Consider the following 121896-nt stretch of genomic DNA (forward strand, 5'->3'; position numbering starts at 1 on the left):
GCGAGACTCCTAAAGAAACTTAAAACTCACAAGATGAATGGCAAATTAGGTAGTTGGATTGAAAACCATCTTCGTCATAGGAAGTAGAAGATGATGATAAATGTTAAAACTATGTCTGGGGGCGGTAAATGGCATTGTTCTGGAGGAGGTGTTCTGGGTCTCCCTGCTGTTTACACTGTCATAAACGAAATGATAGTAGAAAAAATTGCTTTACACAGAGGGTTGTGAAAATGTGGAATGCACTGCCTCAGGAGGCTTCAGGGGCAGAATCAATTGGGATGTTTCAAAGTGAGATAGGTGACTTACATTACAATACAAATTTACATTTATATAGCACCTTTTACATTGGGAGGTTGTCCCAAGGCATTTAACAATAATGGCTTGGCACCCGAGCTGGGGGTGGGAGCCAAAGGGGATCGTGAACGGGAAACATGACCAAAAGCGCAGTCAAAGCGGTAAGTCCAGGGAGCAGAGCATTATCTAGTCAAGTCTGAACATGATAAATTAATGATGAGGGTCTCAGCAGCCTGAGCGAGGCAAGTAATGGCAGAGGCTGGCAATATTTTGGAGGTGGGGAAAACTGAGAGGGTCCAGGCAGGGATGTGAGATTTAAAAGACAGTTGGGAGTCAAACAAGTCTGCACCGGCTGCACGATGGAGTGTGCATCCATGTAGTCGATGCTGTCAGCGACTGAAAGTTAGGAGTTCATCCAGACTTGATTTCTGACAGGCAATTGGTCAGAACAGCAGTGCTTCTGGATTCGAGCTTGGAGGCAGAGAGATAGAGTTAGGTGTCATCTGTGCACATGTGAAAGTTAACCCCATGCCTGCTGATGGCATTACCGAGCAGAAGCATCTAGATAGTGAAGAGGAGAGGACCAAAGATAGAACCCTGAGGAATGCCACATGTGATTTTGGGTGACAGGAGGAGAAACCATTAGAAGAGAAGTAGGGAAGCTTGGAAAGTAAGGGTATAAGAGGTATGGAGTTACGGACCCGAGCTGGGGGTCGGGGTGGGGGAGGGTGGAGGGCAGGTGGGGAAGCAAGGAGATCGAAAGCACGGTCAAAGAGGAGGGTCTTGAGATGGATTTTGAAGGAGGCAAAGGAGGGAGCAAGGCAGGTTGGAGTTTCAGATGGTGGGGGGAGAGTGCCTATCAATAGTGGGGCGAGCAAGGCGGGGATGTTAAGCAGGCCAGAGCTCGCTGAGCGGAGGGAGCGAGGAGGATGATAGGGGGTCAGAAGGTCGCAGAGGTAGGAGGGAGCAAGACCATGGAGGGCTTTGAAGGTGAGGACCAGGATCTTGAACTGTATCCTCTGTGTGATGGGAAGTCAGTGGAGTTGAGCAAGGATGGGGGTGATAGAGTCGCGGAGGATACGGGCTGCAGAGTTCTGGATGATCTGCAGCCTGTGGAGGGAGGAGTTGGGGAGGCCAACAAGCAATAGGTTTGCATAGTCAAGCCTCAATATAATGAAAGCATGTATGAGGGTTTTGGCGGCCTGAGGTGTGAGACAATGTCGGAGCCGGGTAACTTTGAGGAAGTGGGGGAAGGCAGAGCGGGTCATGGTGCAGATGTGGGGTAGAAAGAATAGTTGAGGGTCAAGCAAAACCCCAAGGTTTACATCTGTATTTACATCTACATGCTCCCTCTCAGCGATGTTATCCTCAGACATGGAGTCAACTTCCACATGTATGCAGATGACAGATAAATTTACTCCTCCTAGATCTGCAACTCCAGGTCCGCTGATATTCTGTCAGCTTGTTTGTCAGACATCAAGGCCTGGATGAGTGCAAATCCTGCAGTTGAATGTCAACAAGATGGAAGCCATACTACTTGGCTCCTGTCAATGTTAGCCACGGTTCTGACTCCAGATCACAATCCAACAGCCCTTGTTGGAAAGCAAGTGTCAAATCAGGAGTGAATTGGTCTCAGTTATGAATCCCACAACTGTTGAACAGCCTGCCAACATTCACTGCCCAGGCTGACAGATGAAGAATACTCTCTTGAGTGAGATAGTAGTGAAGAGCTGGTACCGATGCAGCACTGCTTCAGCATAAATCTGTGGCTTCAGAAGAGGAGATGAAAAATGCCTAAATATATATATTTCTAATTTCATGGATACTTCCAAATCAATGACTACACCATCTACAGCTTTTGAGCTCCATAGAGGAATGATATGAAACAAAATCAATTTATGACAGTCCGCTAAAATATGTACAAACTGGTATTTGCAAAAGATGCTTCCAAATGTTAAGTTGTTTATTTCTGAAGAGACAACCAAAGGATTTGGAGTTCTTCAGTACAGTAGCGGGTTGTGAAATTCGGAGATCGTGTTTTGCAGAATAGAAGTAACCTGTGATTACAATTTTGTGTGTAAGTGCCTGTAAGATGCATTATGATACAATAACAGAGCTTTGCAGGAAATGTCTCTGTCTGTACCAAAAATAACACATGGGAGATAATTCAAACTATTGTAGGAGACTCTTAATGGCTTTTCCTAATGTATTGGGAACAGTCATTTTATTGGGCGGCAACATTAGGGAAAAAGAACACTTCTAAGTATAAATCATATCAGTAACCTTGTAAGGAGAAACCTAATGATTTATTCTATACAAAGCAAAAATCTATTATTAATTGCAGTGAAAAAAGCTGGGGAGTTATTACCTCAGTAACTTCTGAAATGCCATTGAATGCCAGGGAATGTGATCGTAAACATTATAGTATGCATGAAAGATTCGATTTCTAACCCCTGACAGTCACTGCTGTCCATAAGTAATGTGAACCAAAGGAATTGATAGCAATTCACTTGATGAGCTTTAATTCACTTGATGAGCAATAATTGGGGTAAACAGTTATGCCGGAAACAAGATTATTAATTTTCCATATTATATCACATTGTAAAAATTCCACACGTTTGAGTGACTGATAAAGTGCATTTTACAAAACAATCAGAAAAGCTGATCAAAATTAGAGGGAACCCTTGAATGAATTGAAAACTTCCAACTGGGTGCTTTTTGTTAATAGGTTCTGTTATTGTGGAAAGTGTTGAAGAAAAATCTTCATAGTTAATGGTGTTTGTCTCAAGCCAGGAATGATGTCAACAGAGAGGGTGGAAAAGGACATTTTTCTACTGTGAATCCAAGAGGAAGGAGAGGTGGGGGGGGGGGGGGGGGGGAAGAGAGAGGACAGTGAGTATTAAATAACCATCAAAAATGAAAAATTCTTCCTCCCACCTCCCTCTCTCAAAGGGATACTCTGCTCCCCCTCATTTTCACGAATGACACAGAGAAAAACAGAGAACGTGCTGGCATGGTTGGGATTTCCGAACCTTCTTAGTGTAAGACTACTAATCTCACCCACTTAGAGGTCAGCAGCAGATGGTAACAGCTGGCAGGGATGGGAAGTCCCAATAGAGAAGTGACAGAAGGATTAACAACCTGACAAAAAAATGGTGGTTAATAAGTACATTTGTTTACGTAAAACCAAAAAGACAGGCTGTGTGAACCCCTATGGTCCTGGATTTGGGGAATAAGAGGAACAAAATAAGTTGATTTTTATGCAATTTCAGGGGTTGTTTATGAAATGGATGTACAAATATGTCGTTCTTTTCAGGAAATGGAATGATGTCCTGAAGTGCAGTGGTTAGTGCTGCGCTCGCCTTGCAAGCGAGAGATCTGGGTTTGATTCCTGGGCAGCGCGAAACTTTAGGCAAGTTTCCTTATCTCACACTTCTCTGATTACCTAGCAGTAAGTAGGAACCCAGTGAGACCCGATAAACCTGTGGAACAGGGGCCCTAGGGAGACGAGCGAAGCAGGAAGTGTTGATTCCTTCAAACACAGATTAGATAGTTTTCTTTTAGGAAATAGTATTATGGGATAAAGTACATCGGTAGTTTGGAACGCATGTGCATGCGACCATCAGGAAGGTGAACTAGATGGATCTTGGTCTATTTTTCATCTAGCATTTCTTATGTTCTTACGTTCTTATTGTTCACCCTGTTCCTCCCCGAATCCAAGTTATCTCCTTGGTTGGGGTGGAATTATCTAGCCAGCAGCTATTTACACAAATAGTCTCAATGGTGTTCCTTTGTCGATCTGCTAAAGACCCACAGGGTGATACACAGAGATACCTCCCTCCCGAACTTGTTTCCTTTGTTTTGCTGCAGACAAGTTGGCTCAGCCTAAAGAAACTCACCCTCCAGGAGAAGAAGACTGACCTCAAATAATAATCCTCACATTTGACATTACACCCTATCACATCGTCAACACGTCTCAAATGCTATAACAGCATATACCATAAGACCATAAGACGTAGGAGCAGGAGTAGGCCATTCGGCCCCTCAAGCCTGTCCCGCCATTTAATAATAATAATAATAATAATAATCCTTGCATCTGATACAGTGCTTTTCACGTCGGGAGGACGTCCCAAAGCGCTTCACAGAACACACTGTAAAGTGAATTGACTGTATATTTGTGGGCGAACGCGGCAGCCAATTGCGCACAGCAATGTCCCACAAACAGTCGTAGATTGAAAATGACCAATTTTATTATTGTTTTTGGTTTTGGAGGGATTATTATTAGGCGTGTGGAGTGAGGAAACTTGCCCAAGGTTTTGCCCTGCCTGGAATTGAACTCAGGTCTCTCACTTGCAAAGCAAGTGCTCTAACCACTGAGCTACAGGACTCCACTCATGGCTGATCTTCTAACCTAATTCCATTTACCCGCCCTATTCCCATATCCGTTAATCCCTCTATCCTTTAGAAATCTATCAACCTCAGTCTTGAATATGTTCAAGGACTGAGCATCCACAGCCTTCTGGGGTAGAGAATTCTACAAATTCACTACCTTCTGAGTGAAGAAATGTTTCCTCAACTCAGTTTGGAAAGGTTGACCCTTAATCTTGAGATTATGAACCCTAGTTTTAGAACATAACATAAGAACATAAGAATTAGGAGCAGAAGTAGGCCACTTGGCCCCTCGGGCCTGCCCCGCCATTCAATAAGATCATAGCTGATATATTCTAACTCCACCTACCCGCCTTATCCCCATATCTCTTAATCCCTTTATCCACAAGAAATCTATAAATCTCAGTCTTGAATATGTTCAAGGACTGAGCATCTATAGCCCTTTGGGGTAAAGAATTCCATAAATTTACTACCCTCCGAGTGAAGACGTTTTTTCTCAACTCAGTGCGAAAGGGCCTACCCTAATTTTAAGACTGTGACCCCTGGTTATAGTTTCTCCAACCAGGGTAAAAAGTCTCCCACTATCTATTCTGTTGTGCCCCTTTATAATCTTATAGGTTTCTATAAGATCACCTCTCATTTTTCTATACTCTAGAGAATATAGGCCTAAATTGCTCAACCTATCCTCATAACTCATCCCCCTCATCCCAGGTACCAACCTAGTGAATCTTCGTTGTACCCCCTCCAAGGCGAGTACATCCTTTCTTAAATAAGGAGACCAAAACTGCACACAGTACTCCAGGTACGGTATCACCAGGGCCCTATACAGTTGCAGCAAGACTTCTCTACTCTTATATTCTAACCCTTTTGTAACAAATGCCAACATACCATTAGCCTTCCTAATTGCTTACTGTACCTGCAAACTAACTTTTTGTGACTTGTGTACAAGGACACCCAAGTCCATCTGAACGCTAACACTATCTAGTCTCTCCCCTTCTAAAAAATAATCTGCTCTACTGTTTTTGCCACCTAGGTGGATGACTTCACACTTCCCTACATTATACTTCATCTGCCACCTATTTGCCCACTCACCGAGCCTATCTATATCTCGTTCCATTTTTTAAATGTCATCCTCGGTGTTTACTCTCCCTCCTAGTTTAGTGTCATCCGCGAATTTGAATATATTAAGTTTGATGTGCTCATCTAGATCGTTGATGTAGATCGTAAATAGTTGAGGCCCAAGCACTGATCCTTGTAACACTCCACTAGTCTCATCCCGCCAATCTGAGAAGGACCCGTTTATCCTTACTCTTTGTTTTCTTCCCGTTAGCCATTCTTCAATCCATGCTAATATATTCCCCTTAATTCCATGGGCCCTAATTTGTGAATCAACCTTTTATGCGGCACCTTATCGAATGCCTTTTGGAAATCTAAATACACTACATCCACTGATTCCCCCCTACCTAATCTACTTGATATGTCCTCAACAAAATCTAAAATATTTGTTAAGCATGACTTCCCTTTTGTAAAGCCATGTTGACTCTGTCTAATCATATTGTGATACTCTAAGTATCCCACTACGACATCTTTAATTAAGGATTCTAGAATTTTCCCTACCACCGATGTCAGACTAACTGGTCTATAGATCCCCATCTTTTCTCTCCCACCCTTCTTAAATAGTGGTGTGACGTTTTGCGATCTTTCAATCGATGGGAACCGTTCCAGAATCCAAAGAATTTTGGTAGATCAGACACAAGGCCTCCACTATCTCATGAGCTACCTAGATTCTCCAACCAGGGGAAAACAGTCTCACGGCATCTACCCTGTCAAGACTCTTAAGAATCTTATAGATTTCCATAAGATCACCTCTAATTCTTCTATATTCTAGAGAATATAGGCCTAGTTTACTCAACCTATTCTCATAGGTCAAGCTCCTCATCCCAGGAACCAACCTAGTGAACCTAAGCTGCACCCCCGCTAAGGCAAGTGTGTCCTTTCTTAAATAAGGAGACCAAAACTGCACACAATATTCTAGGTGCGGTCTCACCAAGGCTTTATACAACTGTAGTAAGACTTCCCTACTCTTGTACTCCAACCCTTTTGCAATGAATGCCAACATGGCATTAGCCTTCCTAGTTGCTTGCTGTACCTGGATACTAACTTTCTTTGACCGGTGTACAAGGACACCCAAATCCCCAAATGAACACTAACACTACCTGTCTCTCCCCCTCTAGAAAATAATCTGCTTTTCTATTTTTACTACCTCGGTGAATAACTTCACACTTTCCCACGTTATATTCCATCTACCACCTTCTTGCCCACTCACCTAGCCTGTCTATTTTCCTTTGCATTCTTCTTGTGTCATCCTCACAACTTACTCTCCCACCTAGCTTTGTATCGTCCACAAATTTAGATATGTTAAGTTATATTTCCTCATCTAAATCATTGATATAGTCCGTAAATAATTGATGCCCAACACTGATCCTTGTGGCACTCCACTAGTCACATCCTGCCAATCTGAGAAGGACCCGTTTATCCCTACTCTCTGTTTTCGTCCTGTTTGTCACTCTCCAATCCATGCTAATATATCACCTTTAATTCCATGGGCTCTAATCTTATGCAACAGCCTTTTATGTGGCACCTTGTCAAATGCCATATGGAAATCCAAATACACAACATCTACTGGTTCCTCCCCTTTTGAGGATGTAATCTGCTAGATACATCCTCAAAAAATGCTAAAAGATTTGTTAAACATGATTTCCCTTTTGTAAAGCCATGTTGACTCTGTCTAATCATGTTATGATTTTCTAAGTACCCCACAACGACGCCGTTAAGGACTGTAGAATTTTCCCTACCACCGATATCAGACTAACTGGTCTATAGTTCTCCATTATTTGTCTCTCACCCTTCTTAAATATCAGCGTTATGTTTGCGACCTTCTAATCACTGGGAACCATTCCAGAATCCAGGGAATTTTGGAAGATTAAAAACACAGCATCCACTATCTCTGCAGCCACGTCTTTTAAAACCTTAGGATGCAGACCATCAGGTCTGGCAGGTTTATCGTTTTTTAATCCTATAAATTTCTCTAGTACTATTGCTTTACTGATGTTCATTTCTTTTAACTTCCTCACCAACATTAGCCTCCAGGTTCCCCTTTATTTTCGGTAAGTTTTCAGTGCCCTCTAATGTGAAGACTGAAGCAAAATATTTGTTTAATGACTCTGCCATTTCTTTATTCCCCATTATAATTTCTCCTGTCTCTGCCTGCAATGGACTCACATTCACTTTTGATAGTCTCGTCCTCTTTATGTACTTGTAAAAACTCTTACAATCTGTCTTTATGTTCCTAGCTAGTTTACCCTCATATTCCATTTTGTCCCTCTTAATCAGTTTCTTGGTTTTCCTTTGCTGTTCTCTAAAGCCCTCCCAATCCTCAGGTTTACTGCTCTTTTCTGGCAGTATTATAGGCCTCTTCTTTTAATTTTATACTTTCTCTAACTTCTCTAGTTAGCCAGGGTTGAACCACATTTCCCGTGGTATTTTTCTTTTTCAAGGGAATATGTGATCGCTGGGAATTATGTATTATATCTTTAAACATTTGCCATTGCTGGTCTATGGTCATATTTTTTAATCTAATTTCCCAGTCTATTTTAGCCAAATCTTCTCTCATACCTGCAAAGTTGGTTTTATTCAAATTTAAGACCCTTGCTTCGGATTCAACTATATCACTCTCAAACTTGAATGTTAAATTCCATCATGTTATGGTCACTCTGCCCTAGAGGAGCCTTAACTTCCAGATTGCTGATTAGCCCTATTTCATTACACTAAACAAGATCTAGGATCGCCTGTTCCCTGGTTGGTTCCTCAGCATATTGTTCTGGAAAACTATCTCTAATGCATTCTATAAACTCATCCTCTAGTTTACTTTTGCCAATTTGGTTTTCCCAGTCTATATGGAGATTGAAATCACCCACTATTAATGTATTATTGTATATACTGTAAAGTGTAGTGACTGTATTTTGTAGGTGAACACAGCAGCTAATTTGCACGTAACAATGTCTTATAAACAGTCATGAAGTGAATGACAAATTTTATTGGGGGGGGATTGGTGGCCAGGAGAATCTCCCTTCTCTTTCTCAATAGTGCCCTGGCATTTTTAATGTCCCCCTGAACAGCCAGATCGGATCTTGGGTTAATGTCTCATCTGAAGGAAGGCACCTCCAACACTAGAGTGCTGTGAGGTCAAAGGCAACAACAACTTGCATTTATATAGCTCTCTCCATGCCTGGCAGTGTCCCAGAGTGCTTAACAGTGGTGGAGCCCATTGCTGAGCCGGGTGGGGGGGTGGAGGGAAAGTTGACCATAGGCACGGTCAAAGAGAAAGGTCTTCAAGCTCAACCTGAACATGGGGAAATAGGGGGCATGGATTGCGGGAGGGAATTCCATAGCTTTGGGGAGTAGTGGCTGAAGGCATGGCCGCTGATGGTGGAGCAAAGAATTCGAGGGGGAGGCCAGAGCCAGTAGAAAGGAGGCAGCAGGTAGTGCTATGAGGAGAGAGGAGGTTGGAGAGATAGGTGGGGAGGGTGGGGGGAGCAAGGCTTGGAGGGATTTAAACACTAGAGTGAGGATCTTGAAGTCGATCCACTCTGTGACAGGGAACCAGTAGACTGGCAAGGACTGGAGTAATCGGTGTATGAAGTTTGGTGCGGGTGCGAATGTAGGCTTGGGGAGTTTTGGATGAGTTGAATTTTGTGAATAATGGAGGAGGGGAAACCGGCGATGAGTAGTCCAGCCGAGAGGTGAAGAAGGTGGGTTAAGGGTTTTGGCAGCTTTTGGGGTGAGGTATTGTTGGAGACGGGCAACATGGCGGAGGTGGAGGAAAACGGTGCTGGTCAGGAACCGGATGTGGCAGATAACTGGGCATTGAACCTGATGTCTTAAATTGCGCACAGGTTCACAGAGTTTTAAGGACGGATCGGGTAGGTTGAGGAGGTCGGAACCGTGGGACGGAAGACGTCGATGGGAGCCAAGGAGTATAGCTCCCCTCTTGTTGACATTTAACTGCAAGAAGTTTGCACTCATCCATGCCTTGATGTCTGTCAGACAAGACGACAAAACATCAGAGGACTGGGGGTCCCGACATGGGGCTTGAACACACAACCTTCTTACTCAGAGGCTAGAATGCTACCAACTGAGCCAAGCTGACACAGATCAGACTGATCAGAAAAGGCTGCCCCAAAGCCACTATTGTTTTAAACTGAATAAAACATTAGCAGAGTAGCTTTGAGCTACAATGTTTATCTGCACTATACATAAAGCAGCAATAATGAAAAACTGGCCTTGAGCTATAGGAGGACACAATGTGATTAGCTGCAGTAAAATCTGTCACGTTCACCTTAGCTAAAGTGCCACCCACCATAGCTAACTATTTTGTTTAAGCAGAAATGGTTTTCTACAGTAATTTAATTCAACAGGAGCGACAGCTGGATTATGCAGCCACCTGTTCCCAAGACCATAACTACTGGTAGAAAAACATGAGAGCCTAAAACACACCTGGATTAAGCATTCACCCTTAAACACGTGATTATTATTTAAAATGACCATTCTGTTTGGATTTGGGACAACAGCGAAACCTTAATATCTTTCACTGGGATTTAATAATTACTTGCCTTAAGCAACCTGTTTGGTTCAGTCTCAAAGGTGACTGTTGAATACAAGTCCGGTCAAGCTTCACAGTAGCCTGTAGGCTACACAAATATTAGCTGGGCTAATACATTTCAAACATGAGAAGCCGGCTTGGCTGCTTGTTTTACCATCTGGAGATCGTGACTATGATGGGAAATGCCCGCTGATTAAAAAATGGTTTGACAAGCCGCACAGTTGAAAATTATGGTGGAAATTAAGTAATTATGTAACATTAGGAAACTATTCCATTTGCCAAACATTTTGTGCAGATAAATTCTTATCAATTTAATTTTAGTGACTGCACAAATAAATTAAAATCAGACAATTGGTAAAAAATGCTGGTAAAAAGAACTCTGCCTCTGCTAAATCAACATAAGAGCAACAGAATAACCCCCTATGTTTACAGTTTGGAGAACAGACTGAATCTTCAGCCCACATAATTTTGGGAAAGATACACAGAAATTCCCCTTTCTCTCCCCCCCTGGATGTTTTGAAGCTAAGAAAAATGATTTGAAAATCCCACCAACTCTCCGAGCTGCGTTTTTTGTCTGAATGTTTACCACCCCCCAAAAATAAATGTATCAACAGCAGGTTTTGGGATATATAAACGTGGTTGACCTTTTTCTTAATTCCCAAAGGTGGTGGTCAGACTCATACCATTGTTTTTATTTAGCATGCAGTTTGAATACAGATGTGGGCGCCTTTAACATTGCAAGAGATTGAAATTTTATTGAAAATCGTAGAAATAAAAAATTCCTCCTCTTGTTGGTGTGACCCTATTTCACGCTGGCATCAGTCTCTCTGGATCATGCCACTTTGTCTCACTGCTTTCTGCATTCATGACTTCCTAAACTCTCCCAACTCACATCTCTGTCTCCCAGTCTGCATCTTGGCCCATTTTGCCACGCATTCTCTTCAGTTGTCAGCACCAAATGGAGGTCAGTTGTGGAGTGAGGTGCCTCTCAGCCACTTCCTCTGATATCAGGTACCTCCTCATCCTGTGCAACACATTTTACTGATGTAGTAAAATGTACTCACCTCCTCATTCATCAATGTCTCAATAAACTACCTCTTGATGTTCAGTGCTGCCCAGACTTGTAGATCATGAGGGATAAAGCTGCTTGCTGGCTTTACTGGTTGCGTCACCATAGCAACCAGACATCACGATGACCTTCGGTGAAGACACCTGTTAACTGTAGAACACTTGAAATCCTTTTAATGGACCTACTTTTAATTGTTTTATTAGGTACATAAAACACTTAACTTTGTTTAGATAATGTATTTACAAGTGTGTTCCTGATGTGCTGTGTTTCTGTTTCTGTTACACAGGTTATTTATTTTTCTCATAATTTTGGCCCACATTGAAACCACCCCTTTTGAACTATCTGGTTTTGTTACCTCTGTATACAAAAAGTTAAATACACCTTGAAAAAAACAGATACATTTTATCATAAAGTCATGTTAAGGTGGCTTCATTTGATAGTGCTTTGTGATAATTGCGTCATTCCCTGAAGCAGAAAATGAAATGATAAATATTGTTACAATTTTCAGTGCTTTCTTTCCAGTTATTTTTCCAATCGATGGAGATTAAAGAAGAAAAGAGCAGACCACTGAGAATGACTCAGATCGATGTAGAATTAGCTCTCAAATTCTCAAATCATACGTAATATCGAAACAATCCGTTCTCTAATATTGTTTAGTGTATTTTCATTCAAATTAATTTGCAAATGAACGTTCGGTCTGCAGGGAGGTTTATTTTTGTCAATAATGCAGAACCTTTACATCTAAGTGTATTATGCAGGGTTGATCAGCTAAGCTGTAAATCAGACAACTGCATTAACTTGCCTGACCTTTCACAGTCAGCAGGGCATTCTAAAACACATTCATTCCAACTTCCAGACACTGTTATAATAGTTATAAATCATTGTGTCACTCCCAACCAATCAGAAGCAACTTTTTCATTTGGGAAATGACACTATAAAATTCAGTGACTTTGCCGGCAGCCTACACTTCAAACTAGATGCGCTTCCAGCATTCCATTTCTGTCTACCGCCCCGTCAAACTCCTAGAAGTTCCTAAATTATTTAGGTTCTCTGGGGGATTTCTGTTTAAATCTATTAATGGGGTGAAATGTGTGGCGCTTCATTTGTGGTATCACATTGAATCTCTTATGAAATGTTCATAATTTCAACCCTGTGTTTCTTCTGAAATAAAAAAAAGGAAATTTTTTCCTTGCAATTAAAAATATGAAGTTTAGTTTCTCTCAGAGGTTCTGAGATACTTCTGATTGGATGCAGACAACAGCAACAGTCTAGTGCAATGGATAATGTTCCAAAAATGTCAACTTTCAAACAGTTTAGCAAAGGTCAAAGTAAAATGTATCAAGCATTTTTCTTAATTTTTCTCCCGACTCAGACTGGGCTACAATTACATGGGTGCAGGCACCTCACCTGCCGTCATTCATCACGTATGACCTGAGAGAACATTTCGGAAGGATATTCAACTATATGGAGATCACAGGCCAGGCCCATCCTGCTCTTAGCTAAGTGAACCTTCCAACGGGAAATGGACTGATTTCGCCCTTCCCGAGCCCAGAAGTGGTGAAGTGAAATACAGAACTCCCCACTGAGATCAATTACCTAAATATGGCTGGGGTTTGAATCTGCAATTTTATGGCTTATTGATACTTTGGTATTGTCTTTACCTGTATAATAATTTACTTAGCATTTGGGCTAGCACCTTATCATGTCAGCAAAAGTCTCTAAGCGTTTCACAGGATTTACTGTAAAGTGTAATGGCTGTATATTTGTGGATTGATTTGGCAGCCAATTTGCACATGGCAATTCTCCAGCAAAGTCCCACAAACAGCCACAAAGTGATTGACCTGTTGAATCCATAAGATTGTTAGTCGGGATATCGAATAGTCCACTTAAATAGGAAGATGGCATTACGATTTAATGTCTCATCCACAGGATGGAACCTTTGACAAGATATGCTCGTCCAACGCTGCACTGGAGCATCAGCCTAGATGGTGAGCTCAACATTACGATATAAAGCTCGAACCCACAACCTTCTCAGAAGTGAGAGTACTACCAACTGAACCAAGCTGACTCCTATTGGGGGCGACTATTCACTTAACAAGTCAACTGGAGGCAACTGTACTAATGATGAATTGTCTGGAACCAAGGCTTTTACTTTGATATATGACCTTGCATTCCGCTATTTGAGTAACTGTTAACAAAACTTCAAAGAAGATTGTATTCCCATTCCACAGAGTCAGAATCCATGCATAACCCTGCACATATGAAAAGATTATTTCTGTTCTGTAGCTAAAACAGAAAGGGTGTTGGGTGTTAATGACCTGGTTATGATCTGGTGAAAGATTTGACTTCTCATTTCCTTTTCTCTTCTACCTTGAAGGAAAACAGCCTTTTCTCAAAACAGTCAATGATAATAAGTAGGTTGAGAAGAGCTTTTCTACTCTCTGGAGGAGATGCCAGAGGCAATATTGTCATGGAAACATTCAGAAATGATGTAAGCTCTATTGACAGATGAGGAAGGTGTAGGCATTTATTCACACATTTGGATCTTGGGCTGTAGGTTATAATCCAGAGCTCCCCAAGAAGAGAATACTAGTGTGTACTGAGTTTAGAATCATTTGGCTGCACTCAAATTTTTCAATTCAACAAATCTTTGGTGTTGAGGTTTTTCTTTTATTTTGGAGCATAATGTTGCGTAAGCATAAACCTGAAGGGGGTGGAAAGCTGAAAAGAACTTCGTATTAGTTTAAAAGCTTTCCCTCCTTTGCTGTGAAGGCAAAAGATATAACACGCTGAGTGCGATAGGCAGTGGAGCTTTGGGAAACAGGTTCTCACCTTGATATCCCTCCCCCAACCACACACACAAACACACCTCTGTGTTCCTGATTTCACTAAATGCCCTTTAGGTATTTGCACATAATTAGAGAAAGAGATCGCATCACCTCTTAGTAGTTGGCTTTAGAGCAACAATATCAGCAGAGGCCAGAATTGCTCCATTAGGTGAGGAGATTCAAGAAAGGTAATCCAAAACAATAGAAAAATAATACTTTTGCAGGTTGTCCCTGCTACAAAAGATGTAGGCTTTTCAACTGAATGCTAGATGCACAAGACTGGGTGTCAATATATTATGAGTTGGTTAAAATTTCATCCTGCAATTATTTGTCAAGAGGACATCTGAAATCATTACATAAAACATTGCATATATTACAGTATTGGAACACTGAATTTTGAACTTAGTACGAGAGAGCAGATGGAGGACTAAGCACTGTCTTTTTAATATAATGTTATATTTTATATTACTTTTTATATTATTTTATATTTTCTGGGCTATAATCCTTGGAACAAAACATGGTTCCCATTGGTTTGACCACAATCCTCCGTACTGGATATCCAGAATCACCATTTGAAACCCCATTACAACATCAACAACTTGAATTTATATGGTGCCCTTCACATTGGGTAGTATATCAGAGCACTGCATTAGGCTCCAATTTAGGTCATTTTGTGGATTTCTGGCTTTTTGTAACTCAGAGATGTACATCTGTTATTTGCACCCAATTGGAGTAGATAATGTGTTCTCTTTAATTGACCTGGCACGAATATTCCCACAAATGTTCTTTACAGTCTTTTGATCAGGAGTCAGCAGATGGCAAATAGGGGAGGTTAAGATACTCCTAAACAAGGATTAGCTAGCTGAGCACGCTGTGTTACTTTAAATGGGTGCACTTTATATTCTTGTCAGTCAAAACTCTAATGGCTGACCTGGAACATTTGAATTCGTGCCTGCACATCCCCTCAAGGTCATTTCCCTTGCCTCTTGGTATGTTGAACATCTTTGTATCTGCTCTTTTTGGCTACATTACCAGATATTTCCATCTTGGGGGTTCTGTTTTTGGTTTTGGATTCCTGCAGCCTGTCCCAATCTTTGGACTTCCCTCTTTGTTCTATAATAATAATAATCCTTACATTTGATATAGCACCTGATCACATCTTCGAGACGTCCCAAAGCGCTTCACAGAATATACCGTAAAGTGAATTGATTGTATATTTGTGGGCGAACGCGGCAGCCAATTGAGCACAGCAATGTCCCACAAACAGTCATGGATTGGAAATGACCAATTTATTATTGTTTTGTTTTTTTGGAGGGATTATTATTAAGCGTGTGGAGTAAGAAAACTTGCCCAAGGTTTCGCCCTGCCTGGAATTGAACTCAGGTCTCTCACTTGCAAAGCGAGTGCACTAACCACTGAGCTACAGAACTCCAATTATTACCCCCAGAAAAGCGATCCGCCAATCAACTAACAACTGGTTTCCTACTTACTGCTAGGTAAACAGAGGCGTGTGGAGTAAGGAAACTTGCCCAACGGTTCACCCTGCTGGGAATCGAACCCAGGTGAGGCGAGTGCTCTAGCCATTAAGTTACAGAACTCCAATGACAGACCAGGGAGCCTGGCTCATTAGCAGAATATGGTGCACTTATATCTTATCTATTCATAATTTTGGTAGAGGCCTCAGCCCACTCTTAGGATTCTTTCCTCTACCATCAACAAATGTAGTGTCAAAGTTTATAGATGATACAACCAAGTTTTTTTTGTAAGGATTTTTAAAAATCTGAATAATTTTCATTCTGGAAGTCTCAAAAGAAATTCCTGGCCAAGAGAAGCCATTTTCTGGCCTCCATCCTCCTTGTTCTGTTAAAACATGGACTCTTATTAACCTAGACACCCCCAATAAATATTAAATAAATAAACCCATTCTCTGTGCTCCCAAGTCTCTGGATTGCTGTTAAATTGCATTGTGAGCAATGAAAGCATCCACCACCTTGCTCTTCATTGCTTCTTATTAGTTTTCTTAGTTTATCAGGCCTGTTTCAGTTGATTTTCATCTCTTTTTGGTAATTCATGAGTGCTCATGTTTACTTTTGTGTAGCTGACGTGAGTAGTTCTGCATTTACTTAGTTATTCAAATCGTTGTAGGAATATGATAAACAGATTGGCAAAGATTTTCCACCCCAACAATATTAAGAGGACACATGATTCCTGAGACTCATTTGCAGCTACAGAGTCAAGTAGCGAGATCTGAAGAAAAAAAATTTTATATGCAAAAATGTTTTTACGCCGTATGGAAAAAATAATTGAAACCATGGAGTAAACAGCAAAAAAACACATTGTGACAGTATTGGGTAGAATGGACCATGACATTCAACTTCTACCTTACGTTTGACACATCTACCTCCACATCTGATAACAGAATAATTTTAATTTCAAGCAAGCTGTCTAATTCCTTTTTGAATCTCTTCATAGCTCCTTGTTTGCTGGGAGTTTATTTCTTTTAAAAATATCTAGTTATATGAGCAGTAATAATAATAATTATAATAATCCTTGCATTTGATATAGTGCCTTATCATGTCTTTAATACTTCTCAAAGCACTTCACAGAATATACTGTAAAGTGAATTGAATATAAGATCCTGAGCATTCTGCACTGAGTCCAGAAACTCAACAAAATCCTGTGTTAGTACCTGAGCAATAATGTCAAGTCATATAATTTTTGTATCATTTCAATATAAATTGGAGTCGTCTAAAATTGAATGGTAATGAATAATAATAATAATCTTTGCATTTGGTGTGGCACCTTTCATATCAGGACGACTTCCCAAAGCGCTTCACAAGTTATATATTGAGTTCCTGCTCTTGTTCATGTATTTGGAGAACTTTTCATGCAGAGACAATAGAACAAATATATTGTTTACCGAAAAATATTCTGTGTTGAATCAAATTTGTAAACTTTTACAACATATGGCATTTGAATTATAAAGAATAAAGAATCACTAATAGATTTAGCCTGGGTTGGGTTAGGTTTAATTCAATAGTGTTATATTAGCGTTATAAAAGCAATGTCCACATGAGACTATAGACATCTCCACCCGGAGAGAAAGGAATACCACATGGGTGAAGAAGTCACCACAAACCAATCGTAGATAGTTCCTCGCAGCCAGATTAAGAGGTAGCGTTCGCAAAACCTAGCAAACAGTTTGCTTAGCATATCTCTTAACATTCAAAATGATGTGCAATATGAGCAAAATTAAAGAGAGAGTATAAGTAGAGAATTTACTTTTACAAAAGATAAAAAGCAGCAAGAATGCAATAATGATGAATATACATGTGTTCAGTTGTTTGTTTTTGCTACACTATGAAATCCAAGTATAGCGATTGACAAAAGTTGTGTTTACAGTGTAATGTATTAACTATTAAAATGAATGTCATTCTGCCATATCTCTGTTGGTGCACATAGTGACACCCCCTAGGATTTGCAGACATATCCAGCGGTGTTCCAGTCATCAAGGGTCTCTGTTACCACTGTTAGAAATGCATTTGGTTTATTCTTTCTGTTATGCCAAAGGGTAGCTTTCCTTTGGGTCCCAATGCATGATGTCAAATGTCATGTAATGTAAACAGTGGTTAAGCTCCTGTGTAAACACACACACAGACACACACACACAAACTGGAAGCATTTAATTTGGCTCCATTTTAATTTATTGTGACTACTTTGCACACAAGGTGCTTCATCTCAAAACATGTAGCAAATACAATGCAAGACAATCCCTTAGGATACTTGAAAACTGATTTCAATGAAAAAGATGAATATTATACAATGTAGTCACTAATATTCTATCATCAATTCTGAATTTTCTTTTAAATAATCACAGTGATTTTCAGCATGATCTAACTTGAGGGAATGTTGAAGTCATTTCTCTGTTTAATGTTAATCTGCCTCACTATGTTTCAGGTTGTTTATGTTATTCTTAAACCAGATTTAACTAACATATTAGCCTGCCTTTAAGAAAACCAGGGCTATGTCAATATGGGGACCATTACAGTTCATAATGGATTGTAAATGTTGTGAATGAATTGCAGGTTCCGTTCTTACAGACAAAACACACAATATTTTGATTTCTGAAAAAATCTCCAGTACTAAATCGCAACAGCTGATTCAAATTTGGATATAAATATTTTATTTAAAAATAGCATAGATTTTTGACATTGAAGATAACAGAAACAATTCTGTTTGATTTGTGCCAATAGAACAAATGTATTGTTTACCGAAAAATATTCTGTGTTGAATCAAATTTGTAAACTTTTACAACATATGGCATTTGAATTATAAAGAATCACTTTAGTTCTCACTACAGATTTAGCCTGTGTTGGGTTAGGTTTAATTCAATAGTGTTATATTAGTGTTATAAAAGCAATGTCCACATGATGGCATCTCCTGCATATGTTTATTGAAATCAAAGTCAGAATTTCAGATAACTCAAAGCCTTACAGACATTAAGCTTCCATTGCTCTTTCAGGTACAACTACATTGTGTTTTCCTGTGTACCAATTTACCTTAAATATACCAGTTAGTTGCTTTTTCATTTTTTTAATTATGGTTCTATTTCTGAGAAAGTACAGTAATAGAATTTTTAAAATATTATAAGCATCACCACATGTGTGTGGGTAGGTGTTACATTTCACAGACTATGGATATTTTGGAACAGTATGCATACCAGCATTATTTTACCCTCGTTCTCCATGGCATGTTTTTTACGCAGTGTGCAATGAAGGAAAGGTGGAATCCAAATTAATATAACACATAGATTTTGCTAAAACAGTTTAATTGCCGTGTTGTGCTCAGAGGTTCATGCTGTATTTAGACTCACAGAAGCATAAACAGTTAGATATTGATGGGCCGTTTCTACTTGTCAGTGAGTCCAAAACAAGAGGGCATAAATATAAGATGCCCAAGAAATCTGAAAAATCTAAGATTCAGGTGCAAGACCTCGATTGTCCAGTGCCTTGTGACGTCCTTTCTACGTGAAAGGCGCTACAGTTTATAATTGCAATTTGTTGTTGTTGTCTCAGATTTGATCACTGATATCAGGCTGCGGCACCACAATTGACCTCAGTGTCCCCATGTATGCAAAGGAATCAATAGCCAGGATCGCACTCCTGAATGCCATCAGTTCACTCCTGAAAGAAGTGAATCTATGGATGTGGTTTAAGCACAGAACCAGAGCTGGGTTCTCATGTATCCACAGTTAAATCGCTTGCCAAGAATCACTGCTGAACTCATACATGAATAGCCACTTTGTGCGAATCGTACATGAGCACCATTTTCAAGATAGGAGCTGGGAAATAGGGTTATTGTATGAAAAATCTAACAACCATAGTGGACGCATTACTGACTAGAGCTAGTAAAGAAAATAAACAGATTCAGAGAGATTTCCAATTGATATATACACATATATAATATATATATTTCACTACAATATATTTTTAATGTGTAGCCATAAAAACTAATTTTGTATTTAACTAAACTGAAATGTGAAAATGTGAAATGTGAAACAAAAATGAAAATTTGCATTTCTAGCAACGTCTAAATTTGGACCTGTCTCGTTCGCTACTAAAAAGAGTTTCTCCACATAACCTAGCCATAACCCTCCAGGTAAAATTGATCATTCACTACAGGCTATTTGTGCATCACTTAATAATATAATAATCCTTGCATTTGATCTAGCGCTTTTCATGTCTTCTAGACGTTTCAAAGCGCTTCACAGAATAGACTGTAAAGTGAATTGACTGTATATTTGTGGGCGAAATGCGGCAGCCAATTGCGCACAGCCAATTGCGCATGACAAATAGTCGTGGATTGAAGTGACCAATTTATTATTGTTTTTTTTTGAGGAATTATTATCAGGCGGGTGGAGGAAGGAAACTTGCCCAAGGTTTCGCCCTGTTGGGAATCTAACCCAGGTCTCTCACACTTCTGTGTGCAAATTGGTTGACACATTTGCCTACAACTACACATTACTACACATTACAGAAACTTTTTGATGTGCTTTGAGATGTTCTTGATGTTATAGACACAATATCAATGGAAGAATTATTATTACTACCTCTTCTCATTTTACCTGATTTGCCTTATAACATTCATGGCATCGCCTTAAATTTCGATTGCGTGTATTTCCATCTTTCATCTACAGTTCCTGAATGAATGAAATGCAAATTTCACCTCTTTCCAATTCTGCCTCTTTCCAATGCTGTTGTTATTCTTTTGACTCCAACTTCTGATCCAAAGGGTGGGTTAGTTTCTTTCATTCTGATAACCCTGCTACTTACCTTAGTTCCCTCAAATCATCTGATTTTCAACCTTTTGTGGCTAAAAATATCTCTACTTCATCTCACTAAATTTATCTGCTGACACTATCATTCCCCACATCCCCATGTCTGGATAATTATACACAATTTTTCAGCTTTCTGTCCTACAAAATCAACTATATCAATTCTAACTTCCCTCTCCTGGAATCATCAATCTTGATGACTTCAATTTTCAACATGAACATTATTCTTTCAATAATAATCCTTGTCTTTGATACAATGCTTTTCACATCTGGATGATGTTTCAAAGCGCTTCACAGGATATACTGTACAGTATAGTGACTGTATTTTGTAGGCAAACAGCCAATTGTGAGAAATGTACCTCAAACAGCCATGAAGTGAATGACCAATTTTATTTGGAGGATTGTTGGCCAGGAAACCAGGAGAAACTTCTTCCTCTTTTCAAATAGTATCATGGAATCTTTAACTCGGTTTACCTTCTCAGCACCTCCAACTATGGCACAAATCCACAGCACTCATTGGATGGTCAGCCTAGACTGCTTGAGTTCCAAGTCACGGCATTGGGGCCTGAGCCTACAACCTTCTGACTCAGAGAAGTCAATGCTACCAACTGAGACACACTGACATTGTTTTACTGATATAGGAAGCCAAACAGGCACTAATGCACAACCCTTTGTTTCTCTGAACTGTCCTGTCTTATTCCACTCTGAGCACCAAGAAATGTTGTTATACATGCTCTTGCTCTTTCTTGTAGGCTCACTGCGTCAAAATCAAGATTTATCCCCCAGCGGGTCTAATTCAAGGTCCTCATTCTCACCTTTACTTCCCTTCACGCCTTGTCCCATCCTACTTCTGCAGCCTCTTACAACTCTCCTAACCTGGTCGCTCCCTTCACTCAGTAACTACTAGCCTGGTTCTGATCCCCTGCCTTGTCCACCCCACCATTGGCTCGCGAGCTTTCAGCTATTCTGCTCCCCACTCTCTGGAATTCCATCCTGGATTCCTTCCAACTCACCCCATCCTTCCCATATTCAAAGCCTGCCTCGAGACATACTATATTCTCAGTAATTTTTCTTCTGCCAATCCTCTTCAGCTCTCACCCTCTGGCTTGGGTGGCCAGCCAGCAGGGTGAAGCTCTTTCAGACATCCTTCTGATCTGGAAAATGCTATATAAATGTAAATTGTATTGGAATAACCTTTTTAGCTTACCTTAGCATGTTTTTCTCACCTACTCTTTCTGCTTTTCCTCCACCGCTTGTCCTCCCACCTTAACCTTCAAGGCCCTGTCCTTGAGTGGCTTAGGTCGTACCTCTCCCACCGTCTTCATTTTGTTTCCACAAACAGCTTTTCCTCCAGCCCCTGTACTGTCTCGTCCCTCAGGGCTCTGTCCTCGATCCCCTCCTCTTCACCCTCTATATGCTCCCCCTTGGTGACATCATCCGCAGACATGGGGTTAACTTCCACATGTATGCGGATGACACCCAACTCTACCTTTCCTCCGCTACCCTCAACTCCACGACCACCGATGTCCTGACAGCCTTCCTGTCCGACATTGAGTCCTGGACGAGAGACAACTTTCTTCAACTCAATGTGCGTAAAACTGAGGCCATCCTGATTGGCTCACGTCAGCACCTCCGCACCTCAGGCGCTGACAGCATCAGCATCCAAGGCTGCACTCTCCACCTCTCAAAGTCAGTCAGGAACCTCAGTGTTCTGTTCGACCCTGAGCTGTCCTTTCTCCCTCATATCTGCGCCACAACTGGCACCGCCTTCCATCACCTCCGAAACATCGCCAGACTACGGCACTACCTCACCCCTCACGCTGCTGAAACTCTGGTCCACGCCTTTGTCACCTCAAGGCTGGACTATGGGAACTCTCTCCTCGTCGGCCTTCCCGGCACCTCCCTCCACAAGCTGCAGGTCATTCAGAACTCTGCAACTCGTGTGCTGTCCCGCACCAGGCTTCGGGACCACATCACTCCCACCCTCGCTCGCCTCCACTGGCTCCCCATCCCCCAGAGGATCGAATTCAAGATCCTCATCTACAAGGCCATTCACGGCCTTGCTCCCTCCTACCTCTCTGACCTACTATCCCCCTACCTACCTGCCCGTACCCTCCGTTCCTCTGGCTCCGGTCTGCTCCACATCCCCCGCCCCAACCGCCCTACCATCGGTGGCCGGGCCTTCAGCCTCTCAACCCCTAGGCTCTGGAACTCCATCCCCTGTGCCTTTGGCCTTGCTTCCTCCCTTTCCTCCTTCAAGGCCGGTCTCGAGACCTTTCTCTTTGACCGTGCCTTCACGGTCCGAGTCCTGTAGCTCAGTGGTTAGAGCACTCGCTTTGCAAGCGAGAGACCTGAGTTCAATTCCAGGCAGAGGGCGAAACCTTGGGCAAGTTTCCTTACTCCACACGCCTAATAATAATCCCTCCAAAAACAAAATCAATAATAAATTGGTCATTTTCAATCTACGACTGTTTGTGGGACATTGCTGTGCGCAATTGGCTGCCGCGTTTCGCCCACAAATATACAGTCAATTCACTTTACAGTGTGTTCTGTAAAGCGCTTTGGGACGTCCTCCCGACGTGAAAAGCGCTATATCAAATGCAAGGATTATTATTCAGCTCCCCTCTCAACTCTCTACCCCCTCCTCGCCCCTCTCCCTTCCCTCCCCTCACCCTGACCATTTCCCCCCTGCTCGGGTCCTGACCCAACTGTCCAGCGCCTTGGGTCGTCGTCCCGACATGAAAAGCGCTCTATAAATGGAATCTTGTTGTTGTTGTTGGATCTCAATGAAAAAAGAATCTGCAACACAGAGTACCACTGGCAGACCCCAGAAACAAACTATAAGCAACTGCAATCAATGCATGCTCCAGGGACCCTAAGTCTTGGCTCTTGCCAACCTGCGCCTAATACTTTCCGGAATTATGTAAGCAGGATGCGTCCCTCCAGGGAGAGAACGCGCATTCCATTCCAACAATCTATCTCTGGAATTTCCATGTGGAGGTGGGAGGCCTGGAATTCTCAGTTCGATTTGGATATTGTTGAACATAGTGATGGATTTCTGCGTGTGTCGGACACCCAGCTGACCGCCCCCAAAAACGCTACACTTACATAATTGTTTTTCTGCTTATACGTATAGAAAGTATCACAAAATTGTTTTATGAACACATCTAGTGTTAATCTACCATTTATGAAATGCAATATTAATTTCCCTTTTTCTAGTGCAAAAGTCATAGTCCAAACATTTACATTTAAGGAAAACATAATAATAATAATAATAATAATCCTTGAATTTGATATAGTACTTTTCACGTCTTCTAGACGTCTCAAAGAGCTTCACAGAACAGACTGTAAAGTGAATTGATTGCATTTTTTGTGGGCGAAACATACCAACAAACTTGCCTTTGAATGTTCAAAATATCCCTCTGTTGTGTACATGGAATGATTCCTGTAAAACAAATACCTTGTTATCCCAGATGGTTAAAATTATTAACTTTGCCAGATCATTAATTGAAAACTGAACAAGAATTATAAAATTATGCAAAACATTACCTGAACTTGATTAAAAAGATGGAGGAAATGTACTAAGTGTCGAGGCATAAGGGCTCCAGGAATAATAATAACACTAGCAAAAGTGATAATCGTATTCACAACACCAAACGACAAATCATTGTGGCGCCGAATATCTGTGTTTTTGTACAGTAGCAACAATTCTGTGAAAATCATCAGTGCTTCATGACAGATTTATGGAACAGTGAAAACAGCTCTGTTTGAATACACCACTTCAGTCACAATCCTTTACGTTTATACAAAGTTATTACAGTTTCATATCCCCTGCGTGGAATTCGTCATTAACTCTCTCTGGTGGTCTGTCAGTTTTGAACATATATCTAATCAAAGACTTAATGGGTTACACTCCTACACCCCCCCCCCCCCCCCCGCCCCATCCCTCCCTGCCCTCTACCCCTCCTGATCCCAACCCCCAGCTCAGGTCCAAATCCCTGACTGTCCAGCGCCTTGGGGCATCCTCCCAACTTGAAAGGCTCTATACAAATGTAATTTGTTGTTGTTGTTAATCGGGTTTCTCTCAGTTTCCTGATGTGAATTTGCAGTCACTTACTTTGTCTGTGGTTTGAGCCACAAGGTGGCGTTCTCTAAACAAACCCAGGGAATCAATCCTCAGTTTAGTCAAATGATTGTCTGGATATGAACTGTTCCAATTTTTTGCACACTCCCCTGGGAATGAGGGTGAGAGACATATTTTACCTGGTAGTTCCCAGGAATTGGTTATATAGTAAATGATTATCACAGAAGCAGATCAACATACTTTATGCAATCTGGAACTTTATCATACTGTGATGTCTGACTCATCATATGAGACCCAGACTGGAACATGCAAAACATTTGTTTTCTTTGAAAGAGCCTTTCTAGCAAAGACTATCATTAGATTTCTTGCATCTGTGTTCCTCTTGTAGGTTAATTATTTTGCCAGCAATAATGATTGGGATTCAATTTCACCAGCACCGAAATACAGACAACTGAGTGAATAAAGAAAAATGTGAAATTAATATTTGTGTTTATTTGCCTGGTACCCAGTGTTATTGTTGGGGCGAGAGCATACACACATTTTTACGTGTTGGGTGAGTGTTTGTTGAAAAGCTTCTTCCCTGTAATTACTTTTCTTGACATTAAAGATGTCAGGTCCGGATTCATAGTTCAGGGCGAATATTTATTGCAAACAAACAAGCGTTTCACCGATTCGACATAACATATGGAGTGTGTTTATTTGAAATTGTCAATACCCACCACAGGATGTACTTATACCTTCTAGACTTGTTTGGCGTGGAGCCAAGTAATGAGAAGGTCACGTTGAGGACTAGCGGCTGTGGAGACTGATGCGTTTCCCTTTCACCCCCCAACCCCCCTAAGAAAGCTGGACAACACGGGCTCACTCACGACCTTTAAATCATCGAGAAGGCCAGTTAAACCTTCCAGAGACCACCAAAGGACTTACACCTACTACCTCCGGCGTGGGTTGGGACAGGCTAATGGGAATAAAGCCTGATCCCCACCAATGCTCAGGAATGACACAGAATGCTCGGAAACTTTGCATCTTGTCTGTTTTTTTCAGATGTTGCGTGGCTCACCGAGTGGGGGCACGATTTTAAAAGAATTTCTCAAAGAACTTCTCCCCAGCTCAGAAGTTGGAAAGCAAATCTATCACTTGAAATCACTGGAAGTCCACGCAGCTTTACAGTGCATTTGTGCCTTAAATGTATGAAACGGATACATGCATATATTTTAACCCCCCACCCCCCCCACACCCCCACCCATAACACACATAGATTCAAATCAAACTGCATACCAGAACAGCTTACAATAACATGCCTTGCCTTCTGATCAGTTTAGTCTCCTTTGTTTATTGAAATAAAAATGCAAGTACACAAATAATCCGACGTGCCTTTGTTTCACAACTGTATTGGACACGTTTCACTAAAATGTGGTATCATTAACACAATTAGCAGTGTGACTGCAATGCAATGTAAAATATTTGCGAGCTACAAGGACTTGGTGCCCATCCGCACATCATTATAATTGTATTAAAGAGAATCAACCCAATGCATACAGCAACTGCTGTATATGAGTAGTTACCGACGGTTTTACAAACGGTTGCAAAGCCAAGTTCCAAACCAGTAGTCCTTTCATATAAAAAATTCTCCTTTATTCCTCCTCCCCCCCCACCCCACCCTGATTTAAAGCTTTGCTCCTGGTGGTACTAAAAGAAAATTCGCTTATTTATGGTTTGCATTACTCAATTCAGTTGTTTTTTTCAAATTCACAATAAAATCTAAAGCGTTATTATCGGTGGGACCCACATGCAGTGATTGCCCAATGTCATTTTAACCTCCAAACGGTGAACCAGTAACTCCACCACATTTCGATTGAACTTGCTGCCAAGTTCTGGCAGCTTTTCATTGACTTGGGTTTTCTTTTGATATTGCACTCAGCTAAGCTATATATATATATATATATATATATAAAAAAGGTATTGCAGACCCGCCTTACACTCGCCACGGGGATGCGCATCGTTTATCGATGCAATGCTTTATTTTTTTCCCCGCACGGCGATTTGGAAGCCGACGGAGGTTTGCAAATGCCATCACCCCCTGTGAACCCGCAAACCAGATCACCAGCAATGACCCCCCCCCAAAAAAAAGCACGAAAATCCCTTCACGTTTTGCAGAGCCGCGATTTCAAACGGTTCATCCAAAAAAGCACTGCGCGCCGCTCCTCTCACTCAACGTGTGATCCGCTTAAGGTGCGTCTCGTTGGTCGGTGCTGTGCCTTTGCTGCACCGAGACCCCGGTGCAGATTCCACCCGAAGTATTTACCACCGGGGACAGACGGCTTTTGAATATTTTTTAAAAAAAAACACGTGCAGAATAATTTGCTGCTCCATTCGATGGGGCATTAATGTGCTTTCCCGGTGCCAAACGCCAAAGCGCCTCCCAGAGCGATGGGGACGTGTGTGTGTGTGTGTGTGTGTGTGTCTGTCTGTGTGTGTGTGTGTGTGTCTGTGTGTGTGTGTGTGTGTCTGTGTGTGTGTCTGTGTGTGTGTGTCTGTGTGTGTGTGTGTCTGTGTGTGTGTGTGTGTGTGTCTGTGTGTGTGTGTGTGTGGGGGGGGGGATTGGGGCGGCGGCTGGAATGCAAACGGTTAAAACGGGACCTCCGCGCACACGGGAGTACCTCATTTACATCGTGTTTTGGGAGAGTAGAGAGAGAAAGAGAGAGAGAGTAGTAGTAGTAGTAGAGTAGTAGTAGAGCTTCGAGGACTAACGACCGCGGTTGAACTCTGCGCAAAGTTTTAACACCAAACCGCGAAGGAGACCCCCACCCCACCCACCCCACCCACAACCCCCCCACCCCCGGGGGCACCAGCGCTGGAAGGACAACACGAGAGCCCATCACAGCTGCCGTCTCACTGCAGACAACAGCAATCCGGGGGCAGAGTTCCCCTCCACCACCACCACCACAACACCCCGACCCTCTCTCTCTCTCTCTCAGCTCAGGAGACTGAGGCGTATTGTTTTTAACGCTTTGAATTCAAACCCCCCCCCACCCCCAGCACCACCCCCCCCCAGCACCACCCCCCCCACCCCCAGCAACCCCCCCCCACAGCCCCAGCACCACCCCCCACCCCGGGGGGGGGGCAGCAGCGCACCTCCTCCCGATTGCAACCCCCCCCCTCCCCCGACCCCGCGGTGATGCGGCGGGAGCGCTCCGTCAGCTCCATCGGCTGCGGCGGCAGCGTAACGCTTTCTGCAAAGTCAGACTGCGCCCGGGGGTCCCCCTCTGTCAGCCTCACCCTAAGCGGACCCCTCGGTCTCCCCCCCCAACCCCCCCTTCACGTGATCCGCGAGACATGCGCACAAGCCCCTGTCTGTGCAAAGGCACATCTGCATTTTCACTGACGTAAGTACGCTCTCCAACTCCAGCTCCAGCTCTCCAGCCCCAGCTCTGCAGCCCCAGCTCCAGCCCTCCAGCTCTGCAGCTCCCCTCCAGCCCTCCAGCTCTGCAGCTCCCCTCCAGCCCTCCAGCTCTGCAGCTCCCCTCCAGCCCTCCAGCTCTGCACAGCTCTCCACAGCTCTCCACAGTTGCCAGATTGCAAGTCTAAACTTGGCTGGGGGCCGGCACTCAGATCGGGGACTGTTTCATATACTTTTCCTTTGCATTGCCTTTGCTTTGCTTCTCCCACTGCTCGAGAGCTTTGTGCTGAGCTGTGAGCTGAGCTGAGCTGAGCTGCCTGGGAATACAGGAGGCAGTGAAGGGTGGTGGTGGGGGGGGAAAAAAACCCTATGTTGGTTGGTTGGTGGTGGCTGATGGCATCCCAGTTTCTGCCAAGTCAGTAACTCCAGTAAGCCCACCCCCCCCCCCCCCCCCCCTTCCCGACCCCCCCTCTCTCCTCCCCTCTCTCTCCCCCTCTCCAAACTGCAGGATTCTGCTGTGGATGAAAATAACTCTTGTGGTTTCGAGAGAGTAGAATTGGTTGGTGCGGATCGCCTGTGTGAGTGAGTGAGTGTACGGTCTATTGTTTGAAAGCTGCAGTAAAACCTTCCCAGAATGAAGATGAAAACGGTAAAGGCTAATAACATTCGTCTTCACCCTTTGTCTATTCCTAAATTATTGGTGTATTTCTATATATATATATATATATATATGTGTGTGTGTGCAACAACTGCCGGTTGCATTGCAAGATAATAGCATTAGACACTGGAATAGTTTAAAGTATTACTGTCGTGATTTTTTTTGCTGCAAAAAGCGTTCAGGCTGCAGGAACTGTTTGGCTTTTAGGTGGACGTGCGTTTAAAATTCACGGCGTTGCATTTTTAAGTGTGGGGTTTCTCGCGTTGTAAGTAAGTAGTTTACAATTCTCTACTCTTAAGCAGCAATAAACGATATGTAGCTGTGATTTACTGTGGACCTCGTGTGATTTGCAAGCTTTGGGGGATGCGTAGCTCCAATTAACCGGAATGCGGGGAGTGTGACTGCAATGTATTTTTTTTTGTGTGTGTGTGTGTGTGTGTGTGCATAATTGAAGCAAGACTTTAAAGTGTGTGTGTGTGTGTAAAAAAAAAGGCGCAGCGCTTCCAATTATTTCATTGTTGTAGAGACTCTTGTTTGTATTTGAGCTGCCGGTGTAATGTATTTGGGCCAAATGCCAACTGTCTGGGTCACACGCGTTTTATCCAAATAGATTTAGAGCTGCTGTCTGGGAATGGGCTGCTGAATGTTACTTTATATCGGCGATCCGAACCCCATTGCTTTTCCCCCCTGTGCAGCGAAAAGTGCATTTTCTCCTCTCTCTCTCTGTGTGTGTGTGTGTGTGTGTGTGTGTGTGTGTGTTTTCGATGCACAAACCCTGCTTTTGAATGGTTAAGTTAACCGGAGGGCACCGTGTGTTTTTGCAGTGTCTCGCCTTTTTTTTTCGTAGCTCCTTCGCTGAGAATGTGGGGTTGTCCAGCAGAAGGCTGACAGCTCCTGGAAAGCTTACTCGGCACGACGTAAGGAAGCGAGAGCACAGGTTTAGAAGCCAAACCCGAACTCCTGGTGACGTCTTCAGAGTTTTGCTTTTAATTTCAGAGTATCAGTGCTCTGATTTTGCTTTCAAAAAAAAATAAGCCAAACGCACTTGATCCCCCAGTAAGATCAAACACCCCCCCCCCCCCGTGTCTTCTGCATTCATTATATTGGAGTTTTTTTGTGTGTGTGTGTGTGTGAAAAAAAGAAACTATATATTGTGGGGGGGAGGGGGGAAAAAAAACCCTATTGCTAGAAATATTTTTTTTCAGAATTCGTGCAAGAGAGGCGATTTCTGCTCTCGGATGCGAAACTATTTAAAGGGGGAGCAGTTTGCTCACAACATATTTTCGAACATTAACTGCAGACAGGGTCTGCAAAGTTTAATTCAGTCACTGCGCCTCCTCCTGCAGTGTCCTAGCAACACACACATTGCCTGATCTTGCTTGCACAGTTTTTTTTTAAAAAAACTTTATGATTAGTGCTTATCTCAAATCTTCAATGGCTTCGTCACTGCTCCAGAGTTTGCACGTAACCACAGTCTTTTTGAATGCAATGTAAGTGTGTGTGTGTGTGTGTGGGGGGGTGGGTGTGTGTCCCCTGACTCTAATGGTCAGCACTTGTTCATCGTTGCATTGACTTTCTGGGCTGTTACTTTCTCTCTGTGAAATTGCAATCTGCTTATCAAAGGATCATTAAGGCAGAACGAAATATAACGTCGTTCATTTCACTCTTTTCAGTGACTGACAGGAATTCATATCCCGTGTCGGCGTTTTAGAAACGTGTAATCATTTTTGACACCGACTTGGATGAAACCAGTTTCATATAAGCAAAGGAATGTTATATCGCAGTCTGTATATTTTTTACACACACACTCTTCCAAATCGTTTGAGGTGCGCCAAGGAAATGTCGTCAAGAGTGTATTGCACTCAGCAATGCTCACATCCCCCCCCCACCCCCCATTTTTTTTTGCAAAAAAAAAACCCAAAATACTTCAAAGATTTTTTTTTGCAGCCTTGGTGAGTGGGAGCCCTTTGCTCTGGCTCCTGTCTGCTCTGAGGCTCGCTCGCCTGCTGGCCCCTCTGCAGTGCCTGGAGCTTGCCAATCTGGCTGCTCCTCTGTTAACGCTCACTCTCAGGCTTTGCCTCAGACCCCAATTCAACCCACTCGCTGCAACCTTTTTTTCTAATTGCTTTAAGCTCCCTATCAGTCGCCCCCCCCACCTTTCATTGTGGTGGGTGGGGGTGGGGGGGGGGGGGCGACTGATAGACTGATACAGCGCCTTGGGACGTCCTCCTGACGTGAAAGGCGCGTTATAAATGGAATCTTGTTGTTGTTGTTGTTGGTCTGTGGTTTCTTTGCTCTGGTCCTATCTATGTCGCTGCTACTTGCTCTGATTCCTGTCCTGCTCCCAGCCCACTCCAGCTCTCCCTGTCTTGCAAGGTTCTGGCATCAACCTGGTGTCACCTGAGTCTGCTGTTTTGCTTTCCTGTTTGGCATATATCTCCTGGGATTTACTCTGCTGTTACTCTGATTCTTTCCTTGTCAAGGGATTTAGTCTGGTGTCGGCCTTTTTCTCCCCTTAACTTCTGGGATTTACTCTTGTGTCACTCTGATTCTATAATAATAATCCTTGCATTTGATATAGCACTTTTCATGTCTTCTAGCCGTCTCAAAGCGCTTCACAGAATATGCTGTAAAGTGAATTGACTGTACATTTGTGGGTGAAACGTGGCAGCCAATTGCGCACAGCAGTGTCCCACAAACAGTTGTGGATTGAAATGACCAATTTATTATTGTTTTTTTTGGAGGAATTATTAGGCATGTGGAGTAAGGAAATTCTCTATCTCTTGGGATTTGCTCTGGTGTCACTCTGAATTCTCTCTGTATCTCCTAGGATTTACTCTGCTGTCACTCTGATTCTCTGTATCTCCTGGGCTTTACTCTGGTGTCACTCTAGTTCTCCCCATGCCTCCTGATGTTTATTCTAGTGCCATTTTGATTCTCCCTGTATTTCATGGAGGTGGTCTAAGCTTCACCCTGATCTTGATAGGCCTGGTATTGATTACCTTTGCTCTGGCTGTCCATGCATTGTTCAATGCAAACTCTAGGCTTCCCCTCACTCGTTGACTTTAGACTCTTGCTCCTTCTTAAAGCTAAGTATTATCTAGGCCTGAGTTTCTCTGGCTCTGAGCTCACTCCACCTCTCATCTTGTCAGCCAATGCTCACTTTCACTCTCATTTATCAGAGCTTTTCATGCTGTTGCTTCAGTTTTTCTTTGGTTCTAGGATTTGCTATCACTGTATTGCTGAAGCTCACACCATGTTTCTCTGTATTACTAAGGGCTTGATCTTAAACTGGTTCAGGTTTGTACTTCCATATCCCTGGAGTGCACTCAACTCACATTTGTTCTCAAGAAGGATGTAGATAGGCATGTGAAAGAGAGAAGGTTGAAGGAGTGTGGGGATAAGGCAGGCAGTGGGATTGATGCAATATCCTTGCTGTGACCCAGTGCAGGCTTGTTGGGCAGAATGGCCTCCTTTGGTGCTGTCGATTTCTGTTATTTTATCCAGAAGTTATTTTCTGCATCCTTTCCCAGTGTTGGCAGGCTCATTCTGGTAAGATGACTATGATGGTTGGAACTTGTTCCAATTTTCTATGAGCCGCCCTGTGAGTTGAATCTCTGTGTGTTTCTGGAACTTGTTGCGCTCATTGTACTTGTGCTGTCCAGCCTCTCCTTGTGAGCCAACTTTCTGTGTGTCACTTGGGACCTGCTTTCATTCTATGTTGTCCAGGCTTGCCCTTGCAATGGAAGCTCATTTTAGTTTACATTTGTTCTGCTTAAGTTGCTGTCTAGGACTTGCTTTTGCTATCTCTCTGCGCTGCCTAGAGTTTGTTCTGAGCTCTGATTTTCTCTCTCCTTGTCTCTCTCTTCTTTGTCACGGTTATCTCCTGCTCCAAGGGAGGAATGGGAGGGTGGAGGCTTGTTGTTGGCCTCTTCTGTAGTGTTCAGTGGATGATAAGGACTTTCTGTAAACTTATCTGAACAGCAACATCCCACAAGCAGAAATAAAATGTAGGACAAATTAACCTGTTTGGGCTAAATTTGGAAGAGGAAGGAAAATTGGCTAGGCCATTGGGAATCAGTTTCAAAACAGTGACTTGAGGACATCCATCTGAACTACCAGATGGGATTCAAATCCTCATCACAAGAACTGTACTTCGGGCAATGCAGCATTCCCGGAGTGTTGCACTGCAGTGTCAGCCTAGATTATGAGCTAAAATCTTGGTCAAAGGTGAGCGTGCTGCTACCTGGGGCAAACTGATATTTGTGTTTGCTGGCATTTTCCCTCACCCTAACTGATTGCATGTTCATTGGGTGGGGCATGCTTCCTAAGTTGTTTGGTGCATCTGGCAAGCTCCATTTCTCTGGTTGTTGCTGTCTGGGGTTGCTTTGTAGCTTTGACCTTGATTTGCAAGTTGCTGATTAGGGAATTGCTATCACTCTGTCTCTTGGTTTCCCTGTGCTACATAGAGGCTGACTCGAGCTCACTTTTACTCTCCTGGTGCTCTGGGCTCTCCGGCTTTAGCAACTTCTCATTTAATCCTTGCTGCCTGAAGCCTGCTCAATGCTGCTTATCCTGTGTGTTTTCCCATGGGCATTGCCTTTTCTATGTTCCAATAGTGCATGCTCTATGTTGCCATTTTCCCCATTCCACCCCTACCCTGTGTGAGATCTCCTGATGCTGGATTCAGCTCTTTCTTGCCAGTCTGTTGTTCCTAAGGGCTTGTACTAGGCTCCAATTCTCTTTTATCCTCCGCCTTGATGCTTCCTCAAATGATCTTAGCTCTGCTCCAATCTCCCAATCTTCTGACATTGGCTTCAGATTCCCAATTGTCCAGTGCTTGCTCTGTGCTTCCATTTGCAACAACAACATCAACAACCTTAGTTTATACAGCACCTTTCACTTAGGATAAAGTCTAGAAATGCTTCACAAACACGGTCAGAGGCTGCCCAAGGGAGGAATGGGAGGGTGGAGGGAGACGGCCATAGACCCAGTTGAAGAAGTAGTTTTTTTGGCATGACTTATTCCAGGCTCCTACTCTTGGGGAGTCTCGCTCTATGCTCCTGGATGGATCTTAATCCAAACTACTGCTCTCCTGGGCTGAGCTTGTTTCAAGCCATGATTCACCCTAGTAGAATCTGCTCTGGGCTCCCATTCTCTTCAATGAAGCCTGCTGCAGGCCATTAAGAAATGCCTTGCTCTAGATGGCAATTCTCCTAGCAGTTATTATCCTGGGAAACACTTGCTAAAAGCTCCTATTCTCCTGGGTGAGGCTTCCACTTGGCTTCCAATCTCCTGGGATAGGCTGCCATTCATCTCAGAGAGGCTTGGTCTGGCTCCCACTTCTCATTCCCCTGGGTTAGCCTTGCTCAGAGTCTCATTCCCCTGGGTTAGCCTTTTTCAGAGCGCTCATTCCCCTCGGTTAGCCTTTCACAGAGCGCTCATTCTCCTGGGTTAGCCTTGCTCAGAGCGCTCATTCCCCTGGGTTAGCCTTGCTCAGAGCGTTCATTCCCCTGGGTTAGCCTTGCTCAGAGCGCTCATTCCCGTGGGTTAGCCTTGCTCAGAGCGCTCATTCCCCTGGGTTAGCCTTGCTCAGAGAGCTCATTCCTCTGGGTTAGCCTTTCTCAGAGCTCTCATTCCTCTGGGTTAGCCTTGCTCAGAGCTCTCATTCCCTTGGGCAAGCCTTGCTCAGAGCTCTCATTCCCCTGGGTTAGCCTTGCCCAGATCTCTCATTCCCCTGGGTTAGCCTTGCTCAGAGCTCTCATTCGACTGGGTTAGCCTTGCCCAGATCTCTCATTCCCCTGGGTTAGCCTTGCTCAGTCTCATTCCACCTGGGTTAGCCTTGCTCAGAGTCTCATTCCCCTGGGTTAGCCTTGCTCAGAGTGCTCATTCCCCTGGGTTAGCCTTGCTCAGAGCGCTCATTCCACTGGGTTAGCCTTGCTCAGAGCGCTCATTCCCCAGGGTTAGCCTTGCTCAGAGCGCTCATTCCCCTGGGTTAGCCTTGCTCAGAGTCTCATTCCCCTGGGTTAGCCTTGCTCAGAGTCTCATTCCCCTGGGTTAGCCTTGCTCAGAGTCTCATTCCCCTGGGTTAGCCTTGCTCAGAGCGCTCATTCCCCTGGGTTAGCCTTGCTCAGAGCGTTCATTCCCCTGGGTTAACCTTGCTCAGAGCGCTCATTCCCCTGGGTTAGCCTTGCTCAGAGTCTCATTCCCCTGGGTTAGCCTTGCTCAGAGCGCTCATTCCCCTGGGTTAGCCTTGCTCAGAGCACTCGTTCCCCTGGGTTAGCCTTGCTCAGTCTCATTCCCCTGGGTTAGCCTTGCTCAGAGCGCTCATTCCCCTGGGTTAGCCTTGCTCAGAGCGCTCATTCCCCTGGGTTAGCATTGCTCAGTCTCATTCCCCTGGGTTAGCCTTGCTCAGTCTCATTCCCCTGGGTTAGCCTTGCTCAGTCTCATTCCCCTGGGTTAGCCTTGCTCAGTCTCATTCCCCTGGGTTAGCCTTGCTCAGAGCGCTCATTCCCCTGGGTTAGCCTTGCTCAGAGCGCTCATTCCCCTGGGTTAGCCTTGCTTAGTCTCATTCCCCCGGGTTAGCCTTGCTTAGTCTCATTCCCCCTGGGTTAGCCTTGCTCAGTCTCATTCCCCTGGGTTAGCCTTGCTCAGAGCGCTCATTCCCCTGGGTTAGCCTTGCTCAGTCTCATTCCCCCTGGGTTAGCCTTGCTCAGAGTGCTCATTCCCCTGGGTTAGCCTTGCTCAGTCTCATTCCCCCTGGGTTAGCCTTGCTCAGAGCGCTCATTCCACGGGTTAGCCTTGCTCAGAGCGCTCATTCCCCTGGGTTAGCCTTGCTCAGAGCGCTCATTCCCCTGGGTTAGCCTTGCTCAGAGTCTCATTCCCCTGGGTTAGGCTTGCTCAGAGCGCTCATTCCCCTGGGTTAGCCTTGCTCAGAGCGCTCATTCCCCTGGGTTAGCCTTGCTCAGAGCGCTCATTCCCCTGGGTTAGCCTTGCTCAGTCTCATTCCCCCTGGGTTAGCCAAGCTCAGTCTCATTCCCCTGGGTTAGCCTTGCTCAGTCTCATTCCCCCTGGGTTAGCCTTGTTAAGAGTCTCATTCCCCTGGCTTAGCCTTGCTCAGAGCGCTCATTCCCCTGGGTTAGCCTTGCTCAGAGCGCTCATTTCACTGGGTTAGCCTTGCTCAGAGCGCTCATTCCCCTGGGTTAGCCTTGCTCAGAGCGCTCATTCCCCTGGGTTAGCCTTGCTCAGAGTCTCATTCCCCTGGGTTAGCCTTGCTCAGAGTCTCATTCCCCTGGGTTAGCCTTGCTCAGAGCGCTCATTCCCCTGGGTTAGCCTTGCTCAGAGCGCTCATTCCCCTGGTTTAACCTTGCTCAGAGCGCTCATTCCCATGGGTTAGCCTTGCTCAGAGACTCATTCCCCTGGGTTAGCCAAGCTCAGTCTCATTCCCCCTGGGTTAGCCTTACTCAGAGCGCTCATTCTCCTGGGTTAGCCTTGCTCAGAGCGCTCATTCCCCTGGTTTAGCCTTGCTCAGAGCGCTCATTCCCCTGGGTTAGCCTTGCTCAGAGCGCTCATTCCCCTGGGTTAGCCTTGCTCAGTCTCATTCCCCTGGGTTAGCCTTGCTCAGAGTGCTCATTCCCCTGGGTTAGCCTTGCTCAGAGCGCTCATTCCCCTGGGTTAGCCTTGCTCAGTCTCATTCCCCTGGGTTAGCCTTGCTCAGAGTCTCATTCCCCTAGGTTAGCCTTGCTCAGAGCGCTCATTCCCCTGGGTTAGCCTTGCTCAGAGCGCTCATTCCCCTGGGTTAGCCTTGCTCAGTCTCATTCCCCCTGGGTTAGCCTTGCTCAGAGTCTCATTCCCCTGGGTTAGCCTTGCTCAGAGTGCTCATTCCCCTGGGTTAGCCTTGCTCAGTCTCATTCCCCCTGGGTTAGCCTTGCTCAGAGTGCTCATTCCCCTGGGTTAGCCTTGCTCAGTCTCATTCCCCCTGGGTTAGCCTTGCTCAGAGTGCTCATTCCCCTGGGTTAGCCTTGCTCAGTCTCATTCCCACTGGGTTAACCTTGCTCAGAGCGCTCATTCCACTGGGTTAGCCTTGCTCAGAGCGCTCATTCCCCTGAGTTAGCCTTGCTCAGAGCGCTCATTCCCCTGGGTTAGCCTTGCTCAGAGTCTCATTCCCCTGGGTTAGCCTTGCTCAGAGTCTCATTCCCCTGGGTTAGCCTTGCTCAGAGCGCTCATTCCCCTGGGTTAGCCTTGCTCAGAGCGCTCATTCCCCTGGGTTAACCTTGCTCAGAGCGATCATTCCCCTGGGTTAGCCTTGCTCAGAGTCTCATTCCCCTGGGTTAGCCTTGCTCAGAGACTCATTCCCCTGGGTTAGCCAAGCTCAGTCTCATTCCCCCTGGGTTAGCCTTGCTCAGAGCGCTCATTCCCCTGGTTTAGCCTTGCTCAGTGCGCTCATTGCCCTGGGTTAGCCTTGCTCAGAGCGCTCATTCCCCTGGTTTAGCCTTGCTCAGAGCGCTCATTCCCCTGGGTTAGCCTTGCTCAGAGCGCTCATTCCCCTGGGTTAGCCTTGCTCAGTCTCATTCCCCTGGGTTAGCCTTGCTCAGAGTGCTCATTCCCCTGGGTTAGCCTTGCTCAGAGCGCTCATTCCCCTGGGTTAGCCTTGCTCAGAGCGCTCAATCCCCTGGGTTAGCCTTGCTCAGAGCGCTCATTCCCCTGGGTTAGCCTTGCTCAGTCTCATTCCCCCTGGGTTAGCTTTGCTCAGTCTCATTCCCCTGGGTTAGCCTTGCTCAGAGTGCTCATTCCCCTGGGTTAGCCTTGCTAAGTCTCATTCCCCCTGGGTTAGCCTTGCTCAGAGCGCTCATTCCCCTGGGTTAGCCTTGCTCAGAGCGCTCATTCCCCTGGGTTAGCCTTGCTCAGTCTCATTCCCCCTGGGTTAGCCTTGCTCAGAGTGCTCATTCCCCTGGGTTAGCCTTGCTCAGTCTCATTCCCCTGGGTTAGCCTTGCTCAGAGCGCTCATTCCCCTGGGTTAGCCTTGCTCAGAGCGCTCATTCCCCTGGGTTAGCCTTGCTCAGTCTCATTCCCCCTGGGTTAGCCTTGCTCAGAGCGCTCATTCCCCTGGGTTAGCCTTGCTCAGTCTCATTCCCCCTGGGTTAGCCTTGCTCAGAGCGCTCATTCCCCTGGGTTAGCCTTGCTCAGAGCGCTCATTCCCCTGGGTTAGCCTTGCTCAGAGCGCTCATTTTCCTGGGTTAGCCTTGCTCAGAGTCTCATTCCCCTGGGTTAGCCTTGCTCAGAGTCTCATTCCCCTGGGTTAGCCTTGCTCAGAGCGCTCATTCCCCTGGGTTAGCCTTGCTCAGAGCTCTCATTCCCCTGGGTTAACCTTGCTCAGAGTGCTCATTCCCCTGGGTTAGCCTTGCTCAGGGTCTCATTCCCCTGGGTTAGCCTTGCTCAGAGCGCTCATTCCCCTGGGTTAGCCTTGCTCAGAGCACTCATTCCCCTGGGTTAGCTTTGCTCAGAGCGCTCATTCCCCTGGGTTAGCCTTGCTCAGAGCGCTCATTCCCCTGGGTTAGCCTTGCTCAGTCTCATTCCCCCTGGGTTAGCCTTGCTCAGTCTCATTCCCCTGGGTTAGCCTTGCTCAGTCTCATTCCCCTGGGTTAGCCTTGCTCAGTCTCATTCCCCTGGGTTAGCCTTGCTCAGAGCGCTCATTCCCCTGGGTTAGCCTTGCTCAGTATCATTCCCCCTGGGTTAGCCTTGCTCAAAGCTCTCATTCCCCTGGGTTAGCCTTGCTAACCTCAGGCGCTGACACCATCAGCATCCAAGGCTGCACTCTCCACCTTTCAAAGCCAGTCAGGAACCTCGGCGTTTTGTTCGACCCTGAGCTGTCCTTTCTCCCTCACATCCGCACCACAACTGGCACCGCCTTCCATCACCTCCGGAATATCGCCAGATTACGGCACTACCTCACCCCTCACGCCGCTGAAACCCTGGTTCACGCCTTTGTCACCTCAAGGCTGGACTATGGGAACTCTCTCCTCGCCGGCCTTCCCGCCACCTCCCTCCACAAGCTGCAGGTCATTCAGAACTCTGCAGCTCGTGTACTGTCCCGCACCAGGCTTCGCGACCACATCACTCCCACCCTCGCTCGCCTCCACTGGCTCCCCATCCCCCAGAGGATTGATTTCAAGATCCTCATCCTCACCTACAAGGCCATTCACGGCCTTGCTCCCTCCTACCTCTCCGACCTACTATCCCCCTACCTACCTGCCCGTACCCTCCGTTCCTCTGGCTCCGGTCTGCTCCACGTCCCCCGCCCCAACCGCCCTACTATCGGTGGTCGGGCCTTCAGCCTCTCAGCCCCCAGGCTCTGGAACTCCATCCCCCAGTGCCTTCGCCTTGCTTCCTCCCTTTCCTCCTTCAAGGCCGGTCTCAAAACCTTTCTCTTTGACCGAGCCTTCAGCTCCCCTCTCGACTCTCTTCCTCCTCCTCGCTCCCTCCCTTCCCTCCCCTCACCCTGACCATTTCCCCCCTCCTCTCTCCCTCCCTTCCCTCCCCTCACCCTGACCATTTCCCCCCTGCTCGGGTCATGACCCAACTGTGCAGCACCTTGGGACGTCCTCCTGACGTGAAAGGCGCTCTATAAATGGAATCTTGTTGTTGTTGTTGTTGTTGCTCAGTCTCATTCCCCTGGGTTAGCCTTGCTCAGAGCGCTCATTCCCCCGGGTTAGCCTTGCTCAGAGTCTCATTCCCCTGGGTTAGCCTTGCTCAGAGCGCTCATTCCCCTGGGTTAGCCTTGCTCAGTCTCATTCCCCCTGGGTTAGCCTTGCTCAGAGCGCTCATTCCCTTGGGAGAGGTTTGCTCAGTTCACCCTCCCTTTGGGCGCCTAACTTTCAAGCTCCTCGTTATGTGTACGTGATTTTTTGAGGCCTGACTCTGTGATTGGTGAGAGGGATGTCCATCAGCCAGGAGAGGCTGTGATGGGCTGCAGGAGTCGGTGCCCACCGACCAACCAACCTTTGCCGCGAGCTCGGGTGTGGGAGGGACCGCGTTAGGTGACGATGGGGCAACATGAGGCATCCTCAGAGCAATCAATGTCAATGAACCATCCCAAACTCTTCACATTAAAGCATGTAGCATTGGTGGCTATTGACGTATGTTACCATGCTGCATTCTGAGTGCGGTGCAGCTAGACGTTGCCTCGGGGGTCGAGGGAGGAAAAGAAAGGGGCTGCAGAAAAATGCTGCACGAGCACTTTTTAACTTCATAATAAGCTTTGTTTTCACTAACACTGAAACGCATGAGTTCTCACAAGAGGGAGTTGTTTTGATTACCAATTGTTCTGCTGACTATTGGTTTAGTTTAGGAAGACACACAACGTTAATAAGTTTGCTCTGATTTTTTAAAAATGTGTTGTGTTGGAGCAGTCAGCTGTATTTTCTTAATTGAGCTTGTTTACCTCTTCAAAGATCGGATGTTAAGAATCAACAATTTCACATATTTAAAAAAAAGATGGGTTGACTTCCCAAAGAAAGAGGATTCCCTTTCTGATGTACCACATATGTCTGTCTTAATCCTCTCTTATCGGTATTGCATTAGTTAAGATTACTAACAATATTGTGATAAGGCTGGCCCCTGTTTATTGCATTGCACCAAGACACAATAAAAACAAATGTGTAAAATAAAAAGAAAATGGTAAATCTGATTTTATAGACCGTCAATCTGTACTGCTGCAAAAGAAACACGCAGAACAATGAATTATATTTCAATACGCAATGTTCCCTTTTTGCAGGCATACGGATGACTGATTCCAAATAAGCGGCCAATGCGTCTTGGTGTTTCCCTGGTCTGTGAGGGCTTCTCAACGTTGATGATGGCTTTGTGTGTGGAGAGAAGTGGGCACACGGGTTGGTGCAGGGGCTGCTGGCCCTGTCGGCGCTGAGAGCCACCGCCGCACGGAAACGTGCCGAGAACGCAGAGACCCATGGGCTTGTTATGGTGCTCTTCTGGAGTCGACAAAACTGTCTAGCGCAAAGGTAGCATCAAATAGTTTTACGTTCACTAAATTATGGAAATTTTGTGGAAGACGTTGACTTGGATTTTGAGCCTGGTCATGGCTGCTTCGGAATTTTACAGTGACACACGGCTATCTTACAGTTCTCAAGGTAGGACCATCTAATCTTGAGAATTCAACTGTAGAATGACAGCACTGCATCATAATTACATTTAAAAATACATTTTCTGGACTGTGTGTGAATATGAATGTTGGCCATTATTGGCACAGTTTAGCTTTTATTTAGCTACATTTTCTCATGTTTTCGACTCAATTCTGGTTACAATAATAGCACAAGTAATTACTAGAATAATCGAGCTACATGTTTAGTGATTTGAATCGTGATAATACAATATATTTAAATGTATGTAATGCAGCTCTGTTATAACCATCAGATCTGGAATTGAGCAAGACAGGGACAAAGCTGCTTAAAGCGTCATTTGCTATAACCTGAATTAAGCCACGAACACAACTAAATGTTAATGGGTATTAACAATGAACTCTGATTCTTATGTAAAATCACATTTATATGACTGAATCTTAGCAGCAAATTTGTGGCAATGTCGTGGTATTAAAGAGTATTACCAGCCACATTTCAATGGGTAACTGATCTGTTGTACACAAGTCTGGCTCTTTGTCTTTGCCACTTTAACAAGATTCCACTGTAAGTTGATTTGATTCCATATGATAACATTTAATGGTGTCACGGCATATGCTGTCATTATTTGGTATCGTTTACATTCTAAACTTATATGAGAGCGATTTCTTTTTAGATTGTGGATTGAATGAATTTAACTCATGTTTTGTAGTACTTTGTCACGTCCTTTTTTTTCTTCCACGCCCACTTCCTGGACCTTTCCACCTTGTGATTTCAAAGAGGAATTCCTTTCTTACCTTGAACATTATCAGCTCACGGTTCCTGTCCGAGTGGACCACAACGGAGATTTCCTCAACTACAGTGGAAAAAGCCACAGACATTCAAGGCGAAGGAGAAGTTCAGATCCTGCCCCTCATGATCCAAATGAATCTAAATTATTTTACAGACTGTCCGCCTATGGAAAGCACTTTCAATTAAACTTGACTTTAAATACTAATTTAATCTCCAGACATTTTATTGTAGAGTATTGGGGGAAAGATGGTCCAGAATGGAAACACGAATTTATTGATAACTGCCATTACGTTGGATATGTACAAAATGAGTACAGTACCACGAAAGTGGCTTTAAGCAACTGTAATGGTTTGGTGAGTAGAATAGGAAACGTGGGATATTTCTTTGTTAATTTACTTAATGATGTATTGCATAGGCTGGTGATATTATGCAGTAACCATAAATATTATTCCTGGGAGATGTTAACAGCCCAATGGAATTGTTCTATGAGAACAAGCATAAACAGCTGTCCCTCTGCATGTTGCACATGGCTAATTTGCATATGATCCACCATAGTGGGAAGGATAGCCAGATCTTAAAGAGGCAGATCCCTTTTCCTGGCCTCTGCTGACTGAATGTTATTCATAAACCCAGGCACACAACTTCCAGTGTAACATATTAAAGCACAGATTCACGGCAAATATTCTTACAGTTCGAATAACTTTATTTTAAAATAATGTTAGAAATGTAATAAACAATTACATTTGTAAGGAAATATGACCCTTTTTTCTTCAGTAAAATCTAAAAGTGTGCATAAATTATTCGGCATCCTCACTCCAAGGAGATAAAATGTTTATGGCAAATTTACAAGGAGTGATTTAAGCTTGGTGCATGCACTACTGGATTTGTTTAGTGTACAGCAGCTTTCAAACAAAGTTTTAGATTAAAACGTATTTCTTGTTTGACTGAAGATGAATTGCCATTACAAACTGTTAGTTGCTGTCTTGTATGAAGATAACAAAATACATTAAAACAACAATCAAGTTTATTTATTAAACTGTTTGAAAGAAAATAAAGAAATGTTTAACCTATGCTAGTATGCTTTTCCAAAAAAATCTAATCATATGCATGTCTCCTTGATAAAAAACAAGGTAAAAAAGTTAAAATGTAAGCTTTTAATTGTCATTAAATTTAATATATACTAACTCTAGCAAAAATAAAATGTATTTTCTGCAAATCGTTTGGATGATTTCCCTACGTTCACATTTTAATTCACTTTTCTGAGATTTTTTAAAAGAAAGAAAGGATTAAACTTACAAAAATAGAGTGATTTTTGCTTGCAAAAAAAAACATATATACATATAAAATATAAATCCATATGTATCAGGAGCTGTAATGTGAATTAATAATATTCTGTTTTCTTCTCAAGCATGGTGTCATTGTAACAGAAGAAGATCAGTATTTTATTGAGCCACTACAGAATATATCTGTGAAGAATGCCAGTGACTTCACTCTTGGTGAAGACCATCCTCATGTTGTTTACAAGCTATCTTCGATCCGGCAAAAGCATCACACCAAGGCTTCGAACTGTGGAGTTGCAGGTAATTTTATTATATTTATTATATTATTATTATTATACTGTAACTTGTTTTATGTTCCAAATATAAAACAGCATAAATCTGGTGAAATACAACATTTTTTTCCCAACATGACTTTTCTGGTGGTAATAAGCTAGTAGCAAGGATCAGTAAAGAAATTCTGTAAACAGAGAAATATTGAAATAAGTAATTTCCATCTGTATGTATATATATTGTGTGTGACAGAAACTCTGTTCACTGTATTTAATGCCTTTACTGCTTTTTGGTATGATGTGATTTTAATTAGTACAGTAAAAGTTGCGAGATGAGATTCATTGTTGATGTAAAAAGATCCTTCCGTATGATTCAGCTGTAAAAATCTAAATTGAAATATTTACACTTAAATATAGATACAAGTATAAACGACTGTTTGTGGAACACTGCTGTGCGTAATTGACTGCTGCATTTCATTCACAAAATATACAGTAAATTCACTTTACAATATTCTGTGACACGCTTTGAGATATCTCAACAATGCGATAAGGCACTATATCAAATGCAAAGATTATTATTATAACTTTAAAGCCAGAAAATCCTCAACATATGGCAAAGAATTATTAGGTATTGGTTCCTATGGATTGTATTGATGAACTTGCCATATTCTTTATGCTCTGAATTGTTGCATAGATAAATTAAATTTAGACCAACCTGAATTGTATCCTATTAGTGAACAGAAAACAACCTAAAAGAAAATACCACTAAAATGTTGATTTTCTTTGATTATTACTAATGTTGGCTGGTGCAATAATGAGCGGTGAGATTTAGAAAGAGATTTTGAAGATAATATCTGCTTAATCTTAGGAACTTTTAATGTTATACTGATTTTCACCATATATACGCCCTTTTTTTTGCAAAGCCAATGTGTAAAAATATTTTACCCCCAAATTACTTAAGTTCTCACCATTTTCTGGCATCTTTTGGCTTCTGGAAGGAGCTTGCATTGCAGTCCTGCTGATCCACAAATTGTGTGCCCACAGATGATTCAGTGCATGGGTGACCTTAGTGAAGCATTTTATGCAATGTGTTTCAGGATCTATTCTTGGTGCCCATTTAATGTTATTTGATGCCAGAATTGCTCATTTGTTGCTTGTGATCTGAGAGTAAAGGAGCTGTTTGGAATTGTGCTGTGAAGCGTATCGTGGTGTGCTTTGACTACCATTAAAATGGAGAGATAAACCCAAATTAATAGCATATTTTTACTCTTTTGTTGGCTAAATTACCGTTGCACTTTAGTTTCAATTTTTTCACCTCAATTTTCTCTTGTTTATGGACATAAAAAAAAACCTGAAAAAAATATCCAAGTGGTAAAAATAAAAAAATTGTGGAGAAATATAAAAATGTAAACTAAAATATACTTCATTGTTCCTTAGGGATATTCATGCCTAATTTGAAAACGGAAAAATAGATTAATTACTTACTTCAGTGAATAGTTTGTGTGGCGGGAAAGAGCTGTGACAAACCATGGATAACATTAATTTACTTTTTACCGTTGTGCATTTCATAGACTTACTCTGGTGAGTGAATGCAAAGCAGAATTTATAGAGCTGAGCTACTTATTTTGAAAGTATTTGTTTAGTTTAAAACCAACACAGCGGAGGGAGAAGATGCAACATCATGTGCATTCTTTGCCGCATGTCAGGTTTATAGACTTCACCATGCTGGTAGAAAAAGAAATTGAGGAGATGCCAGTTGCTCCTTACAGGGAGGGCAAATTAGAGGTCATGTCACCCAAGGCCACTTACACACATCTGGTTATTGATTCAAGGATAGCATTGACATTCAGAATGGTCTTAGAGCAGGTCACCCACTCATTATCTCAGTCAAGGGTATTGTTGCTGACACTGAACTTTCTCAAGATCCAGTGGCTCTGGATAGACTCCCAGTATTCCCTCCCATTAAATGAAATGGAGCACCTCTGGTCCTCGCAATGGGGAAAGTATGGTTGTAACACTGTTTTTTCCCTCTCTGTGGTTTTTGGGAATTCCGCCTACACTTTAATGCTTCTTCAAAACTGTGTTTATATAAATTATATAGATTGCTTTTAAGGAATATTTTTGACAACAGGATTGATGTAACCTACAAGTTTCGTCCACAAAAGTATACAGTCAATTACTTTACAGCATATTCTGTGAAGAGCTTTGAGACATCTCAAAGACGTGTTTGAGACGAATGCAAGGATTATTATTATTATAAGTTGCATTTTATTCAGTTATCTGCTCATCAATTTAAGAATCATTAAAGCTTTATTATTTTATACTTGGTGTCTTCCTGTTAGTTGTGCAGTGACCCCTGGTGGAAAGTACCTGTAGATGGATATCCTTTGAGACAACTGTGATATTCCCCTGCCTGGTAACAATCACTATCTGGACTTAGTGAAGAATGGTCACTTGAAAGAGGAATCAAAGGGCTACTGACACCTACACAAGAAAACAGAAGTCCCCTAAAGGGAATTAGCAACTTTATATACTTACATAAATACAGATCTGATAGAGATTAATACTAAGATTAATACATTTGGATAATAGTATTTCATACTTCTGTCAGTGTCTCCTTGCTTTTGGCTCTGACATCCTCAACCTTCACGGCCTCTCTCTCCAACTCAGTGAACCAAATATAACCAAGTATTTAGTTTGACTCTCTGCTCTCTTTCCTCTTTCACATTCGGTCCCTAATCAAAGGACATTCTAGCTTGTCTGCATCTTCACCACATTGCCTGCCTCTGTCCCTGTCTCACCTCTAATGCTGCTGAAAGCCTCTCTCAACCCCTCCATCTCACCCCCTCTATCATCTATCTTAAAAACCTACTCTTTGACCGTGCATACTGTCACCTTCCTCCTCCGGCACTTTCTTTGATACTCTATGTGAAGGGTGCTATATAGATGCAAGTTGTTACTGTCATTTAGTTTAGCAGAGATACAGTATATCTCTGGCTGGGTTTATAGTAAGTAATTGTTTATAGTAAGTATAGTAACTGATTGTTTGGTGGATACTCCAATGTGTCATAATCTCAATCACTAATGACTCAGATACATTAAAGTAAATAATGAGTCAGAGATGTGGTGAGTTGTGTTAGCATTGCCTGTGCTCTGTAACCCTGAACAGGGTTGGATACATACTGCTCTGCTCAATTCCCTATACAGCTTTGTCAAGTAGGATGTCAACAAGTGGTAACCACCTTCTCTCTCAATAAGGAAAAATAAGAAGTCATGTCTAGGTGGTCCCCACTAGTTCTTGGCTGCTGATACAAGGGTGTAGGTAGCAGGCTGGGAACAAGCTGCCACCTGCCTTCTAAGCTGTAGATATCAGACCAGATAGTTGCAGGTTAACTACAGGAAAAAAAAGGGAAAACTCATTTGAATACTCCTGTTTAAGGGAAAAATAATCCAAATTGATTCCTTTTTTTAAAAAGCAATTTACAGAGGCATTATGTGTTTTTGTTTGTTAAGCAATCATCTGAAATCTATAACGTAGCTGTTTACCATAACAAAATCTCTTATTTTACTACTACAAACCATTTGATTACTGCTTTGTTTGTGATGGCTTCAATTCCTGAACAAGTAGCTCTGTAGCTGTCAGTTGCTTAACAACTAACCCGGCTAAAGCAGTTGATTTTATTTATTCCTTAGAAGACCTCACAGGAAGAGGAAATCGCTGGTGGTTGAATGATCCCTCGGCCTTTCCAGCTTCTTTGCCAAATAACAACACAGCAAGCAGTCACCATCGACAAAAGAGATCAATAAGCCTGGAACGCTTTGTGGAAACTCTTGTAGTGGCAGACAAAATGATGGTGGGATACCACGGCCGCAAGGATATTGAACATTACATCTTGTCTGTAATGAATATTGTAAGTTTTATCCCTTTGTGTTTTTAAATGGTAAATATTTATTGCATATTCATTTCTTTTGAAAATGACGAACAAATGTTATAGCTCAAACGTTTCAGGCAGTGTTCTAAGAGGAATGTTCTCTTCTCATTTAGAGAGGTTATGACATTTCATAATAATAATTTGGACACTCAATTCACGACTGCTTGTGGGACACTGTTGTACGCAATTGGCAGCCGCGTTTCGCCCACAAAATATACAGTCAATTTACTTTACAGTACATTCTGTGAAATGTTTTGAGACATCTCGAAGACATGATAAGGCTCTTTATCAAATGCAAGGATTATTATTCAATATATAAGGGAATTTGTTTTAATACAATGATTCATGATATCAGTAACTATAATAATAATAATCCTTGCATTTGATATAGCGCTTTTCACGTCTGCTAAATTTCTCAAAGTGCTTCAAAGAATATACTGCAAAGTGAATTGACTGTATATTTTGTGGGCGAAACTAACGCTATAAGATAGTTTCATAAGCAATAAAACCAAACTGGAGTACTCAAGCATAGCAGGATTGTTATATAGAATTGCACTTGGGGATATTTTTCCCATTAGTACAATCTCCAATCTAGAAGATTAGAGCAATATCCAGATGGGGAGAAGCATGAGGGATATTGTCCCTTTAAAAGATTCAACACTGCACGGTTTTTCCATTTTTCAACTTTATTTCACCATCATTTTAGAACACGTTTTATCTCTACATTAGTACCATTACTAGTCATGTCCTATTTGCTTTTTATTGTTGACATCTTCTTAATTGAAGTCCTGTAGCATATTGGTTGGAACACTCACCTAGCAAGAAATTGGACCTGGGTTTGATTCCCAGGCAGAGTGAAATGATAGGCAAGTTTTCTTACTCCACACGCCTCTGTTAACCTAGTAGTAAGTAGGAACCCCGTTGTTAGTCAATTGGCGGATCGCTTTTCCAGGGGTAATAATGGGACACTGCTGTGCGCAATTGACTGCTGTGTTTCTTTCACAAAATATAGTCAATCCACTTTATAGTATATTCTGTGAAGAGCTTTGAGACGTCTCGAAGACGTGATAAAGTGTTATGTCCAATGCAAGTATTATTGTTAATAAAATGACATTTTTCCCTTTTCTGAGGTCTCTCCATACCCTGCACCATTCCTCTGTTCAGTACAAAAGCATGCGATTTATTTTGTGGCAATTGGTAATGCTGTTTGGTAATCAGCCACTAGGAGGTGCATAAAATAATCTGGGTTGACACAACCTGTTCCGTCAAATCTGGTGGGAAGCACGTTATCTCAGAAACTCACACAGCCATTAAGGCTGAGATCAGGAACTTGGCATTTGAAGAAACAATCCCATTTCCCATAACTATCGGATTGATTACAAGATCCTCACACTCACATACAAATCACTTAATTCCCTGGCACCTCCCTACCTCTCCGACCAGCTCACATCTCACTCTTCTACCTGCCTCCTTTGCTCAGGTGGCTCCAGCCTCCTGCACATCCCTCAGGAAAGTTGCATTTGAAGACCTTCCGCTTTGACCGTATGTACGGTCACTTTCCCCCTATCTCCCTAGATCGATGTCAAGCTCCGCCACTGTTGAGCAGTCTGAGATCTCACCCTGTGTGAAATACACTATATGAATGCAAGGTTTTGTTGATGTTAACCAGCATGAGGCAATTGTGGAGTCTGAAAACCAGTTGTGGCCATGTGTGTCAACCTGGCTCAGTCGGTAGCAGTTTTGCCTTGGAGTCAGAAGATTGTGGGGTCAAGCCCCATATTGGGATCTGGAACTCATATGATCTTGGCTGACACCCCAATGAAATGCTGAGGGTGTGCTGCATTGTTGAAGGTGACGTCCTTTGGGTGAGACATTAAACTGAGATCCCTTCTATGGCTGTTCAGGTGGATGTTAAAGATCCTATTGCACTCTTCAACAAGAGAAGGGTGTTTTTCTTGGTGTCCTGTCCAATAATCCCCCAATAAATTTGGTCAATCACTTCATGGCTGTTTGTGTGACATTGCTGTGCACAGATTGGCTGCTGGGGTCATCCACAAAACACCATCACTACACTTTATATTCTGTGAAACGCTTTTAGAAGTCCTCCGAACATGAAAGATGCTATACTAAATGGAAGGATGGTAATGTTGATGATTATTATTATTTCAGTCCAAAGACATGTTATTGATAAATAGTCGCATGGCAGTAAATGGAAAACAAATAGTACAATTTCTGTGAAACAAATGTACTTTTTTGGATCTGTTTAGATAGTTACTAATAAATTATTTTCTAATAGTCTCACAATCGTAGAATAAATATTTATTTGCTCATGGAGAGAAATAAGTATAGTGTAGTTTAAGGTTAAATATTTTAAACACAAGTTTCAAGATCGATAGCCTTATTTGTTTAATTGCCGTGTCGCCCACAAAGTATGCAGCCAATTTACTTTGCAGTATATTTTGTGTAGCACTTTGAGACATCTCAACGTTGTGATAAGGTGCTATATCAAATGCAAGTATTATTATTTGATTATGAAAATACCATCAATTGTTAGAGAAAAATCAAATTTAGGAATTTTACTTTGTCTGACTTTGTGTCTTTTCTTATTTTCTGGAGGTCAGGTTGCCAAACTTTACCGTGATTCCAGTCTTGGAAATGTTGTGAACATAATTGTGACTCGTCTGATCGTTCTTACGGAAGATCAGGTAAGATGAATCAAGTTGAATGTGATTTAAGTCCATAGTGCTTATTCTACCAAATGTTTTAACATTTGAATTGATCAAATTGTTATGCAAAGGGTTGGTGAAAAATAATAAATGATCATGTTATGATTAAAGTCTGACTGGAAGAAATAAAATAAAGGATAGTTTTCAATGGATAAAAAATGTCAAGAAGGGACTGTTTTATTAAAGCTATATTAATTATAGTCTTCATTTTTATTCTTCAAAGAAGAACTCGTTGTTCAGTTATGCATGTGAATCTTTTGCATATACTTGTATTTTAGCCAAACTTGGAGATAAATCATCATGCAGACAAGTCCCTGGACAGCTTTTGTAAGTGGCAAAAATCCATTCTTTCTCACCAAAATGATGGAAACACCATTCCAGAAAATGGGATTGCTCATCACGATAATGCTGTTTTAATAACTAGGTAAGACATTTGTTCTGGATATTTGTATATACAGTAAACTACGGATAACATGACCCTGGTTTAACTTGTCACTACCATTTGAATTCAGCTTGCTGCCTATGTCCTGGCTGCATTTATTTATGTACAGTATTCATACATATGCCTAATTCACCACTCCAGATAACTTGCCACTGATTCCTTTTTTCTCTTGGAGTGACGAGTTATCAGGAGTTTACTGTTCGTTCTAACAACAGTGTAAAATACTCTACACTACGACTGGTGATCATTATATTTGCATTTAGCTTAACATTTCAACCATTTAGATAGCTTTTAATTGCAGTTTTTCATTGCAAATCATGCTTCACATTTGGGTTTTGCCTATTTTGGGCTCTTCAGTTGCAGAGAAGGAGTGATTGTTCTTGACCAGCTCCTGTAGTTAAACGCCATGAGGTGCCAGAGATGCTGAGGAAGCGACTCTTTCCTATGATTTTCACTTTCACTGTTGCTGCAGAAAGACTCCACAGGGTCTGCTGGCACCTCCCCATTTAGGGTCAAATCTATGTTTATTCTTTCCTACTCCAAGCATTCTTGCTGTAACATTTACTGCCAACTCACCAACTTCATTTCAATCTTTAAAGGAAGTCCAACCTGCCTGACAATGAAATGGCCCGTACTCTGCCTCAGTTTGAGACTAGCTGCTTTGCTTGGTTCCATATACTTTGGGAGTAAATGTACATAAATGAGTGAATCCTGATGTTTCTAACAGCTTGTTGGGTGCTGACAAGCAATGGCCAGAGAACCTATTCCTACAAGCATGAAAAGGGTAAGGACATCATCTAATTGGTTTTGTCCCTTTTTTTGGTGAGCTGGGTGTCTGGCACATCACCATCACCAGAAACCCATTTTGTCCCTCCTAATGTTAAAGAGAAACTAAAGGGGAGAAATTGGCTAAAGGTCAACATTACTGCTATCCATTCCATTTTGTGGTCGCTCTCTGTACTGTTGGTGGTAATCATGCTTCTGGTTACTCATTCCCAGGCGCCAACAGCAAAACAAAATCTGTGTTTAAGCATTAAGGCCCTGTACAAAATACATGTTGGTATGTGGTACATTTGTAGTTTGCTGTATGTAAGGTCAGTAAGTTAGATTTATCATGTGTCATTTTGGAACATTCTCCTAAAAAAGAAAATGATCGAATCCAGAAAAGCTAAACCTAGAAGCTGATTCACTTCTGCCACATCTTAAAGAAGGTTAAAGTAAAAATTGACATTAAATGTAGAAATAGTTTGCAGAAGGTATGCATTGTTTGCATTTTTTTTGTGCTATCACAGTTCTCTACTTGTACTGAGATAAGGGCTTCAAGGAATGTGATTGTGCAGTATTCTAGGCCAGATTGAAAACAGATGTGTTTTCTATTTATTTTGTTTTAAAAATTGAATGCCCTATACTTACTTCTCCATGTAGTTGTACAAGCTATGTTTGAAAAATTATTCCTAATTTAATCAGATCTTCAATTTCCTTTTTATTGGATGACGGAGGAAATCAATATTGGGAAACATGTATAGTCTCATCTCCCAGGACTATAATTGGCAGGCAATTGATGCAGTTGTCAATGGGTTGGAAAAAAATGTAATTGTGGGCACTACATATTTAAAAAAAAACAGTTTTATGACTCATCCTGCGGTTCTTCCCTTTCTCCCTGCCTTAACTGATGGAATGGTACACAGTATAATCTTTCTATGTCGACCAATGTTCAACTGGTAGAACAGGTTTAAATGTTACAAATATTTACTGCTTTGATTTTTGACATACACATGTCTGAAGATTGTTTGTCCTTACTCATCTAATGGATGTTCTTAAGATAATGGATCAAACAAATCTAAATAAAGAGCTGTTTTACATACTTTTATGTGGTCCCCTTTGAGTTCTCTACACAGAACTATAAAAATTCTATGATTATTAATAATAAAAACACATCCGAATCCTTACAGACATATAAATACATAGAGCCCTGTTTATATTACCACCCAGTATTAATGGAAGTAATGCCAGTACAAAATTGATTGTGACATAATATAATAATACTATTATGAAACTAGGATGAAAAATGGATCCAAGGAGGCAGCTTGGTGGTGTAAAGCATTTGGTTTTCCAACAAGCAGTGCCCTCAAGAGATCAGAAGTGGGTTTGTGCTGGCAGGTTTCCTATGTTTTTAGTTTCCATTCTGAAACATAATGTGAAGAGGAGGTACAGAATAGAGGCCAGATCATTCCCAATAGGAAGGAAGGGAGAATTGGCAGTGGAGTCACCCTGGCTGTTCTAGTGGACTTCCCAGTTGTCTTATTAAAAGTAGGCCTAACAGATCCTTGGAACACATGACCTAACTTGCTCTTTTTGCTCAGAATGTCATTTGAAGTATAATAAGTGTGTGTTGTGTGTTGGGGTGGTGGTGGGGATTGGTATAAAATGACAAACATACAAAACAAAAATTAGAATGCTATACTTCCTGATGGAAAGTGTTGATGTGCCAGTATACGGAGCATAGAATGTGGATTTGCCTCAAAATTCTTTATATGATAGTTGTTAATCTTAGGTAGAGCATAGGGATGTGATCAGCAGATGCACTCAGAACTGCACTGGCACTATCTAGAGGGTAAGAACACAAGAAATGCTAGACGAAAAAGGACCAAGCTCCATCTAGCTCGCCTTCCACCTTCCTGATGGTCGCATGCACATATGTCCCAAACTACCTATGCACTATATCCCATAACGTTATTTCCTAAAAGAAAATCTAATCTGTGTTTGAAAGAATCAGATACAGGAACTGATCATACCAGTCTGATTCCAGATAATTGTACATGTTGGTTTGAAATAATAAGTCCCAGCTCTACTGCTAGTGATAATAATAATAATTCTTGCATTTTGATATAGTGCTTTTCATGTCTTCGAGACGTCTCAAAGCACTTCACAGACTATACTGTAAAATGAATTGACTGTATATTTGTGGGCGAAATGCAGCAGCCAATTGCACACAGCAGTGTTCCACAAACAGTTGTGGATTGAAGTAACCAATTGTTTTTTTTATTGATGGATTATTATCAGGTGTGTAGAGTAAGGAAACTTGCCCAAGGTTGCGCCCTGCCGGGAATCAAACCCAGGCCTCCACTGAGCTACAGGACTCCAAAATAAGCAACGAATCAAACACAACATTATCTTTGAGATTCTAGGATTTTATTAATCTTAAACCAAAAAAAAGAATATTTTGAATATACACTTTTGTACATTCCAAAGATGCCTATTAAACTTTCCAAAGATGTCCAAACTCTGTGATCTGAACCATATATGTACGTTGTGCCATTGAGGGTACTTTGTTTTTCAGTGAAGCTGCTGACTTTATTGTGTCTAGTTTCATAGTGGGATTTAAACCTACTAACTTGTAGATAACTCATTTATCCCTACCCACTTGCGTTTACACATATATAGTGCACAATGGTGCACTGTATCAGGTTAGAAATTTGATTCTGTCAGACATGTGCTCTTACAAGACATAGGCGAGTATAAATGGTTCATAGACTTCGTTTAGTTTGGGTAAATGCCATTAAACGGAATCTGATCCCTATTGTAAGCGTCTAAAGCAAATTTTTGAGTATTACATGGGATTTGACACTTGGCTAGATTGGAGAGGAATAAAAGCGAGAACAGGGTAGAAAGCTACTCTTTAACGTCTGGAACCTGAGTTTGAATGTAGCTCAGGCGGATGGGATAAAAACCTCTCTGTGGCTGTAATAACCCTGAGTGAAATTAGTTTAGTTCAATGTGATTAGACTTTCTTTGTATATTTTTCACTTCATATTTGGCTTATTTTGTTTGCTTTCCTGTGAACATCCAAAAGCATTATTGTGTGTGTGTGTGTGTGTGGGGGGGGGGGGGGGAAATTACCATATTTCTTTACATTTTAAGACATAATCAAAAGATCACTATTTCTAGAAATTAGTGTTTGATAGTCCCCGATGTGCATGATTATCTCTAAGATTTTTTTGTACAATTTATAACTTAATGTTCACTACACAGTTTTTCTTTTCTGACTTGTTTCTTTTCTTTATCCTGTACCCTCTTTCCTATCTATATTTCCTTCTGTTGCTCTCTTTTCTCTGTTTATTTTCATTCTTCCTGCCAAACCTCTCATTGTTTTCTTTCTTTCTGCTATTTCACTAAGTTATTTGCTTTTCTCACTCTCCCTTCCAACCTGTACATTTTTCTCACTCCTTAGCCTCTTCGGCCCTGAATAATAATAATCCTTGCATTTGATATAGTGCTTTTCACGTCTTCTAGACATTTCAAAGTACTTCACAGAATATACTGTAAAGTGAATTGACTGTATATTTGTGGGCGAAACATGGCAGCCAATTGCGCACAGCAATGTCCCACAAACAATCGTGGACTGAGTGACCAAATAATTGTTTTGTTGAAGGATTATTATCTCAGAAAAGCGATCCACCAATCAAGTAACAACCAGGTCCCTGCTTGTTGCTTGGTAAACAGAGGCATGTGGAGTAAGGAAACTTGCCAAACATTTTGCCCTGCTGGGAATCAAACCCAGGTCTCTCACGCTGCCCCCACCTTTTGGAACTCCATCCCACAGTCCCTCCATCTCACCCCCTCCTTTGCCTCCTTCAAGACCCATCTCAAGACCCTTCTTTTTGAGCATGCTTTCGATCACCCTGCTTCCCCCACACTCCACCCTCCAGCTCGGGACCGAAGCATTGACTTTCCAGCGACTTGGGACATACTCCCGACGTGAAAGGCGATAAGCAAATGTAATTTTCTTGTTGTTGTTGTTGAGTGCTCTAACCACTGAGCTAACCTAAACACCATGTACTCTGCAACAAATAATAGCCATTGAGATTCTCTAAGAAGATACCTAATCTGGTACATTTTCTCCAAGAATTTCTCTAATAAAGGTGTCCAAATCAATATGGTTTCCAGCATTGGATTAGTTTGTAGTGGAAATGTGAATTATATTTTCTGCCTCTAATTGCAATTGCCCACGCCAGAGGCAGGTTTTGCACATGTGTAACGAAGTACCTGAGCGGAACCCTCACACCGGGTGTCAACATGCTATTAAAGAGCCAAACAACCAACTGTTTAATGATATAAAAAATTGCTTCAATCTTTCTTTAGCGGTATTTCTCTGCCTCAGAGCATTGTTGAAGCAAATCTCATAAATTATTTTAAAAGGAAATTAGATTGATGCTTAGAAAATAGGAAGATTGAAGGTATATGGAGCAAGCAGGAGAGTTAGTTTAGACTAGGTGGCTCATACGGAGTAAGACACCAGGGCAGACTTGATGGGCCAAATGGCTCGTTTCTCTGTTGTAACTTTCTTCAATTCTCGTCTTTTGGACCAGCCAAGAACTGTTAAGAGTGGAGTCCTGTAGCACATTGATACGAGCTCTCGCCTCACAAGCGAAAAGTACCTGGGTTTGAATTCCAGACAGGGTGAAACCTTAGGCAAGTTTCTTTACTCCACATGCCTGTTTACCAGCAGTAAATAGGAACCCAGGTGTTAGTTGATTGGCAGATTGCTTTAATTCCTTCAAAAAAAATGCTAACCTAAACCAAAATAATTTGGTCAATTAATCAACGACTGTTTGTGGGACACTGCTGTGCGCAATTTGCTGCTGGTTTTGCCCACAAAACATTCAGTCAATTCACTTTACAGTATATTCTGTGAAGTGCTTTGAGGTGCCTCAACGACGTAATAAGGTGCTGTTCAAATGCAAGGATGATTATTCTTATCAAGCAAGGATTTCTGAGCAGAGATTAAATTGATTCATATCTGTTATGTTTATACTGCATTACTGCAAATTGATGTTCTGCCTCAACCATTTCCTCAAGGTAATCTTGGCAACTGGGATCTTGAGCAATTTTCTCAATCTCAGTTTATGCAGTGAAGCCTGTGTCAAAACAGTTTAAAAAGGAGGCTAATTAATTAGTTAGACTCACCGCTCAAGGGATTCAAGTAGTTATGCCCTACTTTCAACTCTGTGTAGAAAATAAAGTAACACTTTAGTTTTTATTCATACTAGGTTGGTCTTACTGAAGGTGTACAGCTCCAACATTAGGCATTCAGCAGTGCAGCAGGTGGAATATTACCCCTCTGGGGTCTCTTATACCCCTGTTAGATGGAGATAAGCCTGCCTCAGGAGGCTACTTTTTTTCCTGATTCTGGAAAGCGAAGAACCCAAATTGGAATCATATTTCGCAATGTCTCCATAAACAGGAAATCTGACTCAACTGTGCAACGTCATGGAGCGAGTTTACTCTTTTGTCATTCCGTGAGGGCAGTTCATCGCCCCATAAGTGTTGTACTGACTTTAAAACATTGCGAGCACAATTTTTTTTTGATATCTACCACTGGGATCGAGAAAAAGGCCCTGAGCTAAGCCCTCACTTTCAGGTGCATCTCCCGCTCTCCGCTATCATTATTTGGGTCAGAGATATGTTAAAAAATCAACTGCAGGTTTATGTTTTGGTGTCGTTCTGATACTTACACAACGACGTCAAGACATCGACCTATGCACGGACTATGCATATTTGCTGCAGGTGCAACAATCAGCAAAGTCATTAAATGGCCACAGAGAACCCAGATTTAATAATTCTTGCATTTAATATAGCGCCTTATCACGTGTCTTTGAGACGTTTCAAAGCGCTTCACAGAATATACTGTAAAATGAATTGACTGTATTTTGTGAGTGAAATGCGCATACTTTCACGCTTCTTCGCCAGATGGCGGCTTAGACTAATTTTAAAAGGAAACATTTTAAATAATAGTGATTAGGATTCAAACCAGAGTTAACTCCATGCACTTCCATCAAAATTGGCAGTGATTCAGTTTGGAAAGGGAGGGAGAGAGAAATTATTCTCCTAATGTTACAAAGGGAAGGGGGTAGTTCAGTCCAAAGCTTATCATTAAGGAGAACACATTTTTAAGTGATTTTCTGTACCACTTTTTAACTAGCCTTGGTGATAGTTAAATAACAAATGAGTTTAGGAATAACACAATTTTAATCCTGAAGTTTTGTCAGCGGGAGAAATAAGACAACAATTGAGGGGAAAAAACAATTGAGGAAAGAAACAAAACAATTGCAGTAAACAAATGCAATGCAGCATGTCGAAAAGATCGACCCTCTCCCCAAAGAATATTTCTTCAAGCAACATGAAAAACATCTAGCCAGTTTGTTGGCATTTTCCTAACTTGAATGCGAATATTATTGGTGAAAGTGAGGGTATGTGTAACATGTTCACTTGAATCTGAGTCATGGTACAAAATCAATTACTGCATTAATAATAATAATAATCCTTGCATTTGATATAGCGCTTTTCACGTCGGGAGGACGTCCCAAAGCGCTTCACAGAACACACTGTAAAGTGAATTGACTGTATATTTGTGGGCAAACGCGGCAGCCAATTGCGCACAGCAATGTCCCACAAACAGTCGTAGATTGAAAATGACCAATTTATTATTGTTTTTGGTTTTGGAGGGATTATTATTAGGCGTGTGGAGTAAGGAAACTTGCCCAAGGTTTCGCCCTGTGCCTGGAATTAGCATTAAATGTATCAGCTATTAACACATGGTCTTATGTTGAGTGGAGAATAATCCATAATAATAATAATAATGATGAGCGGGTGACAAATCTGGATATATTCCAACCTCAACACCTTCAATCTTTACTTTGACAAGCAGAAAGCCATCTCTAAAAATGTCACAGCAAAGACAGAGCACAAACAAGTCGAATCTTCTATTTTTCAAATCTGTATTCTTTACTGTACTACTTTTTCTGGTATTAGTTAATTCAGTAGCAACAACATACATTTATATTGTGTCCTTCAAATAGAACAAGTCTTGGAGCGCTTCACCATGGCAGGGACAGACACAGTATGAAAAGTGAGATGACCATAGGTGCGATTGAAGAGGTAGATTTCAAGGTGAGATTTTAAGACCAATAGAGAGGAGGCGAGATGAGGGGTAGAGGGAGACAGTTCAGAAGGTTAGGGACCCAGAACCAGAAAGCTCAGCTACCAGTTATAGCGTTGGCAAGGTGGGAGCACGCATCAAGCTCGAGCAGAAGAGATGGGGAGGTGCTGGGAGGTGAAGGGATTTGTGAGTGAGGGTGAGACAGGAAGCCAGCAGAGCTTGGCAAGAACTGGGTAATGGAAATGCAAAGTTTGGTCGGGTGAGAATGTGGGTGGGGGAGTTTTCAATAAGTTGACATTTATGGATGGTGGAACAGGGAGACCAGTGAATAGTGCACTTTAAAAGTCTAGCTGGAGATGATGAAGCAGTGTATAAGGGTTTCTGCCATATTTAGATATAGGCGAGGCAATGGCAGAAGTGGGCAATGTGGCAGAGGTGAAGAAAAAGAGTTTTAGTCAGAGTCTGGATTTCAAGGAGGAAGGAGAGCTGAGGATCAAAGTGGTGTCCAGTTTGCCCACCGGTTCAGTCTGTTTGAGAGAGAGGCTGTGGAGGTTAAGGAAGTCAGAGACCAGGAATGTGGAGACTTTTTGGGGGGAGCCAAAGAGGATTGCTTCTGTCTCTGGGCTTCTGTCTTAAGAAGTCTGGGACGCTACTGGGCATGAGGGCCGCTGTATAATTGCAAGTTGTTATTGTTGCCTTGTCCCTGTTTAGCTGGAGGAAATTTTGGCTCATCCAGTTCTTGATGCCTGACAGACAATCGGATAGAACAGCAACAGCTTGCATTTATATAGTGCCCCTCACACCGGATGGATTCTCAAAGTGCTTAACAGTGGCGGAGCCTGATGCTGGGGCAGGGGGATGGTGACCATAGGCAAGGTCGAAGAGGGAGGTATTCAAGTGCTACCTGAAAATGGGGGGGAGAGAGGCAAGGCAAAGGGATTGAGGGAAAGAGTTTTAGGGCAGCAGTGGCCCTGAAATCATGAGTGGAAGTGGAAAAGTAGATTTGGGTGTTATCCGATTACATGTGGAAGTTAATCCCGTATCTGCAGATGATGTCACCAAGAGGGAGCATGTGGATGAGGAAGAGGAGGGGGCTGAGGATAGAGTCCTGCCCTATTCAGCAGATATCTATTTATAGCTTAAATCATAGTTTGTAGCCTTCCCGTGTCATTCTATGTAGTCTTAGCAGTAACTAATTTGTTCCATAAAGTTATAATATTGGTGGAGAATCCTGCTGTGTTATGGTTTTAAGTGACTTTGCCGAGTATCGTATCCTTTTCATTTTGAAAGGTAATTTACTGCAAGCAGTAAGTTACCCATCCAATAATATAGCCACTTAACACTTCAGCAGATGTTTAAAGAGGCAAGTGGCCTTTGTTTTAAAAAAAAGTGAGGCAGTAAAGGTGCAAAAGTAGTATTTTTAATAAGTGCGCAATTGGCTGCTGCGTTTTGTCCACAAAATACAGTCAATCCACATTACAAAATATTATTGAAGCGTTTGGAGACGTCCCAACGACGTGACAAGGCACTATATTAAATGCAAGTATTATTGTTACTATTATTACTTAGTCCCAAGGGAAGAATCTTGGTCTTGATCAGACATTTTCTAGGTTAAATCCCTCACCGAGCGTTCAGTTTGTGATATATTCCAGGGTATTGTTAATGGTATCTTTAATGGTATCTGGAGTTTACTTTTTCAAGTGAATATAAAAGGTCCTGTGGCAGTATTCTGAAAAAGGTCTTAAGCTTTTTGGTCAATTTTGGTCTGAGCTAAATACATCAAAAAATACCAGTTAAAATTTGGTCATTCATCATCATTGGTTATCCATTGCTTTTTCAGCATAATAATATTGGCATTAGCTCAGCTGCCACATTCACCTGCAATACAATCGGCACTGGGTTTCAAAGATTCAGACATTTGGACTGGTGCTATTTCATGTGCAAGAATTATTGTCTTTCTTTCACTGTAAAAAATTGAATAATGCATTTATTATTTAAAAAAATTAATAAAGGGTTTTTCTTAATAACTTTTCCTTTAATTTCTGTTTATAATGTAAAATAAGATGAATCATAATAATAATACTTGCATTTGATATAGCGCTTTTCAAGTCGGGAGGACGTCCCAAAGCGCTTCACAGAACGCTCTGTAAAGTGAATTGGCTGTATATTTGTGGGCGAACGCAGCAGCCAATTGTGCACAGCAATGTCCCACAAACAGTCATAGATTGAAAATGACCAATTTATTATTGTTTTTGGTTTTGGAGGGATTATTATTAGGCGTGTGGAGTAAGGAAACTTGCCCAAGGTTTGGCCCTGCCTGGAATTGAACTCAGGTCTCTCATTTGCAAAGCGAGTGCTCTAACCACTGAGCTACAGGACTCCACCAGCCACTGAGCTACAGGACTCCCATCTTGTTGCAAGGTGGCTTTTTGCCCAGTGCTTTCAGATTTCAAAATGGTTTATCTTTTGGGTACTGTTTAATATATAGATCTTGAAGACACCTTGAGTGATGTCCATTCATTTGTTACAAAATATTTCAGTGTTCAATATCAGATTATAATAAAAATGGAAATTGCCTCTTTAAATCAAGCATTTCATATCATGAAATCTGAACTTTACATTTAAAGAAATGATCAAGTATTATAACAAATTAAACTGTGCATTCTGGATCGAGATAATCAAAAGATCACAAGAGAGTTTCGGATGAAGAAAGACCCTTCTGGCCGTTTAATCTCATCCTTTTTCAGATAACCTCCTTACTTCCCATCAAATCTACAACTCATTTTTTCAATGATTCCAACATCCTGGCCTCAACCACTCTTCCTGGTAAACTGTTTCAGTAATTAATTAACCTCTGGATAAAGAAATGCTGCACTTATCTGTCCTGAAAATAGCCCTTTGGAATCTTAAACTTGGGTCCTCTTTTGCTGTCTTGGCACATCCGAAAATATTGATCTGGGTTTACTTTCTCAATCCTATTTATCAACAACAACTTGCATTTCTATAGCGCCCTTCATGCTGGACCGGCATCTCGGAATGCTTTAAAATCTCCTTTTAAGACTGAAGAGCTGTAGCTTGCCTAATAGTTCATAGCTGGAGTCCAAGTCCGTGAACACATGTTCGTACATCCGACGCCTAAAATCCACCTTGATTGGCTTGCAGAGAGGCAAGCAGCTGCTGCTTAACCTCTGCACCTCTAAATGGTGGAATAGTTGCTCAATGGGAAGGGACGAATGCCCGAGCTGCGGACAGGAAGACGGTGGCAATGCTCTCACGCATTTTATGCTGAGGTTTGTTGCCGGCCGGGAAGCTCACATGGAGTTCCTGGTACCTACCATCCACCTAGTGAAGGCTCAAAGCCGGGCTTGTTGGATGTCGAATGACCAACTAGTGACTATCCTCTGGGGCGGGGGAAGCGGGGTGGTAAACAGGGTCTCCTTGGAGCTGAACTGGCACCAGGGTGTCATACTTGGCAACGAAATGTCAGAATCAAGCCACCCTCTGTGGCAGTCTCAGTAGTCCTGTTTCCGAGCCAGGTGAGTCTGCAGTTTTCCAGGGCACTGCTGATGACAGCACAGCCAGCCTGGCTCATCGGCAGGACTTGGAAGGACAGACCAGTCACGGGGGGCAGGGAATCACCTGACTCAGCTCCTGTTAACCCTGCAAGCCAAAGCCCTAACAGATAGGGTGGTCCCACCTAGATAAGCAGCAGAAAAGCTTGTCAGACAGTGCTCTCAATGGCAAGCTATGCAGTTTTAGCTGATTAAACTCCAGCAGTACCCCAACGCAAACTCCAGGGTCTACAAGCTTTGCCAACCTGCGCCTAATATGTCCCAGAATTAGGTAAGCAGGATGTGTCCCTCCAGGGAGAGAGAGTGCATTCCATTCCAATAAACACCTCTAGAATTTCCATGTATAGGTGGTGGGATGCATGGAATTCTCAGTTTGGTTTGGATACTCTTAAGCATAATAATAATAATCCTTGCATTTGATATAGCGCTTTTCACATCTTCTAGACGTCTCAAAGCGCTTCACAGAATATGCTGTAAAGTAAATTGGCTGTATACTTGTGGGCGAAACTCGGCAGCCAATTGCACACAGCAGTGCTCCACAAGCAGTCGTGGATTGAAAATGACCAATTTATTATTGTTTTGTTTTGGAGGAATTATTATTTTCATCAAGCATGGTGATTGATTTTCTCATGTGTCAGACACACGGGTTTGGTAGCACTATTACCTCTGAGGCAGAAGATTGTGGGTTTAAGCTTGACATTGTGACTTTGAAATCACTGTCAAGCCTCACACTTGAATTTAGTGCTTGGGGAAGTGTTGCATTGTTGGCTTTGGATAAGACTTTTTACTGGGTTCCTGTCTGCTTGTTCAGGCTGTTTTTACGTTAAAGATTCCATGGAACTCACATTCATGTTCAAATCCTTTCACTCTCTGGCACCTCCTTACCTCTACGACCTCCTCACTCCCCAATCCACCATCGGAGATTGCACTTTCAGCCACTATGCCCCGAAACTCTTTACAGTAAATTCTGTGAAGCTCTTTGAGACATCCACTCAACATGAAAGGTACTATATCAAGTGCGAGGATTATTTTATTATTCCTTTTAGAAGTCAAGAGACACTGCGTCATACATCTTCCCACAATCAATTTGGCTGTCATCTCCTCAAACTTTTTTATTGTGTTGGTCAGACAAAATCTGCCCCCTCTGAACCTTCCCTGGTTGTCATTTGTTAGATTATTTTTATTCATGTAATTTTCCATTTTCTTTCGGATGATTGACTCCCTCAGTATTATTGAGGTCAGATGGATCTGTACTTGCCAGGTATGGTTCTGTCACCTTCCCTCATTATGGAAAGCATATTTGCTTGCTTCAAGTATGTTGGAACTTCATCAGTGATGATTTGACTCCCTCATAATGTCAAGTAAGGTTTTACAGTTGAATGCTGTTGAACAACTTCATATTTAGGGAAAAACTGTGTGATATCTGCGTGGGTCAATTGGAGGTTCTGAACTTTAGTGTTTGTGCAGTTCTCCCACATAAACCTGTGCTCAGTATTCTTTCTTTCTTTAAATATCCAGTAATGTTACCTCTAAACAGGATTATCCAGCAAAAATAGGTTTGGCCCATACTCTAAAGTAATATCCTAATTTAATTGATTCCAATTAGGCAGCAGATGACTCATAGTTCAACAGCGCTACATGTTGGCATAACTTTGGTTCGATCAAGTATAATACTAAACAGCCTGAAAATATCTAAGAAAGGACTTGCCAAAACAGTGGATATCTGGAAAATAAAATAAAAGTGATGACATCTCACAATTTTTCATAGGCATTCTATATCATTGATCTGGCATTACAGAGCATTACAAGGGCATTACTGTTCTGTGAAGTGCTTTCTGACATCCTATATAAATGTAAAAGTTGTATTGTTTAGAAAATAGTTTGAGGGCATTTGAGAACGAATGTATTTACCTATGGAACTAACAGCTAACAGAATCTTGAAAACTCACTTGTTGGAGGCATTTTTGCAGAATTAAGGTAGTTGAGGATTTATGAAAAAGCTCCAGTGAGTCAGGCTAGTGAAAAGTGGGGGTAGGGTTAGAGTAGGTAACTGAATTAGCTGGATCCTAGTGAATAGAGAAGGATTCATGTGGACAGAGCTAAGCTGGCTGTTTAGAAGTGTTTCTGAAAAGCTGCCAGCTACATGGCAAATGTCAGACAGCAGGCGATTTGCAGCTAATTAACGTGTGTATTGAATCTGTGGAATGCATTCAGATTGCCAACCAATGTAACGTAACTTGCCTTCATTGCTCTAGTGTTTGGTCAATCTGAAGCTCAATTCACAAGACTTGTGAACAGGTGTCTTTAGTTTTTGTGGTTAGTTTTAATAATTTGACACCGTATATAATATATATATTAGCAAAGTATTCAAATTCTAGGATTATTGCAGACAGAAGATGATAACATTTAGTTTAAGCACATGGTTTTGCACTCAGCTGTTACCAATGCTAAGTTATTTTATATATGTGAGAAGTTCAGTTCATCAGATAAGCCATATAGAGACAATTGGTTGTGAATCACTCTGTGAATGTTGCTGATATATCAAAATCCAAGTAAAAAACTTAATCAATTGTTTAAATAAACACATACATGTAGTGTCAAAACAACAACAACAAAATTACATTTATAGAGCGCCTTTCACATCGGGAGGACGTCCCAAAGCGCTGAACAGTCAGGTGTCGGGGCCCGAGCATGGGGGAGGGGTGGTGTAGGGGTGAGAGAAGGCAGAGAGGTGGGAGGGAGACCAAAGGCACGATTGAAGAGAAGGGTCTTGAGACTGGACTTGAAGGATGTAAGGGGGGAAGCGAGGCAATGGGACCGTGGGATGGAGTTCCAGAGTGTGGGACCAGAGAGGCTGAAAGCCCGGCCACCGATGGTAGATCGGGCGGGAGACATGGAGCAGACCAGAGCCTTCTGAACAGAGGGAGCGGGCAGGTTAGTAGGGAGTCAGCAGGTCAGAGAGATAGGAGGGGGCAAGGCCACGGATGATCTTAAAGGTGAGGATGAGGATCTTGAACTCGATCCTCTGAGGGATGGGGAACCAGTGGAGTCGGACGAGGGTGGGAGTGATGGGGTCACGGAGCCTGGTGCGTGAGAGTACACGAGCTGCAGAGTTTTGGATGATCTGCAGCTTGTGAAGGGAGGAGTTGGGAAGGCCGTAATCGAGCCTTTATGTGATGAAAGCGTGAATAAGGGTTTCGCAGTCTGAGGAGTGAGGCGGTGGCGGAATCTGGCAATGTTGCGGAGGTGGTGGTAGGCAGTGTCGGTCATGGCGTGGATGTGGCGGAGAAAGGACAGTTCAGGGTCAAACAAGATACCCAGGTTCCTGACTGGCTTAGTGAGGTACTGTTGCAACTTATGAATTTAAACCGCATCCGATTTATTTTCAACTCCAATCAAAATGTGCTTACATGGTATTTACGTTTAGGTACTGAAGAAGTGGCTCTTAAGTACCTTGAGGTTCCATGTACACTGTGGATGAAATCCACAACAACAGCGGTGGTGTGGGAACAACTGTGCGACTATTAACTCCTGCATGCTGCGGTTTCCAAGTTGCAAATCAGAACATTGTTTTCTGGCCAGGGACCTTCCCTGCTGTGCCACTGGCCTGTACAGACAGGTTCAGTGCCAAGCTTCTCTCCGGCCAGAATCCAAAATACTGCCAGAGGCATTTAGAAGGATATTTTGCCCCTCTGGCACCTGCATTGCTACCTCGGAGGGGCTGAAGATTCACCTCACAATGCCTGGCACAGTCGTCTCTGAGTCAGAAGGTTGTGGGATCAAGTCAAGTTGCGACTTGGAATCACATAGTCTAAGCTGCAGTGCTGGGGGTTGTTACATTGTCAGAGGTGCTGCCGTACGGATGTTCAGGTGGAAGTTAAAAATCATGGCACTATTCGAAAAGAGAAGGGAGTTTCTCTCTCCCAGTGTCCTGGCCAACAATCCCCCAAATAAAATTGGTCACAATTGCCATGGCTGTTTGTGGGCCGTTGCTGTGTGCAATTCGCTGTTGGATTTTGCCCACAAAATACACTTCACATTATATTCTGTGAAGCGCTATGAGATATCTCAATGATGTGATAAGGCACTATATCAAATGCAAGGATTATTATTAATACAGTTGTCAGCTTCTCTCTGAAGCATGAGTACTGCATCATTTATATTATAGCAGTTTTATAGCAATGACAGACTGTTTGCTGTTAATTATTCAAGTTTACAATCCAGTTTGAATATGAAGAACTTAATTTATGGCTCATTTAGTTTTTATTTGAGGCAATAAGAGGGGACCCACACGTTCATGCAGTGACAATGGAGTACATGAGTAGTTAGTACATGAGCAAACAGTTAGTGTAAGGTTTATAGGACACCAAATGCCACGACGTTAACGCTGCTGATTGTGTTGGTGAGATGGTGCTATCTCCTTTACTTTCAGAGTGCCATGGACACTTAGAGTGCAGGGCTAATGTTGTCGGCACTTTCAGAAGCTTAGCCAGGCATCAGAGGCGAGTTTTTTTTAACACAGATTCAGAGCATTCCAAGCCCATCAGTTGCTAATATGGGAAGCTGAAAGCTGATGAGAAGTGGAGTCACTTCCCGTTAAGCTGATAAATCCAGATCATAGAATTGTCTCTTGGTCAGATTCTTTTGATCTCAAAACAAGCATCAGGCAGACTCCTTGTGATACAGAAATAGAATTAAGGTTCTGAGAGGGTAGCAGCTAATCCACTTTCAAGATTGTGCAAATAGCATTGGACAGATGTAACAGAAGGTGCTTAGGAGAACAGACATGTCAGTAAAATGTGTTCTCAATTTATAATGTCCAGTTTATACCATTGGAAGTGATGTATAGGGATTAGGAATGAGAAAGCCTGATTTACACTTCCTAGTCCTAATTAATCGCATTGGTTATGGATTGAGGAGAATTCCTTGATAACTCTGATAACCCCTTTTTAAAAAATTAAAGTGTTACTAAATAGTCAACTATACGCCATCCAAATTGATTTGCACCTGCTGTATTTACACTGCCATGGTGCATTCAAGTGCCCCTTATTATACTGCACTTATGGGTCAAACACTCCAGCAAGAAATTTTGAGGCATCTTGACGACATGATAAGCGCTATATCAAATGCAAGGACTTATTATTAGTATTCATTATTATAATAATTATATTATTATTATTATAACAAGTTCACTTATATACTGGACATCTTATTTCTTCTGTAGCGTATTGGTTAGAGCAATCGCCTCGCAAGCGAAAGCACCTGGGTTTGATTCCTGGGCAAGGCGAAACATTAGGCAAGTTTCCTTATTCCACACACTTCTGCTTACCTAGCGGTAAGTAGGAACCCGATTGTTAGTCAATTGGCGGATTGCTTTTCTGAGGGTAATAATCTCTTTAAAAAATTGAAAAATTATAATACTTTCGTCTCTCAATCCACGGCTGTTTGTCGAACACTGCTGTGCGCAATTGGCTGCCGCATCTCACCCACAAATTATACAGTCAGTTCACTTTACAATATATTCTGTGAAGCGCTTTGAGACATATCGAAGATGTGATAAGGTGCTATATCAAATGCAAGGATTATTATTAATTTTTAAGATTGTGTTTTATTGACCTTTTATACTGTATTAGTGCAAATACATATTTGAAAACTCCAGCAAAAAAAATTGGAGACGATTCAGCTGGAATCATCTTTCCAGTGTTAGCTCATTGTCATTTGTACTCAATGTCTCTCTACTGACACTATTACAATACATAGGAGGAGAGATTCCTAGCTGAATGTAATTGTACTTGAAAAGTGTAAGCTATTCTCCTTGGCTAAATTGGCTCCACACACTCCTACTCCTTGCAAGCTCACTGTGTTCATATGAATATGCATCCCACTGCTTCACAATTTAACTCATCCTTCCCTACCTTGTACAGTCTACAGCTTTTTAAAATGAATTTTGGCACCACTTAACCACTTCATCTTGACTTCTTGAATACTTTTGAGACCTGTTAAGGCGAATAAAACATTTTGTGAAATATTTGGCAAAATATTTTGATAGCGTTCATAGTATTTTATTGGTACACGTTGTACTGGACAAAGACACTGCATTTTACTCAGCTTTTTATGACAGTCTGTTCTGTCCATTTGAGATTTATTCAAGCAGCTGCAGTTTTGTAGGGAGCTGAGGGAGTGTTTTAAGGGCTTTTAATTCTGTGCTTCTGTTATTGGATACGTGATTACTTTTCACCAAAGTTAAATTGAAGATAATTTTAAAGTCTGATTTCTATTTAGTTGTGCAGAACAGAGATGCTGGTTATAGATTGATGACCCAGAACATTTTCTGAACAAATGGTGAGATGCATTTTTATTTATGGGAGGATAACCACTGTGATTGCAACCCAGGGAGTTTCAACAATTACTGTAGAACATCATGACCGCTCTTAAAGCTTCAATGTCTTGTAAACTCAGGCTTGAGGTTTTGAAACTCAAATTGAAAACAAAAACTGCATTAGCTAAATAATTTTACATCCAATAGAATCTATTTTTGTCCAGCATAATTGTTTTCTGCATTCATTAGGGTGCTGGAGGACAGTGTTTGGAAACAGAACATGGTTCTATTCTAGTCTTAGGTCAGCTATACCATTGGGTTGTAAAGTGGAGCTATCTCTAATTTGCACTAAGCATGAACTTTAATCAAAGCTCCAGGAGAGTATCTCATTCCGCACTTCATTTTCTACATCTGCCATTCTGATGGGTTATTCAAGATTGCCAATTTACTAACCATGAGAGGAAACTTCCTGTATTAATTTTCATCCATTAGAATGTGGGTTCAGCCAATTCAATTTTATGCAACTTTAACAAAGTTTTTATTCAGACAAACTATTCAACAACAACAACTTGGATTTATATAGCACCCTCCACGCTGGACGGTGTCTCAGAGCGTTTTACAGTAACGGATCCCAGGGCCGAGCCAGGGGGAAGGGGAGGAAGGTGACCAAATGTGCGGTCGAAAAGAAAGGTTTTCAGCAGAGACCTGAAAATGGGAAGGGAGGGGTCGAGGCGAAGGGAGTGAGAAAGGGAATTCCAGAGTCTCAGGGTATAGTGGCTGAAGGCACGGCCGCCGAGGGTGGAGCGGAGGACTCGGGGGACAAGGAAGAGACCAGTCCCGGAGGAACGAAGGCAACGGGTACTGTTTTGAGGAGAGAGGAGGTCAGAGAGGTAGGGGGTGCAGAGGAGGTGAGGGATTTGAATACAAGGGTGAGGATCTTGAAGTCGATCCTCTCTGGGACAGGCAGCCAGTGCTTGAAACCAGAGTTTCAGCGGCTTTCGGAGAGAGGTATTGGCGGAGGCGGGCAATGCGTTGGAGGTAGAAGAAAGCGGTGCTGGTGAGGGACCGGATGTGGGTGAGGAAGGATAATTGGGGGTCGAAACTGACGCTTAGGTTGCGTACGGGTTCGGAGAATTTTAGGGGGAGGTCAGGTAGGTGGAGGAGGTGAGAGCCGTGAGATTTTGGACGATTCACTTCTGTATCAATGCAGATAGTGTCAATTGATTTGGACACAACTTAACAATGGTCTTAGAAACAGTCTTGGGCAGTCTGTGACTAGCTAAGAAAGATTTGGCACTGGCTAACAGAGTTTTAAGCAACACCATAGTTCTATTTTTTTTTGGTCAGCTGGGTGTCTGACACATATGGAAACTTATCACCATGCTTAAGAGTATCCAAACCAAGCTGAGAACATCGCACCTACACATGGAAATTCCAGAGATAGATTGTTGGAGTGGAATGTGCACTCTCTCCCTGGAGGGACCATCCTGTTTATCTAATTCTGGAAAGTATTAGGCACAGATTGGCAAGAGCAGAGGCATGGGGACCCCAGAGTGTGCATTGATGTACTGCTGGAGTCTAACCACATAACTTGCCATTGAGCGCACTGTCTGACAAGCTTCCTGCTGCTTCTCTAACTAGGACCACCCTACCCATTAGGGCGTTGGCTTGCAGGGTTAACAGGAGCTGAGAGGGAATGATTCCTGTTCCTCCAGTGACTGGTCTGCCTTGCCAAGTCCTGTCGATGAACCAGGCTGGCTTGTGCTGTCATTAGCAGTGTCCCGGAGTACTGCAGACCCGCCTGGAACCAGATTAGCGAGACTGCCACAGAGGGCTGGATCGATTCCGACATCCAATTGCCAAACATGTTGTCACCTTGGAGCCAGTTCAGCTCCAAGGAGACCCTGCTTACCTCTCCTCCCACCAGGAGGATAGTTGTACATGCATCAATCTTGTTCTATATGCATCATGCTCTTGTTCAATGTGATTTCAAAGAAGTAAGTATAAATCGGCCTTACTGCTCTTAAATGCTTTACTGCTAGAAGTGGTAACAAATTGCCTTTGCCAGTATTCGTTTGTGAGTGCATGTTTGTAGAGATAATGAACCTAAAGATGTGGGCAAAGCAATTACTAGGTACTGTAGAACATAAAATTGTTTAATTAAAAAAAATGAACAGTGGTTTAATGAACAATAATGACGTTCGAAAAATACCATTTAACTAGTAAAAGCTAGATTCTGGCAATTATAAAATGATCTTTGGATAAACAAAGCGGCTTATACTCAGGAGTGATTGGATTGATTTTACAGTTACCTGTAATATAAATCCAAATGTTAATGTTAATTAAATGTTAAAAATTAATTTCTTGACTTTACAAATGAACGATGTTGATTTTTTTNGGATAGATATGCACAATACGTCACTTTTACTGATTGCAATTTGTGTTGATTTATGGAACTAAAGTTTTGCAGTTTCATAGTTTATCGTGGAGTCCTGTAGCTGAGTGGTCGGAGCACTCACCTTGCAAGCGAGAGACCTGGGTTCGATTTCCGGCAGGGCGAACCCTTGGGCAAGTTTCCTTACCACATTCCTGATAATAATCCCTCAAGAAAAATAAACAATAACAATTTGGTCACTCAATCCACAACCATTTGTGAGACACTGCTGTGCACAATTGGATGCCGCGTTTTGCCCACATTTATAAAGTCAGTTCACTTTACAGTATATTCTGTAAAGCACTTTTAAGACGTCTAGAAGAAATGAAAAGCGCTATATCAAACGGAAGGATTATTATTAGTATTATTTTTTAAAAAATGAGCATTTCAAATAATATTGCAATGTCCACTGAATATGGCAGTTTTGTCTAAAGTGAGTTGGACAAATGTTTCTAAAACAGCAACTAAATGACAAGTGTCTGTATGTTAGTGTCCTCCTTAGATGAAGGCAAAGGTTTCTCCTTGGGGTTTCTCCTGGCTTCAAGGTGCCATTGCATGTCAGAATTAAACCAACCCTCTGGGGTTGTCTTGGTAGTCTGGTTTCTGGTTCATCCAGGGCACTGCTGACGACAGACCAGCCAGCCTAGTTCATCAGCAGGACTTGCAGGTAGGGGCAGTCACTAGGAGCAGGGTTTCTTGAGCGCCTTGGGACGTCCTCCCGACGTGAAAGGCGCTCTATAAATATAATTTTGTTGTTATTGTTCTTCCCGCTCCGCTCTTGCTAACCCTCCAAGTCAAAGTGCTCCTGACTGAAAAGCAGTGGGAAGCTTGCTATACTGTGCTCTCAGTGGCAGGCTACGTGGGTTTAGCTGATTAAATTCCAGCATAGCTTCACACACATTCTGGGTTTACCAAGTCTCGGTTCTTGCCAACCTATGCCTAATACTCTTCTGAATTGGATAAGTAGGGTGCATCCCACCAGAGAGAGAGTGTGCATTCCATTCTAGAATGGAAATTTCCATGTTTAGGTGGCGAACATTTGTGGAACTCAGTCTGGTTTAGATACTCTAAAGCATGGTGATGAGTTTCTGCATGTGTCAGATACCCAGCTGACCGAAACAAAATGACAAGTGTCATATTTCTCATTCTGTTTTTTTCTGTAATTAAAAATGCACAAGTATTTGAGATGTGAAAAAGATAAGTGATACAGCCTTATGACTCCAGCACTGATAAGGGAATGGCGACTGTCTTATCAGCTTTTGAAAGATACTTTGTTCAAACCACCTTCTTGTAGTAGACTTTATTATTGGTCTCAGCATGTAAATGGTTCAGAACATTGCACATAATATAATAGGAATTAGCGTTTGCCTATAGAGCAACCCAGTTTCAGTTGGTGTGTATCCTTTGTACAGTTGTGGCTAAGCCACCAGTGTTGGAGCTGTTAATATTGGAAGACTGAAATACTGTGTTTTTGTTTTGTCAATTTTTTGAAAAAGGCGAATGGTATTTTCCCTGGCACAGTGGAAAATTGCACTTACATAGTTAGTTTATGGGGTACTGCAGTTTTAATACAGGACTCTAATGCCAACATTTTGTGTAAACTCACAACTTTAAACAAGATTCAGCCTTCTATAATAAAATGATCCTTGCATTTGATATGGCACCTTTCACTTCAAGAAATCTCAAAGGAATTCACAGGATTTATTGTAGTGTAACGACTGTGTTTCGTAGGTGAATGTGGCAGCAATTTGCACATAGCAAAAGTCCCACAAACAACCATGAAGTGGATGACAAATTTTATTTGGAGGATTGTTGGCCAGGGCGCTGGAAAAAACACTCTTCTCTTTCGATTAGTGTCATGAGATCTTTAACACCCATCGTAGGCAGATGTGATCATGGTTTAAGATCTCATTCGAATAAAGGCACCTCCAGCAATGCAAAGCTGTCCCAGGACAGTATTAGACTATGTGAGTTCAAAATTCCGACGTGAGACTTGAACCCACAACATTCTGTGGCAGAGGTGAGAGTACCACCAAATCTCCAGACTGACAACTCTAATTCTCAGTTCATAGGCATGATGGAACAAGCCAGTTTACAAGCATGTATATAATTTGTTATTTTCTTGGAACGTCAGCATGTGTTTAGAGAAATTGACCATATTGCTTCCATCCAATTGTTTCCAGCCTTATGAAGAAGCTGCACCATATTTTTAAAGAGTCCAATCTCAAAGTTGCAGATTGTCACAAGAAATGACAACACTGTTCTAGCATTATATCTAGAGGTCAAATCCTTAAATCCCTAAATCCCTAATAGATCCCTAATCTTCTTGCAATAAATCCTTCTTTTACACTAATGGGAATAACTTTAGAATCAGATGGGGTTTGCATCATGACCATGGAATTAGTGCCTGAACACTGGTGGAAGTCCTCTATTAGATACAGTTTGGAGGAAAGCATTACGGAAAGCATTATTGGAAGTGTTTTGCAGCCACACGTTGGTCAAATAATAGTACTTTGAGCATTTTTTTGTTTATGATCTTGCTGCCAGATTATCAGTACTGCGCACAAATTATATCAGTCTGCACATTACAAGAATGTGTGTGTGTGTGTGTGTGTTGCAGTACTGCTGGAGTTTAACCAGCTAAAACCGCATAGCATTCCATTGACAACACTGTCTGCCATTGCTTGTCCAGTTAAGTCACCCTACCTGTTAGTGCTTGCAGGATTAACAGGAATTGAGTGTGAAGAGTCCCTGCTGCAGGTGACTGGTCTGCCCCTCCAAGTCCTGCTGATAAACCAGCCTGGCTGGACTGTTATCGGCAGTGACCTGGAGTAGTGCAGACCAACTTGGTTCAGGAACTGGAAAATTAAGACCGCCACCAGAGGGTTGACTTGATTCCAACATTCTGTTGCCAAGCAATCACTTTGGAGTTGCAAGTACGTAATGCTATAGTCACAAGTTTTGATTAACAACAATAATTTCTTTCTCCTGGCCAAAAGTAGAAGGAAGAAATTCCTTCTGCTTTTAGGCCAAAGGAAGGAGGTGACCATAGGTACAGTTGAGGATGCAGGAACGGGCAGCAGGCATGAGATTTCTGGGTATTAGGGTGATGTTAGAGAATATCACAGAGATAGGGCGGTGAGAGGACATGATTTGTAGGTGAGGGTGAGAATTTGTACTTGAGCCACTGGGAGACAGGGGATCTTGGTAAGGATGGGCATTTGAAGTTTCATGGGGTAAGGATGCAAGAGGTTTGAACGAGCAGGAGTTTGGCTTTTTGCTAGGATTTTAAAGGACATTTTTTATTTAACTCATGAAATTCCGTCATTTACTCAACTAACTGTATGATATCATTTTGGGCCAATATGTGTGTATCCTTGATTAAAATGTGCAATAAAATTTATAGGATGAGTGGGGAGCAGTGATACAATGTATTAGAGCATCAGTGTAAGTGATGCAAGAGTGGAATGCAGTTTAAGTCATCCATTCTGTTGAGTCTGCCCCCATCTCAGAATGTTTTTTTCAATTGTCGCGGATTTTCCAGGTAGGGAGATGATCTTCAGCTTTGACAAGTATTGGCTGGCGGGGAGAGGACTTTCTTATCAACTAACATCTGTTTGAACATGGACCCCAGATTTTGCCATGCTATTGAATATCGGCGTAATTCGGTATCCTCGAACGCATAATAGAGTTCCACGCAATTCCCTTTCTGTCTTATCTGTCTGTCTTAGGCTAACTGCTGTATTTTTGCTGCAAAAAAATAGGTTACATGCTATGTTGATATAAAAGGAGATTGTAATGAACTGAAGCTTGCTAAGTCCTCGTGTTTTTGAATAAAAGGCTTTACAGATTAGAGTTGACAGAGCAGAATGGTTTTGTTAAGTTTCTGTAATATGTCTGCTTTTACAAAGAAAACTGAGCAATTTGAGGTTATGTTTACATTTCTGTAATTAGTTCCATTTTGGTCCCAGATTTTCACAGCTTTCACAAAGAAGTCTTAAATACTGGAAGAGTTGAACTATTTCTCCATCCAGTCAAAACAATATGCTCGTGTTTTAAAGTTGCACCAAGGATACTATTTAACAAAGCAATCCCCACAATTTTATCTTGCTTAACTGAACATTACATTTTCTAAGTGCTGGTATGAAGTAAAATTGCCTCTTGTATCTTAAAATAGCTAGGAAATGTTACAAAAGCTTTCTCAGAGTTCTGACCTGACTGACAACTTTCTCCTGCCAACAGAGATCAATCAAAAGTTAGAAATCAACAAACTACACTGTCATGTATGAAGAATCTCCATTAAAAAAATGTGATTATATATTGCAATAGTAATTTTTTTTAGGTTGGCTTTTTAATTTACACAAAAAATAATCAGATAATACAATTTCAAACTAGAGTAGTGCAACTGAAATGTTGAAAAATTGTACAGTTATTCCAGTACTTCAATTATAATTAAATTGTGTTGCTGATCGGTTTCATTGTAATATGACCAAAACAAAGCCACACATCTGGAAGCAGCCAATAAAATAATGTATGCACTACCAGTTCAGTGTCTGTGAAATTAGATTTTCTCTGGTATTTCACCTATGATGAAAAGCATTTTTTCACACACAGAAATAAGTTGTTAATTATTTCATTGTGTAGTTAAAAGTGGAGACGATTGTGTGAATTAACACCTCCAAAAAAAAACAGAATGGGTTAAAAATTTCTACTAATTTGGTGTAGTTTGAGAGGTAATGGGAATAGGTTAATGTTAAAGGTAGTGCTGATAGATATAGACCAAGAAAAGTGGGTTGGGAAGAGTTAATGCTAAATAATACAGTACTAGAATTCCATATATAATATTTTATTTTGAAATAAATAAAGGGAGTAATTTTAAGATTATGGCTTCTGAAGCTTTAGCATGTTGGCAAGTGTTCCCTCTGCATCTTCAAAACCTGCCCAAAGACTTATTTTTCAACCATATGTTCGGTTAACTTCAACCAACCCCCCCCCCCCCCCCCCCCCCTCCCACTACTTTTCCCCCACAGCTTGGGTTCTCAGTCAGCTTTGAGATGTCTCCCTAACATGAAAGTCACTGTATAAAAGTAAATTGTAATAGTAAAGTTCCAGGCCTTTAAGACCAAAATGTAAGAAAAGCCTTAAATTTAGTCTTGATTTGAAAGCTACTGTATATTTGTTAGAACTGACTTCTGAAGTAAGATAGAATTTAAGAATTTTAAGAATTCATCACAATTCTGGGTAATCTTACATTTTAAGATAAAATAAATTTACAGGCTAGGACCAGGTGGAACGTTTATGACTATAGATATCCATAGAATAAAACAATTTCATAAAATGCTTAAATTATTCTTGGATTAAATTTCTCATTTCAGAAAACATTTGCAAATTATTATAGGTTGTATGCCACATGTTTCACTTGCATAAGAATGTTTGCCCAAACTTACCTGATACAGTATAATGCAATGAATAGCCAGTGAGTGAGAGATTTTACAAGCTGAACACAATAAAAGAATTGGAAAATATCATAAATTGCAACTCAAAATTTATACAGGTCCTTGGATTCCCCAGTGCTGTTCTGAAACAACTATAGGGAAGTGCATTAGAGTGGGCCAGAGATTACTACTCCAACAATTTTATTTCCCGAGAGCCCTATTCTTGGCTCAGTATCTCCGCGCAGTGTCAAGGCTAAAATCAGAAACTCAACAGAATCAAGTATGTATCCCACCAAACTGTGAAGCGTATTCCTGCCTCGTTGCGCAATTCATTATCTTTGTCTGTGGCTGGTAGCTCTACTGACTCCCAAGTTGTCCTGATATATCTGGGACATACATTGCCTGTGGATGGACAAGACACTTCTACATTTCTGCTAGTTGTGCTTGAATACTGACCATGAGAATACCTGGATCTGATGAGATTCTAATCATCCCTCCTCACCTCATTTGAGGAGGGGATTGTTTTGTACTCTGCGCCTTGCCTAGTAGTATAGATGTGGTCGATTTTTCTGTTCCCCCTCCCGGCCCCCACAATTATTTTCAGAGAATGACTTGTAGAGAAGTATACAGGCTGGCACTCCAGTGCAGCACTAAGGGAGCTCTTTATGTTGTCGAGAGATGCTGTGAGAAGAGTCATTAAACCAACGCTGTGTCTACCTAATCTGATGGTTCACGTGGAAGTTAAGGATCCTGTTTGGGAGAAGAGCAGAGATTATTCCACTGATCTGGATAATGGTCTACGCTCTTTTGAATTCAACAAATTACAGACCAGAAGGTTAATAGTCTCATTGCTGCTTCGCGGAATGTTATAGGGTTTGCCCAAATAACGTAACTCACTGTGTGAAGCCTCTTTGAGACATTTCGATGTGATACGACACTATTATTCTGAAAAGCATAATTACATGTAATGTATCTATTCCTGAGAAGTATAATTACATAAAATTACATAAAATGTAATTAATATTCTTGACTGAGAAGTATAACTGCTTATAATGTATCCATTGTTGGCTTCCTTTGAATATCCACTTATCCTGTCTCTCCCTTCCCCCTTTAGATTTCTGACTCTGGCTCTGCATTGGGTTATATTTGCACATCCAAAGAGCTTTCTAGGTTATTGTGAAGCTGGTATGAGCATTGCTGATTGAATTTGGTAACAAAGTGGTCTATGCTTTGAGTGAGGTAGGCTATAGAATACACGCTTTAAAATGTCTGACACCTACAAGGTCACGGGCTATTGTAAACAACAAAGCATGTCCTGCTATTGCTTAAGTGCATCACGGGAATGTTTGACCAGCTGTGATCAATGCACTCACTTTCCATCACTTAAATCGATAATGTACAATTCATTTAATTAATCTAATGAAGCATTGCATGTCACTGTCTCTCAGGTTTTCACATAGCTGAATTGCAATTTCGGAAGCAGTTGTTGGTACAGTTGAAGGCTCTCACTGGACTCAGATTTAAGCTTCTGTGTTTGTTAACTGACCTGCAACCTTAATGCTGGTCAAGGCCAGAGTTCACCAGAGGTTTCCTGTAAAACTAAGCAGAGAAATGGTAACAGGAGCCAGTCTGTCAGCTATGTGGCAAAACATTTTCTGTGTTTGGACAGTAAACACAGTGGAGCAGTGAAAACCATGAACTGTGCTGGCATTTGAGTGTCACTTCTGTCTGTTTTAGGTGAGCATAGGGAAGAAAAAAAAGATTGTAAATGAATATGATTTCATGTTAAGCTTTAAGACACAAAGCCATGTTGTTACAATTATAATAGGATGCAGAACACAAGTACCATAACGCTGTTAAATCTGGATCAAATATTACAAGAATGCTTATTAGTGTTTCTTTTTCTTTGGCAGGCAGTCTGACTTGGCTGATGTTCACTAAGGTCATTACACACACATTTTTGTATAATGTCTGGAAATGCAGCAGGAGTTTTGACATTACTTGCTTCATAAAGTTTCATTAATAGTAATGGGCAAATTGTAAATATTTTACCACAATACATATATTAGGAATTCTGTGAGACGTAGTATGAACTTTAATTGATCCGCTGATGTAAAGTTTTATCATCTCTGGTTTGGCAGAGTTCATTTATATCTTAATTTTCTATGGAAAGCGAAGGATCCTTGTGTCAGATTATTTTCATCCGCGCATGACTTGGATGCTTTTCCAATTCCCAACAGGGAGTCTGATTTAACATGGAATGGAAAATGGCTGAACAATGTAATTCTGCTTTTCATATTTAAAAAAGAATCCCAGGATAAATACTTTGCGAGGTCTTGGGCCATATAGATCAGGATGGTTCCAGGTTTGGCACCTGAACTTTGCTGAACTAACTGATCTCAACCAATGGTTGGGGAGCTACAGACAGTCTCGTCATGTCTATAGGATAGGAAGGAAAAAGTCAGCCAGGGTTCCTGCTCTTGATTGCTGTTCTGTAGAGTCCTCTGGTGTATTGGTTAGAGCTGTTTGTGGGACACTGCTGTGCGCAATTGACTGCTGGATTTCACCCACAAAATACACAGTCAATTAACTTTACAGTACACTTCATGAAGCGCTTTGAGACGTCTCAACGAAGTGATAAGCCGCTGTATCAAATGCAAGGATTAGTATTAAGATCTCCAAGACACTGCCTGCATGAAGAACACTATATAAATGCAAGTTGTTGTTCAGTGACCCTCTCTCTCTTGGAAAATGAGCATTGGTGAATATCAAGTGAAGATAAGATTATGCTCGGCTGTGATACCATAGTCATTGAATTACTTGCTTTCTAGGCTCACATGTCAATAATGGCCAGTAGATTTAGCTACAGGGAATGTGTGAACTGTACCTCTGATTGGGTCACTCCTTCAGGAGAAGAGTTCAGTGGAGAAAAGGGGAAAAATTGTTTTATTTATTTAACATAGAGGATTATCAACATCTAGACTGTGTTACCAGCGATGGTGCTAGAGACCAGGACAATGGAATCATGTTAACTGACCCTTCACGAGGGATAGTGTCTTGGAAAATTTTAAGAACATCTTACATCAGATTTTGTTTCGGTCACCCGGGTGTCAGACACATGCGGAAACTCATCACTCTTAAGAGTATCCAAACCAAATTGAGAATTCCACGCACCCCACCTATACACGGAAATTCCAGAGGTATTTGTGGGAACAGAATGCGCACTCTCTCCCTGGAGGGATGCATCTTGCTTACGTAATTCCAGAAATGATTAGGCGCAGGTTGACAAGAGCCAAAGCTTGGGGACCCCAGAATGTGTGTTGGAGTCCTACTGGACTCCAAGCTTACCTTTGCGGTACTGAAAAATGAGGTGAAATATGCTGATTATAATAACATAGTCTTTGCGTTAAAAAAATTCTGAAACACTGCAAATTTCACCCCTATATATATATTCGCAAATCAACTGAAGTAGTAACAAAAAGAGACTACGAGTTGAATAATTATTTTCAACAGTTGGTTTCAAAAAGTGTACTCATGGTGAAACACCCTTTAATGTATGTGTTTTGTCTTATTATGGTTACTTGAAAGTCTTGTCAGGTGACATTTATCTAAAATGTGGATGAAAAAAGAACCACGCAGCTTCCTGGAGTGTCAGTCTGTACTTCTCATTCTTTGAACAGTTTGCCAAATTGTGGCGCTAAATCATAGTGGCAGGTTGAGATTTAAAACTCACAGGGTGAATGTTGGTTCCCCGTTTGGTCTTTGGCACAGAAGGTTGTGACATTTGAAGTTATATAACATATATATATATATATAAATATATATATTTGCCTTTTGATAAAGCTTCTCAAGTATTTGTGTCTTGTTATATTTAATTCAAAGAAAGAACAGCACATTTTGGAGAAGTGTTGGGCGTATGCTTATAATAATAATCCTTGTATTTGATACAGCACCTTATCACCATATCACTATGTGGATACATTATGTCTTCGAGACACATACAGAATATACTGTAAACTGAATTGACTGTATATTTTGTGGACGAAACGGCATTGTTTTGCGCATCGTATTCTTGTCTCTTGCTTCATTTTCTCACTGCTCCAGAAGGTGTGTTCACTCTTCTTGACTTCTATGTTGATACATTTCCATGGGCAGGAGATGACTTTTGGAACTTTGCTCAAAATCTGACTTTTAGTCACTGACCTGCTCCCTCTCTCGTCTGGTTCAAGGTCTGTCTCAAGACTTACCCGTATTATTGTATTGTATTGTTCAAGTGATCATTATTCGTATGTGAGCCTCGACAGTCACTATAAGTAGCCTTCAACTATGGTTCAGTCACAATGGAGCCTGATGTGCTCTTACCTGATGTGCATTAAGCATCATAGATTAACACTTTTTGGTTCTTTTAGACATTGTGAAACCTATTTGGTTGCTGTCTATTATAGATCATACACATATCTAGCCTTTAAAATTAATGACGAGAATTACAAAACTAAAGAAAAATTATGAAGTTTTCAAGTAGGAAGGCATTTTAATTGATTGAAAAGATATTGTGAATAACCTACTGACATTCATTTTTTGGGCCCGCAGATGAAGAAAGAATAGTTACTTGATCGAGGATGTCCTCCTGACATACATGGCGCTATACAAATGTAATTTGTTGTTGTTGTTGAGGTACTAGAGTACTATTTCCCAGCACAAGTCACTGACTTCTTGAGGAGAAGGGAGAAAAGGTTTGCACAAACTGTGTAGATACTCCACACGCCTAATAATCCCTCCAAAACCCAAAACAATAATAAATTGGTCATTTTCAATCTACGACTGTTTGTGGGACATTGCTGTGCGCAATTGGCTGCCGCGTTCGCCCACAAATATACAGTCAATTCACTTTACAGTGTGTTCTGTGAAGCGTTTTGGGACGTCCTCCCGACGTGAAAAGCACTATATCAAATGCAAGGATTATTATTATTATAAAGGCCAATGAAAGTTTATCAATCAGAGCAGGCTAAGAAATCTTCCTGTTCCTTGCTTGCAATGAGATTCTTGGTCAAATAATATAACTAGACATGGCAACAAAAACGTCAATACCCTGTGGTTATTAAACTGAGCAGTAAACTGAACTGTGTTATTTTTAAAAAAAACATAACTAGGGTAAAATTATTTACAGAGGAATAAGAATACTGGAACTGTTCCCCGTCATGCTGTGAAAATATGAATTACTTTGGCAGGCGACCACCCCAAGAGTTGTCTATGTTTAGCATTTATTGATAGGGTTTCTATAAGGAGGATATATAAGAAGTAGGATCCTGAGTGCAGATGTGAGAACTTGTTTAGAGAGCTGCAGTTTTATTCCAACATGGCAAAATGCGTTCCGAATAGCCAATTAAATTGAAATTGAACACATTAAACGCATGCATTGAAGGTACTGTTGTCAAATACCCTGCCAACACACTCACTTTTAAGGCTTGCATATAAATAATGGATGAGGAGCTGGAGGACACCTGTGGAACCATATCTTAGGAGAAAGGTGTCATAAAAGGAAGAAGTGAGTGGATAGGTGAAAAATGGTAGCTTTCTTGGATATTTAGATTTAGGTTTGGAGTGGATATGATTTTTTGATGGCAATATCAAAACCAGTCACTGATGGAAGAGTGTGGTGACTAAAGTGTAAAGTCCGAAGATGTGTCATTTAGTTTACCTGCTTCTCGTCCTTGATTTTAGTTTATGTAAAAATCAAAGGCTTGCAGAAATATAGGTCTAATGTCATTGAGCTAAAGAAGCAAACAAGATTTGATAGAGGGCATGGAGAAACCTGCACATTTCCCCTAAGCCATTAATCCATGGTTCATGAGTTTGTATGCGAAGTTGCAATATTAGAGAAAACAGGTCTCATGGTCTAAAGAAATTCAAGAATTATCACCATTAATAAAACATTTTGATGTCTCAAGACATTGTTGAATCTTTTGCTATGTGGTGAATGGAATTACTCTGGGTGCCTTCTGATATTGGTTTCAGACCCTGCCCTGCAATGTAGTTTATGTTTTTGGAATGCTTAATTAAAACATTGTAAACATTAATTCATCATAAATATAATTTTAAAATTGCATTAATGATATTAATCCTTGCAATGGATATAGCATCTTTTCACGTCATTAAGACATCTCCAAGCACTTCACAGAGTATACTGTAAAGTGAATTGACTGTATATTTTGTGGGCAAAATGTGCATAAATGAACAGTTGTGTTTCACCTCCTCAAAATTGTGTCTTAAAATTTAATTTTGAATAAATGGATACACAACGTAAAAAAGGGTGTGGAGAAACGACAGGAAATTGTGATTTGGAGTAGTTAGCTCCAGTGAAGGAATCAGCACAAGTCCATGCTCGAAGGACAAAATTAGCTCTTTCTGTACTGCAAGGTCTTTAATACCATGAATTACTAGGATATAGTTATCACATTTACAAACTGAATTATAGAAATACAAGATAAAAAAGTCAAATTGGCACAAATTATTATGAGTCCTTGATAAGTTTCAGAATTAAAAGATAATACAAGAGGCTTCTGAATCTCAATGTACATTTCTTATTCCTGTTTACAAGGATTAAAATTATAAATTACTGCAAAACAAAATGAAAACAAATGGAAGACTTTTCAATCTTTTGTAAAATCCTAAAATATTTAAAGCACAATTTTGAAAATGATTCTTTCGGCTGTTTCTGATACACGTTTCATTTTCTCTCTTTTCCCGTTTCCTGGTGAAGGTCCTGAATCATGCTGTGTTATGGTTCTTTGGTGCCAAGGATCCTTTGAACCCTTGACATAGTGGACATTCTTCATATATTAGCCCAGAAAATGACTATCAGCAGGATGTTTGACTGCAGAGGAACTTACAGCTGTGCCTAATCCTGTTCCCTCCCAAAATCCATTTCTGCAACCTTACATTAAGGGGGCTACGAAGTACAGTGCAACCCTGACTTAACACCCTTCATGAAAGCACGACTTTACTTGTGATGCAGTTGCACTGTGAACCCCCATCACTGCGCATGCACGTAGCCAATTGTAGGACTACCATCTCCCTGGCTGAGATGGGACATTCTCAGTTTATATGGCCCAGTAACATTGCAGTATCTATGTGAGGGCAGCATGCACAAGTGGAAGTCTCAGTCTGGTTGGCATACTGTTAAGAACTGTGATGGATTTTCATGTGTGTCTGACAAAAAAAACACATTCCAGCTAAAGTACAGTCTCAGGGAAAGGTACGAAGCCACCAAGTGTGATATAGGGGAATGGGAAGTCATTTGCAATTGGAATTCCTCCCAGCGATATTCTTATTTTAGGAGGTTTAAAAAGCTGAGTTATGTAAAATTATGCATTTTAATAATAATGATAATAATCCTTGCATTTGATATAGCACTTTTCACGTCTTCTAGACGTCTCAAAGCGTTTCACAGAATATACTGTAAAGTGAATTGAATGTATATTTTGTGGGCGAAATGCGGCAGACAATTGCGCACAGCAATTGTTCCACCAACAGTCGTGGATTAAAGTGACCAATTTTATTATTTTTTTCTGAGGGATTATTACTACATTTTGGTAATTGTGTCTTTAATTTCTCATATATATTACTCCATACAAACATTAGCTAGCAACACTAAAAATCGTGCAGGATTTCAAGTGTGACTGAGCCAGGCAGATATGGAAACATGGAGACTCAAATTTAATCTCGAGGGGAGGGGACAACATCCTAAGATGCTAGACAGTGAACGGTTTGCACCCGAAATGGGAGTGAAATGGGAATGGAGTCAAGAGAGATGGAGGACAAGGGGGGTGGGAGGATAGAGATGGGGGCGACATCTACTCCTTAAGAAGGCACAGACTCCACCCCTCAAGCCTTCCTGCCCTGAGATGCTGGTGTCCATACAGAAATAAACAATGACATGCAATTTATGGGTTCATTAAAAATGGTCATAAGGTCTGCTAAGTGAATTTTACGAAGTAGCACTAACAAATTTGCACGAGTACCAAATATTCATTAAAGGTAGTTGCAATTTAGCTTGCATTAATGTAATTGTAGCAACAAATTGTGTGTGTGGGGGTGGGGGAGGGGCACATTTAATAATATATGTGTCTCATGTTTGTTAAATACTTGAGTAAGCCTATTGGTCATGTGCGCACATGGAGTTGCAGTGGAGTTCATAATGTTTGAAAGCAATAGGGGCAACAGCAAAGTTGTGACATCAGAATTTGTTGATGGATGAGAAAATCACAACAGGACATAAAAGAGAATTAAATAAGAATTCTCTGAAACATAATTTTTAAAAAAATGATTATTATATTTATATTATATTTAGCTTTGTAAGTGCTTATGGCATCAAGTCACATCATTGTTTTTCTTAGTTGTAATAATAAATAATAATCTTTGCACTTATATACTGCCTTTTACGTCGGGAGGACATCTTAAAAAATACGTCATGGGATTTACCTGGAATTCGCCCAAAATATACGGTCAATTCACTTTACGGTCTGTTCTGTGAAGCGCTTTGAGACATCTAGAAGACGTGAAAAGTGCTAAAGCAAATGCAAGGATTATTATTATAATTCCTTTCAAGGCACATCTCAATACATACCTGTTTGAGGGTGCTTTTGGTCATCTTTTCCCGCCCAACTGCCCCAGCTAATCCAAAACTGTGAAGCACTTTGAGATGTCCTCCCATGAATAAATGTGAATTATATTTACTGTAAAGTATAGTGATTGTATTTCGTACACAGCAAAGTTCCACAAGCATTCATGAAGTAAATGACCAATTTTATCTGGGGGATTATTATAATAACTAGTGGGATAAAAATTCCTTTCTCTTGCATTTCGTGCGTTGGGATCTTTAAAGTCCACCTGCACAGGCAGACAGGATCTCAGTTTAATGTCTGGACCAAAAGATAGCACCTCTGACAATGCAGCCTCTCCCCCAGCACTGCATTAGGTGTCAGTATGGATGATATAGGTTCCAAGTCCCATGTAGGGCTTATTGATAAGAATACTGGGAGAAACTCCATTCTCTTTTCAAATAGTGGGATTTTTAATATCCACCGAAACAGGCCTTAATTTAAAATCTCATCCAAAGATGGCACTTCCAACAAACCAGTGCATCCCCACCACTGCACTGGAGGGTCATCTTAGACCGTGAGCTCAAAGGGTCTTGACATAGGAACCCACCGCCTTGTGATTCAGAGGTGAGAGTGCTACCATCTGAACCAGGCATAGGAAGCTTGGACTCAACTTTTGCTGGCTTTTTTTCCCAATGCCATTCCTCCTCTCCCAAGTTGTTTTTTTTGCCTCTGTTTTCCATTTAGCCAGCCATTGGGAACCTTACGATCAATGGCCATCATTTCCTGCTTGGCACACTGTTGTTCCTCCTTCTTTATTCAATGTCAATCCCAAATTATAGCGAGGTATATTGGCAGTGTTACAGAACTCATTTTTTTTGTCTCTTACTACTTCCCACCCAATATTGAGGCTTGAGACATTCTGGCTAAACCTTTCTGCTCCATGCTCTTGATATGGTGGTCTAAGTGACTTCTAAAATTTAGATGCTGAGTCACCTCTGAAACGTCTATCTTTGATTAGTCTACTCTGATTCCTAAAATTGGAGAACGTGGGTTTTTCTCTCTTGTTTGTCTATTCGTATTCAGCAGGTAAATCCTCTTTGGGGGGCAGAAAATAACCGACCAGTGGTCTGAAGTTTTCCAGTGACACCAAACAATGCAGTTGGATAGTGTAAGGTGTACCAAACCATTCACAACAATGTAATTAACTGCTATTCCACTCTGAACCCAATCCCATGTAATTGGTAAACATCAGAAAGGAAGCAAATAGAAGCTCTAACGAAGAGATTTGCTCTACCTTTGAACTTCCATGCCTGACATATTCCAGTCTGCAATAAGGAACAATGGTCAGTCAGAAAACTGTCATATATGGCCATTGAGCAAGGCTTCAGGGTCCTTTGGCATTCAGTATTTGCATCTTCTGAGGAATGAACATGGATGTAACAAGCCAGGGCATTACATTCTTATGGAATATTATTACCCAGATGGTTAGCTGAGCATTCCCTGACTTCTACTGCAAGTAGTTACTAATCAAAGTTTGGACACCATATATGGTTCCACAGCCTCAATTACCTGGTACCCATGAAAACTCACCTTTCCTAAAGGGCACAAACATGGATCTCCACTTGGGAAAGGACAATCTCACACTTCTTACACCCAAGAGATTAACATTCCTGGTGACAAAGGAGACCATGCCTTGGAGAGGAGTCCTTGCATTTCGATGATAAAGAGACTGCAAAGGCAAGTTGAGGATCTTGGCCAGCTCAAATTCCAGATGAGTACATGTACCACCCATGTCATAACAAATGGCTTTAAATGAGTCAAATACACAAGTTTCTTTCCCATACAGAACCAGGATCTGAACCTGAACCTTTTGAGATCTGATGGCTAGATGATAGCATCAAATGACTTTGTTTGCACCAGGTACTGCATCCAGATGTCTCTCAATGCTGTCCACAATCCAGTTCCTCATTTTTGGCCCAGTTGTAAACATGAGTCCATTCAGGTAAAGCCTAACATCCCAATCTAACCCTGCCTTTCTCTGACAGCTTGCCCTTCCCAGAAACATGCAGATACGCCATAGAAGCAGGGGCTTCTGGTTTACACTTTCCTGAAAATTCCTTAAGGTTGATGAATTGGACAAATCTGGCCTCACCATCTCTAACCCAGAGTTCTAGTACAGGTGTTAGGTGAGGTGCCATTTAGGTGAACTCCCTAAATAGGGCTGGCTGGTAGGCACTAAGCCATTTTAGTGAGCAGTGACCTTACCCAATTCGCAGTAACCCCTGCTCCCCAGGATGTAAGCCGTGAAAGGCACAGTACATATGTGATTTTGTTGTTGTTGTTTCACTGCGTACTTGATTCCCATAGGGGCCACTTGCACTCTTGACTCTTGGTACTACCATTATAAGATAGGCCTACATCTTTTACAGCTATTTACATAATAAACAAATTTCATGTAATATATCTCATACGCACACATTTGAAATGCCAACATACTTTTGATGTTCTTTGGGCTGTGGAAAACCATATAATATCATAACAACAACAAAATTACATTTGTATAGCGCCTTTCATGTCAGGCAGACGTCCCAACATGATTGATTACAAAGGTACAGATATATGCAAAGATTTTGCTTTCACGGGATATGGTTGTGTGTAAATGTAGTGCTATGCATTGCAGTTTCTGATTTCCAAATGCCTGCTAATACCACATGCTCTCAGTTAGAAAACTCCTTTGCGCTATCCACTTCAATTAGGTAAGCAGGATGGTCCCTCCAGGGAGAGAGTGCGCATTCCATTCCAACAATCTATCTCTGGGATATCCACATGTTGGTGGGATGCATGGAAATCTCAGCTTGGTTTGGATACTCTTAAGCGTGCTGATGGGTTTCCGCATGTCAGACACCCAGCTGACCCCCAAAAACTTGCTGTGATGATACATTAACATCTTCCTTTGTTAACTCACTAACGCCAGGTTTGACCAAGTGTAGATCTGGCTTGGAGAAAAATAGTTCTGGAATTTTGCACTTGTTACTCCTTAATTTTTAAGAGTGTAGAAATTTCAAGACTTAAGGAATCATTTCTTAGTGTGCTCTCCTGATATTTCCTCCCCTGCATTTATGCAAGGCTATATTTTTGCTACCACCGACAGAGAGGAGATTCAGGTCCAATATTGAGATGAAATGGTTTCAGTGTTGCCTTTCTGGGGTTTGTTTCATGTCCAATAAAAGTATCTAAAATGATTTTCCATCTCTGCTCTGAGGGTGGGTTTAATTTGGAGTTTTAAATTGAGCTGGTTATCTATAAATGCTCTTGAATTATTCATTCATGCAACAGCTGGATTCATTTGAATTACATCATGTCATCTGCACAGCACCTCTCAACACTATGTGGGAAAAAGTGGAAACAATGTACTGGACCACACCAAATATTTGGCAGAACCATGGCCTCTTTATTTAAGCTTAATCCAATTTCATGTTTTTCTAACGTCATAACAAAACCAATATATTCAGCAAATAAGATTTGATCATGATAGTTGCTATGCAAATATTAAATTTGTTGAAAATAAATGTTCGCTTTATTTCTGTTGAAAATGATCATGAATGTCTGGATGAGGTCGGATCAGTATAAAGTATTGGAGGACAGAAATGCTAGCGAGTTGAATATTTCTGAATTTCGATTTACGCTCTATGAAGTCCTTCAAACAAGATTCCGAAAATACTTCTTTAGGCTTTTGTGACACATTTGGGACGATTCACTGAAGATCAGTAAATTTACAGACCTTGGCAGGCGTCAACATTTCTGCTGGTCGGTAAATTTATAGATCTTGGCTGTGTGACCTTATAATGGGATTTTCACATATTACCATGCATTGCCAAGGTCCGTAAATTTACCGACCAGTAGAGAGTAAAGCATTCTCGTCTGCCAAGGTCTGTAAATTTACTGACCAGTGGAGAACCACCCCTATTATTCTAACAGTGTAATAAAAACTATTCATTTCAGTAATATAAAACTAGTAAAGAAACCCCTAATGCAAACAAGAAATACTAAGTATAGGCAACTTTAACTCCTAGAATTGTTGCAATAAAATTCCTGCCGATTCAACTTTGGCTTTGGCTTGGGGGTTGCCTGGTTTATTTCAGTTGCAGGTGTAGCACCTTTATAACATGTTGTTAATAGCCACCAACGGGTTATACAATTTTGCTAATGCCATTAACGCTGGCAGAAAGTATTCCCTTTGAAGTGTTGAAGAAGGTAATTCATTGGAGGTATTATCAACTCGTCCCTTAATTTCTAGTGGAAAAGACTCCAGCCACAGTTTCAAATTATATTTTGGGGGGGAAACAGGAGAGTTTAAGAAGAATTCTCTGTCCAGTGATGTTCTAGGGCCCAAGTCTGATTGTAGTGATCCATGGCTCGCATAGATGGACTCTTCGGTTGTTTGCGAATGTAGGCTAATGCGGGTGGTACACTCCATCTAGGGCTACTGTCTTTACATTCTAGTAATTACAATTCTTGTCCAGCTTGGACCACCATACCTGTTAAGCTTCGACTTACAGAATTAAGGCTCCTCAGAAGGATTTTTGAGATATAATAATCCTTGCATTTGATATAGTGCCTTATCACGTCATTGAGACATCTCAAAGCACTTCACAGAATATACTGTAAAGTGTAGTGACCATGTGTTTTGTGGGTGAAACGCAGCAGCCAATTGTGCACAACAGTGTCTCTCAAACAGTTGTGGATTGAGTGACCACATTATTATTATCATATTGTAATATTTAGGTTATTTCCTGCATTGTTTAATGGTCCACGGAATATAATCGTTGAAATCCTTCGAAGATTATTACGTTCATAGAATATTTCATTTTTCTTTGACAAGAAGTGTCTTGAGAGTATATAATGTGTGTGTATTATGTATATATATATATTATATATATGGTGCTTACTTTGCTAAGTTTGAAAGGATGAAGGGCTGAATGATTCCACAGAGATTTTTGCTAGGACCTTTCCAGTCTTAAGTCTCAGCCAACTGAGCTACCTTGGTGAACCACCTCTCCTCTCCCACTTACTGCCTGCGTGGCATTTCTGTACTCTCCATATCATTGCCATGGTAGGGTTTCTAGTGGAAACCCCACAGGGATAATATGTGAAATATTTTAATCTGGTGTGTGGGTACCAGCAGTAATGAAAAACAATGTAAACATTAAGCGTGTGAATTTACTTCTGGCAATATGCCATTATCATCTGTGGAACAGGAGAATATCCAGATTCCAGTGGTCATATCGTCTGCAGAGCTTCTGGATGCTAGGAACTTGAAATTCTACCTTAGAACTACAAAGGCTATTGCATTGCCAGAATCCTGGATTTTCAGCCAAGAAAGGATCCATCACCCAAGAGTTTTCCTATCAACTTATCTAAGGATGAATATCAATATTCAGTATTTCTCTTTTGTGTTTGGCCTTACTCTAATCTTATTTACATCATCTTTGTTTGGATACTCTAAATATCCCAAGCTCTGTAGTCAATGAGCCTGCTTAAATGCTGCGCTGTACTAGGCAGACAACCAACTGCTGTAATGATTCCTGAGGCAAGAATAACTACAGAAATGAGGTGGCCATACAGTAAGTTATCAATAAAATATTAATAATGTATTTTTAATATTTAGATGTATTTCCTCTTCAGTTTATCAATAATTCACTCTTGTTTTGCTATTAATATATAAAGCTTGATGTTGGATAATCAAACTTTTATAGGAACCTGTTCCAGTAATCGCTGCATTTTTTAAATGTTTGCATTTAAGTATAAAAAGATTGTTGAATAAACATAACTTATCACTTCATGAATCTCTGTTGATTAAACATTCAGTGATTTTATGTATGTAGATTCTTATTCAAGTGACTTTATGGGATAGTGTGAGTCTGGCTCAGTTGATAGCAGTCTTGCCTCAATTCAGAAGGTTGTGGATTCAAGCTCTGCGTTGGAACTTTCAACTTTCATCGTCTAGGCTGACATTTTAGTGCAGTACTGGGGAGTTCTGTACAACAACAAAAAATTACACTTATAGAGCGCCTTTCACGTCGGGACGACATCCCAAAACGCTGAGCTGTATTATTGGAGGCGCTGTTTCTCAGATGAGATATTAAATTGAGATCCTGTCTGCCTGTTCAGGTAGATGTTGAAGATCACATGGCACTGTTTGAAAAGAGAATGGAGTTTCTCCTGGTGTCCTGGACAATGGTCCCCCAATTATAGTTGGTCATTGACTTCATAGCTGTTTGTGGGACATTGTTGTATGCGAATGAGCTGCTGTATTCTACAAATACAGTCACCACAATTTACAGTAAAAGCTGTGAAGCACTTTGAGACATCCTCCCGACGTAGAAGTTACTATACCAAATGCAAGTATTATTCATAGAATCATAGAATTATACAGCACAGAAGGAGACCATGCGGCCCATAGTGTCTAAGCCAGCTTTTTGAAAAGAGCTATCCAATTCAATCCCACTCCCCCGCACTCTCCCCATAGCTCTGAAAACTTGTCCTCCCCAAATAATTATCTAATTATTATAATTTTCTGCTGTTCTTTGTTTTCTTTTGAAACGTTATCATCCCATTTAACTTGAAGGTTGTACACTGGATGGTGAGTCTGTAAGGCTCTGGGTTTGAAACCCATGGATCTCCAACATGGGCCTTTACCCCAGCATATCCAGTGAGTTTGGAGGTCTAAAGATGTTCTCAAACCTGCAAACTAAAATACTAATGAGGAGGGAATGTTTCATTTTAAAAGTGAATTAATCCTTTGCTTTTGTCCAATGTAAGGATTTGACAAATGTTACATGTGCTGGATGTGTTTATCTTCCTTTGATGGCAGCTATGTCTTTATGAAATTATATATTACAATGATGCACATGAGTTATTCTTATATTAAGAATGTCCAAAATAAAAGTGCCCTTATTGAGCGAGATCAGTTATTTATTCGGCAGATCACAATAACAAAGGACCCAACTTATAAAGAGAGTGAGTACCCTTCTTCATGAGAAGATGTCTCCTTTTGACAACATCACTGTTTTAAATGTAATCTTTCTGACTTAATCTTCAGTAGTGGCATCTTTCACTCAGATCTGTGGTGTCTACCTGAAGCATGACTTGCCAGTGACTTGGAGGTTAATTTCAGCTTGCATGGAGAAGTGGGAGAAGTGTATGTTACAAAATGTGTCGACAATATAACTGAGTGGAATATCCATGTTGTGAGCTCATAAACCCTGTTGGAGAGGGTTCAGAATTGAAGAAATATAGCTAGAGTCTGCGCTGTATCAGTTTTACACATTCATTTCAACCTCCAAAAAAATGTGTGGGAAGAAAAATTGTGGTGTGTGATGTGATAATTATCACTGAATTAGAGTTTGGCAATATACTGAGCTCCACAGGTGGAAACAACAGTGGTAGTTGGTGGCAGTGGAGAGCTTTGGCCGATTTGGGGCCAAACATATGTGTTAAAGTTGGGGGTGGGTGAGGTGGGGGCGGGCTCACGCCCAAACATTTGTTGTGGACCACAATATTCAGCGATGCGATAGTTAACAGCAGTGATACATACATAACATCCCATTTTTCACCCCTGTAGATTTTATAACACAAAGCAAACATTTTATTTTCGTACTCATGATTTCATCAGCTTATGGCATTCACGCGAGCAGAAACTATTTTACTTGGGATTTCGTGATCGGATTCATACTATACTTTGTTCAACTGGAAACAAATTGTTCATCAGAGCAAAGTCTTTTGAACATGCACCATCAATAACTGCAAATCCACTTCTATAAAGGACACCTCTCTGCTGCTGCATGTCTTTCGGCATCTAACTTCAACTTTATTCTTCACCGTTCATACCCATTGTGGAGGGCAGAGGTTATTTGCTGCTCACCTCCACTTTACTCATAGCCCTTAGTAATAGTAACAATCCTTGAATTTGATAAAGCGCCTTATCACTGTAATGATATCTCATCTCCCGTTACTTTATACGTAGTAGATTATGCATTCCATTTCACTACAGTGGTCTGTGATGTTCCAGATTCTCCCAAGAACATATCTCTTTGAGTGTTCCTTTAGTCAATATCTTAATTTTTTTATTTCCCTGCTCGATGCCCACCATTTATATTGTAAAGTGCTATGAGACATTCTTTCACGTGAAAGACACTTTATAAATGTACTCGGTTGTTAGTTTGGCCGGATTGCAAATCAGTGCTATTCCCTCTCGTTTCCTTGCCTTCTGGCAACCGAAGGTGAGGAAATGCTATGAAATAGGGCTAACAGAGTGTGCATAAAGCAAAGGGAAGGATCCCTATTAAAAAAAGAACTATTTCTCTATTCACTAGAATTATTTGTCAAAGAGGTTCACTTTTCATCCTCTGGGTCAAAACAATTGAGTGAGATATTTGAGAGATGGAGTTGAATTGAGAGATCAATTATTTATTAAATGAATTAATTTAGATCTACTTTGGAATTGGCCAGAGACCACAATAGTCTTTTCCTGTATTCCTATCCAAATTGTTTGGTTCCTGAGCGCTTAGTAAACTTCTCACTAAGAAAGAATTGGGTTGGTTTTTGTAGTCTATTTTGGAACCACATCAGGCTGTACATATTTTGTGTGCGTTTCGTTCACAAAATATATAGTCAATTCACTTTACAGTATATCCTGTAAAGTGCTTTGAGACTTCTCGAAGATGCGATAAGGTACTATATCAAAGGCAAGGATTATTATTTATTATTATGTGAACCAGAATGTTTAGTTTTCAATAGTCCAGATTTTAAAATATCCACTTTGAGAATTTTAAAGTGCTGTGTGACTATTTGATTTGTAGAGTTATCATTTATGATTTTCAAATATAGATATTAAAATTACACGGGTTTAAAGGTATGTCAATGAACTGAAACAGATTTTGCTGCATTATTAACAAAAATAAAATTATAAATTGCAGGATCTGTTGGGTTTGCTCTTCCACCATAATGAATGTAATGTACACAACCTTTAGAAAGATAGTTTGTCATTATTATACTTATAATGCAGTAGTAAACATTTCAACACCTGCCGCCTACAGCTGATCATTGTTTAAAATCAGATGAAAAACACTTAACTTCAATACCCTCAATACACCACCTGGATAAAAAGAGGTACTATCAAAAAGTGCTTTAAGACACTTTTTAGAATTGGAAATGACATGATAGCGAATCCAGACTTCAGTGTTTTTGTAAATTCAAATTGATGGAAAGGTAAGACCCATTTAAAGATAAAGATACCTCTATCAATATAGAGGTTTATATCTCTATAAAGATAAGACCCATTTGGCTATCAGGTTCAGAACTCTTAACAGAGACCAAGAAAAAGGCAGCCCAGTCCTTGAACAGTTGGTCAGAATTAATTTTAAAAACAGACCACTGATATTCTCCTTCAGGCCCCAAACAGTCAGTCTTTGTCCTTTCCAGAGCATCCACCTGCTTACTAGGGTTTCAGGCAGAAAAATAGTCAGTGAGAAGCCAGAAAAAAGGAGCCAACTAACAGACCTGCTTTCACCTGTGTGCCAATGCTGACTGCAGCCAAGTTTCATCCTATTCCCTTTGGCTGATGTTTGTGCAGGATGTTACCTAAGAGCTCTTTAGTAACCATTGAAGAGCAATAAGATTTGATATTCGAGTCATTGCTTGATGTTTGAGCCATTAAAAAAAATTGGTTACTGGCTGTTTGTGGGACATTACTGAGCGCAAATTAGCTGTCGCATTCACTTACAAAACACACTGCACTTTAAATATATTCTGTGAAGCACTTTGGGATGTCCTCTTGCTGTGAAAGGTCCTATACCAAATGTAAGGATCATTCATTATTATTATGATAGTATATCTGGGCTATTTAATATATAATGCACAGTATTTAATAATAGGCTCTTGAAATGTAGTGGGTTTTTCTGCTGCAGTTAGTAGCAACGTCCCAATTTGACTCTTTTGAGTCAAGTCAACAACTATGCACATGCTATTAAATAGGATTGATCAGATACATTCTGATTCCAATAGTTTATCATAGCTACAGCACTCGATGTATCTACCCATTCTTGATCTCTGCCATCTAAGCAAATTCAAGATGGCAGCCTTGTACTAAAACACAAACAATATCTACGAAACTGATTATCCTTAGTACTGTGGTCACAGCATTTGATATGCCTAAATTGCATTGAAAGTACTTATTTTCAGACATATCACTTCTGGTGCATTAACTAAAGTGTTTCTGTCATCACCGCTTTAACACCTGCATGCTTATGTCATGTGGAGATAGTGAACTTTTTCTGTCTTCTGAAAACTGGGATTAGCAATGTCCTAATTGGATCTCTCGTAGGACTTTTTTTGGGGTGTCTGACTCTTGAGGAAACCCATCGCCATGCTTAAGAGCATCCAAATCAGACTTGGGAATTCCATATATGAATGCCACCTACAAGTGGAAATTTTCATCTGAGATGGCTTCAAGATAATGTGCTTAGCCATAGAATACCGCAATCAGGTCAATCCTTTGTGATAGTCTCAGTCATTCAGTTCTTAAGCCAGGCAGGCCTACAGTGTTCCAGGGCAAGGCTGATAACAGACCAGCCAGCCTGACTCATCAGTAGGATGCGGAGAGAGCAGATTAATCACGAGGAGCAGGGAATCTTCACGCTCAGCTCCTTTTAACCAAGCAAGCCAAAGTGGCTGCTAGTGTGGTGTTAGATAACAAGATGCTTGCCAGACAGCTATGCAGCAATCAATGCGGTTTTAACTAGTTAAACTCCAGCAGTAAATCCAACACACACTCTAGGGTCCCCAAGCTTATAACCTTGTGATAGTTTAGGATGCAAGCCTCATTATAAAACTGTATCTCATGAAGTATAAGACAACCTTGTGATAGTTTAGGATGCAAGCCTCATGATAAAACTGTATCTCATGTAGTATAAGACAATATCCAGCTAAAATTACTCTCCCAAATAATGGCTAAATTCTATCTCCCTCTGGCAAAATTATTCCCTCATTTCCTTATTCCCCTATCCCCCCCCCTCCACCCGACTGGTTTCTATGAAAGTGGATTATTTCCATGCTTAGTATTCACCAGGATAGTTTTTTGTAGGTAGTCAAAGTGAACTAGATAAATACCTAAAAAGGAATCAACTTTGGGGGTATGCGGAAAAGATTAGGACTGAAAGGATTGCTCTTAAATGAGCCAGCACATGATGGACTGAATGGTCTTCTGGGCTGTAAATTTCTATGGTTCTATGGAAATGTGTGTTGCACTTAAAAGGACAAATAATACAATAGCAGTTATAACATCATACCAGAAGGGTCAGCGATGCATGAAGACTTTGTAAAGAAAACCTGGGAGATTAAACCTTAATTAATTTTCTTAGGTATGTCAAATGTTAGGGCTAATACTTAATTATGAAACTATTGGTACATGGAAGATACAACTGAAGAAAAAAAGAGAAACCTACCTAGTAAGCAATAACACATAGTGTAACATCTTGGAACATTTTATGAAGATGATGGTGAACACTGTGCAGGGATTGGAGAGGAGCAAGTTAACTGTAGGCTCAGTCGAAGAAATAGGTAGGTTTTCCGGTGGGTTTTGGAGACAGGTAGAGAAGGAGTGAGATGGATGGATAGGGACATAGTGGCTGAAGACTTCGCTAAAATGATGCAGTAGATGGGGTGGGATTGCTGAGTAAGCTTGAGTTTGCCGAGGGGAGGAGTGAGCAGAAGAATGAGGTTGGGGAAAATCAGAAGTGAGTGTGTGACGGGATTTGTAAATGAGGATGGAGAATTTGAAGTTAATCCATTTGGAGATGGGGAACCGTGGAACCTGGCGAGGTGGGATCATTGGACATGAGGTTTTGTGTGAATAAGGTTGAGTTTTGGATGTGCTGAAGCTTGTGGATGATGGAGCTGGGAAAGCTGGCAAGGAGGACATTTGAAAAGTTGAGTGAAAATGATGAAGGTGTGAATGAGGATTTTGGCAGCTGTGGGAATGAGATAGAGATGGATATGGGCATGGGACGAAGATGCAGAAAAGCGGTAAGAAAAATGACAGGAAAGAGAGCCGAGGGTTGAATTAAATGCCAAGGTTTTGCACTGATTCAGTGAATTTGGGAGAAAAGTGAAGCACTTACTTGGTGGTGTGAATATATAAGTCGAAAATCCGGTTTTAAGTTCACACCATCAAGGTTGGTTCATTTACTGATTAGCTGATAATCACCCCGAAAATATCACTCCCACTGTTTTCAGCATTATTAACCTGACATGTGAACGATTGGCCAAAGTTTGATTGGGTAGATTATCTGTCTGTATGATGAATCCGATTGTGCATCGGCTAAACAAGTCATTGATATAAGCTGTAAATACATTAATCTGAGCCTTTTTAAAGCTCAAATCCTCTTCTGTTTCTAAAAGCTTGAGAACTGTTTACCATGGCTGTGTCTCGAGACATACTGCTTCTCTTCACCTCAACATGGCAAACCATTTTCCTTTTACTGAGTTTGTGACTACAAAGATCAAGTTTAAATGTTCTATTTGGCAGGGCTCCTGCTGGCTGTACGCCAGGACCTGTAAGCGTGCTGCTTATGTGGTTTACACTGGAGTGCTGAAAATGCCAAAACTAGCTGGCAACATAGTAGACGGGCTGATCATCGTCTGCAAGTATTAACTATACTACGTTAATGGAACAGCTATATAAAATCAAACACTATTTTATTTGCTACTGAATTCTTCAAAACTTTTTTTTCCCCTCTCTTCTTAGATATGACATCTGCACCTATAAAAACAAGCCTTGTGGAACTCTGGGTAAGTTTTACTGCTGAGGCCCTAATGAATGTTTTCCAGTAGTTGTTATTGACCCATTAACCTTTCACTTTGATGCCAGTCGGTTTTCCTTGACCTGAAAAGATAAAAACAGTTTTTATTATTATTTTTAAATTACCCTTAAGGTTTAAATTAGGTGAAACATTATCCTCCTTCTCTTGCTTCTCAACGATCAGTTATTTATCTTTATGGCAACCAGGCTGCTTCACCAAAAACAGTAAAGTTGATTCCATTTTTTTAATTTAGAGAGCGATGCGAACATCTTTATGACTACTTTATTTTCCAGTAACATACCCAGCATCACCACCATTGCTTTCTTGTGATATGCTCTCGTCCTGTCATGAGACACAACTGCCTTCACCACCTTTTTGGCAGACACGGCACCGTATATATGGTGGACTGTATAGCAGTGTGATTTTTCTGAGGTGCAAAACTAACATAAACTAACGCAGTTACCATGTATTATTTAAAGTAGTGCAGAAGTCAATTATGCACTGTAACTCAATCTGGGGTTCAGATACGGTTGAAAAAACACTTGAGTTTCATTGTCACAGTTTACAATATCATCCGATCCACTCAATTGTGTTCGAACTTTGCAATCCATTGCCACAAAACTAATATTCTGTATTTATTACACGTAATTTGATATACAATTGCAAGTGAGCTTCTGTTTCTACCAGTGCTCACAAACTGCTGATGGATACTTCATGTTGCGTACAGTTCAGTCGTAAGTTTATACACTTGTCATGTACAGAGCACAGTTATCATGTGGTGTCTCTGGTCAAAAAAAGTTGGACACTGTGTTATAATGGGAGTGCAAAAAATGTGGCTGTCGTCCCACTTCCAGTGTGTCAGCTGCCACTGATGTCACTTCATGTGCATGATGAGCCTGCGTGTCAAGTTATGCACAAAAGCATTACTAATGTCACTTCCTGCGCATAGCACACATGCAGGGCCCACATGAAATGACATTGCGGAGCTTCTGTGCTTCCGGTAAAACATAAGTTCACAGTAGACCTGAGCTAGGAGCGAACCCATTCTGAACAAAGGCGTGTTCTAACAGGGTCACACTGTATGTAATGAAGCTAGCACTGCATTGCAGCTTATACCTTTGTTTAAAAGACAAATCATATTCAGATATTGTGTGGGTTAGTTTGCTCCATTTGCTCAACATAGTGAATTTATTGATGTATGTGGACAAAGTGCTATACTTCACTGAATATGATAAATTTGATGAGCTTCTAAATAATTGCAATGCAATTTTATTGCGTAGATAATTTCATGTTTACAATCTAATGTTATTTATGATTGGATTGATTTATAAGTGAACAGAGATAAGTTTGCTAAATTAAACAATTAGAACATTGCCCACGAGTGAATTCGTAATATTGAGCAAATGGAAAAGAATAACCTGGCTATGTGTTCCAATAAAATATTTTTTTAATCATCAACATTTCTTAGGCGTTATTCACTGCAGAGAAAAAATGAATGGCATATGCGTAAATTAAAAGATTCATTTTTGATTTCCTCTAGGTACTTTAGGTATTTTTTTCTTAATCTATTCACACAAGAAAGCTGCTTGCAACAGAATTTTAACAGTTAGGATAACACTTACCTGTTTCAATTACTTGGTATAGTATAAACAACTTACTGTTCAACCCCCAAAAAAAATCTGCCTGACCAACATACCTTTTACTTTTTTGCTGGGTAAGAATAGTTGAAAAATAGAAATGTTGTTTTTAATTCCCTCTTTGGGCTCAAGTTTCAGGTGGTCCCAAGTTACCAGAAGTAAATTTATAAATCTAACCCCTAGTCTAGACGTTTTCCAGCGCTGGCTGGAGCTCAAAAAAAATTAATGTCTGGCCTGTAAAGTGCAATTCCCTCCAGTGAATTTGCAAATAACTATAAACTTAACCTTGTGCCAATTATTCCTTCTGTGTACGAAGGCTATATAAAAAAGAATCTAAGCATTTACAACACGAGTATTTAAGACTGAAACACCTTGGCTTGACCCTCTGTGTGTCCTCTCTGTTTATTCAGGCTTGGCCTCTGTGGCTGGAATGTGCGAGCCCGAGCGAAGCTGCAGCATCAATGAAGACATTGGCTTGGGTTCAGCATTCACAATTGCACATGAGATTGGTCACAAGTGAGTGAATTAAAAGTAATTCCAAATTTTAAAATGAATTCTTGGATGCCTCTGCCAAATCAGCCTTTAGCAACTTCATGCAAGATTGGTTAATGAGTCTTAACTACAAATGTTAAGTCAAATGTTACAAAAGTGCACTCTTCCCCAGTTGTGCCTCGCGTTGCCGTGAAAACAGTGTTTATGAACTTTCTTCCAGAATTTTATTTTAGAAAATGACAGTTGAATTTTTTTTTGAGGTATTTCTTTGTCATCTGAAGTTCCCTCCACTCTTCCCCACCTTTTTCCCAGTGCACTGGCCTACTGTGAAATCCCTTCTGGGACACTGATGCTAGGAGGCGCACAAGAGTGCTTCAAAAATGAATCCCCCAAAGATTTTCCCTATCTCCTTGTAGAAAGCACTTAACTTTTGCTCGGGATTTTCCTGCGCCAACATACCTATAATTGGTAACTCCTCAGTATCACGACCACAAATATGAATGCATAATAAATGTGGCAATAGACAGGATTGCAAGATTATTGCTTTACAACACCAGTAAACATCACAATGTTTTGTAAACAGTTTGTTTACATTTACCAGTCGGTCAGGCTGGTTCCAGAGTAAACAAAAAGGATTCAGACACTCCCAATGGGGTATGCACTGCCGTTGCAATGCAAAGCGTATAAATGAGACTCCTTTTGGCATTATCGCTTGGTATTTGTTTGTGTTGCAATGGTGATTCTCGGGGAAGTTAAGGAGGTAAAGGTAGTAAGACCACTTCATATTTTAGATATCTTGGCAGCAATGTTATGGCAATTGTAGAATGAAAGTTTGATCTTCCCTCCCTGCTGATTTCTTGATCCTCTGCCTTGTTGCTGTGAGACATTGTGAGACAAATGTGCGAATACTTGTCCCAATTTAATTTTGAAAAGGAATATTTATTATTGTCATTTGTTTGGTATTTCTAAGTAGGGAATGATGATTTTTTTGAAGAAACTATTTTAATCATTTCTAGTTTGTTTTTATTAGCCTGGATAGATAATTTGGTTTTGTTATTTCATGCCTAGTAAAAAGCTGTGTGTGTTGTGTGGGTGTGTGCACATGTGTGTATATATATGTGTGTCTATGAAAGAGATGTTGCATTCATTTGATATCTGATATTTGAAGTCATCTTTTACGTGGACATACTTATGTGCAGCAGAAAAGGCATTTAAATATAATGTCTGCTCCCAATAAGTTTGAAAACAGTGAAATGTATGTATATAATACAGATCAATATCTGTCCACATGATTCGTCAAACAAGGGCAACTTTGTTTTAATGATTAATGCATTCACTTACCATGGAACCTTTCACCTCGAGTCTGAAACAGAACTGTGATTAATCTTGTGGTGTTTTAATCTTCACAGATGTGTAATGTTTATCATATGAGATGTGTGGCAATGACAACCTAATTTATTAGAATAATCAACTTCACCCGTAATAGTTCCTTTTATCCAAATCTAAACCAGATCATTTTACTATTCGTACACCAGCAGTGTTGAAATAAAGAGGGATTTCAGCCATCACAAAATCAATCTTAATGAATGTGTTTTCAATGTACCAGTCAACTTTAAAAAATTTATTATCATACAAACTTTCATTCCATTGAATTGCACTGCACACCCTTTATCATGAATAAATTTGTCTCCGGCTCCAACCATATTGTGGGGCAAATAACTTTTCATTTGAACGCATGAAAATCAGGAGAAAGTCTCAACAGAGGAAGGTGGAGGAAAAATAAGGAATAGTTTACATTGCAGGAATATTTTCCTTTACGAAACAGTAGGGAAAGTAAGCCCCTGCCCCAGGAACCTATTATTTCCTTAATGATACCTTCTGTGTATACTCATAGAGCAGGTTTAAAGCTCAGAAACTGCTCAGGCCTTTTTTTAAAAGTCTCAAGATACAAATGCTTCCCTCAGCCTAACTTATGTTGCGTTTATGCTGCACGATTGGCAGCAAGACACAGTGAGTTTGGCAGCAATTCTTTGCAGAACGTGCAGTTTAAGCAGAGTTTCAGACAGCACGAATTGGACTGCAGCTGGGATTTTGAAACTATTTGACGGAGGTGGTTTCAGGAGCAGAGCGAAACTAACCCATCTAGTACCAATGCGGTGGGTGTGAATTCCACTGAACTCACTGCCCCCTTTTGAAGCTTTGAATGGGGACATTTTTAACGTTTTTTTTAAAACTTCAAGCCATGAATCTGTGATGAAAATGACACAGAGGCTTTGTTTCTTGGCTGTTGTTCCTCCCCAAAGAAAAAAAACATTTTTCCAAACACTGCCTTTTTAAAATCTCTTTTTGAAAATATTAATGTTGAAATGCCTTTTTCAGAGCACGGTTTGTAGTGCAGCACGATCAGTATGAAGGTTAAACATTGTTAAGAATTCACAAGGAGGCAGACTAGGGGGGCAGATTCTACTCATGTGAAAACATTCTTACAACCACAAAAAAATCACATTCATATCGTGCCCTTCAAGTCGGAAGGAAGTTCCAAGGTGCTGGACAGTTAAGGGTTTGCACCCGAGCTGGGGGAGGAATCAAGAAGGTTGAAGAGGGAAGGTGGGAGGCTGGCCAAAGCACGATCAAAGAGGAAAGTCATGAGATGGGTCTTGAAGGAGGCAAGAGAGGGGGCGAGCCGGAGGGATTCCAAGATAGAGTTCTAGAGGGTGGGGGCAGAGAAGCTAAAGGCCCGATCACCAATGGTGGGTACATTATCACAATTGTACTTCCGAAGGCTGCACTAATCGGATATGCCCTGCTAGCTGCCTTTGCACAGTGTGTCAGCTTGGCTCAGTGGTAGCACTCGCCTCTGAGTCAGAAGATTGTGAGTTCAAGCCCCACGTGGGACTTGGAATCACATAGTCCAAGTTGACACTCCAATGCGGTGCTGATCATGGCTTTTTGTAGAACATACTGGCAAGGCTTTTGCTTGGTTATCAGGAGCTGAGTACGAAGAATCCCTGCTCGCACTCGACTACTCCCATGTCCTGCTGATGGGCCAGGCTGGCTGGTCTGTCAGTAAGCGCTCTGAGACGCTACCCTGCGTGGAGGGCAGTTGTTGTGATGTGTTGTTGATTTGCTTGGTAAAGAACCAAACTACAGAGACTGCCACAGAGGGTTGGCTCAATTCCGACATTCCATTACCAAGCACATCACCTTGGAGCCAGCTCAGCTCCAAAGGGACCTTGCTTGCCTCTGCCCAAGGAGGATGGAGCCTCATGTGATATGCCCTGCTGGTTGCCACTGAGTGGTCCAGCGATGAACTGGTTTTCACACTAATTAAGGACATTTAACAAACTAATTTTGGTTGTGTGCAATTGGCTGCCACGTTTCGCCCACACAATACACAGTCAATTCACTTTGCAATATATTTCATGAAGGGCATTGAGACAACTCAATGACATGATGAGTCACTAAATCAAATGCAAGGATTATTATTATTATTAATTCAAGGTTTAAGTGGTCCGAAGATGGTAAACTAGCAGTGAAGCTGTGAGTTTGCTATGCCAGATTCAGAACATACATGTCTGACAAGAACTGCAGATAGTTCCTATGGAGACATTACTAAAACATCAAGAGAACCTTCTTGGTTTTCGGAGGAAATCCACCTCCTATATTGAGGAGACTTGAAATTTTAAGGGAATTAACCTTCCGAATCAGCATAAGAAAAACAAATGTATTTTTATAGTACCTTATCAGATCAAATTGGGTCAAAATGCTTCAGAAGAAATTACTGTCAAGTGTAGTGACTGTTTTTTGTAGGGAAGTTCGGCAGCTACTTTAACAGTCATGAAGTGAATGAAACCAAAGGAAGCATGCCATCTTTAATGTTTGCCTAAAGAACAGGCAGATAAGAGCTGGTTTAGAAATTCATCTGAAGGATGGCAAATCAGTCAATGCAACTCACTCCCAACACTACACTAGAGTATCTTCACTAGTCCATGCAGTTCCTGAGACTGGAAACGCACTCCAGGAGGTTCTGAAGAAACTCGATGACTTGAACAGAAGTGCAAAGGTGCAGCATTGTTAGCGTTGTACAGGAGGACCTCATCACATATATGCTCAATATGGGAAGTTGTTCTTGTCAATGTAGTCTGCCAGCAAGCTGTAATAACACATAAATGTCATCAAAGATTACTTGTGAATAGCAAGAAAAATGCTAATCGTATAGCAGATTAAGCTGATATTGATGGTAGAGTTAATGCACTGCAGTAATAATTTTTCAAGTGGTCAAATCACCCTGTCTGAATTTTCACTGTGGGTACATTCCAAGGCTGAACTGGCATTCGGACAAATTGGGAGTAGGGCATTATCTGGCAGAGCAGTAGTGCTGAAAGAGTTGACATTCCCCGAGGAGGCAATTATAGAATTATTATTTGGACAGGAGAATGTTGAAGACAGAGGGAATGGAATTGATGGGACAGAGGATAGCGCTACTATTAGGTACCCTCACAGAATAGGAGTCAAGGAAAACTTCCAGGCCCTGGACATTACATTATTATGATGCATTATCTATCCAATATATCTGCTACCATCTGCACATTCAAATTGTTTTCCACTAGGGTAAGGATTGCTCTTGAGAGCCGGCACAGACACTGTGGCCGAATGGCTTTGTTCTGTGCTGTAAATCTCTGTAGTTGTATGGTAGTTAACTATGCTTTGCAGTAAAATCCTGTATTTTTAAGTGTTTTGATAACATGATAAGGTGCAATATCAAATGCAATGATTATTTTTATAATATTTTTAGGCCATCCAATTATTCCTTTAAGCAAAATAGTCTTTATTAAAAATATGACCAGTAACATAACTTCAAAAGCACATAGTGAGAATGTACCATTTGCCCTTCAACCTGATTCCTCCACAAACTATACCCAATCTGCCCTATCATGGTCTCTGCCCAATTTATTTTATTTCCTGAGATAAAATTGGTTAAGATTGAATAATGCAGGTTATAAGGATAGGTAGTGAACTGAATTAAACTTTCTAATCTTATTCCCTGTGTTATTCAACCATAATCAATTTGCTTTCCAAATATGACACAAAAGTAGAAGCAGAGGAACATGAGAACGGCATTAGAGCAATGACCTATAAACTGCTAGCACCATATAAATGTGCAGTACAGAAGAAGGCCACTCAGCTTGTTGAGCCTCTTCAGACAATTTGTTAGATTATAGCAAGTATTTTAATCCCATCTCCCCGCCTTTTATTCCTAAATACCTTGAATACTCAAGTATGCGCCTATCTCTTAAACAATACAATTGATTCTGCAACTACAGTCTTTTGAGAGATGCAAACTACATTTTCACAGTCTTCTGTGTGAAGAATCACTTTCTGATCTAAATAGATTTAGGCCATTTACATTTTGTTTCCTAGCCGATAAAATGTGCAAATTTGAAACCTGCTTGAGATCAGGGAGACCTGAAACGAACAAAGGAAAAGAAGAATCATAATTTAGAGTAAAGATTATTCTGACGAGGGCTGTAGAAGTGTGATATCCACAGCTTTTATTATTACTGCCGGCCTATGTCATGTGCAGTTTGGAAACTATTAGTGCATAAAAACCAAGTACCATCACTCTCTGGCAATGAAATAATTTTGTGCAACACCATTTTCATGACCACTGCTCTTTATCCTCTTTCCTCAGTTCAGCTTCTTTTAGAAACCTTAAGAGATTCCTTCTGTGGAAAAATAACTTCACACACCACATTAAATGTGTTATACATAAAAGACACATATTTACTACTCTGTATGGAGAACCATTCCACTGAGGTGCCTCACATGTGAAGCACTTTGAGACAACCGCCTTACATGCAAATGTTGCTGTATCAACGCAAGTTATTATGACATACTTCTGGCTGTCGGATCGACATAGGCTCAACTCCCTGATATGTCACTAATTTTGTTCACTTTAATTCTGTACGTTTTTCCCACAATATTCTCTTCTGGTCAGAGGATACCGTCACCCCGCAGATGTCTCAAGACTCTTTAGTTGACTCAGCCGGAGGAGGTGTTCTTAACTGTTTGGAAATGGTCCCAACCATATTTTGCAGTTTTCCAGCCCCCCTGTCATGCCACTCCTTAGTTGAATCACCAGGAAGAGGCTAGAGTGTTCTGCCAGTTTTCCCTTCCTCTCCCACATGTTCCACATGAAAGCTGTTTCCCACGGACCAGTGGATATTTAGACCAGACAGAGGCCAAGACTTTGCCTGACACTCAACTCATCTTTTTCTTTCAGTTGTTGCAGTGACTTGCTGTGGATTTCCAGCATAACTGTCTCCATTTCAGATTTGTGGAATCCACCATCTTTTATTATTTCAGTGTTCACAGTCCAGGGTAACACTTCAATGCAGGACTGGAGGAGTGTTGCATTGATGGAGACTCTGTCTTGCAGATGAGGTGTTAAACAAAGGTTCCATCTGTCATTGTTTCAGGTGGATGTTAAAGATCCCAAGACACTATTGGAAAGAGGAAGGAGATTCTCCTGGTGTCTTAGCTAACAATCATTCAGGAAAAAAATGGTCATTCACTTCACTGTTTGTGAAAATTTGCAAAGTGATTGCCACTTTTGTTATTAAGCATAGTCACTATTTGTAGCAGTATTACTGGGATATTATAGGTGCTATAAAATACCGGTTCATCCTCAACTTCTTGCTGTGTTGATTAGCCTCTTTAATTATGTAGCTCAGTAGACTTCTGGTTAGAAATTGAGGGAACAGGGATAAGATTATAAAGATACTTGCAGATGGAGGGAGATTATATATCGAACATGATGGTTTCTGAGCTGCTGTTACCTTAGAGTGTCCTGCAAAGGAATGCAACTAGTCAATGTAGGATGCAAGGTTTGAAAGGTTGAATTATCTTGAATTATCTTTAGGAAGCAGAGCGAATGTTTCCGCAAGAGACAATTCAGGGTGGGCAGTTTCTAGGATAAAGCAGGTTACTTTACCTCGAACTTAAGAAGGAATGAGTTTGATAGACAGAATGGCATTTTTCATTCCGTGCTTTCTTATGTTCTAACATTATGTCCAGGACAGGCAGGATTATGCCTATAAGAGGTCTGAGGAAAGAATGCCATTTGAGAAAATGATTTAAAATCATGCTCCTGTTTGAAGATCCAATGCTCCAGTGTTATAGTTACTGGCCCTACCAAGCCACATCAAAGTGCTCCTGTTCTCAGTAGCTTGAGACAACCTTATCATTATGATCTTGAGTTCTTTGTCACTGCAGAATAAAAACTCAGCCCATGTTTTCACTTTCTTTTACTTAAATTGCCCATGACTTAGATTAATCTTCATGATTTTATGACTGGAATGAAAGGAACCCTGTGTCCAATGGTAAATAAAAAGGGTAGCAGCAAGAGAAGGAAGGAAAGAGAGTTTAAATGTAGAGATAAGCAACAGCAGCAGCCAGTGCAATAAAATGTAGGGCTTTACAATGCAATACTATTTCCATTATTCATACTTGCTTGGGTCCTGTCACTCTGGATACCTAGATCACTGGGTCAATGTCACGCATCCCACTGTGCAGAAACTTCATCTGCCAGCTACTGCTCCCCTCAGCTGTCTAGATCATTGTTTTTCTTCCATCACTGACCTTTTCCTTGATCCCACTGTTATTTTCCAAGCCAATTCTTTTCTTTGTTGTAAAGCAATAGTTTCAGTGAAACCAGCCGCATGTTTTTTTTATTTTTGTTAAAGTTTAATTGGTATTCTTTAACGAAACTTGAATTCAAGCATTCTTTGCCTGTGTATCTAATGCTTATTAGATATCCAACTGACGTGAAAGGCACTTTACAATTTTTTTNGTTTGTTGTTGTTATGGAGCAGTCTTCTATATGCTCTGGCTATTTGGAAGAACTGGGGAAAGGATATTAACTGCGTGGAAGATATTAAAGTAATCATCATATTACATAGTGCATTTTTTAAAATAAATCATTTTAAACTAATTGCCAAGTGGGAATCTGAATATTTTCTTTTGTATTAAACTGTAAATAATAATTGTTGGAAAGAGGTTTGGGGCCAAACCATTCTGTTGAAATTGGGATAGAGATTTTGAATCCTAAACTGATTGATAGTTAAAGACAAGTTTGTATCCCAATTTTCAGCCGGTCTATAAGCAGGTCCTTAAATAAGGAATGATGTTGATTGAAGAATGGGTTGTGTTTAGGAATACTGCAGGTTGGTTTCATGGAATGCAGACGAATAACATCCACTTTGTGTAACTCCTGCGGTTTTCCTCACACATGGAATTGACTGATTATTTTCCTGATACTGCACTCACTGTATATCATCTGTGATTTCAGCGATTTTAACCAAAGCCTGAATTGGATGCGAAGGTGTAAAGGGCAGAAAGTCTATGAAAAAGCATTAAATTAAGTATTTTGATAGGAAAGAAAAGAGAAGTACGGTAACTCTTTAAGAATAAATGTGTATCACTCATTTAATCAAGGCAATTCACATCTCGGAACATATACAGTGTTTAAAAGCTTTGCTGCCCTCAAAATGATGGTGTATATTAAGCAGATGAATGCTTTGAAAGTCAGACAGTGGCATGATAGATAGTTGTCTGGTTGCACATTGAACTAATACAGTACTTCTTTCTTGACAGTTTTGGTATGAACCATGATGGAATTGGAAACTCCTGTGGGACGAAAGGTCATGAAGCAGCAAAGCTCATGGCGGCTCACATTACTGCCAACACCAATCCATTCTCCTGGTCTGCGTGCAGCAGGGATTATATCACCAGCTTTTTGGAGTAAGTACCCAGTAGCATGTTAAATTAGATTACCAGTTTTGCGAAGAAAGTAACTTCACTGTATTTTTTCCCCACAAATTAATGTACCTTCAATTGATGTTATCGAGACTTGCAGCTCACTGACAGGTTTATTATACATTGTGTATTTATTGTGCATGGATTGTGTTGGATGTAATGGATATGTCACATATTTGAATGTTTTTCACGACATGACGTACTCATTGTTAAGTGCTTAGAGTACTTATAATGCCGGTCTCCTGTGGATCCGCAGTTAGCGGAAGTGTTAGAAATGTCCGTAAGAGAGATCACAGCATCCTGGCCGGCTTCCTGTGTGCTTTGCACATACGTAAGAAGTCGACTAGTCCACTCCAGAAGGTGGAAGTGACGTGACTGTGGACCTGACAACCTGGAAATGGGACTGGCAGCCATTTGTTTTCACAGACCCGTTAGAACCCGGTGCCTCCGCTCAACTAACTCCGGCCTTCTGCATGTCCCTCGTTCCCTCCATTCCACCATTGGTGGTTTTCAGCCATGACGCCCCGAAACTCTGGAACACATTTCCTCTATTCCTCCACCTTGCACCTTCCTTCCCCATCCTCAGGTCATGTCCGAAGACCTTCATATTCAACCGTGCCTATGGTCATCTCCCCCAGCTTGGCATCGTGTTCTGCCAATGTCAAGCCCTCTAGGGCATTACCCTGTGTGAGGGCGTTACATAAATGCAAATTATTGTCTTGACATTTTGAAAAAATTAACAATACAGGTTATCAGCACCTTTGAATTTATTTATGTTTCTGTCAGCACAGATTTTTAGTTATATTTTTAAACATGTTGAAGGACCTACTAATGAAAACAAAGCACAGACTTGTAATAGCGCAAACATTCTGATGAATCATAAATTATTCTCTTTTAGTTTAATGTCCTTTTTCTAACTTGGCCTTTATGTTAAAGCACGCATTAAATAGTGATCACTTATTTGCAGATACAGCAGATGCAACCACAACAATTTAGGCAGCTTTGTTCATGTTGGTTTTGGTTCATGCTTCACATTGCTGTCATATATAAACATAACTAATGAAGATACAGGCTTGGGGCTGAGGGAAAATCGTGGGATGCAACCTCTGCAATGTTCGCAATGAACCAAACTGTATCTCAGTCAGCAGTATTTGTGAGATATTTATTGTGTGTAGAGAAACAGTTTGTATTCCGAGTTCTGCTGCTTTCTAATTAAATTGATGATAAATGTGTAGCTGCACTAATTTTTTATCCCTGGCATTCTTACTGTCACTCCTACACTTGTGCTGTCTCTGCTACCCTTGCACTATCCCTTAGTCCCACACTTGCAATGTCACTCTTGCATTTATACTAATCAAGTCTTAACGCTAGATGGTTCTAGCTTGACTAGCAGTGGGAAGCTCGCCAGACAATGCAAGCTATTTGGTTTCAGCTGCTTAAACTTCAGCAGTACCCCAACGTACACTCAGGGATCCCCAAGCTTTGGCTCTTGCCAACCTGCGTCAAATTAGGTAAGAAGGGAACGTTCCTGTGGCGAGAGTGCATATTCCATTCCAGACAGGAATTTCCACATTTAGGTGGCATGGAACTCTGTCTGGCTTGAATACTCTTAAGCGTGGTGAATGGGTTTCCGCAGGTGTCAAGACACTCAGCTGACCAAAACATTTACACCTTCACTCTCGCATTATCAATATTCCTGCATATGTATTGTCATGTTACACTCACTCTCTTACTCTCACATTTTTAACGTCATAATTCCCACACTTGCACTGTCAGTGTCACTCCTGCTCTTGCACTACCACGATTCCCATACTTGGATTCACTAACACTGTCCCTAATCTTGCAATCTCACAGTTACTCTTCCATTTGACTGTCACTATTCCAACACTCGGACTGTCACTCCCACACCTGGTCATTCACCATTCCCAACACTCGTAGTATCACTATTCTCGCAGTTTCTGCCATTCCTATATTGATGGTGTCACTCCTGCAAAACCTCTGGTCTACACCAGGCTTTCACTCCCCCACCCTGAAATTGCTGCACTTGCACTGTCACTCCCACACACTCAATATCACTCCTACACTTGTTCGATCACTCCTACTCTCACATTGTTTTCTCATGTTCACCCACAAAACACACATTGATTATACTCTACATTGTATTCTTTGAGGCACTTTGGGACATTTTCCTAGCATGAAAGGCGCTGTAACATAATGTAAGGATCATTATTATTGTCACTCTTACTATCACTTTTGCATTCTACACTTGTATGGACACTCCAGCAATCGTAATGTGATTGTACTTACACTGTCTCTATTCCCAACACACAATAATGTCATTCTTGCACTCTCACATTGTCACTCTCACGCTTGTACTTAGACTCTCATAGTACAGATGACTAATTCTCTTGCGGTGACATGTGAAATTGCATAAATACTTTAGGAGCCTATTTTGGGTTGGGTGGTTTGTTTGTTTGCTGTTCCATTTTTGGACATTTGTTAGGAGCATCCACCCAGTATGGCACTTTGCAATATATACTCACAGGAGCAGCAATCATTTACACCACTTATGGGCGTTTTATGTAAATTGGAGACAGGGTGGGATAAGAACTGCTTATTTCTGAATTTCTAATCTTGAGTACTTTTAGAGAAACTGAAAGCTGCTTTAACCCCAATCCAGTTATTCAAAAGTTTTTTTTAAGTGGTACATTGCGCATTATCCTCAGTGGGCCAGACTCCAACTGTGTGTGTATAACTGCAGTCTGAGACAGAATTTAATGAGGTTTTCGTGTTGCCAAATACTATCATTTAGCCCAGAAAATATTTGCTGACCAGATATCTCCACGAAACCATACTGCTGGCAATGCACATCATCTCCTTATTGAAACACCTACTTATAGTGAAGTTAAATGTAACACGGATCCTGTTTGAAGTTCAAGTATCCAAAATTCACCGATTTAACCCTGTTGTTCAAGCTTCCACCATGCTTTGTGTTTTCATACATTTTAATTGAAGTTCCATAAAACTTGCAATACTTTCTCCCCTGAATGGATGCAGCACAGCACAAAACACATATTAGATTACAACAACAACAACAAGATTCCATTTATAAAGCGCCTTTCACGTCAGGAGGACGTCCCAAGGCGCTGAAATTACTCTGAGATTACTCAGATTTCCCACTTATCCAAAGTAGGGTGTTTCCTGATCTGTTCAGATAAATGGTGTCCCATCGTATTTAAGTAAAAGGATTAGCACTTGACTTGAAAATTGGTGGGACAGAGCCCCTGCAGGGTTAGTTATTATTTTGTTGCGTACGTAGGCTCACCTCACTCACCTCAAAATAGGTCCTTACATCAACAACATGTAACAATCTTACATCAACTTTCTAATGTCTTGGGCAATATTCCTCCTTCAATTAACTTTCTTTTAGTGAACCTGGTCATTTTATCTCATTGCTGATGAGAGGATGTTCCTGGACAAATTAGCTGTCATGTTTGTCTGCATAATAACAATCACTACACTTCAAAGTAGCTCATTGTGTGAATTGCTTTGAGATGTTTCAATCTGATGAACATACTAATCCTTGCATTTGATTTACTGTAGTTTATCTACACAGCAATTGGTTGCTGTGTAGATAAACACAGCAACCAATTTATCCATAATTATTTCCCACAAACAGCCACGAAGCAAATGATCAATTTCATCTGGAGGATTGTTGGCCAGGACACTGGGAGAAACTCAAATCCTTTTTTAAATAGTATCATGGGATCGTTAACATCCACCTGACCTCAGTTTAACGCCTCATCAAAAGACACCTCTTACAATGCAGCACTTCTCCCAGCGCTACGCTGGAGTGTCAAACTGAACTATGAGCTCAAAGTCCCAATTTGGGACTTAAATCCACAACCTTCTGACTCAGAGATGAGAATGCTGTCAACTTAGCTACCTAGGGCTTGACACCCAGGGACTGTTAGGATAGGGTACAACAGCAAATGCAACTATTAAAATAAATAATTATTGGTTTTGATATTGTACCTTTCACGTCAGGAGAACTTTTACTGTAGAGTGTAGTGACTGTATTTTGTAGGCAAACTTGGCAGGCAATTTGCCACAACAATGTCCCAAAAGCACCCATGAAGGGAATGACCAATTTTATCTGTGGGATTGCCAGCCAGAATACTGGAGAAACTCCCTTCTGTAGTATTATTAGTATTAAGTATTATTAGTAGTATTAAATCATACTTCCAGCATTAAATAAATTGAACATTTGAACATGAACTAGTTTTAAATTTGCAACCTGCTTTCTGTTCTTCTGTAGAGTTGATGTCCATTTTTACAAAAGGCTGTGCCAAAAATCAAGAGACCGTCTATAGGAATTTACATAGTGCCAGTGCACAGGAGACAGGAGACCTTTGACCTGTCCCACATGTTGCTGTGAGGGTTTTCTGCTACACAAAAGTAACTTCATATATCCTCGGTAGAAGTCTGACCTTTGGTAACATTAGTCATACCTGTTATATTGTGGGGGATGGGGCAGGAATCATGTTGCAGAAATCTGTGAAGTCTAGTCTGAGTAACTTTGTCTTGTTTTTCACAGTACAACTGTGTGTTTCCCCTTTACTCTTACTTTTAATCATACAACCAGATGTAGCTATGTTTTGACAGAAAACAAATAAAGGAACCTTTCGGTCTGAATTAAGATTATGTTCTATACAGCCTGAAACATTGTTCCAAATGTTCTTTAGTTCTTACCCCTATTCAGGCTGGAGATTATGTGGACGTTAAATGGATCGAGTCTTCTGGGGTATATTATTTCAATGCCACACAAGTTAATAATATTTAGTACTGTCATAGAGCATATTTTAAATAAACTGACATACATTGATTATAATGACATTTCTTAATGCACTAACAAATTAAATAAACATTGAAATGTGATGCGATAATGGCATCTTATAAAATCAAATATAATTAGTGGTTTGTGAGAATTTGGTTAATTTAGTATTATAGCTGGAATAATGGATATCTAGACCTTTGAAGGCAGCAAATTGATCAAGATTTTACATAATAATTTGAGAACATAACAAAGCATGGAATGAGAAAAAGCCATTAATTTCTTCCAGCCAAATCCATTACAGCCATGCAAACCTACCCTGTTATGGGCCTTATTCGCCACCCAGGGAAAGCATTTCATAGATACTGCCAGAACCATAATAATCAAGCAAAAACTCTTAAAATATTCAACCACAGTCTCCTTCCTTACACAGACAACATTTCACCGTCTCCCCACTCCAGCAGTACAAAAGTGGAAATGCAAAAGGAAATATAATTGAAATAAAGAGTTGCTTTATTAGACCCAATGCAGAACAGCTTGATGGGCACATTGACCTACATCTGTTACTATGATCCTAAATTATTGTGTCTTGTTGAGTATTTGTTGATCTTAAATAGATCTTCAAGGAGCTGTTTATCCAGTTTTCTTTTTGCAGAAGTTAAATGGTGCAACTATCAACTGCTTTTGTTGGGAGTCCACTCCACTTATCCACCCTATAAGGGAAAAACGTGCTTCTAAAATCTAACCTTGCTTGTTTTTTTTCCCCTTTAAACCTATGTCCATAGTTATGCTCTCATCGGCTAGGTCAAATAAGCTGGTTACATCTGCATTAGTTGTGGTCACTCAATCCACGACTGTTTGTGGGACACTGCTGTGCGCAATTGGCTGCCGCGTTTCACCCACAAAATATACAGTCAATTCACTTTCCAGTATATTCTGTGAATTGCTTTGAGACATCTCAACTACGTGCTATATCGAATGCAAGGATTACTGGGTCTTCCAATGAACATTGATAGTATCATGAATAACTTTCGCAATTATTTTCCTGACTACAGATATGAAACTAAATTGATGTATAATCTGCTCATTGCTGACTTTTTGTGGTTAATGGGGTAACATTTCTTCCTTGCTTTATTGCTACATATTTCTACTCAAATTATTTGAGCTGAGTCTCCTTCAGTGGTTGCATCTCCCTTTCAACAGTTAATAAGGGCGACCTCTTTTATACTGTGTTGTAATGGATCTGCAAAAATGATGGCTGGACATTCCGCGCTGGTAGCTGAAATTACAGGTCCACAGGACATCTGCATTATAAACCACCATACTCTCCAGTGAAATGCCTTAAACAAGGTTTCCCTGTATATTCTTCTTTACCAATTATTTAATTTATTGGGCCTGCAAAATATTTTATACCCACTTAGCTCCATCTCATGGCCATCTTCCTCTCTCAGATATGTTTCTGGGATGTTGATAATGTCAATATTTTCTCTGGCTGCCCATACCTCAAATTCCAAAAGTGGATTCTGTCACTCCTTGTATTAACATAAAAAAGTTTATAGTGTTATAAATTGAAGAAACAAATCTTGAACAGTTTATAAACCATGGACCATGTGATTAGATTAATCCTTCAACTGCCTTATTAGTGTCTGATTTCATAGGATATATAACATTTAAAATCTTAAGTTTACAGGTTCTGTTTTTGCTATTATCATGAGTGACAATGGCTCAGTGGTATATATATATATATATATATATATATAAGCTGTATCCATTGTAGCTACTCTTGCAATCAAAGGATACAATATGGAATGTAGATTGACACACACACAGACTTTCATGTTTATCTATACTCATCTGGGAGGCTCCTGTGGGAGGACTCATTTTGGCTGCGCTGTTGCCGTCCTTTCAGCATTGAAGTGCAGCCGTGCTGTTCTTTGTTCTTCAGTTTAGTTTAATGCGCCTTCTCTCCTATCTCTAGGATTTTTACTTATCCTTGAAAAGTTTGATTTTCGCTAAGGCATCTTTATATTGATAAATATAAATGTATAATTTATAATCACAAGGAAGTCCTCTCGACATGAAAGGCGCTTTAAAAAAATAATTTTGTTGTTGTTGTCGCAGCTTAGCTTTGTCTGTGTTCTTTATTTTGTTCCCACCGCCGCTTGGCTACGTGCGTGCTCTGTAATGCAGGCTGCTACAGCGCCACAGTCAGCCGACTGGGCCACCAGGTGTAACTGCATGATGCTACAGCGCCACTTTGACTCGGCGGCCACCAGGTGTAACTACAGCAAAAAACACAAAACTGAAATACAATTTAGGTCATAACTCATGAACGATAGGAGATACCCGAAAACAATCTGCCCGTGTCACTCCCAAATGCAAAACCTTTCCGATGAGGTATAAATCATGTCGCTACATCAATCGGTTATTAAGATTCTTCTTGAAGCGCACACAGACAGACAGACATTGTCGTTTTATTAGTAGATATATATATACAGTGCTGTCTGCAAGAGAGTAATGGTCACTTTTTTGACTATGTTGCTAAGCGTTACTGCACTTGGGAATAATATGCTGTAGATATCCACATATAAAATATCCTTGTATGAATATATTTTAAATCAATCTGTATGAATTAAGAGGAACAAGATAGGAAATAATAGACGATATTCCAAATGTCAGCATTTGCTTCTTCTGCCAAGTGTATCTGTCAAGATTTAACGCTTGCTACAATGCTACAATTTCTCTTTTCCTGCAAGTTAACTTGGAGATGTAACTCCTATGTTGCTCTTTGAGGATACAAGTTGTTCTTTCAAACATTGAAATTCTTCATTCCATCACAGTTCTGGACGTGGAACTTGCCTGGACAATGAGCCACCGAAGCGTGATTTTCTTTATCCAACTGTAGCACCGGGCCAGGTGTATGATGCTGACGAACAGTGTCGGTTCCAGTATGGCACCACTTCACGCCAATGCAAATATGGGGTAAGACATCAACATCCTAATATGTGTCTTGTACAACTAATCTAGCTGGTAATAGCCTGCTCCCCCTTTCCTGTGTGAGCATGCATTTCTATGTACAGAAGTGTGACTGGTTTTCAATAAGGGCAGGTCCATAATACTCCCTCCCTTGTGCACTATATATTTTGTGATTAATGCTTCAATAAGCATATTAATCCTGGCTTCACGATCATGCTTGTCGGACACTGCTGTGCGCAATTGGCTGCCCCATTTCGCCCACAAAATATCGTCAATTCACTTTACAGTATATTCTATGATGTGCTTTGAGGCATCTTGCAGATGTGATAAGGTGCTATATCAAATGCAATAATATAATTAATATTATTAATTTTATTATTAATCTGTTACTGTAAAGCACTCTGAGACGCCATCCAGTGTGGAGGGCACTATATAAATTCAAGATGTTGTTGTTGTTGCCATTATGTCACTGTCAGTCAAATGAGGAAATGGGCGTAGGAGAAAAACATGAAGGTAATTACTCTTCCACCAATTTTATTTGAAACAAGTTATAGATATAGCCTGACTTTAGTTCTGCAAGGGCATGAGCAATCCTGAAGATGACGAGTTGCTAAACCTTTCCCATTGCTGCCATTGCATTGGCTGCCAGAAGTTGTGTACAGGAGCCACTAAGAGGAAATCTAAAGTGTTCTTGTTTCTTCCATGCACAAAGCGAATTTGCCATAACTTGAATGCTTCATCAGCAGCACAGGGAAATCATGGACATGAGTTGACCTCCTAACACTTTATATCCAATAATTATTTTGTTTAAAAAGTGAGGACTTGGCAGAGTCTGTCAGCGTAGAGACTAAAGTTTACTTTTATTTTAACATCTGTTTCTTCTTTGGCAGATTGGGTCTACAAAGGGTGGTTCTGCACAGATAAAACCTTCACAAAGACGGTCTTATCTTCACACAGAACCAGGACCCCATTTGCGCTCTCCAGAAGGGAGGCGTTTTACAATACAGAGGATAATACGCACTCTTATCACTTACAGATTGTATAGTTCTCTCCTGTTTCTCGTGCATAAAACCACATTTCAAAGACTTTAAATATTTGCCCACAAAACACACAGCCACGGCACACACTTGGCAGGTACAATACAAAATTACATTTGTATAGCGCTTTTCACATCGAGAGATGAAGCAGTCATTGCACTTTATAGTATATCCTATGAGGCGCTTTGGGACGTCCTCCTGATGTGAAAGGCATTATTCCAAGTGTATGGATTATTATTAATATTTAAAGTAGCGTAGTAGTATGAACTACTGTAGTACAGGGCTCTGGAGTGAAAAACTATGATCAAATAGATTGATTTAGTAGTTGTTTCTGTTGTGTGTTTTCAATGTAGTTTATAGAATGCAAGTACAATTGCTGACGCACATTGATTCTCATTGTGCTTTTAACATAGTTTTTGTAAATTCTCTTGCCTTTTTCTGCCCTGACCTTTGTCTCGCTCTCTCTCCTTTGCTGTGGAGGTTCAATGACTGTTTGAGAGGGGTGTAAAAGAGCACCTCCATAGTCCCTGGCCACCTGCTTTCAGAGCTCCGAGATGCCACCCTGTGTGAAGGGAACGTTATAAATTCATGTTATTGTTGCTTCCTCTGGCTCCCACGGATCAGAGCCAAATGATAACCCATTCTGTGGCACAATCATTTGGACTTCCAACCACCTTCCCACTGCCCTCTCATTGTAGTGTATCTTGTTATAAAGCTGAATATTATTAACGTTCAAACAGCAGAAACACAAGTTTAAAAATTGAAATTTAGGAATAAAAAGGGAAGGTGGGTGGAAACAGTTTTACACAAAGAGTAACAGACAGTTCCTGGAGAAGGACAATATTGTGCACAATATTGATGGTTCAAAGGGTAACAGGATATCTTTCTGGAGAGAGAAGGGATGGAGGGGTATGGTGAGAAAGCTGGAAGGTAGGGTTCAAAACCTTATTAAAAAGGTTCAGATTTGTACAAACTGATGGCCTGTTTAGTGTTCCAATAATTTGTTGCTTACACAAATGGAAATGATGTAAACTATAAGGGTGACATTTTTCTGTGGCCATTGTTGATGCTGGCCAATGTTTACTAGGTCTCGGCTCAGTAAATCTGCTTTCCCCTGAGTGACCCAGCAGGCAGTGATAGCTCACCACCCCTGTGAGTATGTCATGTTAATTGGGGTCAGTGTCTGGAAATGTAAGTCTTCACTTGCTTTTTGTCTGTTCAAAGCAGGTGTGGTGATAAGGACTGAACAAAGCAGCACTTTATCACTCACTGCTCACCCAGTAATTTGTTGTCCAGTTGCTTTTCTGCTCCTGGCAATGGCTGGAGTCAATCCTTGGCTGGCCAACCATTCATTCATTGTTTCCTGCATTGTTTTAAAATCCAGATTAACAGCAGCATGCTGCTCAGATCCTTGTTTTGGATCAGTTGTTACTGCCCAAATGCATTAGATGTTAAATGGTTGGGGGATTTGCTTTACTTTCAAGTGGGACTCTTTAATTTAGAAGAATTATCGACCCACGAGAACTCCGATTGTGTCTGTTGAGCTGTAACGTTAGAATTGTTTGGTGGTGCACATTCACGTGAGGTGTCTACGATCAGTATTTTAATGGGACTGAATGGTGAGGTAAGTACAAGATCCAGGTAGAGCGAGCGAGAAAGAGAGAGACACACGCACAAGGCAGAGAGACACACAAACATAAAAACACAAAGATCTATCATCTACACTGTTTTCAAATTCACACTAGTTCTCGTCCCCATCAGTGTGTATATCAGACTCTACTGTATCCATTATTGTTTCTGCGAAGGAGATATTGGTGATATGGTGGAATATTTATTCATGCCTAGAATTCCCCACACAGTGAGTTCTCAATCTGGATTATGCTGTGAGGGGCAGACACACCAAGCATAGGTTAGGAAGGGAAAGTCACAAAGCATTTATCTTAATCCATACTAAGATTCATCTTCTATCACACGCTTGAGAGTCAGCTGCTTTTCTCTTGGATCAGGAATGTTACATTTGTTCATAGGGATGACAAAGAAACATGAGGGAAGAAAAAAGATTACAGAAATAGAATGGAATAAATTACTGCAGAGCATTTGTTTCTTCTGCAGCAATTGATGTGTTGAGTTCATCTGCAGTATCGGGTTTATTTAATCCCTGTGTTCAAGTCAAAGAGGTTTTTCAGGCCTAGGTCACTGGAAATAACTGCAAATTCATTGATGGCTGTCAGTACGACTATAAATATTCGTGTAAAGTTTGAGATGCTGCAGACAGACAGTGCAGTGGTCTTCATGGTGTTGTAATTGAATTACTATTGTAAAAATAGCCTGGAGCATTTATCACATTCAATCCAGAATAAAACTGGATAGTATAAATGGTATGAAGAGCTTTTTGCAGCTTTGCCATGTCTTGAGATAGAAGTGTGGGCAAAGCCAGAACAGTAATCTATCCCCACTCCAATTCCCCATCTGAATTACTGAAATATTCATTGTATATGTTAAGATGATACTCATCCAGTACATTTGTGCAGGACTGAAATTCAATACAATACAAAATTACATTTTGAAAGCGCCTTTCACGTCGGGAGGACGTCCCGAGGTGCTAAACAGTCAGGGATTAGGACCCGATTGGGGGGATGGGGGGGGGTGTTGGGATCAGGGAGGGTGGAGAGCAGGGAGGGTGGCCGAAGTCACGCTCAAAGAGGAGGGTCTTGAGGCATGCCTTGAAGGAGACGAGGGAGCGAGGCGAAGGGAATGTGGGATGGAGTTACGGAGCATGGGGGCTGAAGGCCCGACCACCAGTGGTGGGGTGGGCTGGGCAAGGGATATATAAACAACAAAATTACATTTATAGAGCGCCTTTCATGTTGGGAGGACGTCCCAAGGCTGGAGCCTGCTGAGTGAATGGAGTGGACAGGTTAATAAGGGGTTATCAGGTCGGAGAGGTAGGAGTGGGTAAGGCCATGGAGGACCTTGAAGATGAGGATGAGAATTTTGAACTCGATCCTCTGAGGAATGGGGAGCCAGTGGAGCCGGGCGAGGCTGCGTGTGATGAGGTCACGGATCTTGTGCGGGAGGGGACAGGAGCTGCAGAGTTTTGGATGACCTGCAGCTTGTAGAGGGAAGAATTGGGAAGGTCGACAAGCAGGGAGTTGACATAGTCGAGCCTTGAGATGACGAATGAGGGTTTTGACGGCCTGAGGGGTGAGGCAGTGACGGAGCTGGGCAATGTTGCGGTGGTGGGGGAAGGCAGAGCGGGTCATGGCATGGATGTGGGGGAGAAAGGACAGTTGAGGTTCAAACAAAACGCCTAGTTCCTGACTGGCTTGATGAGATGGAGTGTGCATGAATGCTGATGCTGCCAGTGCCTGAGGTACGGAGGTGCTGGGGTCGGCCAATCAGGGGAGCCTCAGTCTTGCTGATGTTCAATTGTAGAAAGTTGGCTCTCATCCAGAGCTTGATGTCCGACAGACATTCAGTCAGGATAGCAGAGGTCCTGGAGTCAAGGGTGGAGGCAGAGAGATAGAGATGGGTGTCATCCGCATACATGTGGAAGTTGACCCCATGTCTGTGGATGATGTCACCAAGAGTGAGCATATACAGGTTGAAGAAGAGGGGAACGAGGACAGAGCCCTGAGGAACACCACACAAGACTGTGCGGGGGCTAGAGGAGAAGCCGTTTGTGGAGACAAAGGTGAAATGGATGTGTTCTCAGCCTGGCTTGTTTTGGTTCGACATGTTTAGCTCTACAATAATACAGGATAGGGTAACTATTTTTGTAAAAGAATATTACTGAATGCAGGTTATGATACTTTTTTTATGCCAAAAGCTACAATATTTTTAGCTTCTTGATTCGCTAAGCTTGTATTGTGTATGCCATGGATATTTTTATAGTCTTTCAGGCGTCCTCCTGATGTGAAAGGAGCTATATAAATGCAATTTGTTACTGTTGTTGTTTCAATGAATTTATTACCTGATTCACGCTAACTTTTTGAAATGGGACACAGAGTGGGACGCATGAGGCCACTTTTTTTAAAAAAAGGCCTTATGACTTTATTCTGATCAACTTGCTTCTGCATTCTTTCCTAGGAAGTGTGTAGAGAGCTCTGGTGCCTCAGCAAAAGTAATCGCTGTGTGACCAACAGTATCCCTGCTGCTGAGGGTACCCTGTGCCAGACTGGAACCATTGAAAAAGGGGTAAGGAATCTTTTCAGACATATTTTGTTCACTCAGAATTTTGACAGAAAAGTTTGCAAGAGTAAGTGGAACACATCAAACTCCACTGACCTAAACAGAGGATTTGACTGATTCACAGTATGTCAGCCTAAATGGTTAAAATGTATATGCGAGACCGAGTGCCTGTTGAGATTTCTACCTGGAGTGACTGCTTAATCTCACTTGATCTCCCTCTGAATAATGATTGGGATAAATGTTTGAACTGCTCTGAAGTACTCACAGTAGGGCAGCGTTGATTACAGTTAACAGGCTGCACGTACCCACACTGTTTAAAGATACAGAAAGCAACTAATGAGGTGATATAAGACACCACAGATGCAAGCCTGGTAGTCCTGTTGCCAGGCAATCTTTAAGATATGGCAGGATAAGGATTCTTCGGTGACCTCAGGCGACTTCAGGCCCACAATTGGAGAAG

At 41.1% G+C, this 121896-nt stretch overlaps 1 protein-coding gene across 1 annotated transcript; it reads left to right on the top strand.

Moving 5' to 3' along the window:
• Window positions 1–40785: 40785 nt before the first annotated feature.
• Window positions 40786–119549, top strand: LOC103177792 (A disintegrin and metalloproteinase with thrombospondin motifs 6-like). The gene is made up of 11 exons (XM_042331771.1): window positions 40786–40864; window positions 41630–41994; window positions 43050–43221; window positions 46884–47101; window positions 49744–49827; window positions 50127–50272; window positions 97398–97441; window positions 99500–99605; window positions 108237–108383; window positions 116073–116214; window positions 119385–119549. The coding sequence occupies exons 1-11, from the start codon at window positions 40813–40815 to the stop codon at window positions 119547–119549; spliced, it is 1641 nt and encodes a 546-aa protein (XP_042187705.1). The 5' UTR covers window positions 40786–40812.
• The last annotated feature ends 2347 nt before the right edge of the window (window positions 119550–121896 follow it).

Source organism: Callorhinchus milii, unplaced genomic scaffold (genome assembly GCF_018977255.1).
Source record: "Callorhinchus milii isolate IMCB2004 unplaced genomic scaffold, IMCB_Cmil_1.0 Scaffold1, whole genome shotgun sequence".
Lineage (NCBI taxonomy): Eukaryota > Metazoa > Chordata > Chondrichthyes > Chimaeriformes > Callorhinchidae > Callorhinchus > Callorhinchus milii.

Bases quoted from the DNA above. Each gene is read 5' to 3' on its own strand.
- LOC103177792 (XM_042331771.1), top strand. From the start codon at position 40,813: ATGGCTGCTTCGGAATTTTACAGTGACACACGGCTATCTTACAGTTCT. The intron at 41,995-43,049 runs GTGAGTAGAATA...TTTCTTCTCAAG, and splicing joins TAAGCAACTGTAATGGTTTG to CATGGTGTCATTGTAACAGA. The intron at 99,606-108,236 runs GTGAGTGAATTA...CTTTCTTGACAG, and splicing joins GCACATGAGATTGGTCACAA to TTTTGGTATGAACCATGATG.